Source organism: Erpetoichthys calabaricus, chromosome 7 (genome assembly GCF_900747795.2).
Source record: "Erpetoichthys calabaricus chromosome 7, fErpCal1.3, whole genome shotgun sequence".
In the NCBI taxonomy this organism is placed as follows: Eukaryota; Metazoa; Chordata; class Cladistia; order Polypteriformes; family Polypteridae; genus Erpetoichthys; species Erpetoichthys calabaricus.
The window spans coordinates 21,923,640-22,067,818 of NC_041400.2; the positions used below are offsets into that span (position 1 = coordinate 21,923,640).

The 144,179-nt window shown below is 39.8% G+C and overlaps 1 long non-coding RNA gene across 1 annotated transcript; it reads left to right on the forward strand.

Moving 5' to 3' along the window:
* The first annotated feature begins 23,869 nt into the window (after nt 1-23,869).
* On the forward strand, nt 23,870-92,456 carry LOC127528806 (uncharacterized). The gene is made up of 2 exons (XR_007935417.1): nt 23,870-24,060; nt 92,349-92,456. It is a non-coding gene; the product is annotated as an uncharacterized LOC127528806 (long non-coding RNA).
* The last annotated feature ends 51,723 nt before the right edge of the window (nt 92,457-144,179 follow it).

Genomic DNA, 144,179 nt, shown 5'->3' on the forward strand with positions numbered 1-144,179 from the left:
AGGTCAGCGATTGTGCCAAGCTTTATCTGATCTGTGGCTAAATTCTTAAATCATAAAATATTCTCTCTCTTTGCTAATTGATTGCCTATTTTTTGCATTTGATTCTTGCCTCTTATTGGTGTTTTGGTCATTTCATTTATATTTTATGCTTAATTTTGCCTTTTGCATGCATCTCCTGGTTCATCTCAAAAAATTAGTTATCAATTTCCAACCGAGCCTGGACAAAAGAAAAATGCGAAAGAAAGGCAAAAGTAAGACAAAATAGGTTTTTCCTAAAAATGTATTCCAAGGCAAACAATTCCAAATCACAATCCAAGAAAACAGAGACCAAAGCAAACAACCACAATGTACTGACTGCCAAGGCAGACAGTGAGAAGAAGTGTACAGGACTGGCAAATGGATGCAAAATTAGAAACAAGGTTAAAAGACAGCAGAACCAGGAGACCAAAAAGAAATGAGATTCTAATGCAAAGAATTGTAAGCAAATATTTGGTAGCCCATGGTAATTCATTTGCTAACTCTACTTCCAAAAACTTGATCTTTTTACATGTCCGCATGGAAATAAACATGCAGATGTTTGAAAACACCTAATTGGAATTAGGCAGTTGATGAGACGGACGGATGGATGGGTCTCTATTCTTTATACCTTGTGTTATATACCTCATCTCCCAGGTGCAAGGCTGGATTAAGATCTGGTGGTTGGGGAGATCTCTGCATTAACTTGGATTCACTGTCATGTTCTGAGTTGTGGGCTTTTCATCTGCTATGTCTATGTTATGTTAATTTGAGACTTTAGATTAGCCTGGCATGGGTATGCCCTGCAAAGACCTTCTGTAGCACCCAGTCCAAAGGTGATTCCTGTCTTATGTCTAATAGCTCCTATGCCTACCCGGGCATTACCAAAGGAAGAAACTTTTTAAGTATCTACATGTTTCACTGGGGCGGCATGGTGGCGCAGTGGTAGCGCTACTGCCTCGCAGTTAGGAGACCCGGGTTCGCTTCCCGGGTCCTCCCTGCGTGGAATTTGCATGTTCTCCCCGTGTCTGCGTGGGTTTCCTCTGGGCGCTCCAGTTTCCTCCCACAGTCCAAAGACATGCAGTTTAGGTGGATTGGTGATTCTAAATTGGCCCTAGTGTGTGCTTGGTGTGTGGGTGTGTTTGTGTGTGTCCTTCGGTAGGTTGGCACCCTGCCCAGGATTGTTTCCTGCCTTGTGCCCTGTGTTGGCTGGGATTGGCTCCAGCAGACCCCCGTGACCCTGTGTTCGGATTCAGCGGGTTAGAAACTGGATGGATGGATGGATGTTTCACTGGAAGGAGAATAGAAAAGAGAGAATTGTATTTACCTTTCTTATTAAGCAGAAGAGAAGGCAAAATGACACTTTGGATAGCGTTTCAGCGGTGTAATGTTACAAGTCACCAGCAGTCCTCACGGCATGGTGCCTACATGGCTCCGTGCACAGCATGGATTCTTGCCAGTGGCTCATCACCACCCGCCCTTAAAGTAAAAGCAAAGAGGTGCAAAGTGTTTACTCTGAACAATAAAAGACCACGAGGCTCCCAGTATTTTAATAGACTTTCCAGGGGTGGATGCAACGTGACCTGTGTACGTGCTCATGCACCCGTGATTGGTTAGAGGGTGACACAGTGCTTGATGATTGGTTGGCAAAACATCTCTGAGTATAATACACTTCTTGCTTGCAGTGGCCGTATTTTTGACTCAGTTGTGGTGGTGAGTGATTGTTTATTGTAGCTTTATTTAAAAATTCAAGATTAATTAAGGCCTGTGGCTTATTTTTGTAAATATTTTCTGTTTGTGCATAAAGATATACTATATATATATATATATATAAATATATATATATATATATATATATATATATATATATATATATATATATCCTAGTAGTAGTATATTTTTGGTGGAGTTTTTTATGTGAATTGGGTTTGTGGTCCATTTTTTGTCTCTTTATAAATATTTTGTTATGTGGATCGTATTATTGGAAGGACCATGTTTTTTGTGTAGTGTCTTCCCGACTGAATTTTAATTTAGGAAAACTGCCAAATTTTGAGGTCCGTCTATTTATTTCCTCTAGGGGTCGCTAGCTCCCTAGTTGGAATGAGTTCTTTTGTAATTGCAGCATTTTAAGTAACCCAAAACTATATACCTGTAGATATAATGTAAAAAGGTGATATCCCTCCCATAGTGATATGGCGGTAAGAAATCACATAAGAGAAAATAACTTAGCTTTGTTTAATGACGATTTATGCGGCATTACAGACGAGGAAGCCATGACAACATTTTGTGTAGAGTTTGTCATTTTCATCGCTGCGCTGAAAAAATTTTCAGGACGGATGACGTAATCTTCCATCCGTCCATTGTCTTCAAGGCTTTTGGCTACTGTTCAAGTCTTTTATACTGTTTTCTCCACATGCAGGCCCTTACTTAGGTTCCAAACAAGGCAAGGAGAGGATTAAATTTCATCTCTAACATACAGAAATAGTACAATGCCCATTTTCGTAGTTGTACCCTTCTCTCTTCATATGCTAGCCCAGCAGTTCTAAATGCTGAGAGCTCCTGCGTGCTAACTTTGGCCTGGCCTGTACATGTGTGTGGATTTATAATATAATTTTCTGTACAGAGCACAGTGACATTAAACTTATTATTCTGATTACACTATTAAATAATGAGACTGTGTTTCTGTCTTTGATTAATCAAATCAAACAAAGCAGTGAGAACTGATTATGAGCACTTGCCATGCAGGTTTAAACCTGTCCAAACTCACACAACAAAAGACAAAACTCTCTGCCGATTATTTGATTGTCAGTCACCGTTTAATGCAGTTGTGTTTCCAATGGTGTGCCTGAATCCTGCTAAGTTTAAAAGTTGAACAACGTGTTAATTGAAATTTTTCGTAAAACTAAACAGAACGGCAATGAAATCTTTTCAAAGGCTTACGGGGAAGACTGCATGTCTCATACACATGTGTTTTTCCTAAATTGAAATCGGTGCTTAAATGAACACATTTTGAGTCAATGGATGCAGTAAAGAAGTAAAGAAGAAAACATCAGATGTCTTGAAACAGCCGACAGAAACTGATCTGATCTACGCCTTCGACCAGTGGAAACCAAAAGTGCATTGGCGCATAACTGCGAATGGGGAGGATATTGAAGGGGACAAGCATTAGAATTGTTAATATAAATAAAAGTGAGTTATTGTGTCAGTCTCATTATTTTTTGCTTTTTTGCTTCTTTCTCATTTGCGGACTTGCAACACTCCCTGTAAATATGGTAAAGCTTTACTGTTTTTTTGGGACATTGCTTCTATGTTTACAGCTGCCATACAGCTTTTTATGGCGAGAGCGACCTGCCTCCTGGAAAGTTCAACGAACTGCACCATAGAATTCACCATGTGAATTTCCCCTTGGGATTAATAAAGTATCTATCTATCTATCTATCTATCTATCTATCTATCTATCTATCTATCTATCTATCTATCTATCTATCTATCTATCTATCTATCTATCTATCTATCTATCTATCTATCTATCTATCTATCTATCTATCTATCTATCTATAAAACGTGGCTCAAACATATCGAAGAAGACCTAAAGAACCGGCGACTGACTGTGGACACTGCCCGAAACATCACTACCGATCGCCAAAGATCGAAGTGTATCATGAGTCAAGCGCGGAATCCAGCAGCACCTACAGTAGTGTATTTGTTGAGAGCACATCCCACTCCCCCAGGCGCCAGCTAAAGGACCCTAAGACCTAAGGTTCTATGTGTTTTGTGTGCCTGACACTATTATAAGCGAACCTGTAAATAAAAAAAACATATTTGATTGACAATACAAGCTTTTAGTGTCTGCACCTGCCTGTCTAACATCTCTCATTTCTGACCCCGATGACTCCTGAACTACAAGCCGCCCACTGTGTGTAGTCTGGTGCCATCTTTTCCACTACACGGGGTGTCATACTCCCCTCAATTGCATCAAATGGATTAAGTAAATAGTTGGATGGATATTTAACAAACCACCTCATCTCACTGGTGAAGAATGCTGTGTTAAGGCATTTACTTTACCAGAACCAGAAGTTTAAGTTGTTGCTTTTGTTTTTGTACTTTAAATGGCATCCGTTCCCACTCCCAAACCTTCTGTTTTTAATATTCTGGGTTCTTCTGACAATTTCACTCTGGATCAAGGTGATCTCTGGCAGGCACCTCACAACATAAGACACATTAGTAATAAAGACCAAGAAAATATATTTAAGACTATATTAAAGATGCATCAGCAAATAAATGTAGAGTATGAATATTGAATTAGCAATTAAGGCTCTTTATAATAAATGTGAAATGGAACAAATAGGCTATGGTGTAATGTAATTACAATGAAACCTGAGGACTGTGCTTTTAAAATGCTATATTGTGTCTAGCGATCTGTGTTCCTGGAAGTTGTCTGCAGCTACTATGATTTACTTTGGTGATAAGCTTTAAGCCTGCCTTCTGAAAGCTTAATGTAAGCTTTATTTGAAAATGGGAACATTAAATCATTCTTTTATTGCTAAATGATTCTATACCTTTTATTTTCTAATTGTCAAGAGTATGGTATTGGAATACCCTGAAATGTATTCTTCATAATAGAAAGAAATGATATTATTACAATAAAAAAAGAAGATTTTATCAATTAATCTTGATTTTTTTTTTGTTTTATTATAACTTAAATATGTGAGTGATTGCAGGAACTCTCTCACTCTTTCTCTATCAATCTCTTAGGATTTGGCTCTATAAATGCAATATATGGCTTAGTGCAGCTCTGTCATTAATATATCGTCCCCGGCTTTAACTCGACAGTAGGAAACAGAGAATAGGGAGAAGCAGTCTGCTGTCTTTTATGGTTATGATGATACTATTCTGGAAAGCATAACCTTCGACTCCACTACTGTCCAAGCCAACTCTCTGAAGAGGAGAGTTCCACTTTTTACTCCACTTTTCAAAGAAATGTTAAGGAGGAGCACCATATGTATTCTGGATCTGAAGGTATCCAGCCTTCCTTCTTTTTTACTGCTCATTTCGGCCCCAACTTTCCTTCTCCCTGGACTTTTATTAAATGGTAACTGACCTGTAGCACTATCTCCAAACATCTATTCCTGGTGTACTGCATCCTCTCTTGACTGTGAAGCCCTAGCACTTCATACCGATTAAGTCTACAGCTGTGAGAGCAAAACAAAACCCTTCAGAATTCAGAATTTTTATGACTTCTTTAAATTCTTTTTAAGGGCTCATCAGTAAATCCCATTTCATATCAAATCCATCTGTCCATTTATTTTCTATCTCACTTAATTCAATTCAACATATCTTGGTACATTTCACCAGAACACAGAGCCAGGATTGGATCCAAATATGGCCTTTACTCCCACAACATAAATGAACCCAGCAAGATTTCGTCTGTAGGAAACTGAAAAAAATAAAACCAGTAAACACTTCTTACTAAAAGGATTAAGGTTTACACAGATTCTCTTTGATAGTACATTATAAAGAAGTAATAGCTGAACCACAATATCTCCACCATGAATTTACACCAGTGGAGTAAAGTGCTAGAGAAACAAGATCATCATAACAGAGAGATAAGACGTCAGTAGATGGATTGGGGGAGCATGGCCACTGCAAAGGAGTGTGTGGCACTCCTGATATCTCTGCAAAAGGACGAAGGTCCAAGTCTCTAGAGTCCCAGTGCTTCCTGTCTTGCTATATGAGACATGGATGCTATCCAGTGACCTGAGACTAGACTCCTTTGGTACTTGGTCTCTTTGGAGAATCTTTGAGCACCGCTGGTTTGACTTTGTGTCGAATGAGTGGTTGCTCATGGAATCCTGAATGAGGCACATTACCTGCATTGTGAGAGAGTGTTAATTATGGCACTACAGCCATGTGGCACGATTCCCCGAGGGTGATCGAGTGGCTGGTCCAGGCCGAGTGGATGCCCTTGTAACACCTGGCTGTAACAGATAGATGGTCAATTCTGGAGCGTGAGACTGGACCGCATGTCTGCCTGGGAGGTTCCAAACAGGATCCTGAGCTGTTTCATCATGTCGTGGGTGCAGCAACGCGCTGTACCAGTACATGCTCCCCAACCTGACCTGACCTGGAGTAAAGTGTACTGCATCTGAGAATATATATTTCTCACCCTGTATGTGAAAACCTCATATCTGTGTACTTCCAGAAAGTAGAAGGCATTCAGAATAATTTTGAATGCAGGAACCGTACTGCTTTGATAAAGGAGTAGAGGCAGATAACTTCTGGTAACGGATGTGAAGATGTGAGAGTTAACTTTGCTTGTGTACTGTTTTTGACCAACTCAAAGAGACGGTAAGATTTTCAATGTAAAGGTGAGCAGAATGAGATGCAGTCAGTTACCACACTGAATTCATAACCTAAAGTCTATCTTAAATTTTTCTTCAAGCCCAATTCAAAGTCATTAGTCAGAAGGAGAAATCAGATCCACCAGGAATAATGCACTCAAAGTAGTTTCTGATCACGCAGAGTTTTGTTCAAATTTCCAGTAACATGTAAGAAGATGGCTCAAGCTTTATACCGTTGATTTCGTATGACGCGGTCCAAAATCAATTGTATCTGAATAAAATTTCCATGGAAACATGAACGCAAATGGTGTTACCCATAGGTGGAAAATTTTATTGTTCTGACGTTGATGTTTGATGGCTCATGAGATTTAAAAGAGATTCTCATTTATGCTTCATTTAAGAATCACAGATGTATCTCCTAAAATTCCTAAGGAGATAGCTTTAGACAAAAAGGAGACAAGAGGTACAACTGAGGGTAAAAGGAGTGAAAATTTGAGAATTTGGTTTGAAAAGCGTGGTATATTTTGTGAGATCGCCATCTAGTCTTGATTTAACCTCTTCCAAGACTTGATAGTGTTTTCTTATTATTAGACTGATGCCATTATCCAAGGTGCTTTACAACATCTCAGTTATGATTGGTTATGTTTTTTTTGTTTTTTCCATTTGGAGCACAGGCAGTTGAAATGATGTGCTCATAGTTACATGGTGTCAGTAGTGGGATTTAAACACATAACCTCAGGGCTTGACGTCAACCTTATTTTCCAGTATGAGCCTGATCTATTTGGAGCACAGGAATATTAATTGGAGCAAATAATAATATCATTCAGAAGCATGGGCTACAGTTTTGTAATCATTAAGTGTTTTATAACCACATACAATGGTAAATATATTTCACCATATATTACTGAGCACACAATACAAATGCATTCAAATTGCAAAAAATTTCAAGACACTACTAGGAAAATCTGAGCCCCTTGTATCACTTTACTGAGGTCTCTGCTGAAACTCAAAAGGAGACACTTGTAAAACTACTGTGTTTTTTGTTTCACAGGAGAAAAATCTAAGAAGCATGAGACAAAACACTATGTTTTCTTTTATTTATTTCTGATCTCATTATTGTCTAGGAGAAACCAAAAAGATATGAAGGCGATCCCTTTTAGATTTTTCATTCCTACGGTGTAACAAAATAGCCATGACCTAGGAATCTCAAAACACGTAATTTCCAAAAAGCATTTCGAAAAATAATCACTAATAGAAAAACATTCAGCGCAAAATTGTTTTTCCAAGGCAGACTAGGCTTGCCAGTACTCTGTGAATTTAAAGCTTAGTCAGCAAATAAATCTCCTTCATGTAGTTCCATACTCTTTAGAAAGCAGGATCCCAAGTGAAAGCAAACTGTAAGTGCCATTGTTCTTTAAATAGCTCCCAGAGGAATGGAACCTTTTGGTGAAACCAGAAGTATTGTCACGGTCCGTCTTGGGACTTAGAGACAGACCCCAATAGATGCTCCCTATGCACAATCTATATTCATGCTTTTCATGGCAGGAACACAAAAAGTAATAAACATTATACATGAAAACCCTTTTGAAACAACATGAAGATCAATGGCAGCTAGGTAAGTACAGATCAAATACAGTTCATTTTTAAGATTACATGTATTTTTCATTGTATATTTGTTGCATATCACAGTATACTGACATCTGTCAAAACAGGGTGGGCACAAACCTGTCTATAGAAGGTTCAACAGTGAAGTAGCAGTGAGATTGAAGGAATTGCCTGCAGAGAGGATTTTGTTGAGACACAGATCTGGAGAAGGCTACAAAAATTCCCGGAGCATTGAAGGTTCCCAAGAGCACAGTGGCCTCCATTGTTCTTTAATGGATTAGGTTTGGAGGACCACAAATCTGCTAGAGCTGGCCATCTGGTCAAACTGAGCAATCATGGGAGTAAGGCCATGGTAAGAGAGGTGACCAAGAATACATATATATTCACTCTGTCTGATCTCCAGAAAACCTGTTTGGAGATTTGAAAAACTTGCAAAAGGACCAGCTGCATCACTGTCTGGTATGGCAACTGCAACATATCCGCCCGCAAGCACCTTCCAATGATAGTGAAGACAGCAGAGAACATTATTGGGGTGCCTCTCCCTTTCACTACAGGACATATTTTACAAATGCAGTGTCCACAAGGCCTGCAGCATTGAGCAGGACCCCTTACACCCCTCACATGGACTTTTCACACTTCTGCCACCCAAGAGAAGATACTGCAGCATCAGAGCCAGATCTGCCAGGCTGCAGGATAGTTTTTACCCCCAAGCTGTCAGACTCCTTAACACCAGGCTGCCCCCTGTGATTTTCCACACGGCCTCAACCACCTCTAAAAACACTTTCCTTCAAAGACGAGTGTGCATCTAGAAAAGAACTGAAAATCTCATACTGACCTTTAAGTATTTTGACACTCTTGATATCCTTCTGCTGTGAAACATTCTGACCTGTCATTGTTTACTTAATAGTTGTCTTAAACAACTACTATCATACACTGATACTGTAATTTCTGTATTATCTGTATCTATTATTTATTTATTATATTACATATGTATTGACTGTATTTATGTATCTAGATTGCATAATACCATACATTGCATCAATGTTCAGATTGCTTACTACACATCAATATTGCTGCTACTTCTTTGTCTTGTCTTTGCACAATGTCTTGTCTTGTTTGTGTTATAATTTTAATTTTAAATCTTAATTTTAAATTTAAATTCCAATTTTAATTTAATTTAAATTTTTTATTTGCACTTCATGTTGTTACACTGTGGACCCAGAGCTTCATAGTTTCGTCTATCTGTAAACTTGTATATGGTTGAGATGACAATAAAGTTCGCTTTGACTTTGACTTTTACCACCGCTACAACACTCCACTAATCTGGGCTTTATGGCAAAGTGGACAGTCAACACATGAAAGCCCACTGGAGTTTGTAAAAAGGCACATAGGGAGCTCAGAAAATGAGAAAACAAAATTCTCTAGTCTGATGAAACCAAGATTGAACTGTTTGGCCTGAATTCTAAGCATCATGTTTGGAGGAAACCAGGTACTGCTCATTACCTACACAATACCCTTTTAATGGTGAACCATGGTAGTGACAGCATCATACTGTGGGGTTCTTTTTCAGTGGCAGAGACTGTTAGATGGGACAGAGTGGAGGAAAAGTTGAACGGAGCAAATTACAGAGATATCCTTAAGTAAAACCTGCTCCAGAGTGCTCTGGACCTCAAACGGTTTATGAAGGTTCACTTCCCAACAAGACAATGACCCTAATAACAGAGCTAAGAAAACATAGGAGTAGCTTAGGGACAACTCTGTGAAGGCCCTTGAGTTCCTCATCCAAAGCCCAGACTTCAATCCAAATCAAATATTTCTTGTGTGAGAGAATATATTTGACTCCAAGTCTTAAGAAAGGTTTGGGGAATTGCCCCAATGGACAGATCAAAAATAAATGCTGAAACAAAAAAGGTTCAACCAACATCAAATAATAAACAGGGGTGGTATTTATACAAAAAGAAACAAAGATGGCTGCAGGAAGTGGCATCGTGTCCGCAGGCTCGGAGATGACATCATCATGAAAGGGACAGAAGCTGCGAGTCGGCCATTTTGGCTCCTGGACTGTGGTGCGTGGGTTTTATTTCTCATCTTTGCTTCTGAGAAAAAAGAGAGAGAGACGTTAGTACCCTTCCGGGTTTGTTGACTGCCTCTGAAGCGCTTTCACTTTATCATTCTGGGGTACCGAGTGTCCCTCAATGAGGGAAAAAATGAATAAAATTAATTTTAGCAGAAGGCTGTAACGTAGCAAAATGTGTAAAAAATGAAGGGGCCAGAATTCTTTGGGAATGCACTGTAGATTGGGGGCCGGTATTGTATCCAGTCCCTTGTAAATGTGATGGAGCTGCGCTAACCATTGCATCCCCATATCACTCTTTTTTGTTACTTTTTTTTCCTTTTCTCATTTTTTGTTAGCAGCAACCTCAGGTTCAGGTATAAAATGTAGCAAATATAATTTAAGATTATAATTTTACAGATCACACATTAAGATCTTCAAAGTTTTCAACAGAGATCTAAGGCATGACAGACATCAGGGTAGCATGTCTGCTCATTTTGGCATCCTTTATATACACAGAGGGAGCACAGATGGTGTCTTATTTGAACTTTTATTTCTGAATTATAATTATGAAACCTGCCATTCTAATGATGAGAGGGGAAACTTTATAAATTAATACATAATTATTACCTTTTTGTGCCCATAATTAGACCATTTGACATTTGCTATGTGTATGGAATATAATGTGATTATTATTACTAGGAGAATTCAGTGATGACTCTTACATTATTTACTGCATTCTACTGAATATAAATAGACAAGAGTCGAAAGTGATTGCAGATTTGAGATATTCACAACATACTTTTAAAGCCTGGATGTGGTATGGTGGCATAATGGGTAACACTACTGTCTTACTGTTCCAGTGGTTCAAGTCCCAGTCTGGCCACTGTCTGTGTGGATTTTGCATGTTCTCTTTGTGTCTATTTGGGGTTTTTGCAGGTTTTCTGGTTTCCTCTCTACCTCCCAAACTTGTCAAGGTTGATGGAAACTCTAGATTCACTTAATGTGAGAAAGTGCATGTTTGGCCTGCAAGAAATTGTTGCCTTGTCCAGACCTAAGTCCGATTGTCTCGGGAGAGGTAACCCCAAATTTGGACTGAGATGGTTGAGATATGAATGGATGGATACATGGATAACCGTGGTGTGAAATCTGTATTTTTCTTGGGAATGAAGAGCACAATAGTTTTAACAGTAAACTTATCACGTGATTCCACACAGCAAAGACAAATACACAACAAATTTGCATATAAATAACACATTTTAAAGAAGAATTAAAAAAATGTTCATTATATTTCCACTGATATCACATCCATCTACCAACCACTTAGTAAACCTTGCAGTGTCAGTGGGAGATGGAACCGTTCCCAGGAGTATTCAGTGTAAAGCAGGATTCAGCCCTAGGAGATATGCCAGCTCATCGTATTTAATAATAAAAAAATAATAATTTATTTTATTTATAGGCGCCTTTCAAGAGCACCTTACAGAGCACATTAATAACAACAGTCACAACATAAAATTAATAAAATATTGCAGTACAATAAAACCAGGATAAATACAATAATAAAAGTAAATTTTAATTTATCAGCTAAAATTATCAGGCAGAATATTTCTCATTTATGTACACATTAACACTTACTGACATTATAAAGTGGATAAAATAAGACTGTCAATTAGTAGGAATATACCCTAACTGAGCAAATTATTAGGAACACATGTATGCCTGCTTATCCATGCAGTGATCTAATCAGCCAATCATGTAACAGCAACTCAATGCATTGTCACACACGTACAGATGGGAGGCAGCTAAAAGACTCAGATGAAGGTAGTTCCATGTCAAACCTGAGGATGGTAGAGTGCACTGATCCTTTCTCTTTTGTCCCTGCAGAACAAATACGGCAAAACTACAAAACGTGCGGTTCCAGGCCTGATGACGTCACGTCCGGTTCCGTGGGCTATGACATCACTTCCTGTCCAGATGACTTCATTTCCCCTGCCTGACTTTAAAAACTGCCATATTTCTTCTGTCAATCATTTCAGTTTTGGAATCGTATCTGTAAACAACCTCACTTTTTTTTTTTTTTGCCTATTTTGCAGCCATACTTCAAGTACTGTATACAGAAGACTGACCCAAACCTTTTTTCTGTGTATTCTTTCCATAGCATAAAATCAGGCAGTTACAGGTCAGGAGCGTCCATTAACATTCATATCAAACACCAGAATAGGAAAAAAATGTGTGTTTCCATTATTATGACTGTGGCTGGTTTGAGTATTTCTGTAACTGCTGATTTCTTTGGATTTTCAAGCTCAAGAGTCCATAGAGTTTATTCGGAATGGTGAGAAGAACAAAATACAACCAGTAAGTGGCAGTTCTGTGGACAGAAATGCCTTGTTGGTGAGAGGGGTCAAGGGAGAATGGCCAGACTGACTGAAAGGAAACCATGCTGTGTAACTGGGGTAATGTGATAAGCTTCTCAGTATCCACAGCATGTTGAACCTCGAGGCAGCAGAAGACCACGTCAGTTTAAACCCCTGTCAGCCAAGAACAGAAAACTGGACAGTAGAAGACTAGAAGAACGTAGCCTGGTCTGATGAATCTCAATTTCTACTGAGACACACAGATAATAGGGTCAGAATTTGCTACCAACAATTTGAATCCATGTAGCCAAACAGCCTTTTACAAACAGTTCAGTCTGGTGATGAAGGTGTAGTGGTGTGGGGAATGTTTCCTTGGTGCACTTTAAGCCTGTTACTTCCAATCAGTCATCACTTGATAGGCAAAGCCTACTTGAATATTGCTGAACGTGTGCATCCTTCATGGCCACAATTTACTCATCTACTAAAAGCTACTTCCATCATGACAATGCACCAGGTCACAAAGCAAACATCATCTCAAACTGGTTTCATGAACTTGACAATATGTTCTGGGTTGTTTAGTGGTCTACCCAGCCACCAGATCTGAATCTAATAGAATACCTTTACAATATGGTAGAACAAGAGTTTCACAAGATGAATGTGCAGCTGACAAATCTGCATATATTGCATGATGTAGTCATGTCAACATGGACCAGGATCTCAAGGGAATATTTCCAACATCTTGTGGAATCCATATTTTGAAGGACTGAGGCTGTTTTGAGAGCAAAAGCAGGTCCTACATAGTACTTCAGTAGTATATCCATCCATCCATCCAACCCACTATATCCTAACACAGGGTCACAGGAGCCAATCCCAGCCAACAGAGGGCGCAAAGCAGGAACAAACCCTGGCCAGGGTGCCAGCCCACCGCAGGGCTTCAGTAGTATAGTGTCCTAATAATTTGCTCATTGGTTGTAGTTATTTATTAAACACATGACGCACTATTCAAAACAATACAAAAAAAGTGACACATGTAAAATACATTTATTTCAAAATTGAAATGCAAAAATAAATAAATCCATGTTGGACATATGGAACTTGCCTCCAGTGAACATTCAGCAATGACACTGATGATGGACAGCAAATTGTCTACTCCTCACGTTGTGGCCTGACATTCAATGGTGGAACTCCTTAACTAGTACATTTGTGCAAACTTTAGCTCAATTTAAGACAAATTCCTTATTCCCACTAGTTCACCTAAAACCTTTTATGCTCAGAAGTGGTATCTCGGCCTTTGAAATTTTAAGGACTTAACCAATTTACCTTAAGGGAAACTTGGACTATGAAACTGAAAGAACTAAACCAATTTACCTCAAGGGTAACTTTTCCTTCTTTTCAAAAAAGGTGAAAATAAAAATGTGTTTCTAATATGCATACCTAATATTAAAATAATTCTCTTCTGTTTATCTGGGATGTAAATTCATTTGAAAGTAAAATATCTCATTCTCAACTGTATCTCAAAAATTAAGAACAAGTTAACAAGCTTCCCTCCTTAAATGAGTGTAACCTTCCCTAAGCACTTTTGCGATAAGAAGGGCAAGCACAGAATTTCTTTCCATCCATCCATTATCCAACCTGCTATATCCTAACTATAGCGTCACGGGGGTCTGCTGGAGCCAATCCCACCCAACACAGGGCACAAGGCAGGAAACAAACCTCTGGCAGGGTGCCAGCCCACCACAGGGCGCACACACACACCCACACACCAAGCACACACTAAGGACAATTTAGAATCGCCAATGCACCTAACCTGCATGTCTTTGGACTGTAGGAGGAAACTAGAGCACCCGGAGAAAACCCACACAGACACAGAGAGAACATGCAAACTCCATGCAGTGAGGACCCGGGAAGCAAATCCGGGTCTGCTAACTGTGAGGCAGCAGCACTACCCACTGTGCCACTGTGCCGTCCCAGAATTTCTTTCCTTGTTAATATATTCAAGTGGTTGCGATTTCACACACACACAAGCACACATACAGTTGGCTGTGAAAGCATGCATGATCCGTCTGAGACTTGCTCATAAGATCAGGTAAGAAAACACTTTATACTAAAATCAGGGGAAAAATATATTCTTACCTAATTGAACACCAATGTTATAATAAGATTAAACTTGTTGCTTACCAGAGAAAAAATAAAATAGGAAGGTCATGCATGCTGGTAGCTGTGCCAACCCACAGCTTAGAATACATGAACATGTATGAACTTTACACTGAGCGAGATGGTGAAGAACTGCACTTTGTGGTAATAATCAAGCCTTGACACAATAAAGAGGTTTGGGGCAGCCTCCCATATAATTGAGAATTGGCTGCTGATTGTAAGAAAAAGGTTGATGCAAAGTTCTTTACAGACAAGCGTCCACGAGAAAACTGCACAGGTTAGGAAACATGCCGGGTATATACAATACAATAAAATACAGTTTATTTTTGTATGGCCCAAAATCACACAGGAAGTGCTGCAATGGGCTTTAACAGGCCCTGCCTCTTTACAGCCCCCCAGCCTTGACTCTCTAAGAAGACAAGGAAAAACTCCCACAAAAAACCTTGTAGGGAAAAATGGAAGAAACCTTGGGAAAGGCAGTTCAAAGAGAGACCCCTTTCCAGGTAGGCTGGGCGTGCAGTGGGTGTCAAAAGAAGGGGGTCAATACAATACAATGCAGTACACAGAACAGAACAATTACTCAATATAGTAAGAAATAAAAAATATAAATTTTAGAAGTACAGAGCAGACTTTAACAGTAGATGATATATCCCATAATAAGATTTGGATTTGTGTAGAGTCCTGGAGACCTCATCCGTCAAGCTGCCTCCCCCATTTGGACATTCCACGGCTGAAACAGTGCTGGGCCAGCCAATCTGATGAAAGGACCCCTCTTTCCCACGATTCCCGCGATCCTCCATATAGTTGAAAAAGCAGGAAGAGGAGGAATCTTGGGACCGGAACTGGAAATGAGGTAATCGGGCTGCGACTTCTTAGGATGTGGAAATTACAGAGGTGGAAAGGATTAGTGCACTCTGCCACCCCCTGGTCTGATCGGGAATTACCTTCTTCTGAGCCCTGTAGCTGCCCTGTGACACCTGTCACACACGTGCGATTAGGAGGCAGTCAAAGAGCCTAAAGGTGAGTGAAATATCGCGAGATATGGGTGTCACATGGTGCTTACCTAAATCTCTTTTCTTTACAGAAAACCAGAGGAAAAATAATTGCCCCGATTCCGGGTTCAAGATGGCCGCCGATTACATCACTTCCGGCCATCTCCACTAACCTCACTTCCAACTCTGCAATATCACATCACTTCCGACTCCTCCTGATGATGTTATTTCCGGTTCCTGTTTTGATGCCAACCATTTCCTTTTCCCATAAGCCTTTCTGTATTTAAACAACCATGTTTCAATAGTAAAAGGGTCATTTGTTCTGAATTTAAAAAGACTTGTGATCACTTCTTCCTTTTGATATTGTCTTAGGGCAATATACGGGGACGGTCCCCAAACCTTTTTTTGTGTCTTTTGGACTTATTTTTTGAAAAAAACTTTACACACCTTTTTAGCATAGTGTCATCGCCCCATAAACTGAAATAGGATCATAGCTTCTTTACCAAAGAAAAAAGAAGACCATTCAGTTCATCAAACACATTTGGTTATCAAAATAAATTACGAGGGAGAGTCAAGCTAAAGTTAGAACATGGGATTTATCAGAAAATGGAACACACCTAACAAAACTGATCATGTCATTTCTCAATGTCGTCTCCACCGTTCTCAACGCACTTGCACCACCTGCCTGGATTCCAGCAGAATACAAGGTTTTGTCTTGTCCTCACCACCACTCGCACACCTCTTTCTTCGCGTTGTCATCTGTCTTGAATCGACGACCACCCAGATGATTTTTAGCGGGCCAAAAAGGTAGAAATCACACGGTGCCAAATCTGGAAAATAAGGAGGATGTGGCAATACCTCAAACTTCAGTTTCTCCACACAAGCCTTGGTGTTCTTAACAGTCTGGCATTGTCTTGCCGCAAAAGGACTCCCCGTCGCTTGGATCAAATAGCAGGCTTCACATTGGTCTCCAGAAAGTAACAGTAACTGGCATTAGTGATGGTTGTACCCCTCGGTATGTAGTGTTCGACAATAACTCAGATGCACGACACGACAAAACCTTTTATTCTGCTGGAATCCTGGCACTTCCAGGCAGGTGACGCAAGTGTGTTGAGAGGACATTGAGAAATGAAATGATCAGTTTTGTTATGGTTTGTTCCTTTTTCTGATAAATCCCATTTTCTAGCCTTAGCTTGACTCCCACTTGTAGTATTAAGTAAGTAATGAGCAATCAAGCAGAATGACATTGGCTATCTTAGAAGATTAAAAAATGCAAGGTTTCGAGGCAACTCAGGCCCCTTCTTCAGAAAAAATAAATAAGTAAAATGTATTTATAAAGCGCTTTTCTCAGATTGGCATCACAAAGTACTGTACAATAAAATAAACGAAAAAAGTCAGTCAGTCATTTCCCAACTTGCTATACCCTAACACAGGGTCACGGGGGTCAGCTGGAGCCAATCCCAGCCGGCATAGGGCGCAAGGCAGGAACAAATCCCGGGCAGGGCGCCAGCCCACACACGCACACACACACCAAGCACAATTTAGAATCACCAATGCACCTAACCTGCATGTCTTTGGACTGTGGGAGGAAACCCACGCAGACACGGGGAGAACATGCAAACTCCACGCAGGGAGGACCCGGGAAGTGAACTCAGGTCTCCTTACGGTGAGGCAGCAGCGCTACCACTGTGCCACCGTGCCGCCCCTGAAAAAAGTTTTAATAAAAATAAAATACGTAAAAATATACTGACAAAAACTTCTCAAATGCTTGTCTAAAAAGGTAAGTCCTAAGCTGGGCTTTAAACTGTTCAACCAATGGCACCAGTCTCAGTGCAGGAGGAAGGCTGTTCCACAGTCTGGGAGCAACCGATTGAAATTAGTGCTACAGCCGGGCACTTTTTTAATTCCTCCCAGACTCTCACAGCCCATGGGGTAAAGAAGTGTTTCCTGGCTTTGATCTTACATATAATTTCCCTTTATGTCCACTGGTGTGATGATTCAGTATTTCACCAAAAGAAAGAGGACTGACGAGCTCACTGGGCTGAATGGCCTGTTCTTGTCAGATTTGTTCTAATGTTCTAACAGAACGCTGCTGAATAAATGTATCAAGGCATTTGAGGATTTAGAAGCCTTGGATTATTTCCCCATTCATCTGATTTAAATACTGTAATGCTCAATGAGGGAAGAAGCATCATTTCAAGAAAACTAGCGAGTAGAAGATGTAGTTGATGTGACTGAAAAACATTAGACGTAAAGAATTTTGTGAGAACACAGGAACATATGTTGAATTCAGTTATGAAGCACAAAGTACCGGGTGATCAACATTGACATTTATCCACTTAGCATAAGAACTGCTGCATAGCTAGTATCACATTTAATAGAAAAAAACAATGGTTTTATTGTTTGGTGGTTAACATGAACAGATATAATGAGCCTAGAGAGCTCTTGTACATTCAGTGGGTGAGAAGGATGCGCTCAGTGGTTGCCAACACATATTTAAGGACAGTTAAGACAGATTAGCATGTAGGCAGCAACATCTGTTACTGCACGTTATGAAATTACTGTCTGTGGCTGCTTGATTACACTGCCCTATTAGGAGCATGTAGCAGTCATATCTGATCTTAGAATAAAACGAGGAAAAGGCCAGTCTCCGATAAGACAGTAAAAACAAGACAAAGGATCACCCATTAATAAAAGTATAAAAAAATTAATATCTTTAGTGTGTGTAGTAGTCCATTGAAAACTGACATGCGTACAATATTTATGAAAAGGGCATTACATTTTTAATTTTCCAAGGCACATCACAATTAATTACATACTTGCAGATAAAGAAAGAGAATGTTTCAGCTCTGGTGGCTGATGCGTTTTGCAGGGTGGCCTTTACAATTCTGATTTAAACGTCTTCTCTTAAAAGTTCATTACAGTGCTCTCATATCCGGCACTGTAGTGGTTGTTGGGGATTTCAGTGATGTTTGCTTTAGTGTTACCCTTCACGGCTGTCATCATTTCATTTTCAATTATTGAAAACCATTTGCTTTCAATTAATGTTTGGAATTTGAATGCATTCTGATTTGTTTTATTCAATGTCAAGAATTATTACTGTTGTCGTTTTTGCTGCTATGCTCAGTATCTCATCCATCCATCCATCCAGTTTCCAACCCGCTGAATCCGAACACAGGGTCACGGGGGTCTGCTGGAGCCAATCCCAGCCAACACAGGGCACAAAGCAGGAACCAATCCCGGGCAGGGTGCCAACCCACCGCAGAACACACACAAACACACCCACACACCAAGCACACACTAGGGACAATTTAGAATCACCAATCCACCTAACCTGCATGTCTTTTGGACTGTGGGAGGAAACCGGAGATCCCGGAGGAAACCCACGCAGACACGGGGAGAACATGCAAACTCCACGCAGGGAGGACCCGGGAAGCGAACCCAGGTCCCCAGATCTCAGAACTGCGAGGCAGCAGCGCTACCCACTGCACCACCGTGCCACCCTCAGTATCCATCCATCCATCCATTTTCCAACCCGCTGAATCCGAACACAGGGTCACGGGGGTCTGCTGGAGCCAATCCCAGCCAACACAGGGCACAAGGCAGGAACCAATCCTGGGCAGGGTGCCAACCCACCGCAGGACACACACCCACACACCAAGCACACACTAGGGCCAATTTAGAATCGCCAATCCACCTAACCTGCATGTCTTTTGGACTGTGGGAGGAAACCAGAGCGCCCGGAGGAAACCCACGCAGACACGGGGAGAACATGCAAACTCCACGCAGGGAGGACCCGGGAAGCGAACCCAGGTCCCCAGATCTCAGAACTGCGAGGCAGCAGCGCTACTCACTGCGCCACCGTGCCACCCTCAGTATCTCATGTTCATATTTATTTTCTGAAGTTTCTGGAGTTATAGGTTATGTCTGTGGTTTATTTCATTGTTAAATTTTACTGTTATTTTTTGAGAATGCCACCCTGAGAGCAGACAGTGGTGTGAAGCGTGGCATTAGCACATTGTTGCTATAAAAGTAGGTGGTCGCATATACTGGTCTCCAAACTTTTGAAATATAATAAAAAGAAGCCACAAAACAAGAAAAAAAATATAAGGTAAAAACTTTATTTTAGTAATGATTGTGAATGGATTCCTTATTTTTAGCTAACAAATTAATAGTGACAAAAAGATTCCACCTGCATCAGACCTCCTTCTGCTTAAAAGCTATTTGTTGCTTTTGGGACTGTGTTGTGCCTGTGGGACACGGGGAAGACGTGCCCAACGGGTGAAGAAAAATAAAAGTTCACTTGCTTTTGTACGTGCCTCTGGTGTCAGTCTGTGTCGGGTCGGCGCCTGTACAGTATAGCGCCTTTGTTACAGTGTATATATGTAAAAGTTCACCATTCTGTACTGCTACTCATAGCTTTAAAGCTGTTACCAAACTATTTTGTTATGTGTGTGCTGAATACAGTATTATGTTCCTTTATTTGTAGTTCCACACCTGCTCTTTGTTAATAAACCAGAGATTTGTACACCTCATGTCAAGCCAGTCTCCAAGTTGTTATATTGATAAAGGGAGAAATTTAGCTGCCTAGATATCTATTACATTGTAATAGTGAGATCAGAACAATGGAGTATAAATACATTTGTATTGTGTGTTTCCTATGTTATATGCATGTATTGATTAGGCACATAATATAACAGTGATAAAAGCACATATTAAAAACACATTGACAAATTTAGTTAATTGTACTTCATCCAGCAATTACTCTATTATAAGATTTGCTGAGCTGCTTGGCTTGCAGCATGCCTAGCTAGATCTGGTAAAGGGGGTGTTTCAGGTCAGCGTGGGCCGAAAGTGTTAAACTACAAGTTACGTCTTGTGAGACTGTTGTCAGGGGTAAAGCATCGACTAATAGAAGATTTGATAAGAATGGTAGGACCTGAATGGAATTGTTCAAGAAGCCAGAAGTCACTATAAGAAAAGTGCCATCCCTCATTCTTCAACTCCCCATTGATTCAGGGAAGTGTGGAAAACACATACCGTATATAGTCGCGGATAAGTTCTCCCACGCATAAGTCAGGACTTGAGTTTTACCTTATAATTTCCGGTATTTTATAATGTCAGCCGTATAAGTCGAATGTGGAAAACTCACGCTATTGGTCCAAAAGATTATGATACGCTAACGCCCACCTGAGAGAGTAACCACGGAGCACACGGCATTCTTTTTCTATGTGGGTGCTGCAATTCAGTGTATCAGCGTGTGCTCCTAACTTCTCTCTCTTTCTCTATTGTGTCTACGTGACCACACGGTAATACCCAAACTATTCTGAAGCAACGTTTGCACTGATTTGTGTTTTTTGTGTCTCACACCCTCATACACCTTTAAGAGCATCCATTATCTACGATGGAGCATTCAATCAGAAGAAAATATGAAGCTGGATTTGAATTAAATGTCGTTGAAGTAGCGAAAGAAATTGGTAACTGCACTGCTGCAACAAAATTCGATGCATCTGAGAAACTGATGCAAGATTGAAGTAGGCAAGAAGATATAAAAAAAAAAAATTAAGTGTGGCATTTTTGAACGGGCATATAAGTCGGGGTCTGATTTTATGATCGATTTTTTGGGTTTCAAGACCCGACTTATAAGCAAGTATACTGTATATGGTATGCTGTATTTGAAACTACAGTATAGCTGTATGAAAAATTGTTGAGCAGACTTATATGAGTCAACTAACTTCAGTTGAAACTTGAATGGACTGGCAAAGTGCCACACTGGTTGCCATAAGGAGTGAATGTCAATGTCCTGAGCTTGTGTTCCCACACATGTTAATATTCCCTGTGGAGGTTTCCAGGTTTTCTCCCACACCACCAAAGACATGATTCTGAATTGGCTGTATGTACAGTAGGTGGGTACAACAGACCGATGGCCAGTCCAGGGTATACAGTGCATCCGGAAAGTATTCACAGCGCATCACTTTTTCCACATTTTGTTATGTTACAGCCTTATTCCAAAATGGATAAAATTCATTTTTCTCCTCAGAATTCTACACACAACAACCCATAATGACAACGTGAAAAAAGTTTACTTGAGGTTTTTGCAAATTTATTCTGTATTCTTGCCATTCACCAGATGCTGACAGGGGTGTCTGTGGCTCTTCACAAACTTGATTTGGTTTAAGTAAGGTTGAGAAAGTTGTGTCATTGTAAACATATAGAAAATCCATAAATCCATACATCATTTTTCCAGACATGCTATATGCTGAGCTGGGTTGTGGGAAGCTGGAGCCTTTCCTAGCAAGCATATGATGCAAGGCAGAAACAAACCCTACATAGGGTGACAAGTTCATCACAGGGTGAACACACAAACACAAACACATTAGGGCTAATTTAGAAACTTACAAGTTCACCTCACCTGCATGTCTTTGGACTGTGTGGCTACCCAGAGGAAACCCATAAAGACACAGGAAGAACATCCAAACGCCATGCAAAGATGGCTCGGGATATAAACCCTGGCCTCCTTACTTCAAGGCAGCAATGCCGCTAGTGTACCAACTGTGATGCCCAGTTAAACTGAACAAGAAAAAAATAAGTAGTAAAACACAATTATCAAATAAATTAGTATGAACAAATATCATAACATTATTGAGATCAGCAGTTTTTTAGTTTTAAATCCACCCTAATAAAAGGATGTGTCTGTGTGTCTGTCTGAGCGTCCATCCATTTGCTATATCTCTGTCATCCAATAGATGGTGCATCATTAACATTAAGATCACTGTTAGGAATAGCATACCAAATGGCATATAAAAAAGACATTTGTATTGCACTTCTAATTCCAACAGATGGCACATCACAAACATTAACCCTGCTTTTACACATCCCATACCAAATAGCATATAACAGAGGCATATGCATTGTATTTGTCATTCCAAAGATGGAACATCAGAAACATTAACACTGCTTTTAAGAATCCCATACCAAATGACACACAACAGAGACATATGTATTGCATATTAACCCAGAGGTGTACTTTGATTGCAAATTCCATACCAAATAGTATATAACATGCATTGCATTTTTCATTCCAACAGATGGCACATCACAAACATTAACCCTGCTTTTACAAATCCCATACCAAATAGCATATAACAGAGGCATATGCATTGTATTTGTCATTCCAAAGATGGAACATCAGAAACATTAACACTGCTTTTAAGAATCCCATATCAAATGACACACAACAGAGACATATGTATTGCATATTAACCCAGAGGTGTACTTTGATTGCAAATTCCATACCAAATAGTATATAACATGCATTGCATTTTTCATTCCAACAGATGGCACATCACAAACATTAATACTGCTTTTCCGAATCCCATACTAAATGGCATATAACAGAGACATATGCATTGCATTTGTCATTCCAACAGATGGCACATCATACACATTAACACTGTTTTTAAGAATCCTATACCAAATGGTATATAAGAGGCATATGCATTATATTTGTCATTCCAAAGATGGCATATCAGAAACATTAACACTGCTTTTTAGAATCCCATACTAAATGGCATATAGCAGAGACATATGTATTGCATGGTGCATTGTAAATGTTAACGATGAGGTGTAAATTGATTACTTAGATTGTAACCTGTCTTAGACGAGTAGCTAGTTAGTAAAAATAACCTACACAGTTATACACACACACAAAATAAAATAATCTACAATTTTTAATTCCTCTCCCACCCATTTCTCTCATTTAAATAGAAAGACAATCTTATGAATAATTAAACAGTGAGCCCAAACCCTGACCATGCAAGGGTCCGAGGTGTTATACATACTGAACTGCTAAAAGTTTTTCCAGATGTCACCAGATGCTGTAGATTACAAGCGATTCCATCCTGTCTCTAAATAGTATGGGAAAAGTGAAATATTCTAATTTATAAAGATGATAATAATTTATGTTTATATCATCACTTAGATAGAATGAGTTAACATTTGATACTTTATGGGGAAAATGTTCTTATGTAAAATAAATAGGAAAATATGAATCGGGATCAGACATTTGGGTGGTGTACTCTGTAGCACTCATCAATAAAATGCCAATATGATATTTTTCCCCCCAGATGAATTCTTTTAGCCACATCTGAGAAGTCTCCTAGAGATGATGTCTCACAGCATCCTGTCGGTATAAATAAACATCTCACATTAAAGACAGCTTTAATGGCTAACAGCATGAGAAGTTTTCATTGGCCTAGAGGCTGTAGTTAGCTGCTGCTGACTTGACAAGCACGGTCTTGCCTTTCTGCAGCTCCTGTGTGAGCCGCAGATCCTGAGAGAGATGAAAATAAAAGAGGAGAATAGGAGGGGACTGCATAAAGAACTAATGAGAATAGACGAACAGCATGGGAAAGCAGTTTCCACCCAGCAAAACTGAAAATGCCCAAATAAAAGAGAATCTCAGAAGAACCTGCTGACTGGAAAATCCCAAAAATCACAGCTTGTAAGCAATACCCTGAAAAGAAGCAAGACTGATACAGTAACAGGTGTGTGACACAGTGCATGAATCTCTCTCGTGGTGTGCTTTTCTTTTTTCCTTTGGTATGGCTTCTTGGTACAGTCGATTTCTTGTTAAGTGAAAGCTGCTCATGTCAAACATGTGCTATAAAGTTTATGTCACTTTTACAAAAGGTACTTTTAAATGTCACTGCAGATTCTGTTCAGCAGTTTGCTAAATATTTCCACCTTGTTCACTGAATAATTCAGTCAAAATCCACTGCATTTTACGAACTGTGATCTGCAAGGTGATGTATGCCTAATTACTATAACTGATTTATTTTTCGGGTTAGATTTTTGTTTGCTTTATAAAAACTGCAAATGGGCTTGCATTTATTGTAAACAGGATACTGTAAATATGACTTACATTAAACCCAGTGGCCTGGTAGAATGTCATTTTAGTAGTATTGCCCAAGGCTGCCTATGTATTTAAATAAAATTATGAATATTTCAGTGACATCTGGTATTCTTTTAAAATATTTCTGATCATAGTGAATAGTTAAACAAAATGTATATTGAATTATGGCAATGATTTCCCTCAGCTCATCCAAGAGTGTCACAAGCGTACGCCAGAGAGTCACGTGATCAGCACCCCCAGTGGTGCTCACCCCTGTCAAAACTTGTTGGTAGTCTCAGGTAAGGACCATGGGGAGTTCAGCGTATCTCACTGTGCAATTGGAAAGCAGGCAGAGGGGAACAAGGATTGTGTCGTATTACAGCAATACTCCCAACAAAAAAGATATTTTTCATACATTACTCCATCTAGTTTGTGGTGATGGCTGAGAAAAATCTTTAGTCTCGTGTACTTTGCGGCGAATGGAGATAACGGAGTTTTGGATATAATGGGAGCTAATGCTGACTAATGATGGGCAACAACATACACTATCAAAAAGCCCACACTGCAAAAAATGAACTCTAAGAAAGTGAAAAGTACTTATATCATGATGGTGATTCTTGTTTAACTTATTGTAAGGATTATTGACTCATCAAAGAACTTATATTTATATTTAACTAGCAGTGCCACGCAGGACAGTGAAGAGGGCCGATTCTCCCTTCCCTTAGCCTGCAGCCCATGTCTCGGATTTGAGCGAATATATCACTCCCACGAGCGAACTATGATTCTTATCGCGATGAGAGAAGTTGCAAAATCAACTGGAATGGTGAAACAAATTATAGAAAAAAAAACAATCTAAATCCATTAAGAAGTTCTCTCATTCGCTAGCTAAGTGGATGTATGGCCTGGCCCCCCTCCCCTCGGCCCTCTGCGTGTCTCTCAGATTCGCACAAATAAATCGGTACTGCAAGCAAACTATGATACTAAGTGCAATGAGAGAAGTCGTGAAATCAACCAGAATATTTAGGCAAATTATAGAAAAAAAAAACGATCTAAATCCGTTAAGTAGTTCTCTCGTAAAAAGCGGACAGATATACAGACAGACAGATACACGTTGGATTTTATATATAGAGAGATTGGCAAACTTGAAGAAATCCTGGCAGATTTTTTTTTTGTTAAATAAAAGCAAAACAACTTCTGTCACAGGTGTCTGGTCACACTTATAGGTAATCTAACTTAGACACCATTAAAATATCCGACTACGCCACCCAGTTTTATTAAGAGACTGGGAACTCCTGAAATTTACCAATAACAGCACACAGGTTTCTTTAAATTGGGCGGTGAGTAAACACACAATGAAAGACACAACAGTAATTTCAGAAAAAGGCAACAGTAAGTTCTATTGTACAAGACAATATAAGGTACATTAAAAAAATAAACGAACATAACAGAACCTAAACATATCAGGAATTAATTTCCTTTTTTGTAAAAAGGAAAATACACAGTCCACACTCTAAAAGTCCGTAAAAACAAGAATCGGAGGATACAACCTTTAGTGGTGCAGAGTCCAGTTTGGGCACTGTGTTACCCCAACACTTAATTGTTCATGGATGCACTCTATTCCCCGGCAGAAGTTGTGTCGAATTGTTGACTCCCTGTCAGCGTCTCTTCGTTGTTCCTTTTTCTTCCACTCTGGGATTCCTTATGTGGCTGGGACCTAGGCACGCCTCATTCCTCGTCTGTCAGCTTCACTTGGTCCTCTCATGCGGCTTCCCTCTTTCGCTGGACCCACAACTGGCGTCTCCTTGTGGAGCTGTCTCTTCCTCCCTGGAAGTAAATGTTGCCGTCCTTGTGCCTCACGTCGTGCCAGCCAGGTACCCTTGTCTGCCTACAAGCCCCTGTGCCCTGTCCGAGTGTCTTGGCAGCGTTTCCTGTGGACTCTTCCTCTCCTGCCTTCTGCTGGCCAGCAGTTTATATTTACTTCAGCCCCTGCTGTTGTCAGTCCTGGACAAACAGTTTAATCCATGGCACATCTAAATTGCCTGGGTTTAACAATTAATAAAAACACAAACAAAATGTATGGTTACCAAACATTAATAAGTACAGATATGCTGATTAGGAACCAATATTTCCAAGCCAGGTAAATACAGACATTCTTCTAAGGCCAGACTTCAAAGCAGTGACTCCCTTGCAGGACAGCAAATACCATTAATAAGTAAAGACAGCCTTTTAACTTCTCACCCCCAGTCCCAACAGTGGGTGCCTAATGGAACCACCCAGTGCACAAAAAAATGTAAAAGTGTCCCCCTCTGACACTTCCATTTAAAGTTTTTTTTTTTGTCTAGTTTTGGCAAATGCATTTTTTGCAGTCCAGGAAAACAAACTCACACGTGATGTGTTTGTCGCATAATCCACATGGGAACTTATCCTGTCATACGCCCACAATTTCCCAAGCCCATATATTTTTACTAAAATATTGTTAAATAAAACACTTCCAGCAAAAATCCTTGAAAAGGGAGGAGATGCATCAGAGAATTTAAAATTTGACCTGCCTCCCCGCCTTATTCATTGGTCAGGAGTCCAGTCTCCAATTGCTTATTTATTGGCTCTCATTGTGCATTATGTCTGCGGTGGGCTGGCACCCTGCCCGGGGTTTGTCTCCTGCCTTGCGCCCTGTGTTGGCTGGGATTGGCTGTAGCAGACCCCCGTGACCCTGTAGTTAGGATATAGCGGGTTGGATAATGGATGGATGGATGGATGTGCATTATGTGATATCAGTATTGCAAGTGCACGGAGAGTCCAGTCTGACTAAAAATTAAAAGTTAAAGAACAGGGAGTAAAAACATTAGTATAACTATTGGATATTTTTAATCATTTTGTACACTTAATCCTGCACGGTTTCTGATGATCCATTTGTCTTATTAGAGGTTTGGGGTCAGAGAATACTTTGTGCCATTCATTTTTGGCGTTGCACACTGCAGTGTCGAAGCTGTAAACTTATTTGCATCTTGCCATGATGCCATTTTGTTTGCCACCATTTTGGGAGTTTTACATCAGCCGTTTCTATAATGACCATCCAGAATGGATGCACTCACTTGTGAAATCAGCCAAGCAATGGGATAAAGGTCGTCCCAGGTAGTTCTGGGTTATCTGAGTTTGCGGGAAAAGAAAACTTTAATTTACAATTCTTAAAAAATGTTTCTTTTTTTTGTTTCTGGTTACTGACTTTTTGCTCTCGTCCCCAACTTCATTTAGCTTTGTCGTTAGGATTTCTTTCGATTCCTGGCTTTAATCCCAGATTGCTTTTTGACTCACACATCCTCTACTGTCTCTTGGGAGCTACAGTGCACATTTGTTCTACTTCTTTATAAACTGTTAGCTCTCCACTACTAGCAGAATAATTATCAGGAGGAGACCATACCTCGTACATACTGTATGGAGGTCCAAGAGGCTTCAACAACAGAAGGTCAGTTCAGCAATTCATCTTCACAGACTGCTGCTAAATAATCCTGAGGCATTCCTGTTGTGGCTCACCACTATGAATCTATAAATATAACGACAGGAGACGGATCTTCAATTCAAATGCTCATTTGTGTCTGGGCTCATTCTATTTTCATTCACCAGAGCTTTTTCCGGAGGTTATTTATTAATAGAATTTAGCGGAAATACACGCATTGGGACATTGTGAGCATACAACTGGATGACTTGACATGTGGATTATGTGACATGAACAATGTGAGATTATTTTCCATGAACTTTTTACTCCTGTTTGCTGTTGTACAGTGTTGGTCGACATAGGCTACTACTGCATCCTAAACTTTTTTTTTATCTTTGTTCTGCATGAAAACATGAGATTAAAATTCTTTCTCAGCCATCACTACAAAACGAATGAAATTTGAACTTATAATTGGCATCAATATCATCATCATCTTCATCATCACTTACCTATGGGCCATTTTCTAGGTTTGCCCAGGTTAGCCAGTTGCCCCTTGAAATCTTTTTCCTGCATTCTCTGTGGGCAACCTTTTGAGTGAGACCCTTCTCTTTTATATGAGCCAACGTGACCTCCAACCATATCTTCTTCAGCCTCCCTCTAGACTTCATCCCCTCAAACTCCACCTCCATCTTACAAAATGGAAAACAGTCAGTCATTCATTTTCTAACCCGCTTAGTCCTGATGATCATCATGCTGGAGAGACAAGACATTCCATGTGCCTACCTGGATGGGCTGCCTCAAATTGGGACCCGAGTGCTGCCGTGCAGCAGGCGACGCCTCAGCACCACACCAGTTCTGATCCCCAACAGACCTGACCCCATCGGCTCTCCGACGGTTTTGACTCTTCCGGGGATGGGGCTCCCAAGGGCTTTCCCCGATCCCCTTCATGATGCGAGCAGCCTTTCTATGGGCGGCTACAGCAGAGCTACTCCCGCGGAAAGCAAAAAGGTGGAAGACTGGACTCCTTTGGTACTGTGTCTCTCCGGAAAATCCTTGGGTACCTTTGGTTTGACTTTGTGCCAAATGAGCAGTTGCTCATGGAGTCCCGAATGAGGCATTTTACCTGCACTGTGTGGCGCGATTCCATGAGGGTGATCCAGCTTGTAGGATCCTCATTGTTGGTGACCCAAGTGGCTGGATCAGACCAAAGGGTCTCCCATGTAACACCTGGCTGCGGCAGATAGAAGGTCATTTCTGGGAGGTGGGACTGGACCGCATGTCTGCCTAGGGGGTTGCCAACCGGGATCCCAAGCTGTTTTGTCCCGTGGAGGGTGTGGCAACGCACTGTACCAGTGCCTGCTCTCCAACTTGAATTGACTTGACTTATTCCTGATCAGGGTCACAAGGGGGTGCAGGAGCCTATCCCAGCTAGCATAGGGTGCAAAGCAGGAACAAACCCTGAACAGGGCACCGATCCATCACAGGGCAAAAACACACATTAGGGCCACTTTAGCACCACCAAGCCACCTAACCTGCATGGCTTTGGGTTGTGGTAGGAAACCCATGTAGACACAGGGAGAGCATGCAAATGCCACCCAGAGAGGACCCAGGACACCTCGGTCTCCTTACTGTGAGGCAGCAGGGCTACCACTACAGCAATGTGCCGCTCCAAAAATGAAAAACAGGAAACATATATTTACACTAAATAATAAATTATGACACTTACTTATGAATTAAATGTATACTAACCTTACCAACTTTTTGCTGTTCATGTTTGTAGAATTTTTTTAAAATTAAGTTTAATTGATTAAGTCAAATTAAACTGAGCTCAAGTCAAATTAAATAATTTAGTTGATTCAAGATGATCTCTGATACTCACAATTTTGTAAAATGCATTTTACATGCATAAAAGTTTTAGGGAGCAGTCATTACAGACTACAATGGTGTAATGGTCGAATGTAACAGACGATGCACACTTCGATGTTTCTAATGCCTGTACACTTGTATAGTGTTTGCTTTTAACCAACAATGAAAAAAGAAATTAAACAGAATATAGAAAATTAAAACAAGAAAACTGTTCCTGGACAAACAGTTTATGGACTGCATTGTTTGATTATAGAACATGAAGAAAGTGCTGTTTTCTTTTTACACATCTTGTATGTTTAATCTCCTTTCTGGCTATAGTATTGAAGGACACTGTTACACCAGTCATGTAGAATTTTTTTTTTAATGTTCTTAATTAATGTACTAATGATAGAAAGAAACAGTGAGACTTGACATCTTGTTGCCACAATTCAAGAGAGCATAACAAATTGTCTCAAGACGTCAAGGTGTCTGTTGGAGCAACTGGGTGCTTGTCAGTGACTAATATATGATTTACATTTGCAATAATCCAGATGTAAAAGTAGGGCATCTCTACAGTAGTATCTCATATAGGTGAAATACAGAAAAATCTAATTTAAGGTATAAATATGAATAAATGTGTTAGTTCACTATTTTTCCGACTCAAATGATTAGCTTATAATTACTGCACGTCAGTAGTGCAGTGATATAGACTACTTTAAAATGACTTTTCCTTACTGTAGAGTTCAGTTCTTTGCTAGAACTCGACTTTCCCGCTAACTAGAAAGCTGAAAATTGACACTGTAGTAAAAAAATCCATCCAAATCTCAATTATTCGGAATCTTAGTACTTCTTTTCTTATTGTTTTTAAAATTTCTTTTGAATTTGATGAAAAACCCAGTCACAGGGGATGCACAACCCAGTCTGTTTCTTTGTGCCGGTCCCAAGCCTGGATAAATGGGGAGGGTTACGTCAGGAAGGGCATCTGGTGTAAAATTTTGCCAAATCAATATGTGGACAATAATACAAATTTCCATACTGGATCGGTCAAGCCCTGGATTAACAACCACTGCCACCAGTACTGTTAGCCAACAGGGTGCTAGCGGAAATTGCGCTACTGTTGGCCGAAGAAGAAGTAGGAGAAGAAGAGGGGGGAGATGTGTCCAGAGCCAGGAGGAGAGGAGGAAAGTAAAGAGAGTGGAACTGATGGTAGGAACTTTGAATGTTGGCAGTATGACTGGTAAGGGGAGAGAGTTAGCAGATATGATGGAGAGAAGGAAGGCTGATATATTGTGTGTGCAAGAGACTAAATGGAAGGGGAGTAAGACCAGGTGGACTGGAGGTGGATTGAAATTGTTCTATCATGGTGTGGATAGGAGGAGAAATGGGGTAGGAGTTATTCTGAAGGAAAAGTATGTCAAAAGTGTTTTGGAGGTGAAAAGAGTGTCAGGCAGAGCAACGATTATGAAGCTGGAAATTGGAGGTGTGATGATGAATGTTGTTAGTGCATATGCACCGCAAGTTGAGTGTGCAATGGGTGAGAAAGAAGATTTTTGTAGTGAGTTGGATGAAGTGATGAACAGTGTACCCAAGGAACAGAAAGTGGTGATTGGAGCAGATTGCAATGGGCATGTTGGTGAAGGGAACAGTGGAGACGAGGAGGTGATGGGTAGGTGTGGTGTCAAGGAGAGGAATGAAGAAGGTCAGAGGATAGTGGATTTTGCCAAAAGGATGGACACGGCTGTGGCGAATATGTATTTTAAGAAGAGGGAGGAATATAGGGTTACTTACCAGGGTGGAGGAAGATACAAACAGATAGATTACATCCAAATCATCAGGAGTGTTCTGCTAGCATGAAGTCCATTTCCTCTAAAAACCATCCATCCATCCATTTTCCAACCCGCTGAATCCGAACACAGGGGTCTGCTGGAGCCAATCCCAGCCAACACAGGGCAGGAACCAATCCCAGGCAGGGTGCCAACCCACCGCAGGACACACACAAACACACCCACACACCAAGCACACGCTAGGGACAATTTAGAATCGCCAACCCACCTAACCTGCATGTGTTTGGATTGTGGGGAGGAAACCGGAGCGCCCAGAGGAAACCCACGCAGACACAGGGAGAACATGCAAACTCCATGAAGGGAGGACTCGGGAAGTGAACCCAGGTCTCCTAACTGCGAGGCAGCAGCGCTACCCACTGCGCCACCGTTCCGCCCTCTAAAAACCAGAAGAAAGTAAAAGAAAGAGTAATATCACAATCATCAATAGAAATGCGAAAATGTTTTCCACTGCCACTAGGTATTGTGGATAGTAAAGAAATAAGACGGGCTTTAATGTAAATATGATATCCATTCATCCATTACACAACAAATTAACAGTTTGAATGTGAGGTACGAGTTAAGTCGTGTATCATTGAGCCTGTCAAGGTGTGATGTGCACTATAACTCATATCTCAGTATACTGCCACTATAAATGCAGCCAGTTTGCTACCACACCTCAGTTATCTATTAGAGTGCCGCCACCTAGTGGATAGCCATAGAATTTTTTTTTTTTTTAGACGCAACAACTTGCACAAAATACGTGTTATAATTAGACAGTCCATAGTTATGTTGTCACATAAAGCGTATAAAGCTACTGATGTTTTGAAACAACTAAATATTTTGCAAGGTATAAGGAAGGAACGTTTTGATAATAGTGACAGTGATCGGAGATGGTGACAATCAACTGGATGAGGTGGAACCTGCAAACTCTGATGCCCCGAAGGTGTTTCTTCATCACAAGGTGTCTGGCTTGTTATGATAGTCAGGACAGGATTACATGGACATTTTGCCACCCACTGAGCACAGACATTTGTCATCTACCATATGTGGTGTGTGCAACAAGCATGGACAGCACAAAGAAGTGCCTTATATTTGAGGCACATGTGCTTCTAAGCTGGTAGTTTGCGAGGTGCCATGCTTCTAGGATGCATTCAAATGGAGGCCTTTAGTCGTGTTGCAGTTTTGTTACATTTTGACAGAGTTACTATATATATATATAAAATTCTTTTCGCGTTTGAAACGGAAATTACGTATGACCATGTGATATGGAAATTATGTATGAAACGTAAATAATACAGGAGCTAATCACTTCGTTTGTGGATGCCATTTTTATATCGTCTTTATGAATTGTTATTATTTGTGTGTGCCACGCGTCGCCCTCTCCCACCCCTCCAGTCTGGACTACAGCTCTGAGCCGTCTGCTGCTAGGCGCGTTCTGACAGAGAACTTTTATTTATTCGTTCACGTGACTATCGCTGAAACTGCCACATTGTAACTTTTTTTTAGTTGGCAGTACTTGATAGTAGAAGAGATGAGGAAAACAGCTTTGCGTCTTTCTACTTTTTAACTGCGCCGAGCTGTAAACAATGTGAAGATGAGACCGCCTTTAGCTACGAGGGGTCGTGAGAACAAAGTGGACGCTGGGAGGCGTGGAATGTCGGGCTGCTCCGCCGAGTCGAGAGCTTCGCAGTTTCGGGCAGCGTCCTCTCTTCTCGCACTGTTTGTGACACTTCAAGTCCCCCGTCGGCTCCTGCGAGAGTGGAATTCTTTGCGAATGAGTGCAATCGGCGCCATCGAAGCAGGACTCTGTTTGTAAATTGCCCTGCACGACTACTTACTGTCCCTTAAGGTGAGTTCGGGTCACTAAAACCCCACAACATCCAAGGTTCCTTTTATGATTAATTATTTTAACAAGTAAATCACAGGCATGTAGTGCAAGGTTGTCAGGCAAACATTTGGACGATCACATAGAAAATGTGATTTCTATACCACAACGGTCATGTAGCGCCTTTCACAAGGGATCTACTACTTACCTGTTGTGTTGCAGCGCCTTTAAAATGTAGTTTACCCGAAACCACTCCAGTAGTGCTCAATGTATCTTTACCTCTTAAATGTTAACGTTTTACTGTTTAATAACTTATAGACTACATTTTATTTTATTCCCTTGCACTCAGTGAGCGAAGCCAATGGGTAATCAACTAGTTGATAATAAAATCATTGCTTTACATTTTTATAAATTTTGATAGAGTTTTCTATCTATCATATACTGTATGCATAGACCTACATTAAACTGCAATGTCCTTGTAATTTATGATGCAGTACTGTGCAATAAACTAACAATGGCTGTTCTCAAGAACTATAGATAGATAGATAGATAGATAGATAGATAGATAGATAGATAGATAGATAGATAGATAGATAGATAGATAGATAGATAGATAGATAGATAGATAGATAGATAGATAGATAGATAGATAGATAGATAGATAGATACTTTATTAATCCCAAGGGGAAATTCACATACTCCAGCAGCAGCATACTGATAAAGAACAGTATTAAATTAAAGAGTGATAACAATGCCGATAACAATGTAGGTATACAGACAGACAATAACTTTGTACTATATACTATATACTACAGTATATACTGTATATGTTAGGTGATTATGTGTTTTGAGGAACAGATTTTTTCTTGACCAGTTCACTTTAAGAGGTGTAGCCAGAACAAGCTGCAGAGACAAAAATTAAACAAAACAGATTGTAGTTTGTCCTGGCAGCTAGATGGCAAAACCACAATTAGAGACTTAGATATTAATTCTGTACTAAACCAGCTGCAAGGCGCTGTTGATTCGTACCTCCAAAAAACTCAATTCAGTTCCCCCAAATGCCCACAGTCTGGTGTATTTTTGCCCGTTCGCCAATGTCTGTTATGGGGTTTGTCCAAAGGATATTTTGGTTTCCTTCAGTATCTCAGAGACATGTAGGATCGGGTTACTGAAGACTCTAAGTTGGCCCAGCGTGAATGAGGGTAACAAATAAATGAGCTAATGTTCCCCCTGGTGGTCTGGCACCTCAGTTCCTTTACACCCATTGTTGCCAGATTAGGTTTTGCTTCCCACTGACCATAAAATTTAATTAAGCAAGTTCAGAAAATGGATGGATTGGGGGACATATTAAAGCTGACAGGTTGCTTAAGAACCAATTTCATTTACACTGTCAATTTCTGATGCAATTTGAGCCCAGGCATCTTAAGGGATTTGCTCTTTCAGTGAGTCAGTGAGAAGAACCTAACCTGCAAAATGATGGTTTCAATACTGGCTCCTGATGCCCCTCGGCCACAATTCTACACTGCACAGATTATCAATTTCCTTAGAGCTGTGCAGAGACAATAAGCAGAAGATTATCAAAATTACAGTATAAGGCAGCTTCTGCATTACTTGTTTTATAATAAAAGTGATTTAATTAAAGTGATGTATACTTTAATTTACTCTCCAGGGTGATTTAAGTGTAAGGAAAAAGAAATGCATATACTTTGTTTGCCATAGGCCATGTTGAAAGAAGAGCATAAGAACTGTTTGATTTAAATATCTGTGATCAACATGTAATGTTTTAATTTTTCTTTCTAATTAGATTCAGACTGACTGAACTATTTGTTACAATATGATTAACCCATCCGCCTTCTAGCAGACATATCTAATTCAGGGATTTGGGGGACAGTAGTTTATCACAGCAGCAGGAAGTATGAGAAAGAAACCAGTCTTTATACCTGGAGGGAACATGCATTTAGTATCTGGATGATATCTACTGTAGATATGACAAAGCAAGACTGGTTTTACTCCAGGCATTAAAATGAATTTCCAACATCTGCATCATGTCCAAATCTTGATTTAATGTTCTGCTGAATCTGCACTTGCATCACTTTGCCACTCAGTTCAAATTCCTCTGCTTATCTGTGGTCGGGCCACTTTCCCAAGTGCCCGTCTCCATTCCTCATCAGTGGTGGCTCTGCCATGATTCTGACACTCCTACCCTTTCATTACTTTTATTTTTACCTCTGATCTTTGCCTGTCAGTTTATTCATCTTTGTTGTGTCTCTCTCTACTCTTTTCTTGTTTTTTTCTGCTTCCTGCTCAGGCTCCATTTTTATGCTTCATCCGTGTGCAAGTGTTGTGATCATGTACTGTAGAGCGCTAACGAAGAAATTGGTTGCTGTTCACATCTGCACGTAAATGCCCAGAAAAGTCCAACAGGCAATGAGTGTTAGTGTACAGACCCAGAAAGAGACAGTGAGACTTTTTAACATAAAGGATCGAGCAATGAGACGTAGTTGAAAATTCAAGACGGTGTCATAACCAAAAGTCAAAATGATCTGTCATCAAGTTTGAAAGTTCAAAATGTTAATGAAAAATCAAACTCCTAAATAACAAAAGCAAGTTCGCTATTCAGGAAATGTTATTTTGTTGCAGGAGTCACACATTAACTCTGTTATTATTCAAACCTTAGACACCCCAGAAATACACACATTAACTTTTATGCCATCACTCCAGCCATGTCACATGTTGCACATCCCTGGAGCATTCTGGAAAGATTTTGCCACAGTAACTGTTGACACTAAATCTTCAAAAATAACTAAAGAAAATGGTGCCATGACATTTAACTTTTTCAGGAACTCTTCTAGCAGGGCCACCACCCCCATTAAGGTGAATTAGGCATTCGCTTCGGGTGCAAATCATAAGGGGAGGAAAAACCCATCTGCACAAGTTAGCTATCGCACCAATAAGCTTGGCCTAGGCTGTCAAATCACACAAATAACCTAGCACCGGCACTGCCGCCTACATAAAAACAGTCCAGGATTGAATTCTTCAGGTAGTAAAACCAGAAAATACACGTATACATTGTGCATAACACTTCAAGTAAATTTCATAAAAAATGAATGAAAAAGCACCAGTCATAACATTTAGGGGTTCAGCTAAGTATATTCCAATGCCATGTCCACTAGAGGGCAGTGTAGCTTACAGACATTTGATGTAAAATATATTATAGAGCATGTAGTTCTGCAAATTTGGAAATGGTGTCTTTTGTCCAATGCGCTGAAACTAAAAATAACAAACAGGTACATGGTTTGCCTACTGTCCTTAAGGGGTTAGGTGCTATTTCAATGTCAGATTAATGATGTACTAACTGATGTAGGATTGATTGGTGTAATTTACCACATGCTGATAAAGGGATGTGAGGATACCTAAGGATTACTATGATCATGAAACAGACCAGGAGATGATAAACGTGACACTGGAAGAAGACGTAGTCAGACAAGAACGGGTCAAAACCAGAACAGCATAAAAAATGAGTGTCAAAGTTAAGGGGAGAAACCAAAGGGAGATGTACCAATATCTTAGTGAAGTCAAAATGAAAACTTGAAACACACCCCACTATATTTTGAAAAGTTAGGCTAAATAAAGGAAGATTGCGCCAACAAGGAAGGACCGAGGAATAACACAGTGCACGACTGCTGCCATATTTATGATGTCACCTTTGATGATGTGATCGCCATCGGAGGCAATGATTGTGGTCACATGACATAAACAAAAATAGTGTCCCGTAGGAAACATTTACGGCTGAAAGGTTGATCCTTGATGGCTCATGAGGCTTAAAAGAGATTCTCATTTATGTTTCATTTAAGAATCAACTTTGTCACTGATGTTTCCCCTAAATTTTCTTAAGAGAAAAAGCCTTAGGCAGAAATAAGACATGAGATACATTGAGGTGAAAGGAGTCAAAACTGAGAATTTGGTTTGATAAGTGTGTTAGGATTGGTGAGATCTCTTTCTATCCATCCATCCATCCATTTTCCAACCCGCTGAATCCAAACACAGGGTCACGGGGGTCTGCTGGAGCCAATCCCGGCCAACACAGGGCACAAGGAAGGAACCAATCCCGGGCAGGGTGCCAACCCACCGCAGGACACACACATACACACCCACACACCAGGGCCAATTTAGAATCGCCAATCCACCTAATCCGCATGTCTTTGGACTGTGGGAGGAAACCGGAGCGCCCGGAGGAAACCCACGCAGACACGGGGAGAACATGCAAACTCCACGCAGGGAGGACTCGGGAAGCGAACCCAGGTCTCCAGGTCTCCCAACTGCGAGGCAGCAGTGCTACCCACTGCGCCACCGTGCCGCCCGATCTCTTTCTAGTTTTGTTTTAATCTCTTTCAAGACTTTATTATTATTGGGCTGATGTCTTTATCCAAGGTGACTGAGAACATCTGAGATATGATTGGTTACATTTCTTTTGTTTTTCCTAATGGATGAAATGACTTTCTTGTGGTCACACAAGTGTCAGTAGTGGGATTTGAACCTACCATCTCAGGGTTTGAAGTCAAAAGTCTTAAACTTTACTTCTAGAATGAGTAATCTAGTTTGAGCACAGCAATATAAATAGTATAAATCAGAAGCAATGGCTACTGTTTTGCAAACATTGTAAAGTGTTTTATTACCAAACATAACTGTCCATAGATTTCATCATATACTACTGAGCACACAATGCAAATACTTTCAAATTGAAAAACAAAATGTCAAGAAGCTACTTGGACAACCTAACTTCATCATGTGACTTTGCTGAGATCTCTGCAGAAGCTCAAAAGGAGACAGGCATATTTTGTCACAGAAGCAAAAAAAACATGTCTCCATTTTATTTCTTCCTGATCTTATTGTTGTCTGTAACAAACCAAAAAGATATTAAGAGAGATCTCTTTTTTGATTATTCATTCCTAATTGGTTGTATAAATTAGTGTTGTTAAAATGACACCAAATCCACAAACTATTGCTAAAAATGAATCCTCCATAACAGAAATTCACTTAAACATGCAAAATATCCATATAGTATCCAAAAATATGCTGGGAAAAAAATAAAAGTAAAAAGAAACCAGAATCAGAACATATGCAAATTTAGAAATAATGCAGATTATTTAATTTTTGGTGCCGTTATTTTTAAAAGAAGACAATATATCTTGTCTAGCTGCTTATTCTGCTATTTTCCAGTTTTTAAAGCAGTGACTACTTTCATGTTAGACATGATTAATTAATGCTTTAATGTTTTCATTTAATTGCTAGCTAATGTGTCATAACAAAATCCTTGAATAAACATATAATTTAAAACACAGAGACCACAAGAGCACCACCATTAAATGAAACACACTCCTAATTTGCTATCAAAAGAGTTAGTTCCGTAGGGTTGATTTTAAGTGCTTTACTTCAGCACATCCCAGGCTGCTAATATTCACAAGTAAAATAAATGGTTTTGAGGCCCAAACATCCAATCCTAATTACGTTTTACTTTTACGATTCTAAAAATTAACAAGTACTCACTTTGTTGAAAAGCTGCAGCATTTGTGTTTCCACAGTCAAGGAGATGAATGATCAGTGTACCTGTTTATTGTCTTTTGCTGTAATGATAGTGCCAGCCATTAACACCACCTGGGATGCACAAACAAAATGCAAATGAGGACAGACAGTAAAGAGCAAAAACAGACCTTTTAGTTTAATAATCACACATTTAATAAAATGGGTGTCCATAACAGCTTGTCTCGTCTCATCTTATTTCATTTTCTGAAATTGCTTTTCCTGGTGAGGGTTGCAATGGCAGCAGGCCAAACATGTCAGCCCAGACTTCCCTGTCCTCAGCTACACATTCGGATTTTGCTCTTTGGTTCCTGAATCATCGAGCTTCTCACCCCATCTCAGAGTGTCAGCCCAGCTACTCTGTGAAGATACCTAATCTCTGACACTGGTACTCAAGATCTCATTCTTTCAGTTACTACTCACAGCTCATGACCAGAGGTGAGGGTAGGGATGTAGATCAAGCTGTAAAAAGGGAAACTAATGTGGCTTCCGTCCTGGCCATGAAACAGCAGACAGCAGATGTTGGAGGGTGTATGGGAGTATGAGAACCCAGTCTAATGGAATTTTGTATATTTACAGTGTAAAAGCGGAGTTGTGGCTCTGAGGCTAGGGATCTGCACTAGCAATCAGAAGGTTGCCAGTTCGAATCCTGTAACTTGCCAAAGGGGAACTCTGCTCTGTTGGGCCCTTGAGCAAGGCCCTTAACTTGCAATCGCTAAGCGCTTTGAGTAGTGAGAAAAGCACTATATAAATGCAAATTATTTTTTAAATTATTTATAAAAGGAATATGATTGTATCACTTACCATGTGTTGTGGGAAGATGCTACAGGAATATGGTCTAGCAGGGCCACTCCTGCATGCTGTTTGTTCCCTAAATGAATGCAGTGAGAGCTTGCCGTTAAGTCGAATTTATTCACTATGTGTGTTCAACTCTGTCAAGGCTCTGTCTTCTCACCACTCCTGTTTGTAGTTTCCATTCAATGCATTTACATGCACCCACATAATCAGGTTAAGGTGAATAGTCCAGTTAAGCCTGAAGGCTGATTCCTCAACAACATACATTTGCATGCTTTGGTACAATGCTCTAACATCATTAATCTGTGCAAAAATTAGTTAAACGTCATTTTCAGCCACCTTGAACCCGAAAATAAGCATGACACTTGTGATAATTTTCTTGTGCTTTAAACAACAACAACAACATTTTTTTATATAGCACATTTTCATACAAACAAAGTAGCTCAAAGAGATTTACATGATGAAGAAAGAGAAAAAAGACAAAATGAATAATTAAAATTAGGGAACACTAATTAACATAGAATAAATGTAAGGTCCGATGGCCAGGGCTGGAGAAAAAAATAAAATCTGCAGGGGTTCTGAGGCCATGAGACCACCCAGCCCCATCTAGGCATTCTACCTAACATAAATGTACTCAATCAGTCCTCATTGTATTCAGGGTTCTCATGGAAGAACTTGATGATGATGGTCATGTGGACTTCTGGCCTTTAATCCATCAATGTAGGGACAGTAAGGTGCTTTGATCAGGTGGTCGCCACCACAGAAAAGCAGAAAAAGAACAGAAGAGAAAGTAGGGGTTAGTACGGATTTTGGAGCCACCATGAATGATAATGATAATTAATTGAATATACAGAGCATCAGGATTTAACTAAGATGAAGCTATGAGAAAGCCATGTTAAGGTAATGTGTTTTCAGCAGTTTTTTAAAGTGCTCCACCGTATTAGCCTGGCGAATTCCTATTGGTAAGCTATTCCATATTTTAGGTGCATAACAGCAGAAGGCCGCCTCACCACGTCTTGTAAGTTTAGCTCTTGGAATTCTAAGCAGACACTCATTTAAAGATCTAAGGTTACGATTTGGAGTGTAAGGTAGAGAAAAGCCAAGCAAAATGACACCTTTTATTGGCTAACTAGAAAGATTACTATATGCAAGCTTTCGAGGCAACTCAGGCCCCTTCTTCAGGCAAGATGTAATCAGGCAAGTGTAAGGTGAAAGACATTCAGAAATAATAAGATGGAGTGAGATTATTTAAGGCTTTGTAAACCATAAGCAGTATTTTAAAGTCAATTCTAAATGACACAGGTAACCAGTGTAGTGACGCTCAGACTGGGGTGATGTGTTCGGATTTTCTTTTCCTAATTAGGATTCTAGCAGCTGCATTCTGCACAAGTGGCAATCGATTGATGTCTTTTTTGGGTGGTCCTGAGAGGAGTGCGTTACAGTAATCTAGCTGACTGAAAACAAAGGCATGAACTAATTTCTCAGTATCTTGCAATGTTATAAGAGGTCTAATTTTTCCTGTATTTCTTAAGTGAAAAAATGCTGTCCTAGTAATCTGATTAATATGTGATTTAAAATTCAGGTCAGAGTCAATAGTTACCCCTAAGTTCTTCACCTCTGTCTTGACTTTTAATCCTAATGCATCAAGTTTATTTCTAATAACCTCATTATATACATTATCACTAAAATTTCTGTCTTTAAAGTTATGTTTAGATAAATGTACTCTTTATTCATAGGTTTCTGTTACCGGATTGTATGCAACACACTCTATTCTGCTTGGCGGTGTGATTCATACCTGTATGTGTTCTTCTCGTCTTACACCCAGTGCTGCTGGAGTAATAATAAAGCAGATATTTTTACTTCAGTAAAATGAGTATTGAGTTAAGTTACTCATTGCTTTTACTCTTTGAGGGCTGAATATTTTTTCCAGAAAACTTAGTTTTCTAAAAAGCACGCAAATCAATGTTTTCACACATAAATCCACATAAAATGTCTGTTGCTGTGTGTGCTGTTTGGCATCTGAGGCAGCAGCAGCCGTGCGGGGGTGACTCAACGGCCACCAGGAATGCACAGTGGGCTGGCTGCCTGGCTGTCTTCGCATGGAAGGTGGCCGGTGGTGGCAGTTGCAGTGAGACACAATCTGGTTTGCACCTCTTATCATTGTAAATGGCAGTCCTCCCAGGCGAATGTTGCTGTAGGTACATCAGCTTCATGAATGTGTTCCTCATCACGATCAACTGGGGACCGATCAGCTGATGCTGGTGCCTCACTTTCGTTTGTGTTATCCATCTCCAGATCACTTGCATCAAAATCAGAGTCTGATTCAGTGATAATATGCAAAACGTCGTCAAAGGAGTATTTTGCTTTGCACGTTTGCTTTGGCCTCTGCCCAGATGTCGATGCCATTTTAAAAGGTTGAATGCTCTTTGCTACTCATACCCGCACAAGGAATCAAGGTCAAATCAACGAAGATAACATTCCTTCCTAGAAAAGAGAGTCAAACTGAAACATAATGGTGAGTTTTGTCCAAGTTTACAGTTGATTACCATCCTCTACCCCTGAATTTCGACCAAAGTTGACATCCGCCCTGAAAGAGTTAAAAAGTAATCAGACTACGTGACCCACTGCTCTCGAGATTGTGTTGCTGAGTTTAGCACTGTACGTTCAGCTCATCAAAATAAATTTATTGATTTTTCAAATATTGAGATAAATTGTATCATTCAGGAGAAGGAATAATGCGATCGCCCAAACATTTGCATACAAAGTAAATACATGTGCAGGCTTTCAGAGTACAGATTACAAAATCCTTAACACGGCCTCATAATCGGGTTATTCACAGAGAAATCTACCTCTGATAATCATGTTTCTCCGAGGCCAATAACCCAATTATCATCGGAATAAGGGTTTACATGGCATTTTTGTAATCAGATGTGTGTGAATAATTGGTTTATCAAAGTGCACGCGAACGTGCTAATAGACAGGAAATCAAGACGTGTTCAAGGATATGAGGGTGTCCAGCTGGGGAGGCTAGGGGGAAGAATCATTCCTTTTTGCAATTGATGTCTTCTTTGCCTCATCCAGCTGTGACTTTCAGTACGCACTTGAACGATTCACTGCCGAGTGTAAAGCAGCCGGAATGAGGATCGGCACCTCCAAGTTTAAGGTCATAGTTCACTCTTTGAAAAGGGGGGATTGCTCTGTTTAAGTGAGTGAGGAACAACTGCCTAGTAAAGAAGTTTAAGAATCATGGTATCCTGCTCCCGTGGTGGGCTGGCACCCTGCCCAGGGTTTGTTTCCTGCCTTGCGCCCTGTGTTGGCTGGGATTGGCTCCAGCAGACCCCCGTGACCCTGTAGTTAGGATATAGCGGGTTGGATAATGGATGGATGGATGGATGGATGGATGGTATCCTGCTCACAAGTGATTAAAAAGTGAACATGAGATCAATAAGAGAATTAGAGTGGTGGCAGCTCTTCTACAGTCACCGTGCTGGTTCATGGTGACGAGTCTAAAGACAAAACTCCAAAATAGCTGTTGATTTAGGGTGCAAAACACCAATATCTACCTTAAATCTTGCTTTAACCAAATAATGGAAGTAGCAATTTTTGGAGCTTTTGGACAACAGGCCAGCACTACATGGAAAACATGCAGAGGAAAGCTATACTGTAGGATTAAAATTAGAAGTGAGTGAAAGGAGTTTAGAAAAAGGAAGACAGGAGATTGCTAAGAGAAACATTAGTAATGTCATACAGACTGAACCACGTGCTAATTGTTGAAAAGATCATCAGCAGTGCTTTGTTTTGTGTCAGAAAAACAAGCTTTTATCAGCTTTAAGACAAGATGTTGAATCCCTTCACATCACCATAAGGATTAGTGTTTTATCTAACAGTATTGTTCCATTGACAGTGCATTGCCGGTTTTCTCTATGGTGGCACAGACCTTATGGGATGACAGCTATAAGCACAGACTGTCTGCATCATATGGCAAACTTCAAAATGTGAGATTAACAACCACTGAAGACGCACACAGCCTGTTTTGTACAGTTGCTAACACTATCACCTTAGAGAGGTGAGAATCCTGCTCCCACACTTGTTGAGTGATTACATCTTTACTGCAGCAATTTCTTTAAAAGCAATGTAGCACACCAAGCTTCTGGCTTAACAGGTTTGATTCTTCTGCTTAGACTCACAAATTCAAAAAAATACACAAACTCCAAAAAGTTTCCAAAGCATTTACTGGACCTTTATGATACAGTGCATCCGGAAAGTATTCACAGCGCATCACTTTTTCGACATTTTTTTATGTTACAGCCTTATTCCAAAATGGATTAAATTCTTTTTTTTCCTCAGAATTCTACACACAACACCCCATAATGACAACGTGAAAAAAGTTTACCTGAGATTTTTGCAAATTTATTAAAAATAAAAAAACTGAGAAATCACATGTACATAAGTATTCACAGCCTTTGCTCAATACTTTGTCGATGCACCTTTGGCAGCAATTACAGCCTCAAGTCTTGTTGAATATGATGCCACAAGCTTGGCACACCTATCCTTGGCCAATTTCGCCCATTCCTCTTTGCAGCACCTCTCAAGCTCCATCAGGTTGGATGGGAAGCGTCGGTGCACAGCCATTCTAAGATCTCTCCAGAGATGTTCAATCGGATTCAAGTCTGGGCTCTGGCTGAGCCACTCAAGGACATTCACAGAGTTGTCCTGAAGCCACTCCTTTGATATCTTGGCTGTGTGCTTAGGGTCGTTGTCCTGCTGAAAGATGAACCGTCGCTCCAGTCTGAGGTCAAGAGCGCTCTGGAGCAGGTTTTCATCCAGGATGTCTCTGTACATTGCTGCAGTCATCTTTCCCTTTATCCTGAGTAGTTTCCCAGTTCCTGCCACTGAAAAACATCCCCACAGCATGATGCTGCCACCATCATACTTCACTGTAGGGATGGTGCCAGGTTTCCCCCAAATGTGATGCCTGGCATTCACACCAAAGAGTTCAATCTTTGTCTCATCAGACCAGAGAATTTTCTTTCTCATGGTCTGAGAGTCCTTCAGGTGCCTTTTGGCAAACTCCAGGCGGGCTGCCATGTGCCTTTTACTAAGGAGTGGCTTCCGTCTGGCCACTGTACCATACAGGCCTGATTGGTGGATTGCTGCAGAGATGGTTGTCCTTCTGGAAGGTTCTCCTCTCTCCACAGAGGACCTCTAGAGCTCTGACAGAGTGACCATCGGGTTCTTGGTCACCTCCCTGACTAAGGCCCTTCTCGCTCAGTTTAGATGGCCGGCCAGCTCTAGGAAGAGTCCTGGTGGTTTTGAACTTCTTCCACTTACGGATGATGGAGGCCACTGTGCTCATTGGGACCTTCAAAGCAGCAGAAATTTTTCTGTACCTTTCCCCAGATTTGTGCCTCGAGACAATCCTGTCTCAGAGGTCTACAGACAATTCCTTTGACTTCATGTTTGGTTTGTGCTCTGACATGAACTGTCAACTGTGGGACCTTATATAGACAGGTGTGTGCCTTTCCAAATCATGTCCAATCAACTGAATTTACCACAGGTGGACTCCAAGTAAGCTGCAGAAACATCTCAAGGATGATCAGGGGAAACAGGATGCAGCTGAGCTCAATTTTGAGCTTCATGGCAAAGGCTGTGAATACTTATGTACATGTGCTTTCTCAATGTTTTTATTTTTAATAAATTTGCAAAAACCTCAAGTAAACTTTTTTCTTGTTGTCATTATGGGGTGTTGTGTGTAGAATTCTGAGGAAAAAATGAATTTAATCCATTTTGGAATAAGGCTGTAACATAACAAAATGTGGAAAAAGTGATGCGCTGTGAATACTTTCCGGATGCACTGTATATTTTTTTCCTCTAAATGGGTAGTCCTAAAGTAATTTCTAATGGGCAGTGACCCAGATTAGAGCTGTTACCTCAAGGATCCAGCATACTGAATCCAAATTCATCCCTAGTTGATGTTTGTTTGACTTGCGCATACAGTATACTGTATGCAGTTTCTGCAAGGTTTTTGCTTTGTGTGCTCCCCCAGCTTTAGAATCATCAAAAATTTGATCTCTGGTTTTCAACGGATATCGACATTTTAGGTTCCCCTGATACCGAAAACATTGATATCTCGATGACGGGTGTGTGTGTGTGTGTGTCACAGTGTCTTGAGGATAGTCTGGAGCTAAAATGGCTGGACGGAAAAATACCAAACTCAAAGCTTAAGTCAAATCGTTGAGCCAAAATGAGCCAAAATCATGCAAGACAAAGAGAGGATGAATTTTTGATAATATCTTGAGAATTATGGCAAATACCATCATTCTGCAATTAATTATGAATATCTTCTCATCAATTGCTATCATAATGACATATTTTATGATCAGAAAGATCAGCATCAGAGAGGTAAATAATTACTGAAATGTTATAGAATAGTTTGGATAACTTGGTTCCTAGGGAGCAAAACCTATTGATGCTCACGTCTGAATTTTTTATCCTGGTATTCTGGTACTCCTTCAACATTCCAAAGACATACATCCATCCATCCATCCATTTTCCAACCCGCCGAATCCGAACACAGGGTCACGGGGGTCTTCTGGAGCCAATCCCAGCCAACACAGGGCACAAGGCAGGGAACCAATCCTGGGCAGGGTGCCAACCCACCGCAGCCAAAGACATACACTGCATGTTAAGTTAGTTGGTGATTCTAAATTAGCTTGTGTGTGAGTGGGCCCATGTTTTAGTCACACCTTTTACTCATTGCTACTGCCACGGCCTGCACCTTACTTTAGTTCTGAATTAAGCCAGAATTATGTGTAATATTAGGAAACACACAGACCTCATAAAAAGGTGTTTCATATAAAGCAAGATGAACTTTTTCATTTTGGCATGATTTTCATTATGGAAAAAAAAACAGTGATCACATTTGTGACTTTTCAAAGTACTGCTTGATTGTCTGCATGCAGTTCTCCATCTTGCATACTGTATTTTAAGTGCCTTTCATGATGGGCCTGATGCTCAGCAGATGTTGCTGCTCTTTTTTTTCCTTCTTCCATTTACTGAGTTTTTTGTCACAGTCGATGATTACACTTGATTATGACTTTGGAAGACAAATATAAGTGTCCTGGGAAATCATCAAAAGATGAGCTTGTGAGGATCAGGCTTTTATTTCAATAAAATGTTCTGCCCCACAGTAAGGCACGCAGCAGATGGCGCTCCTTTCTCAATCACTTTTCTTTTCAGAGGTTGCTTCAACCTCAGATTTTTTGAACTTTGCAGAATGCATCAGGTCAAAGGGTTTTGATTAAGACCAGGATCAAAGTTCTAGCACTAGGAGTTTGTGAGTACCAGAAGGCTGATGTGCTTGACGCTGAATTGATAGTGCAGCTGTCATCCTTCTTCTACCTGTCACATAATTAGTTTCTGCAATTTGCTCCAGCAGACCCCCGTGACCCTGTAGTTAGGACATAGCGGGTTGGATAATGGATGGATGGATGGATGGATAATGGATGGATGGATGGATGGATGGATAATGGATGGATGGATGGATGGATGGATAATGGATGGATGGATTGAATTTGCTTAATGCTCAGCACATATCATTGCTCTTCTTTTTCTTGTTTTTTATTTTATTTTATTGATTTTATTGAAATCACACAACATTCCTTACAAATAAATCAATTTTTGCAAAAATAAGATTGGAAACAATTCAATCCCCCAAGAAAGAGAGTTAAGCTAGCAGAGTAAAACTTAAAGCTAGTAAAAATAAGTAAATAGATGAATGAATAAGTGAATAAAGATAAATGGAGAAGAAATAAAATGGGGAGAGAATCTGCTTCCTCAGTGCTTTAAAAGCTTATTCTAAAATGTTATTGATTAGATTCTGCCAGGTTTTAAAAAGTTATGGCACAGATCCTCTAAGTGAAAATGTGTTTTTTTCCAGTTTCAAATAGTATATAACATCTGTTACCCACTTCTTCTTTTTTGCCATGTCACCTTCTTGATCAGATTACCTCAAGAAATACGTGAACCCAGCTGACTTTGCTAAGGTTTGCGCAATCTCAAATTTATTGGTTCACCAGTGCGTATCAGGTCATAAGCTTTCAATTAAGACCAAGATCAAGGTCCCAGCATCAGTGGTTTGTGAGTAGTCATGTAACAGATACTGACACAACATTGCAACCTCTAGACTGAAGCTGGCTGGTAATGACTCACATACTAAAGGAGCGATCTTTGTCATCTAAAGCCAGGCATACACTGTGTGATTTTTAGAAATCATAGTCACCCGACCTACTCACACTGCACAATAGGGTCACCAGTCATGTATGTCATTTAACTGTACACTCATGTTCAGCCTAATTGACATGCCACAATGTGAGTGCTCAAAGTATACGTGTACATGACCTCGATGGACAGTTTTATCCATTGATATTTTGCAGTAAAGCTTCACCCGTACACAAAAACAATATGCTCACAGGCTTCTCAAAATGTCAACAAAGAAAAGAGTTGTACTGCTGATTCTTGATGTACTGTGCTCTAAAACTACAAATAAAAGAATAAGGTGTAGCTGAACACGCGGATGGTTGTGAAGGTGTGGACAATATGGTCTATTTTACAGAGAGAATCGCAGGTCCATAATCTATGTCATTTATCACGGTGTGTGTTTATTTGGGGTTCTTCTAGTAAACATTTCCTGAGATACTTTTGTCACACGGTTATGTACGGCCAACCTTTCTCCCATTCCTGCCTGTCATGTATGATGAAGAAGACATGAGTTTTGCTGCCAGGGCTCAGTTAACCTGGCCGTCATGTTCTCCGTTCATGTGATGCATTCTCTCTGTGCCATGTCTGCTGTTATTATTGTTGCCATGCACACACTCACTGCAGTCACTTCACAATGAATTTTGGGAAATTTGATGGTGACATCAGAAAATCAGCTTGTGAGATTACTAAGCACTACAAGGGAGCCTGACATGACAGAAATTTTTCCAAACTTACAACAGCTCAGTGCTGAGATGCAATATCTGAAAATTGGTCCATCCATCCATCCATCCATTGTCTCCCGCTTATCCGAGATCGGGTCACGGGGGCAGAAGCTTGAGCAGAGATGCCCAGGCGTCCCTCTCCCCGGCCACTTCTTCTAGCTCTTCCGGGAGAATCCCAAGGCGTTCCCAGGCCAGCCGGGAGACATAGTCCCTCCAACGTGTCCTGGGTCTTCCCCGGGGCCTCCTCCCGGTTAGACGTGCCCGGAACACCTCACCAGGGAGGCGTCCAGGAGGCATCCTGATCAGATGCCCGAGCCACCTCATCTGACTCCTGTTGATGCGGAGGAGCAGCGGCTGTACTCTGAGCCCCTCCCGGATGACTGAGCTTCTCACCCTATCTTTAAGGGAAAGCCCAGACACCCTGCGGAGGAAACTCATTTCAGCCGCTTGTATTCGCGATCTCGTTCTTTCGGTCACTACCCATAGCTCATGACCATAGGTGAGGGTAGGAACATAGATCGACTGGTAAATTGAGAGCTTCGCCTTGCGGCTCAGCTCCTTTTTCACCACGACAGACCGATGCAACGCCCGCATTACTGCGGATGCCGCACCAATCCGCCTGTCGATCTCACACTCCATTCTTCCCTCATTCGTGAACAAGACCCCGAGATACTTGAACTCCTCCACTTGGGGCAGGATCTCGCTACCAACCCTGAGAGGGCACTCCACCCTTTTCCGGATGAGGACCATGGTCTCGGATTTGGAGGTGCTGATTCTCATCCCAGCCGCTTCACACTCGGCTGCGAACCGATCCAGAGAGAGCTGAAGATCACGGCCTGATGAAGCAAACAGGACAACATCATCTGCAAAAAGCAGTGACCCAATCCTGAGCCCACCAAACCGGACACCCTCAACTCCCTGGCTGCGCCTAGAAATTCTGTCCATAAAAGTTATGAACAGAATCGGTGACAAAGGGCAGCCCTGGCGGAGACCAACTCTCACTGGAAACGTGTTCGACTTACTGCCGGCAATGCGAACCAGGCTCTGACAACGATCGTACAGGGACCGAACAGCCCTTATCAAGGGGGCCGGTACCCCATACTCTTGGAGTACCCCCCACAGGATTCCCCGAGGGACATGGTCGAATGCCTTTTCCAAGTCCACAAAACACATGTAGACTGGTTGGGCAAACTCCCATGCACCCTCCAGGACCCTGCTAAGGGTATAGAGCTGGTCCACTGTTCCGCGACCAGGACGAAAACCACACTGTTCCTCCTGAATCTGAGGCTCGACTATCCGACGGACCCTCCTCTCCAGGACCCCTGAATAGACTTTTCCAGGGAGGCTGAGGAGTGTGATCCCACCGTAGTTGGAACACACCCTCCGATCCCCCTTCTTAAAGAGGGGGACCACCACCCCGGTCTGCCAATCCAGAGGCACTGTCCCTGATGTCCATGTGATGTTGCAGAGGCGTGTCAACCAAGACAGTCCTACAACATCCAGAGCCTTGAGGAACTCCGGGCGTATCTCATCCACCCCCGGGGCCCTGCCACCAAGGAGTTTTTTGACCACCTCGGTGACCTCAGTCCCAGAGATGGGGGAGCCCACCTCTGAGTCCCCAGGCTCTGCTTCCTCATTGGAAGGCATGTTAATGGGATTGAGGAGGTCTTCGAAGTACTCCCCCCACCGACCCACAACATCCCGAGTCGAGGTCAGCAGCACACCATCCCCACCATATACAGTGTTGACACTGCACTGCTTCCCCTTCCTGAGACGCCGGATGGTGGACCAGAATCTCCTCGAAGCCGTCCGAAAGTTGTTCTCCATGGCCTCCCCAAACTCCTCCAACGCCCGAGTTTTTGCCTCAGCAACCACCAAAGCCGCATTCCGCTTGGCCTGCCGGTACCTATCAGCTGCCTCCAGGGTCCCACAGGACAAAAGGGACCGGTAGGACTCTTCAGCTTGACGGCATCCTTCACCGCCGGTGTCCACCAACGGGTTCGGGGATTGCCGCCACGACAGGCACCGACCACCTAACGGCCACAACTCCGGTCAGCTGCCTCAACAATAGAGGCACGGAACATGGCCCATTCGGACTCAATGTCCCCCACCTCCCTCGGGATGTGGTCGAAGTTCTGCCGGAGGTGGGAGTTGAAGCTACTTCTGACAGGGGGCTCTGCCAGACGTTCCCAGCAGACCCTCACAACACGTTTGGGCCTACCACGCCTGACCGGCATCCTCCCCCACCATCGAAGCCAACTCACCACCAGGTGGTGATCAGTTGACAGCTCCGCCCTTCTCTTCACCCGAGTGTCCAAGACATGTGGCCGCAAGTCCGACGACACGACCACAAAGTCGATCATCGAACTGAGGCCTAGGGTGTCCTGGTGCCAAGTGCACATATGAACACCCCTATGCATGAACATGGTGTTCGTTATGGACAATCTGTGACGAGCACAGAAGTCCAATAACAAAACACCGCTCGGGTTCAGATCGGGGGGGCCATTCCTCCCAATCACGCCCTTCCAGGTCTCACTGTCATTGCCCACGTGAGTATTGAAGTCTCCCAGCAGAATGAGGGAGTCCCCAGAAGGTATGCCCTCTAGCACCCCCCCCCAGGGCCTCCAAAAAGGGTGGGTACTCCGAACTGCTGTTCGGTGCATACGCACAAACAACAGTTAGGACCCGTCCCCCCACCCGAAGGTGAAGGGAGGCTACCCTCTCGTCCACCGGGGTAAACCCCAATGTACAGGCTCCAAGTCGGGGGGCAATAAGTATACCCACACCCGCTCGGCGCCGCTCACCGGGGGCAACTCCAGAGTGGTACAGAGTCCAGCCCCTCTCAAGGAGATTGGTTCCAGAGTCCAAGCTGTGCGTCGAGGTGAGTCCGACTATATCTAGCCGGAACCTCTCAACTTCGCACACTAGCTCAGGCTCCTTCCCCTTCAGAGAGGTGACATTCCACGTCCCAAGAGCCAGCTTCTGTAGCCGAGGATCGGACCGCCAAGGTCCCCGCCTTCGGCCACCGCCCAACTCACACTGCACCCGACCTCCTTGGCCCCTCCCATAGGTGGTGAGCCCATGGGAAGGGGGACCCACGTTGCCTCTTCGGGCTGTGCTCGGCCGAGCCCCATGGGTGCAGGCCCGGCCACCAGGCGCTCGCCATCGAGCCCCACCTCCAGGCCTGGCTCCAGAGTGGGGCCCCGGTGACCCGCGTCCGGGCAAGGGAAAATGCCGTCCAAAATTGTTTTCCATCATAGGAGGTTTGTTTTAACTGCTCTTTGTCTCATCCCTCACCTAGGACCAGTTTGCCTTGGGTGGCCCTACCAGGGGCATAAAGCCCCGGACAACAGAGCTCCTAGGATCATTGGGACACGCAATGAAAATTGGTCATTGATTGCAAATGCAGCTTAATATCGGACAGTATATGTTTGACTTTCCTCTAAGTTGATTGTAGTTTGCTGGTTTGCTGTGTCCCAGAGGAGGATAACCTACATTAGGCACATCATACACTTGTTTGCAGTTGTAATTGGAGGAAGAGGAAAAAATTCCCTTCACACCATTGATCTCACCAATCCAATTCATGGTATTTATAAAATGAGGTTCATGTTGCATGACCTGCTCCTCTGTGTTGAGCCTGTTTTGGAGGATTTAAATTTTTTTTTGTATCATGTTAAACAAGATATTATCCAATTGACCCAAAGGAACTTTTTTGACTAAATTGCTGTTTAGGGATTTGACTCTGGGGGCTCACTTGTGACTATATTTATTGTCATGTAAAGCTGTTACAAGGTGGGTACAGGGGGATACTACTGATTCCTCAAATAAGTCAAGTGATCACATCCTTTCAAATTAAAGGGGTGAACAAAACACACCGCTCATTTTTCCACAACATGTGAAAGCCATGAAGCACAAGGTCAGAAATTCCATTACGAGAGGAGAACAGCTTGCGGCCTGCTCAGTACAAATTCATAACATCACTCATCTAATTTACTTTCTCTGGAAGTTTTGTTTTATACATTCCTGATTTTATTACTACTATAAAGGAAAACAGCATTTACAAATTATATTTTTATATATTGCTTACCCAAAATATTGTGTAGTAATGGCAGATAAAAAAAAATTAACTTCATATTTTCATGGAGAACATTTGTATTGGATGGGTACCAGCAAGAGTGAAAGGGAAGGTCTACAGGATGGTAGTAAGACCAACTTTGTTTTATGGGTTGGAGATACTGGCACTGACCAGAAAGCAGGAGACAGAGCTGGAGGTGGCAGAGTTAAAGATGTTAAGATTTGTAATGGAAGTGACGAGGATGAATAGGATTAGAAATGAGGACATTAGAGGGTCAGCTCAAGTTGGACGGTTGGGAGACAAAGTCAGAGAGGTGAGGTTGTGTTGGTTTGGACATGTGCAGAGGAGAGATGCTGAGTATATTGGGAGAAGGATGTTAAAGATAGAGCTTCCAGGCAAGAGGAAAAGAGGAAGATCTAAGAGAAGGTTTATGGATGTGGTGAGAGAGGACATGCAGGTGATGGGTGTAACAGAACAAGATTCAGAGGACAGGACGATATGGAAGAAGATGATCCACTGTGGCGACCCCTAACAGGAGCAGCTGAAAGAAGAAAAGGAGAACAAACATAACAATGTTTCAGATAAAATGGGAGACAATGGTGACCAATGCTGGACAATAGCAACATCATAACTTCAATGGAAAAATCTAATTTTACTTATATTGCATAATCCACATGTCAAGTCATCCAGTCGTACGCTCACAATGTGTAAAATGTATGAATTTTTCGGTATGACATTGTTGAATAAATAACTCCAGCAACAGGAACACAAAAGCAAAAAAAAAACACATGGAAACGAAAACATGGAACTGATTTTGTCAGGAGTATAGCTACAGAAACAGAGTGTTCAGTCAAAAAGGTTCACATGGGGGAAATGAGGCTACAGAATAAGCAGCCCTTACTGGAAAACAAGAAGTCCTTCAAAAGACATTGTGGAGAAACATTATGGAGTGCTAAATTAAAAAATAGAAGTAAAAGGTTCTCTAGATAGGCACATCAGTTTATGAGAGGTGTCACTGGCAGTGACAGGAAGCCATTATTACTCCTCTAAGTTGCTATGTGTTAGAAGATAAACCTAATGAGGCACATATGGGTTCCTATTAAACATTGCAGCCAGTAATTCATTATAAGCACATCATTCTCTCCATGAATTAAAGAGCTCAGAGGTGCTATTGGGGATGTATGAACTAGTCATCTTGAAATGATCCCAAAGTCTAGATTACCCAGAAGTAAACCCCTGATTGAGGTTCTCTGTTAACAGGTATATTGTCATGGTTCTTCAGAGTGATGCCATAGCCATGTTTAGATCTCAAAAGAACCATCCACATTAAGGTTCAAGAAAGAACCTTTTATTTATTTAGATCTGTAACAGGTTCCACAACTAAACAGGAAAAGATGATAATACATTTGTAAAAAACCAATGGCTCCATGATTTTAAAGCGACTCTTGCTGGATAATACAATTAAAAGGGTAAGTTTGGGTTTTCTTGATCTCTTGCTGTCCCACTAAGTAGCCACCCTTTAAATGTAAATATTTCTGTTCTGTCCACATATCAGGAACCTTTTCAAAGCCCAAGGAGCCAGATTCATATCCAAAGAGCTCTTCTTAGAATGAAGTTGATCAATGGCTCCATGGGTAACCATCCAACTCAGTAAAGTGTGAACAATGAAACTTTATTTTTAAGAGTGTAGGGCTTAGTGAGGCAGCGGCTCCTTGGTGGGTCTGTAAAGAAGTCAAGGATATGGATGTTGGGAGGACAGTCTGGATATAAGGAGATGAGGTGAGCTGCTTCTACAGCCACAAAGGCATCTTGGCAATGTTAAAATAGCCTGGGATGAATTGTTGGTTGGCTTTCATTATGGTGAATGAATTTGTTTAGTCTGAATGATTTCTGAAGACACTGTAGAAAATAAAGGTGCTATATAATAGATAGATATGAAATACATATAAAACAGGTACTAGCAATTAATTTTCTAAGTATGCTTTGTCCAGTTCTGGCGTACAGCAACCATGAGCCAAACCTAACAGCAAAGAGGATCAGACCCTCACTGCAAAGCCCCTCAAAGACCCACTGAGCCTCATTCATGCTGAGCCAAGTAAGAGTTGCGATTTAGTTGAATAACATGTGCTGTGGTTGTGAAAGCAAACTGGAGTACCCAGAAAGCATAGCAACTGAGTAATGATGGCAACCCAAAAAGTAGCCAGACAGTACAGCTAAAGCAGCATTCTAAAAAGTGGTCTCGCTCTCTTACTGGAAGATAGCAAAGTCAATTTTGTCATTTAAATGTACTTATTTTAAACCACCTCCACATAATAGATGCAGCAGGACCTGCTTGAAGCAAAACCACTCTGTTCATGTAGAAAAGATTTTGCATTAAAGCCATTTGTAATTGTCTACTGTTAATATCTGACATTTATTCAGTGCACACATATGCAAAGCTGTAGTGTTTCTATGTTTTATAATCAGCACTGCATTCTTAATGAATTTGATGGTTCTATTAATTAGAAAGAGTTATCAATTCAGCAGGGAATGAAATACTTTATGCTTTCAAGAGCAACATAACAATACTTGAACAATACTTGCTGATAAAAGGGAAAATATTTGCTATATCTGGCTGAGAAAAAAAGAATAATTAATTACAATTATAGAGATAATAAAATTAAATGAGCATTAGACATTCGGTTTTGTTTCAACACCTTGTATACATCTACACCACAAGTAGACTCATAAATAAAGGTGCCAGAGAGGTTCTTCCAAGCGATGCCATAAGGGAACCAGTTTTGGTTCCCATAAGACCTGCTCACATGAAGGTTCCAGATAGAACCTTTATTTATTTAGATACATAACAGGCCCCATACAGAAAATAAATGTGTAGATGGTAACAGATTTGTGAAGGACCCAGATGTATATGGTTCAGCTATTGATTGTACTGTAAATTCCTATTATGACTAAAAGAGAGGAACACAGAAAAAGGTTTTGGGTAGCCAACCCATATACTTGAAGATTTGGCTGGGAAAAGAGCAAAAAAATCATCAATAGGTCTTTACAGACTTGAGTCCAAAAGAGAACTGATTTATTGCTAACAAGATGGCAATTTGAAAGTCGGGTGGAGGAAATGACGTCATTGTGGCCGGTACCGGAAGTGACGTAATCAGGCCCAGGAATGGAAGTGATGTTATCAGGCCTGGAACCAGAAGTTATTTTGCAAGGCCCATGCAGAATTTCCTTTAGGTGGTCTGTAGAGGAAAAAAAGAGAAAGGGTTAGTGCACACTGCCACCCCCTGGTCCAGTGTGGGATTACCATCTTTTGAGCCCTTTAGCTGCCTCCTATACGCACGTGTGAGACACTAGCCAGCACCCTAACATTGCCGTTATCAGAGGGGCTGGAGAATTCAATGGAAACTTCTCTGGCCTGGCCTTTATATCCAATTTTAATCATGCTGCTGTTGCTGACCTCACCACCTGGGCATGTCAGATTACGCAACTGGAAATCATGTTTAATTATTGATGACTTGACGACTTTCAATTTTGAAAATATCAGTAATTTGCCCCGTTTCATGACAGTCAATAATGTGCTGCATTACTGAACCGATTCCCATGTGAAGGTTTACAGCTGCACTTTTAAAAATGAAGGTGCCAGATTGATTCTTCAGTGGAATGCCATAGGGGAAGCATTTTTGGTTCCCGGAAGACACATCCACATGAAGGTTCCAAAAAGAACTTATGTTTCTTTAGATCTATAACAGTCTACTCTATATATATAAAACCCTAAGCATAAAAGTGCAACAATTTAATGTGGCTTTTTTGTCACGCTTTAAATCAGGCTTATTTTAAAACCTACATATAAATGTTTGGTATCATTCTTTTCAGAATTTATCAAACTTTAATGTAATGTTGTTAGATTTTCAGATTCTTATTCTGTTTTTAAATTATAAACTAAAGTATCAAGAACTCACATCCCGCAAGACGAGACTTTGTGCCAAAAAATTTAACCAAGCCCGGGGCCGGAAATAAAAGACAAAGAGTAGGACAGTTGCTGTACAGGCTTTTAAATGTTCGAAGTACAGTGCAAGATGCAGATCACGTGGCACGGCAGCAGCAGCAAGCCAGCAGCTGATCGAGCAAAGAGGATGTAAAATAAAAAACTGCATTTGTTTCCCATTGTATTACCATTTAAAGAGGGGGTTTCAGAGATGTGATCACGTCTTCTTGGGGTGAGTTCAGCCACCCTATTCACAACACAAGTGGCAGAGACGCGAAGTGGCTGGCACGTAGTGCGGGCCACGGGGTTTGGCAATTGAAGGGAGCAGGAGGTAAGCCCCTAGTATGTCTATATATATAAAATCCAACATCTGTCTGTCTGTATGTCTGTCCGCTTTCACGAGAGAACTACTTAATGGATTAAGTTTTTTTTTTCTATAATTTGCTTGAACATTCCGGCTGATTTTGCGACTTCTCTCATCGTGCTACGTATCATAGTTCACATTCGGTACCGATTTATTTGCGCAAATCTGAGAGATGCAGTGCTAGCCTCGGGGTGTATCATACATCTGCTTAGCTAGCGAACGAGAGAACTACTTAACGGATTTAGATTGTGTTTTTTCTTTCTATAATTTGCTTGAACATTCCGGATGATATTGCGATGTCTCTCATCTCATTAAGTATCATAGTTCACTTGCAGCAGCAACATATTTGCGCTATTCTGAGACAAAGGCTCCAGGCCGAGGGGAAGAGGAAGCGTGACGTCAGGAGTGGGGAGCCGGGCATGGACCTCCTCACTGTCCTGTTTCACTATTACGTGGGTGGAACCACAGGGGATGGCTAGTAGTGAATAAAAATGGATAAAAATCCATAAAAAATGGATAGACAGATAGTAACAGATCTGTGAAATACCAAATGCTCCTGATTTAAAAAGGACTCTCACTGCATACAATAACTCAAACCAAGTCCAGGTTTTCTTAATCTGTCAGTGTTCTGCCAGGTGGCCTAAAAACATTTAAGACTTCAGCTTTTTTTCTACATATTAGAAAGTTTAGCAAACTTCATAAGCAAAGAACCCTTCCTACAATGAAATGGTGTTTTTTTTAAGAGTGTAGAGTGACCAACCATCGGCTCTCTATTGATGTGCCCCGAAAGAACCCTAGGTGGGACAACATTTGCCCTTATTTATCATATAACACAATTATCCCGCTGATAGAAGCTTGAGAAGAAGGATGACGGGACAGTGGGAAGGGGAGAGGAGGGTCCGGCTCCTTGACCTTGATGTCACTCCCCTTCTTCTACCACCACACTCTCGGCTGGAGATACAGTAGAAATCACTGTGAGTTAGCCAGTCAGCTTTAGTCGCATATGTCGAAACAGAGCAACGTACAAACATTTCTAAATATAGTGATCGTGTGTAATATTTCAGAAGTTGTTTATTTATTTTATCACTGTCATACAATTTAAAAAGATACTATTTTGATTTAATGAAATACCTGCTTGAGTTGAAAGAAACATGTCTCGTAGCAACGAAAATAAAAAGAGAAAGAAAATTAAAAGAATGTGCATTTATAGAGAAGAATGGCTGCTAAAATATGATCGTAAAAAAGAAAGATGATTCCTTATGTTACAAAAGTTATTGCAATTTACAGCATGTACAAAAATCATTTCATATATTTTATGTTGGATTTAAGGATGTTAAAAAGCATTGTGCCAGACTAGATCATCAACTCTGTGGCTAATGAATAAATATTAGACTTACCTACCTACGTGTCTAATTTATTCACTCTACCTATTTTAAAATGAATATGTCAAAATATACAGTACCTAAATATGTAAAATAACCAAGAAGGGATGTGTACATATGTTGATATTACAAAGGATTTTGCAGAGGTGCCAATGAAAAAATGGTGCTTTTTTTTTGGTTGTGTCCTAATTATTTAAGTTCAGTATCCTGAAATTGGCTGATCGAGAGCTACTCACCCTAACCACAAGGACCCTCTGATACAGGGTAACATTGTTCGACATTAACGTCCTACAATCTGTTATTGCCTTTTTCCTACAGGGCAAGTTATTCTTACAATGAGGCAGCTTAGCCGCCTAACAAATTTCAGCTTTGCTAATTGTTTGAAATTGAAAGAAGTAATTCATTGGACAAAAATGTCCTAATAGGAATAAGAGCCGAGAAGTGAATAATTAAATACAGAAATGTTTGGAAACAACTCAATGCCATTATGAAATATGTGATGGGACAATCTGCGTATAACATTAGTGTGAAGAGCTAAAATTACGATACATAAAGCTACCTTTACAGTTTACAGATGTGTTGTTGTAACAATGTAAGGCATTGCATTTGTAAGATGACAAAAGCCAAATACCTGTTTCAGTCCAGGGCCATCTTAACGCATGGACATGCTAGGCAGTTGCCTGGGGGCCCCACAAGCATAGGGGCCCCATGCTAATCTATGTATGTTGTGACTTGCTGAGTGGTTGTGCACTGCTTTGCCTGGGGTACAATAATGCTGTTAAGATGGCCTTGTGTCCATCGGAGCAAAACAAGAACAAACCCTGAACTGGGTACCAGTCCATCACAGGGTGAACACACACACTTACACACACCAGCCATACTCTATGGTCAATTTAGTATTGCCAATGCACCTACCCTGCTTGTCTTTGGACTATGGGAGGAAAGTGGAGCACCTGGAGTAAACCCACACAGAGACAGGGAAAACATGCAAACTCCAAGCAGGGAGGACCCGGGACACAAACCCTGGTCTCCTTACTGTAAGGCAGCAGCACCACCACTACACCACCATGCTGCCATACTTATGCCAACTCAACATGAAAGCATTTATGAGTAGAACAGGCTATTCAGTCCATTAAAGCTCATCAATTCTATTCACCTAATTTCTCCAAATTGACATTGTTTTGAAGGTCCCAGTTCTGTCTGCCATACTACTTGTAAACTTGTCTATGGTGCTCTGTGCAAATAAAATCCTTGTAACATATTTGCAGAATTTACCCCTAATAAATGTAAAAAAAAAAAAAGAAGTAAACACAGGAAAAGGTTTGGGGCACGTCTGTGACCCCATATAATGGAAATAAATGGAAGCAAAATTATTGTTTTTTTCAAAGGTGAAAATGATGTCTTTTTAAAAACTGATTTAAAAAGGCCAAACTTACAGTCATATTGATTCCAGGCAGGAAAGGACGGGTCCAGGAAGGCAGACAACAGAAGTGACATTAGCAGGAGAGGGAGGGAGGAAGAGTAAAGGCATCAGAACACAGCGCCAACCTCTGGTTTGATGGGTAATTACCATCACCAGAGCCCTTAGATAGATAGATAGATAGATAGATAGATAGATAGATAGATAGATAGATAGATAGATAGATAGATAGATAGATAGATAGATAGATAGATAGATACTTTATTAATCCTCAAGGAGAAATTCACATACTCCAGCAGCAGCATACTGATACAAAAAAAAAAAAAATTATTAAATTAAAGAGTAATAAAAATGCAGGTAAAAACAGACAATAACTTTGAATAATGTTAACGTTTACCGCCCTGGGTGGAATTGAAGAGTCACATAGTGTGAGGGAGGAACGATCTCCTCAGTCTGTCAGTGGAGCAGGACATTGACAGCAGTCTGTCGCTGAAGCTGCTCCTCTGTCTGGAGATGATACTGTTTAGTGGATGCAGTGGATTCTCCATGATTGACAGGAGCCTGCTCAGTGCCCGTCTCTCTGCCATGGGTGTGAAACTGTCTAGCTCCATGCCTACAATAGAGCCTGCCTTCCTCACCATGACACGTGAGGCGTCCTTCTTCTTTATGCTGCCTCCCCAGCACACCACCGCGTAGAAGAGGGCACTCGCCACAACCGTATGATAGAACATCTGCACCATCTTATTGCAGATGTTGAAGGACGCTGCCTCCCAAGCCCACATGTGTGACACAGGTTTCCATTTACAACTGGCATTTGCCTGAATCAGGTCTATGACAATTACTGTCATTTTCCATTCCTACATCCAATAGAAAGTGCAGCTGATCTGCCTTCAGATGCAGCCATGCCTTAATTTACTATCATGTAAATAATAGAGAAGAAGAGTGTCCTTTTACTTGTTAGCAACTAATTTGCTGCTTAGTCATCAATCAAAGTGATGGGTCTTGTACCCAACAGAATATTTGATAACCTCACATTGCTGCCTTTCAAATGACACATTGCTTGCCCATAGATGGCACTATATATCCTCACATATGCGGTTCAGAAAGAAATAAGGTTACTGTCCTGGTGGCATCATTGTTTGGTCACCTTGGAAATAAGAGAATGCCTGATTTGAAATTATATATTTTTTTGTCTTTATCTTTTGATCTATATGAGGAAAAACCATGCAATTCGATATAAAAGAAAGAACCCAAATAGACAAGGTTTTGAATGCCATTTTATATGACAGCAAGCTTGATTTTTGAACTCAGATACTTTAATTCAAAACAATAAAATCAACATTGAGCTCAGTGTATCCAGTGCTAACATTTGCAGGGCACCATCTGTTGGAGTGTATTTTGTAATGCATGTAGTCATTTAATGCATTGCATTTTTCATCCAAACAGATGACATATCACGACCATTTATAACAACAAATTGCATTTTTCATTCCAACAGACGGTGCATCACAAACTTACTCTTTAGAAATCTGAAATCAATTGGTATTTAACAGACACATAGCAACCAAACAAACACACAGATACACACACACACACACACACACACACACACACACACACACACACATATGCACACACACACACACACACACACACACACACACACACACGCAGGCTCTTGGCCTTTTATTAAAGTGGATAATGCTTTCATAATCTAAGCAACGTGCACTGCGCTGATACAGCATGTTGCTGGACCCACCACATGACAAACACTTCAGGATCCTAAATTAGGACCCGAGTGCAGCTGTGCAGAATCAAATAAAAGTCAAAAATGTTAGGTTATATCATACAAACATTTGAATGTAAATTGGGGAGCATTACGGTTATACTATGTAATACAATAGTGAGAACGCATCTGGAGGACTGTGTGCTGTTTTGGTCACCACATTACAAGAATGACATAGCAGGGAATGACTTGAAGCCATGCAGAGAGCAATCAGGTGTATTCCAGGACTTAAGAGCACATCCTACTCTGACAGACTTGAAGAATTTAACCTGTTTAGTCTCAAGCAGAGAAGACTTGCATGGGGACCTAATCCAGAGCTTCAATGTCTTCAATGTCATTCATAAAGTTGATCCATCAAAATTCTTTCAGTTTAATGTTGAATCACATACTTGAGAACACCAGGAGAAATTAAGGGGATGTGCATTTAAGACTTAATATTTATATGTGTGTTTGTGTGTGTGTGTGTGCGCGTGTGTGTGTGTGTGTGCATTTGTGGGTGTGTTTTATGGAAAAAACAACTCTAGGATGTATGATATTTTCCAAAACTGTACAGAGTAGATTAGATTAGATTAGATCAACTTTATTAATCACATGGGGAAATTCAGATGCATACAGTAGCAGAAACATAAAAAACAAGGTCACAAACTCACAGGACCCATAAAATAGCCAATTAATCAATTAATCAATCAATCAATCAATAAAAATAAACTTAATGAGTGCACTGAATTGCCTGACTGCAGTGGACAGAAAACACCCTGAGAGGAACTTCTTAGCACACTATTACAGTATGAGCCTGTAGCTAAAAGTGCTCTGAAGAGATCGCCTCCTGGAGGGGATGGAGGGGATTTTTCATGATGACTTTACTCAATTGTCGGAAAACTCTTATTTTATTATTTTTATTGTAGGGTTTTGGCAAAGTTACTTTTATTTATGTACTATATTATACATTAAAGTGTCCATTAGACAAAACGTGAGTATTTCTGTTCTTATGGTCATTCTTTTACACGCCATAACTCACTGTACTTTCTGGCAAGTTTAGTGTATTCCAGAATTGCAAATTTTTGTGTGACGTTGAGCTATTAAATATAGTATTTTTTTTATTGTTAATTTCCTCATAGAAGCTGTAGTTCCCAACGATGCTTTGAAAATGAATGTTCTGTGTTATTTAAGTTTGATAAGCCTGCAAACACTGATTGCTTATTAAAAAAAAAACTAAAAACTTGACCGTTTCTGGTGCACTGCAGGAATAATATACTTTAATGATAGTTCTAAAGCTGAATATTAATTGTTCTGGTTTCAGACTTACAATTTACCCACCAGGTTTTTAGCTAGGCACACACACTTTGTAATTACTGGCCGGTTTCCAGACATTTTGCCGGTTAAAGAAAGCTGTTGACAAAATTTAGGTTAATAACATTCTAAGTACTGAAAACTTTATCTATTAATCACTTTCACAATTGTGACGTACAGTATAAAGGTCACTCAACAGTGAGCTGCTGGTTAGAGCAAACAATAAGGAAAGACTAAATCAATATTGAATAAACTGCTGATATTGCACATACAGTCTATTTACCCAAATTGCACCCCAAAACCTGCTGTATGGTGCATTTTTGAGTGGTTTTGTAATAAAAAAAAAGGCTGAAAATGAAAAATAACAAATGGGAAGTGAAGAGTGATGCATGACAAGTGACGTGTGATGAGTAAAATGTTAGTATTAAGAGCATGATACATGACACTGATTAGAATAGGAATAGAACATGATGATGTCCTAAAATGAGTAGCATCCATGTACGCACCTTTCTTAGATTTAGGGAACTGCCAGGCTCCAAAGAAGATTACTTTAGGTTGCTTGAGGTTGACAGTAATTACAATGGAGGCCATAACTTCCTTCAGATATAGAATGCTACCATCTGACATGGTGTAATGTAACATCTAACTATGGGCAGGATGCAGAACTTTGCCAGACAATTGTAACAAACACCACTGCCTCAGTGAAAAAAAAAAAAAACTCCTTCTCTGCTCCTCCTCCTCCTCCTCTTCTTCTTCTTCTTCTTCTTCTATTGCTCTTCCAACTTTTATGTGGCTGTTGCAATATTTGACCAGCCTCCTCCATTCTTATCTGTTGCACAGTTTTTCGCCTGACACTCTTTTCTCCCTTAGGTCCCCCTTCACTAAGTCCATCCACTTTCTGTTTGGTCATTCGCTTGTCCTTCATCCTGACACCTCCAGATCCAATGATTCTTCCCCCACATTGTTTATCTTTCTTCTCCTGACAAGCCTGTCCCACTTTAACCTTTTTCCTGTATTTTCCTTGAGATTTCCCCAACTTTATCTCTTTCGTTCTCTCATTCCTGATCTTATCAAGCTTTGTTACTCCACACATCCATCTCAACATCCTCAATGAGCACTGGCTATTCTCCTTTGTGGTTCTGAACTGTAACTATACTCTTGTAGGTCCTTATTTGTACAGTATGGGTTTTACGTCCACTAATTACACTTGTCGCAGGCCAGATTTTGAAGATGAACTTTATTAGCTTGAGACCCTGAGATATGAGTTGTATACCCTAAAGACGCTCCAGCTCCTATTTATCTACTGACGATTTCCTTTTCTTGGTTCAGTACTTTTCTTATTCATCTCACTTTTCCTTCTCCAGATTTGAAGACCTCACGCAGTTCACCCTGTATAAAATATACCTTTATTTTGAATAAGAAAAGTATTTTTCTTGCTGAATAGTAACATCCAATTAGAAGATGTGCTTTCTATATACCACCTACACAGTTGGCACGAAGTTACAGATGTTTTCACAATTTAGCGGTGTTCCTCTTATATATGAATTTGTAAGTCCATTCACACCTTCATATCCTGATACAGAAACACATCCGCAAGCTTTCAAGCTGCTACACATTTTAATGAAAAGTTTTCAAACAAACTCTGGAAAAAAAAAGAAATTAACACAATTAAAAATGCATACTTAAGAAAAAATGCATTTGTGAAATCATTCTTGAGAAACCATCTTCACAGAAACTCTCTTCTTGTTGTAAATTGAGTTAATGAAAACGTCCAGGTACTTTAGTTTTTGTATCCGTTTCTGTTAGCAACTCCAGCCTCTCATTAATGATCTAAGACTGTACAAACCTGTTCAGCTTGGGTGGCAAGATCACTGTGTTACATTTTTCAAAATTATCCCATTAAGGCAAACTAGAAAGTCTCATTTGTTGTTCTATTATGTTTAAGGTAAAATTCATAATGAAATTATTGTATTCATAACAGTAACATTGTTTATGCCATATATAACTTGTCAGACAATTATTTAGCTCTTTAATTGAGGTACTAGAGAAATATCCTGACTGAGGCATCAACAGTCTGACATGAAATAGGAGCTGGGGGGTTTTATGGTGGCCTTCATACTAAATTCAGCTGGTGTTACATTACTCAACATTGAACGAGGAAGATAATACGGTCAAAGACAGATACATAACGGTCTGTCTTTCATGTTATTTTAAATTTAATTAATTCTTTATTTAATAATAATAGATATTATTCATAATGTGCCTTTCCAAGCCTAAGGATGTCATACAAAGCATAACAAAAATAGTTAAAAATACATAAAACGATGCCAGCAAAGGATAAAAAAGCAGAATTATACAAAGGATTTAGGACACAGGTAAGTAGTAAGTCTATTTTTTAAAAACTGTTAGTGACTTGACTTCTATGAGCATTCCATAATGATAGAGCTGTATCCCAGAAGGCTCTGTCACCCATTGTATTCTTCCAAGTGCTGGGAGTGTTAAGCAGACGACCAATCTGAGATGATCAGCGTTAGAGGTGTAGGAGGTGAGAGAGATAAGATGGAGCTCGATCTTTTAAGGCTTTGTAAGTTAACAGAAGTATTTTGTAATGAATTCCACTTCTTCTTCTTTTCCCGCTTCTATAAGGGGTCAATGTGCTTGATCAACCTTCTCCATGCAGCTCAGTCCTGGACCTCCTTGTCAGTCAGACCCTTTTCCTTCTTTTGCTTTATCCATCTGCCTCCACTTTGGCCTCCCTTGCTTTCTCTTCCCCCATACTTCCATTCCCTTCACTCTTTTGCCTACATACTCCTTGTCTCTCCTCATCTCATGTCCATACCACTTGAACCTACTTTCCTGTACTTTCTTAGCTATCTCTCCCACTTTTGCTGTACCTCCTATTGTCTCATTTCTTATTCTGTCCTTTTTTGTAAATCCACACATCCACTTCAACATTTTCGTTTCTGCCACATCTGACTTCTCCTGCGCTCCCTTTACCATCCATGTCTCAGCTCAATACATCATTGATGGTCTTACCATTGCTTAAAAAACCTGACCTTTAACCTTTGTCTTGATTCTTTGATCACACAATACTCCTGATACCTTCTTCCAATTGTTCCATCCACACTGCCCTCTGTGGGTTATCTTTGCATCTCGGGCTACTACTGATCTGAGATATTTGAATGTATCCACTCAATAGCTCCTCATAAAACCTTAATGATGGGAAAAAATATTTTATAATGTATATGAGATTCAATTGCGAGCCAATGTAATTCCCTTAAAGCTGGAGTCATAAGTTCTCAGGTCATGGTGTAAGTGAGAACCCCTAGCAGCAAAGCTGTGAATATAGATAGATAGATAGATAGATAGATAGATAGATAGATAGATAGATAGATAGATAGATAGATAGATAGATAGATAGATAGATAGATAGATAGATAGATAGATAGATAGATAGATAGATAGATAGATAGATAGATAGATAGATAGATAGATAGATAGATAGATAGATAGATAGATAGATAGATACTTTATTAATCCCAAGGGGAAATTCACATTCTCTAGCAGCAGCATACTGATACAAAAAAAATATATATATACTGCAGTTTGTTACGAACAAACTTTGGAAGACCACACATAAAGGCATTATGGTAGTCTAGCCAAGATGTAATAAAAGTATGGGCCAAACATTCAGCACCTGCCAAGGTCAAAGATATTCAAAGTCAGGCTAAATATTTGTAAAGAAATAAAATGAAGTTTTTACTAAGTTATTAACACATCGAACAAATGACAGAAAGGAGTCACGTGTAACACCTGGATTTCTAACTACAGCATAACAAGGATATCATTAACTAATAATGCAAATTGATCCATCTTAACCAAGTGAGACTTATTCCCAATCAAAAGTGTTTTAGTTTTTCCATGATTTAATTTTAAAAAACTGGATTTCAGAAAAATATGACAATAATCAGACAAGTAAAAACAGCAGGAGATGTAAGGAATGTGGATGCGTTTACATATATCTGGGTATCATCAGCATAGCTTTGGTAGTCCAGGCTGTGTGCACAAAGTATTTGACATAAAGGATGCAGATAAATATTAAATGGTAGAGGCCCCAAAACTGAGCATTGTGGGACACCCTAAGTAACAGGTGCTGCTGGACATTTATGAGGTTCCAGTAAAACAGATAAAAAAACACCTAAACCCATCTAGGAGAGTGCCACTAATACACAGAAGTGCCTATAGTACTGGGGCGTTGTACTGTGTTAGCCATTATGGATGTAGTGAGAAGTTAAGCAAAATGACACCTTTTTTCTTGTGTTTTTTTTAAATACGTTTAGTCAAATACACCGGATTGCATGCAGCAAACTCTTTTCTTCTTGGCTGTGCCACTGAGCCCTGCAAAGGACTGGCATACCTGAACATGTGCTTCTTACCTCACACCCAGTGCTGTTGCAATAACAATAACACAGGTATTTTTACCTAAATAACATAAGTATTACATTAGGTTACTCTTTAGTTTAAAAAGTAATCAGACTACGTAATGCACATTACTTTTAATGTGTTGCCATATTACCCTCAGGATTCTGCTGCTGAGTTTAGCACTGTACGCTCAGCTCATCAACATAAATTTAGGGATTTCTGAAATATTGAAACAGATTGTATCAGGCAGGAGAAGGAGTAATGCGATTTCCAGACCATTTACCTCTGGAATGTATTTTGTGGATGTAACTGCTGGAAGCGTGTGTCCAGCAGAGCTGCCAGATCCTGCAGATATTTCCAACCCAATGACAGCTGAAAACCCATGTAACGGTGCTGTGGGCCAGCCAAATAAATGATGCTGTCGGCATCTTCAGTCCCCTCTTGGGCATTTGCCCCCATTGATGTCTGGGGTGTGTTTTACCGCTGTTGACAACTGTGGGAGAGGACCCCCTTTTAAGTTTTTTGCCGCTGTCAATGTCTGGAGTAGGGTGATGAATTCCAGGGATTTGGGTGGCTGCATGAATCCTTTGAAAATAGTGTAAAAAAAAAAAAAAATATATATATATATATATATATATATATATATATATATATATATATATATATATATATATATATATATATATATATATATATCTCTGCGGTGGGTTGGCACCCTGCCCAAGATTGTTTCCTGCCTTGTGCCCTGTGTTGGCTGGGATTGGCTCCAGCAGACCCCCGTGACCCTGTGTTCGGATTCAGCGGGTTGGAAAATGGATGGATGGATATATATATATATATATAAACATATATATATATATTTTAAAAACCATGCTTATATTAAGTTAAAAAGTGTACTAAAAAGTAAAAAATAAGTCTCTCATGCATCACTCCAAAATAAAAGCTTGGGCGCTTTGCTAAGATTTTATTGATTGATGAAAAGCGTCCATGCTTTTATTTTGGAGTGATGTATGAGAGACTTATTTTTTTTACTTTTTAGTACACTTTTTAACTTAATATAAGTGCAGTTTTTAAATTGTATTTTATATACTGTATATATGTATTATTTTCAACTTTTTAGTCTTGGGTTTGTTTTAGTATAATTTTATAATCAATATTTTAACACTTCCTTAAATATTTCTATCCGTTACTATTGGTGAAATCTTTAACTATTTTTCATATGAAAATTTCATTTCTTAATGAATATGGATTAATTGATCAGTTAGTGAAACTGATTATTGATTCATGTATTGTCATCGGAAGTGAGTAAGTGTGCAAAATTTCAAGTCATTTGGACAATAGGAAGTGGGTCAAATATCGATTACAAGATTTGAACCAGACAACAAACAGGTGAAGTTAAAATAAGCGTGGTAATAATAATAAAAAAATACGCGTGGTAATAATAATAAAAAAATAAGCGTGGTAATAATAAGAACACCAAATCATTATTTTCCTCCCACACAATACTTTCATAAATAGCCTGATTTGGCATGAAAACAGCACATCTGGCAACCCTGACATGCAAGCTGACAGAACAGAGTATCCTAATGAAAGGTTTACACGGCCACATAATCGAGGTATTCGTTGACATCTCTACCTCTGTTAATCAGGTTTCTCGAAGGCCAATAACCCGATTTCTCCAACCGGAAATAAGGTTTACATGGCATTTAAGAGACCAGCTTTCTGTGAAAAACCGAGTTATTGAGGTGTATGTAAATGTGCAAAACAGCACAGAATTCTTAATTTGCATTTTTAGTTTGTATATTTGCAAAAAGAACACTTCATTTTGCAGAAATGCTGCAATTTGTTCCTTTGTACTATGGTAAACAAAAACTTAAAGACAGTTAACAAACTCGTTTTTCTGTGTGCGCTGAAGTTTTTTGGGTGTTGGAAGCTGATTTATAGTGGGTTGTTTTTTCGATAAACTGTAATAAACCTTACATCCCTAAAGGAACCTGTCCTTCTCCACCAGACAGCATGAAGGGCTTTTGTTAAATATTAGATATCTTTCAAGGTTTTACAATCTTGCCTGAAGAAGGGGCCTGAGTTGCCTCGAAAGCTTGCATATTGTAATCTTTTTAGTTAGCCAATAAAAGGTGTCATTTTGCTTGGCTTTTCTCTACATTCATAATGGCTAACACGGTACAACACCCTAGTACTAAAGCTTTTATAATGATTGTTTTACGAAAATAACTTTTATTTCTATGGCTAGATTTTTGATAGTTTTATTCTGAAATGTGTCATGTGTATCATAGGTTTGTAATGAATTAACAATTACATCATCCAATGAATTAGCATAAATTGTTTTAGCCTGAGGCAATTGTATTAAGTTGTCAATGACACAGTGCAATTTTATGTGACTGATGATAGAATTTGAATTGTTGATGCCATTAATTTTACTGATACAAACTGTCTGTTGGTCTACACCTCTGACAGTTTTCTAAAACTGAAATGATTGAGAGCTCAGGCAAATATGATGGCCATATTTTTTACAGTGTGTCTGAAACTGAAGAGAATAAAAGAGGCAGAAGACCCTTCACACTAAAGGGGGCACACAACAAACGCCCCAGCAATGGGATTCCTCTTTCAGAACGAGCAGAACACTCTTAAAAGTGAAGATGCCAAAGTGGTTCTTTGGAGTGTCACATAGGGGAACACTTTATGTTTCCCAAATGAACCATCCAGATGAAGGCTCCAGAAAGATCCTTTATTTATTTCGATTTGTAACATTTAGCCATGAATAGCCATGAACAGAAAATAACAGATCTGTAAAACACTAATGGTTTCATAATTTTGCAGCGTACAATAACTCACACTATGTTCTGGGCTCCTGGAACTGTTGTATCCTGCTAGGTAGCCTCCTTTACATTAAAGATAATAATGATGATAATAATAATAATAATAATAATTATTATTATTATTTACATTTATATAGTGGTTTTCTCATAACTCAAAGCATTTTAAATAGTGAGAGGGGAGCAATTTCAACCAGCGCTAATATGCAGCATCTGTCTGGATGATGTGACGGCAGCCATTCTGCGCCAATACGCTCACTACACATTAGCTGTTAGGTGGTGAAGGAGTGAGAGAGACAGCCGATTAGAGACAAGGGATGATTAGGGGGTCAGAATGGCTAGGCTGTGTCGGGCAGTTTAGTTTACACCTTACTCCTTATGAAGGATGCCCAGGAATCTTTAATGACCACAGAGAGACAAAACTTTGGTTTTACATCTCATCTGAAGGATGGTGCCATATTTACAGCACCGTGTCCCCATCACTGCACTGGGACATTGGGATCCACACACAGACCACAGAGTAAGTGCCCCCTGCTGGCCTCACCAACACCTCTTCCATCAACAGCCCAAGCTTTCTGGATGGTCTCACATCCAAGTCCCAAACATACTTAGCTTCAGGTGGATGAGTTCTTCTGAAGTATGGCTGATATCTATTTTATCCACATTAGCCCAGAGAACCAGTTCCATATACAAAGAACCTTTCAACAATAAAGTGGTTCTTTGTCTAGCAATGGTTTTATGATGATCCACACAACTCATTCAAGTGCCATTAAGTAACCATTATGTTTAAGCCTAAAGTGAAGGACAGTCAGCAGGCAGCTACTGCAACCTTTGTTTGTAAAAAGTGTGAGTGAATGTTGGCGTGAGAGAAGATTTGTGCCCAGAACCATCTTCTGTGCAGTTTTTCTTACATTTATGGGCCGCAATCAATATCATAATAAAAGTGGATTTAGTACTTGAAAAAGTAATGAGTAGATATGGTGAAAACTTTTAAGCCTTTGAAGAGATGAGATGTATTTTACTAGCAGTTTGTTATCAGCCTTGTAAAGCCTCCAGCCTTCAGAATAAATGTCATGGCATTTTCTAACCCGCTTAATCCAGACAAGGGTTTTGAGGGGGGCTGGAGCCTATCCCAGCTAGCAGAGGGCACAAGGCAGGAACAAATCCTGGACATGGCATCAGTCCATCGCAGGGCGAACACACACACACACGCACACACACACACACACACTATGGCCAATTTAGCATTGCTTATCCACCTAACCTCCATGTCATTGGACAGTGGGATGAAACAGAAACACCCAGAAGAAACCCCCACAGACATGGGGAGAACATACAAACTCCACACAGGGAGGACCTGGAATACAAACCAGGAGCAGACTGGGTCTCAAAACCGGCCCAGGCATCCTTCAACAAGTGAGGTGACGAGGTTGACCCACTCGGCCCATTATTCATTGTAATTTTCTTAAAAATTGTGATGAGTATGTGGCTCGCTACTTGCTATTAGCCTATGATTTGAACTCTATCTAAACTGTCGCCAAACTTAATCTGTACACTGTTGTTTAGACACAACTTAAAATTTGATGACATGCTTAGAAATAAAATTTAATGAAAAATAAAAATTCAGTAACACGGCTTACACGTTATTAGAATGCATGTCAAATGTCAATGTCATGTCCAAGTGCCAGTACCCTAGTAGGCTAGTAGCTTACGCAGTTCGCTGCTTTTAGCAGCCACATCATCAACAATACCGTTAGTGTCAGGTTTGGCTAGGATACTTTTCTCCACTGACATCAACATGAACCTCACATGATTGAAAACTTCCTTTAACTTAACAATAAACTACAAATGTTCCGCCTTAATATGAAAAACTCCTATCCTGCACTTTATAACTTTATTTCATCATACTAATAATCGCAGCTGAAAACCACTAATTGTTGCTCACGCCGATGACCAGAGACCAATAAAATTCATAATAAATAATCTAAACTACAGGGTGGTCCAGATCTACGGTTGTTGACTGACAACCGTCTCCCCGCCATTTTGGAATGCAGGGCAGGTGCTGCCATCTATCGGCAACAAAACAAATTTTAAGTGAAATCTCTATGTGCAGGGTAGGTGCTGCGAATTCTCTATGTCAGTGCTTCCCAACCTCTCCCAAACCACGGCACCTTTAGTGAAATCTTTTCAGCTAACGGCACCCCTTCACTCTGATATGTAACTACTGAAATTAACAATTTAATCTTAACTCATCAGTTGAGTAGAATGAGATTCCTATTTTTATAAGGCGTACCAACTACACATTTTTGCATTTACAAAGGTAATAAAAATAAATTGCCAGTAAACCAGTCTCAAATGAAAAACTTGAACACAACACAAACATGAAAAGTGCAATAAGTCACAAGGCACAAAGCTGACTATAACGTCATAATTAATGCGAAGGCTGGCTTCGAAGACAATTTGAAAGTTTGTCAATACGAGCTCGAACTGCAGTTGACAAACACACTCGTAAGTCATTTTCAACTGACAATAAACATCCTCTGTGTTTTGTCTTCAGTAGTGTCAATGCCGAGAATGCCTTTTCACACAGTTAAGTGGTGCAGAATGGAATAAGTATGCCGACTGCCTTAGCACCTAACACAGGACGTTCCATTTCAACCATAATCCAAAACTCTGTTAAATTCATGTCCTTAAACTTCACTGTAATGTTCGGTCACATCGCGGGTGCTGAATACCTTTTTTGTCAACAAATGTAAACCCATAATTCAAGTAAGTTTCCTGATTGTATCGTGTTTTCGTTTTTGCAACTTTACTGCTCCCCGCATTATCATTTTCATTGAAGTCGCTGATGCTGCTGTTGTTTTTACGTTTACGACTTTCACTACAGTCGGCCATTCTAGGCGCCAAAAAAACCAAAACAAACAGACAACAGGAAGCAACGTCACTTACCCTGTGGCAAGTAAGTAAATTAGAGCTAATATTTATTAATTCATCAGACTGCAGTTGAAATAGGATGCACGCTGGGCTGTATTAAAGCACACAGGTAGCATGACTTTAGTCTTGAGATGTAACTGGTATTATTATTATCAGTTCAAATCAAATTTTTTTATGTTCTGACACCTGGCAACGGCACCCTTAGTCCGTGCTCACGGCATACCAGGGTGCAGCGGCACACAGGTTGGGAAGCACTGCTCTATGTAATAAACTTAATAAGTTATAGTGTAATGAAAATTGCATAATTAGATCTGGACCACCGTATAATTATTAGTACCGAAGAATTTAAATACTAGATATGAGATAAAATAAATTGCAATAATGTATATGCTAACCGAAATGTAGTGGTATCAAAACAGAAATCAGCAAAAGGCAGTTTTGACCAAATTTGTCACTGCAACGTTGTGTACTGACAACTAAAACAAATTGATAATGTAATACGGTATATTATATAGGCTATATAAATCGCAGTACTGGACAGATAATGTTTAGTAGTTTAGAAAATTAATTTTAATGTCAAACAGTAACCAGTACATAAAATTTATTTCATGAAACAGCAGGCCCATGACCAGACCAGAGTCTGCGGCCAACCAGGCAATGCCCAAATGCCCTAATGGCCAGTCCGCCCCAACACAAACCCTGAGCTCAATGCTGGGAGGCAGCAGTGCTACATTGTTATAAATCCTGGTTCTTTAATGGTACTTTATGGTTCTTTACTGGCTAGTGTGGTTCTTCATAGAACGATTGCTTAATAAAGCACCATTTTATTCGGGGAAATGCTTTTTAAAAATTTTTTTTGCATATGAAGTTGGTTCTTTGTGCTTTGAAAAACTTCTTAATATATAGAAAAAAACTGAAATCTTTAATGTGTGGTATGCTACCTAGCAGGACACTAACAGATTATGAAAATCAGGACCTAGCCTGTGTTATTGTATGCCGCGAGAGTCCTTTTGAAACCAGAACCCATTTGTAATTCACAAATCTGTTATTATCTGTTCATAGCTATTTATTGTATGGAGCCTGTTACAGATCTAAATAAAAAAAAAGGTTCTTTCTGGAGCCTTCATATGGATAGGTCTTTTGGGAACCAAAGATGGCTCCCCTATAGCCTCACTCTGAAGAGCCACTACGGCACCCTTATTTCTAAGAGTGTATCACTGCGCCACCGTGACGCCCCAGATTAAATCCCTGCCAGATTTATTTATTTTGTTTTTGTAGAATAAGATGTTATCTAGTCACTAAGTTTTAAGGTGTATTTATTTTACCTTAAGTAATAAAATAATATGTGGAACTGCCCATGTTGGCAGTTTTAAACTGGGTCTACCAATAAAGTTTTGCAAAGAAAAAAAAAACTGTGACGTTCAAATGTTTTGTAGGACAATTATCTTGTCCTGAATTGGAACTGATAAACATCTGGAGAATAGATAGGAAAATCTGTTAAAATATTAAGAACTAGATTTATAGTTAAACCGATTATACGGCATATATTCAAAGCGTCCTTTTAAAATCCTTTTAACGCGGATTTCTCCGCAGCAATCTGTATTTGACTGCCTGTCTCCTTCTGCAGATGTCGACTATCAGAAATCTGTTTTTATATTCCGTTCCTCCAAATGAGGACAAAAAAAAATTAAGGCAGCAGCCGCCTGTAGGTTGGATATTCTGAGACGCCTCCACCCTGAGAGCTGCGGCTGGCAGCCGCTCCGTGTCGCTGATCTCCGCCGCTCTGCTCTTTTAAGCTTTCACGTCAATTCTTTTTCGACTTTCTTGATCTAGTTAAAAATGAATTGGTTTTATTCCCTCATATGTAATCATTTCCTCCCCATACTGAATAATAATAAACTGATACAGTACGACTGTACACGACACCCACTGCCCAGACCCATGGACGCATCTCCGTCTTTCTTAAGCATCTCTCACAACTGCTGTGCCCAAAGCTCTCCTTTTAAAACAGAAACTCCAAATGTGATTGCATGTTTGAGTGCGCCTTGCGATCTCGACTGGCGTCCCTTCCAGGTTTTCTGCTTTATTTTGACTTGTTTCACAGATTCCACGACCCTGAAAACTGAAGAAGCAGGCGACAGGTGCGAATGTGAAGAAGGGGGCTGGCCGTTAGAAGGGAGGCGAGGATGCGCCGAGATGGCCGACTTCCGTGCTGCTGTTTTCAACTTCGCGATATGCGCATTGATCCCAAAAGGCACTGCTCGTTTTTCATGAAATCGAGTAACGCTGCTGTTTTCCAATAGTTCTTGCCCGAACGATTGACCTATTTGATTATCTATTTACTTTAAGGGTCTAAACATGTTATAAGAACACTTATTAGCAAGGAGAGCCAATGACATTTGCTAGGGGCTCCATGAATATGCTTTACTAATGGACGCCAGTAAAGAAACCAAGAAATTCGCGTTTTCCAGGTTTAACCGTTCACGATCGAAGGTCGTTTGTCAAGCTTGTGATTGTTTTTTTGCTGGAGTTGTTTTACATTGTGAGCTAAACTACACTTACGCGTTCTCCAGGCACCACAATAAAAGTATAATAGGACTGTTTCATATTTTTAGGATCCGTCCATCCATCCATTGTCCAACCCGCTGAATCCGAACACAGGGTCACGGGGGTCTGCTGGAGCCAATCCCAGCCAACACAGGGCACAAGGCAGGAACCAATCCCTCAACCCACCGCAGTATTTTTAGGATTGATAATTATTTATTGATGTTTTATAGCCCACTTAAAATTCTGAGCGCTTTTTCATATTAACAATAATATTTCACTTTATAGCACTTACCAGAAAACCATGCGGCCAACCAGTTCACTATTTAGGTTTTGATGATACTCCATGGAATCAGGGGGGATCTCCTATAAACTAATAAAGCTTAACCTTCAGGGCCCCTAATCCCAGAGGGGCACCACAAGCGACTTTAATCCACATTGCTTAAAAAGTTTGGGTCTCTACAGTATGAGAATAAACAAATAAATAATATAGTGTAATAATATAGTGTTAATTCACAACCATTTAAATAAAAATCTGAGATGTAGTGGTGACATTTTTTTTTTAAATTTGTGGTGAACTGTCATGGAAGAACCCCATTGAAGAAAATAACAGTGGTTACCCAGACCTCGTTGCTGGTTACGAAAGGAGCCCCCTTAACAGTTCAAGCTTCCGGGGACCCAAACTTTAGGTCTCGCACTGCATTAAATTGACCCACGGAGGTGTGTGTGTTCCCCTTGTGATGGACTTGTTGCCCTGTCTGTGATTGCTAGGATAGGCTCCAGCTGCCCCAAGATGTTGGTCTGAGTAAGTAGGCTAAGGAAATGGATGGGTGGATATCTCATTCCATTACTACATTAGTGTGGGTTTTGTTTGGCTACTCACTTTTCTAAAATAAATCACATTTTACATGCTGCCCTGCTTAGAAAACTCTTCTGACTCAGCAAATAGTTCAAAGGATGTTCTCATTCATTCATTTGTTCGTTCATTCATTTCCCCGGCCCAGCCTGTTCTAATTTAGGAGTTTAGTCTGGTGAGGTGCACTCCATGTTCTAGGGTTGCAAGGAGGAATAAGCAGCATATTATTATTAGTGTTGCTATTATTGTTAGTGCTTCAGATAAATCACACACAGATACACACATTTATTTTTCAAAAATAAAACACCCATGATAGTTTTGTTTAATTTAATAAATTCTACTTCACCCCAAGGGCAGCATGGTGGCAGAGCGATAGGACTGCAGTCTTGCAATAAGGATGCCGGAGTTTGTATCTCCCAGGGTTCCCCGTGACGTTGTGAGTTACCCCCGGGCGCTCCGGTTTCCTCCCATAATCGAAAGACATGCAGGTTAGGTGGAATGGGTGTTGCTAAATTGACCCATGGATGTGTACATGTTCATCTTGTGATGAACTTCGAGCCGTGTGCAGGTATTAGAACATAAGAAATTTGACAAACAAAAGGAGCTAATAGCTGTAAGGAGTCCCAGCATCTCATCCAGCTTGTTCTTTAAGGTTTCTGTTTCAACCACATGTCTCAGTAGTTTGTTTCAGATTCCCACAAGTCTTCACATGAAGAAGTGCTTCCTGGCTTCAGTCTTCAGTGTCAGCTGCCCCACAACTCTGCCCTCGATATGTGAGTTTGGAAAATGGATGGATGGGTCGATGTGTGAATGTACCAGGTGATAGACTGGCGACTGTCCCACAGTAATTTCCTGCCTTGTGCTGAGTGCTGCCCAAATAGGCTTAGGCCATTCACAGGGCTGTCTTAACAGTATCACAGGCCCCCGGGCAAAGTAGTGTGCTGGCGCCCCTGCTATGATAGCCAAACAGAAATAAATATTCTGATTCTGGCTATCTTGTTGTGCCCCACACTGACCTGCACTCTGTGGGTGACGGGGCCTTCAGCTGTATAGCGCCCAGACTTTGGAATGACCTCCCTAAATTAATGAGATCAGCGACTCCAACTGAAAACTCATCTGTTCAGAAAGGCTTTTAACTTCACCTGACATTCTGCCTCCTCTTTCAGTCTTCCTCTCTGTCCAGATACTCAGAATAATTAGTGTGTGTGTGTGTGTGTTATATCATAAATGATGTGATTTGCTAGGCTTTCTTTTAGTATTGAATTTAGTATTTTACTCTGGCTTATTGTCTTTTATCCTATTTAATGACTTTGTACCGTATGTCTTGTATCTGTCTGTTTTAATGTGCTATTCAGGAAACCTCTGTGTCCAATGTTACAGATACCTGCTGTTTCTTTATGAGACTCTGTGAAGCGCCTTGAGCATGGGAAAGGCGCTATATAAATAAAATGTATTATTACTATTATAGGCATCAGAAACATTGTGTGCCCCTATGCTCCTGGCCAGTACCCTTTGTGCCCAATATGTTAAGATGGCCCAGGCGCCTCCATAATGCTGAACTGGATTAAGTGAGTTTGAGAATAACATGATATGCTATGTACAGTAACATAAACAATATTATTGTTTGATTATTAAATGTATACTTAAAACAAACCAAATTAAAAAATGTACTTTTATATTTGGGCAGAAAAATATTTTTGGGCATAGATTATCTATATCTATAAATGCATGGAATGGTGTTGACTCTCCCTCATCACTCCCACACTCTGAAAAATGCTGGTTCTTTAATGGCACTTTATGCTTCTTTACTGGGATATGTGGTTCCTCACACACAGTAACATCGCTCGACAAAGTATCATTTCATTCTGGGACAGGTTCTTTGCATATGAAGTTCGTTGTGTTTTGAAAAACTTCCTAATATGAAAAAAATGAAATCTTTAATGTATGGTAGGCTACCTAGCAGGACACAAACAGATTAGGAAAACCTGAACTTAGCCTGTGTTGCTGTATGCAGTGAGAGTCCTTTTAATATATTTATACCCGTTGGTATTTCTGTGACCATCTGCTTGTAGTCATTTACTGTATGGAGCCTGTTACAGATCTAAAGGTTCTTTCTAAAGCCTTCAGGTGGATGGGTGTTTTGATACCAAAAATGGTTCCCCTGTGGCCGGCATTGCTGTGAGGAACCACTCTGGCACCTTTATTGTTAAGAGTGTAGGTTCAAATTCTGGTCCGTACACTCTTGATGTAGAGGTTTGGTGTCAGGAGCAAATCCTGGGAGGACCACAGCAGCCATATTCTGAATTAGTAACCAGGAATTGCTGCTAATTTAACGTTAGGTGCAAAGCAGGAACAATCCAGGGCACCAGAAAACACACACACATACACACTAGTGCCAATTGAACAATGCCAGTCCACCTAAGCTGTATGTCTTTGGACTGTGGGAGGAACGCAAACAAGGGAAGAATATGGAAACCCCTTCATTTTCATTCATTCATTCATTCATTCATTCATTTATTTGATGAATTACATTTAATGAAAATGAAATGCAAACCCATTCACACATACATATTCAAATTCACACAAGCGCTCACTTGGTATCTTTAATTAGCCTAACCTAAAAATCTCTGGAAACATTGAAACCTGAGAAAAACACGAGGAGAGTGTGTAGACTTCCTCCACACGAGCAGGATTACAGCCCAGAGCGCTCGAGATGTGAGGCGGTCATTCTAATCGCAGAACTGCTGCCCCGTTACTGTGGCGTACAGATATCCTCTAATAAATTAACACCTCCAATGCAGCAGTGCAATAGATGACATCTTGTGCAATAGTGTGCATGCGCAATTAAGGTCTTATGTTGAATGTTTGTGTTCTATCTTATTTCTTCTTATCCTATTTTAATCCTATTTTATTTATATTTTGACAACGCAGGGACTGCACCTAATTTCGTTGTATTTGTTACAAAGACAATAAAGATATTCTGATTCTGATTCATTTCGGCTCTACGGTTTGTCCTGGAGCACTGTTTCGGCTACGCCTATACGAATTAATTAAATACAATATGAAAACTGCACGTACAGACAGTTTTATGGCAAGAACAAGGCGGTCTAACCCGTGTGTAAAGTTTGATAAAGTTTCCGTGCGCCTCCTTCCTCAAGGTGTGTAAATCTGAAGGGCGTCTCTCGTCTTTATGATCATCCGGCAGGTGGCGCTCGCATGACCGCGTAGAATAAACCAGAGCTCTCAAGTATCGCGGCGATATCAACAGGGGGGGAAAAGATCAGGTACCTGTTATTATTCCAACTTTCGTTTAAGAATTGTGTCGAATAACAGCGTGCGCGAAACGGCCACGTCTTTGTTTTGAAAGCCGCGGCGCTCTGGCAATAAACTGGTGTTTTACAAAGAGCAGAACATGCAATTTGATGGTTCGCCAAGCTGCTTTTTTGCCATGTATGTTGTACATGTTTGCTGGGTGAGAAGAGCAATCTGATGTAAATTAGGAGCTAATGCTCTGCAGATGGGTTGTATCCTGGTTACCATCAGCCGCGATTAAACACAATGGTGACAGTCCGCGATGTGCCACAAAAGAAGGCACGGCTTTTCAGTGTGTGTCTCGTTGTTGTTTTTTTTTATCTTTCTTTCTTGTGCCGACTTTCCAAGCTTCATTTTCAATGACTGTCTGAATAATAAACCACGTATCTATTGAAGGAGTACACGTATCCGCGCACACTTTAAAAAAAAAAAAAACTATTCCCGTTGACATATCCAAACTCTCATCGATTATCTTGATTAAAAAATTGGATTTCCTTTCTAAAAACCCAATAAGTCACAATTGATTGAAAGCGGTGACTGTCACTTATCTTAAATTGACTACTGTGCGGACACATGAGAAATTGAAAGCACTGGGCTAGAATGAATCATTCTTGTAATTAAGTCTTTGGGTACTATTCAGACTAATGGCTAGCTGCTGGCACCGTTTTTTCCTCTTCCCTCACTCAATGCATCGTGCCTTTTAAGAGGTTTGGTGTGTTTTGTTGTGTTTGTGAAGGTGGAAAAGAGTTTGGGATTGAACATTACAAACCTTGAACTCATTAGCTGAATGTAGCACTTTATAAAAAGAATTTGTTCAGTTTTGAACGGGAATTGTTCAAAGTGAGAGAGCATATTAAGTCAGATCATTTATAATAAAACTGTTCACTGGTTTTGTTCACAAATACAATGAAATAAAATGGTGGGAAAGGGGGAATTGGCAGTGTGATGTAGTGGCCAAGGCAGGGAAAATTAAATCAAAAGCCCCTGGGGTTCTGAATCTTCTCACTGTGTGGTCCTGAGCAAGCTGGCAAACGTGCTTGTGTTCCAGTTACAATGCATAAGATTTAGAATTTTAAATGGTAGAAGCCCCCTTGTGGAGTCTGCATGTTCTCCCCATGTCTGGGTGTTCTGGTGTCCTCTCACAATCCACAGACATGCAGGTTAGGTGGATTGGTGCTGCTAAATTAGCCCCCTGATATGTGTGTGTTAACCTTGTGATGGACTGGCACCTTGTCCAGGGATTGTGCCTACACTCTTAAAATTCCTGGTTCTTTAATGGCACTATGTGGATCTTTACTGGGTAGTGTGATTCCCTGTAGATTTACTGTTTGACAAAGAACCATTTCATTCTGGGTAGGGTTCTTGAAAAACTTCCTAATAATTGTGAAAAATTTGAAATCTTTAATGTATGGTAGGCTACCCAGCAGAACTAACATTAAGAAAATCAAGACTGTGTTACTCTACATATGCAGCATGAGTCCTTTTAAAATTGTGAGTCATTGGAATTTTACAGATCCGTTACCATCTATTCGTGGTTATTTACTGTATGGCTCCTGTTACAAATCTAAATAAATAAAGGCTCTCCCTGGAACCTTCATGTGGATGGGTCTTTTGGGAACAAAAATGGTTCCCCTATGGCATTTCTCTGAAGAACCCCTCTGAGTGTACCTTGTGCCCTTTCCCTGCTCAGGATAAGCAGGTTGAGAAGATGGATGGTAAAAGGTGCAAACCTTTGCCTAACTTTCTAATGTTCATAGTCAAATATTTCTAGCCAATTTTAAATATATTCTGAGGCTTGTCAAAGGGATAATCCAACTGGAACTCAAGGAAACAAAATTTAGGGATTTCCCTCAGTAAGGTTTCTTGAATTGGGTGCATCAACTCAACTTATTTACATTTTATGTTCATATAAATAAAGTCTATCATGGTGTCAGAGAGTGGCGACATGTTGCATTTTGATTGAACATTCAAGTATTTCACTGTACTCCGTATGCACACGATAACACATGACCGCATGAGAACAATTGCTCTGCTATTGCAAGCCACCTTTGATAAATGTCATCCATCCATCCATCCATTTTCCAACCTGCTGAATCCGAACACAGGGTCACGGGGGTCTGCTGGAGCCAATCCAAGACAACACAGGGCACAAGGCAGGAACCAATCCCGGGCAGGGTGCCAACCCACCGCAGGACACATACAAACACACCCACACACCAAGCACACACTAGGGCCAATTTTTAGAATCGCCAATCTACCTAACCTGCATGTCTTTGGACTGTGGGAGGAAACTGGAGCGCACGGAGGAAACCCACGCAGACACGGGGAGAACATGCAAACTCCACGCAGGGAGGACCTGGGAAGCGAACCCAGGTCTCCTAACTGCAAGGCAGCAGCGCTACCACTGCGCCACTGTGCCGCCCTTTGATAAACGTTTTAGCCAAAAATGAAACAACATAATTGAAAACTATCCCACTCACATAATCCACTTCAGGGTCACGGGACCCCCCAGCTGTCCTGGCAGCATGTTAGGAACCAGTAGTGTAACTGGAATTTGATAGGCCCAAAATGCAAACAACTAAATTAGGTTCCCTATGAGTAATTAAATAAAACCCAATTTAAAAATGACCACCACAGAAATGTCAAGCATATATGTTAGGTATATTTACGGGTACTGTACTGTATCTTATTTGCTAATTTTCCCCTTGGGAGAAATAAATGTCTGTCTGTTTCTATAACTCAATTACACAGTGTCCTATCTATCTATCTATCTATCTATCTATCTATCTATCTATCTATCTATCTATCTATCTATCTATCTATCTATCTATCTATCTATCTATCTATCTGTGTGTCTGTCTGTTTACATAACTAACTTATACCGTGTCTTATCGATCTGCACACTTTATTGTGTTTTAGATTTCATTTTAAACAGATCACTTTACCATTTTACACTCAATACTTCATAATGACAAAGTGACAACATGTTTTCAAAGGTTTGCAAATTTAATGCAAATCAAAAACTGAACTTTTCTTCATATAAGCTTTCAGACCCTTTGCTGTGGCACTTGATATTGTGGTCAGGTGAATCCTATTTGCTCTAATCTATCTATGATATAGTATCTTTCACATCTACTATGTAGTGCTTCTATCTATCTATTATGTAATGCCTTTCATGTCTATTAAACATTGCTTCTATCTATCTATCTATTGTGACACCAGTAGAGGGCGTACCAGCCGCTCAGCCCGACACAGACATACTCAAGAGGCGCACTTACAGAAGCTCATGCTTTTATTTTCTTCTCAGCACAGCACCTTACTCAGTGCACAGATCACCAAAATAGCTCAGTCGCTTCTTTCTTTTCCTTCTTTATTCTTTCCTTTTCTCTGTTCTGCTGACTGTACTCCTGTGGCCCCTTTTTTGTTGCACCTGGATGTGCTCCAGGTGATCTTCATGCAGCACTTCCTGATGTTGCTTCTCTCCTGCTCCTTCCATCCCCCAGGCGTCCTGGCTGGGCAAGAGTCCCAGCTGTCTGCCACACTATCTATCTATCTATCTATCTATCTATCTATCTATCTATCTATCTATCTATCTATCTATCTATCTATCTATCTATCTATCTATCTATCTATCTATCTATCTATCTATAAGGTCATTAGTCATAATTAGAATTTATGAATGATACTCCATTAACCCTGTCATTCCAGGGTCAAGTAGGTAAGCACATTTATAATGAAGCCTTACAAAACATCAGCCCCTACAGCCATCATGAACCCCCATAGCCCTAAAGCGTCTTATGTTCTGTTTTGTTTGCTCAGGTATGCTGAAGAATGATGTCTGGTGATGCCACTCCTGGATGGTATCAAATCTTATTTTAGACTCTTCATGTGTTGCTCCTAGCTGGTGTAGCGAACTGCCTACCTCCATTTGAACCGTTGACACCCTTCATGTGTTTCAAAAGCGTTTGAAATCTCTCTTGTTCAGTGAATTTCTGTCTCTCTGATATTAGCTGTTAGGTTTTTGTAACCTAGGAATTGTAACTCGCTTGTGTTTTGTTCTGAGCTCTTCACTTGTGCTGATCAATTTTGTAAACTTCTCCTGTAGAACTTGTTTCTAAACCATCTTTACACTGCTGTTTACTTGATTATGTTGCCTTCTTTTGTAAGTTGCTTTCAATAAAAGTGTCTGCTAAACAAATTAATGTAAATTTTGGCAAATGGCTCACCTGCGCTGCCTGAAGGTTCGCCACTAGTAGGAACTGACTGGAGAGGATGCCAGATCATCACAGGGTTCAATCACAAAGACATCCACACTTAGGCCAATTTAGAATTTTACACAATTATAATCTTCTGTTTTGTTGTGGGTACTTGCAATCGATAATACATTAGATACAATTTTTCCAGATAAAGCATGCAACTGAATAAATTCTTGATAGAAGGATGGATAGATATATAGACAGATAGTTAGTTCTAAGAGGAAAATTTATGACTCTTTTACAGAAGCATAAGAAATATTTAACAAACAAGAAATTTAGGGGTCAATGGATTTCCTAGATATCTTTCTACCAGGGATTGATGTTGAAATAAATAATTGCTGGTACTCTCAGTTTTTGTCAGCATTTTGATTCTCCATGTGATGCGGAGTAAATTTCACACAACTTGTCAGTAAAACGGGACTCCTGAGCACATTGTTACACATTGTAATGGCCGGCCACAGTCATTACCCGGCCAGGACATCAACTAGATGGAAGGACCAGGGGGCAGCCCTCCTGGGCAGCTGTGGCACCACAGATTCCCACAGGGCACGCTGGGAGGTGGAGTTTGGTGCAGCCTTGTTCGGTTCCATGGGGAAGGCCAGGGGGAGCTGCAGAGCCCTTTGGTGGGTTTCCACCACAGCTAGGAGTAGCAAAGAGTAGGGATTGTGTTCAATTTGCTATACTGCTGTGGCCATGTACTGTGCTGTGGGGAGCAGAGAAAGTACTCCTACCTGAAAATGCAAGTGTGTGTTGTGTGGCAAACTTGTGTCTGCCTGTCTGTGTCCATTTAGGGTGGCTGTATGCACCTTGTTGGTTCACAATGTATATTATATCATTGAGTTTGCCCCTTCATGTTCCTAGAGTACTGTATTACTATAGGTATATTATATTGAATAGAGGTCCCGTTTGGTGTTTTAAGCATGCTGATAGTTCAGGGGTGTCAGAATCTGAACTTCATGACGCTTTAGTACCAGTCCTACACTGCTGAAATGGGGTGAAGCTGGTACGCAATAAGGGTGCTTACCAGTCCACTTCAAGCCCTACTTTCTATTATTGTTCACTTTTTCTTTTGAATACTCCAACTGTTTTCTTGTAATGACTGGAAAAAACATTTTCATTTAATGTTTTTATGAGGAACAGTGATAAAACATTTATGATTTAACACAAGGTAATGGTGACCAATGGCAAACACTATGAAAAACGTCTATTAGGAAAAAAAGACTTGTGATATTCGTGTTGTTTAATCCATATGTCAGTTACTCAGTCTTTTGCTATCAACATGCAAAACAAATGCTTTCTTTGCTAAAAGGATGTTAAGCAGATATCTCTGGAAAAATCAACAGAAATTGAATTTAAGATTCGCCTCTCCCCTTCATTCATTGGTCAAGAGTCCTGTCTTTAATTCAAAAGCAGTATCTTATGTAAATGTGTATCCTGTTCATGATGTGCTCTGATTTTTCCGGAAGCATCTTTTTAACAATATTGTAGTAAAAAATGCACGTGCTTTGCATATTGTAAGCAAATGAATGGATTATTCAACATGAGTATGGACTTTTTTTCATATTATTTTCTGCTGTACAGCACTGGTCACCATTGGTTAACATTATATCATGTATTTTTTATTTTTGTTCTTCATAAAAACATGACAACAACAAAATTTATTTATATAGCACATTTTCATACAAATAATGTAGCTCAAAGTGCTTTACATCAGGCATGTCAAACTCATTACCATTGGTGGGCCGCTTTGACTGCCATACGTGCTTCAGCGGGCCGCACTGTAACAAATACTATTATACTATTATACAAAGTTACTGTAGGTTTCTTTCCAATACTGAAAACTTTAAAAAATGTAACACTTAAAGTTTAAAGAAAAGCAATTTATTTCCATACAGTCTCCATACAACAATGTAGAATTAGAGTCTTAGCCTCTTAGCTAGGTCCTTATTATATTAAATTCATTATATTATATTCATTGCTTATATAGGAGCCTTACAGTGTGAGATTTATTTCTTTAGATCTGACACTTGGCATCTCTTGTTAGTAACCAGTTCGTCAATATCAGGCTTGAAATCTTGTGCAGCTGCAACTTTTATGAGGGATGAAAGGTGCTCGACGGTAAGTCTTGAGCGATGTGGGGTTTTGGTAGCTTTCATTAATGAAAACTATTGCTCACAAAGGTAAGTGCTTCCGAACATTGACAGTACTCTCGATGCCAACTTACGGATCTGCACATACGAGGGTGGCAGGTAAGCATACAAGCCTGGCACACCTACTTCGTTGTATTTTGCCTTCAGAATAGAATCTGACTGCACTTCAGTCAGTTCCATTTGGATATTCTCAGGCGCATTCTCAACGTTGTAAGAGAACAGCGCAATTCCCTGTTTGTGTGAACTGAAATCACAAAAATGCTCACTGAATTCATTGCTCAGTAATTCAAGTTGGAAAACAAATCCTTCAAAATTCTAATTTTACTTTACTAAGTTTACTTCAAAGTTTACATTGTAAAATAAGCCGATATGCAAAAAGCCACCTGACCTACAATAATTTTACAAACTCAAAATCACAAAAATATGTTAATAAACAACTCATCAACTTCTCGAGTCCACTTCAGATCTTCAACTGTAGTCTGCACTAACTGTTCGTTACAATATAAGCATGAAACTAGAGCAAAAAAATGTGAAAATATGCGGGCTATTACTACTCGTGATGGTCAGTTCTGCCCAGTGGCCAGTCTCAGCAGCCCAGTCAGTAGTGTAGCCTTAGCAGGGGCAGCTCTAGGCTCGTGGCGGCCCTGAGCAGAGAAAGAATCAGTGGCCCCTTCGCCTGGCAATGTCAATACAGTATCTTATGCACGGCGGATGGCCACATCCGTTGCAGACACTGCATAGCCGCCTCGTGCTCATGACACGCTTCTATATACGCGTGTCCGTAACTTGAAAACCAAGTGGCGGCCCATGATATTCTCATTACGGCAGAACGTTATAATACTACATATAGCTTACTGCTCCAACTCTAGCGACATTTGTAAATACAGCGTACTAATTAACAAGAAACACAATGTTTTTCGGCCACATTGCCGTCAGCTGTGTCGTTATTTTCTCTTTCTGTTTTATATTCAATATATATTGGGGTGGCGGCCCCTGGGATTTGGCGGCACTGTGCAGGTGCACAGTTTGCACATGCCTAAGGCCGCCCCTGCTGCCCGCTGCTGCAGCCTAGCACTTCAGTTGTGACGCTGCAGCTCATTAACTTTGAATAAGGCTCATGGCTATACTAGCAGATGACGTTTCCAGTACCGTAATGCCATGGGAAAATGCGCTTTTGTCAGAAGGCAGAAGTAAGAAAAGTCAATAAGTAACACCGAAGATGCAGAATGATTCAATCACAAACGATAGTAATCATTTTGTACAAGTTCAGTGCTAACTAGGATATGTCATGCAGGCCGCACAGATTTATGTTGCGGGCTGCATGCGGCCTGGGGGCCGCGTGTTTGACATGCCTGCTTTACATGATGAAGAAAGAGAAAAAAGATAAAATAAATAAGAATTAAAATTAGGGAACACTAATTAACATAGAATAAAACTAAGATCCGATGGCCAGAGAGGACAGAAAAAACAAAAAAAAAAAAACTCTGGAGAAAAAAATAAATCTGCAGGGATTCCGAGGCCACGAGACCACCCAGGCCCCTCTCAGCATTCTACCTAACATTAATTACCTTAATCAGTCCTCACTGTATTCAGGGTTCTCATGGAAGAATTTGATGATGATGGTCATGTGGACTTCTGGCCTTTAATCTATCAATGTAGGGACATCATGGAGCTTTGATCAGGTGGTGGTGGTGCAGATCGCCACCACAGAAAACCAGAAAAAGAATAGAAGAGAAAGTAGGGGTTAGTACAGATTTTGCAGCCACCATGAATAATAATGATAATTAATTGAATATACAGAGCATCAGGATTAAAGTAAAATGAAGCTATGAGCAAACCATGTTAAAGAATTGTATTTTCAGCAGTGTTTTACAGTGCTCCACTGTATTAGCCTGGCGAATTCCTATTGGTAAGCTATTGCCCAGGGAAGAATGAGAGAGAGAAGTTAGCTACTACCTGACATTAAACATTTTTCTTGGTCATCACTACAAAATGCATGGGGTAAGTAACAAAGAAAATAAAATACAGTTTTTACGTGGAGGATTCCCTTAAGGCATATTGTAACTTATAAAAAGTAAAAGTCCTCTTTTATTTTTTACCAGCATGAGTGAGTGGGCTGTGCGATGGCCCGGCACCCTGCCTGCTTGTGATTCCCAGAGCCACCAAATTAATGTTTTAATCTTAAGAGTTTTGAGAATGTTATGATATGTTTAACTTAGTAGGGTGTGTATTGCATATAAAAGTACTGGAAACAGAATCCTTGATTTAAATACATCAGCTATATTATGGAAGGGTTACAATATGTTGCTCCAGTCCATTCTATACTGGATCAATTGTTGGTGCAATTTTTTATTTAATATAATCATTTTTATGGTATTTACAATTTGGTCTTAGTATTATGTAAATGCTGAAGCAAGTGGCGTGTGAGTCGCAGCTGGTGCATTTTATTAAACATAGCAAGTAATACCAACATTTTCTTAAATAACACAAGTGACAGAAAAGGCTCCTTGCACCCAGCCGTCATTGCGTGTACATTTTGCGCAGAGTGCAGTAATGAAAACAGAAAGTTGTTAAAGCCAATATCTTTTTAAATACAGGAAGCTGTTAAGCTGTAGTTTTGTAGCAGTTGGAAAGCTTATCTGATTTCCTCCCAGAAGAACAACTGACACTCGAACATATTCATTAATATTTATGAATACAGTATGATAAAAACGAGTCTCGAAGTTTACCTTTCATAGTGGTAGAAAGAAAGGTTGGCTAAAAGCCTGATCTAATCATAGTGGCAGAGATTTGTTTTTGTTCCTTTTCGTTCCTTTCACGTAAAACAAGTTGGAAAACAAATGTGAATGCAGAAAGAAATGTAAATGCTAAAGCAGGCATGTGTTATCTGCCTCCCGAACATATACAGATCTGAGTTTTAATGCATATGGTTTACTGCCAAGATGAACATTATGCACAGCCACCTCCCTCAGGAATGTCATAATATTTATTGCTGGCAGGTGTTGGACATCATAATCCATTTGATTGATGGCAGTGTTAACCCTCACCTGCAGGTTAATCAATAAATCACACTTGTCTCCCTTATTCATGTCAGTTATATACGACTCACTCAATATGCACTACTTAAAACAAAAAGCTATGTGGATGCGTTAAGTGCCCAAGCTGGCAAAATCAGCTTCTGAACAATTTTAGAGCTGAAGCGTAATAAATGTTCTTATGAAATACAGGGGATCGTGCAGAGCTGTGCTTTTATTTTTAAAATGTTGTATTTGGAAAAGAAAATATACGACCTCCTTGATCATTTGCCAAATGCAGAATGAAGATATGAGACACATCCTGCCGTTTAAGGATCAGACGTCCGCTATGCTCGCAAGCGTACCTTGAAGTCCCTCGTGATGATAGGCTTAGTGGGACGCCTTCTGTTGGGATAATTTTATGTGATATCCACTAAAATAATTAACTTCTTGGATCCTATACTGCTGATCTACGATTTAGAGATAGCGCTAAGGTCAAGCATAACAGACGAGCTAGATGTGCAAATTGAATTGATTTTGACAAGTGGAAATCTTGCAGGATTTTGCAGAAGATTAATTAGTCTATCCCTGATACGTTAGCCAGGCAACTGTTTTGAAGTCTGGTATTAGAAATTATGTGATTTTTGAAAGGTGGTTTTACTGAAGTAAGATTGTAATATATTTGTGTGACATTTTAAGACTTATTTTTTGCATTCGCACTGTATGGCTATATATAGTGCCTATAAAAGATTCTCACCTTTGGAACATTTTCACATTTTCTTGTCATACAACATGGAACTAGAGATTATGTGATTTTTGTAATGTGCTTTCACTGAATTAAAATAGTAATATATTTGTGTGACAGTTTAAAAGTTTTTATTGTGTTTGTATATTATGTATAGCATGTGTTTATACAAAAAAGTATTCACCACTTGAAAGTTTTTACTTTTTATTGTTATACACTACTAGCTGTCCCCCACAGCTCCGCCCGCATAGTAATACAACAGAACAAACTTCAAAAATCAAAAAAATGTAAAAAAAATATAATTATAAAAATATAAAATCAACCATCTGGAATATCTTTTAAGGAGAAAGAACACTCAGGTGAGCTCAGTAATCGCGAAAATGACAGAAGACTCCTCACTGTGGTAAAGAAAATGCCCCAAAGGCCAGTCAAGCAGATCAGAAACAGTCTTCAGGAGGCTGATGTGGATGTGTCAGAGACAACTATCAGCAGAAGATTTTATGAATAGAAATACAGAGGCCAAAACGGCAAGATACAAACCACTAGTGAGCCACAAAAACAGGATGGCCAGATTATAGCATGTGAAAAAGAACTTAAAAGAACCTACAAAATTCTGGAAAAATGTCTTGTGGACAGAAGAGACAAAGATAAACCTGCATCAGAGTGATGAAGTGTGGAGACGAAAAGGAACTGGGCGAGATCCAAAGCAGACCCCTTCATCTGTTAAACATGGTGCTGGGGGTGTTATGGCTGCCACAGGTACTGGCACACTCATCTCCGGTGATGACGGGACTGCTGATGGCAGTGGCACAATGAATTCTGAGGTGTAGAGAAACATCTGATCTGCTCAAGTTCCAGTAACTCATTGGACGACACTTCATCCTACAAGATAATGATCCAAACACACTGCTGAGGCAACACAGGAGTTTTTCAAAGATGAAAAATGGAAAATTCTTGAATGGCCAAGCCAGTCACCCAATTTAAATTCATTTGAGCAGGCCTTCCATATGTGGACAAGCCCACGGAAACAAGCAGGAGCTGAAGATGGCTGCATTAGAGGCTTGGCAGAGCAGCACCAGAGAAGACACCTCGGCACCTGGTGATGTCTGTGAATCGTAGACTTCAAGCAGTCATTGCATGCAAGGGATATGTGACAAAATACTAAATATGACGACTTTAATAGACCTGCCACTGCTGTGTGTCCTGAAATAGGGGGACAGTGTAGAAAAAGGTTTGCCATCTCTACATGATGTGTCCGAAATGTATGCAAATACCCTTAAATTAAACGCCCTTAACATTATGAAGGGCACTGTAAATGATATTCCTGATTCATCCAATAAATTGCCTGCCAAATACGTATAATGATAGGAATGACCGATGCTTCCGTTAATTATTAATTACTTTATATCTTCAGTGATCTTTGCTTAGTCCTTTTCCTCACATTCCTGTTTTTCCATTCTGAACACGCGGCATACACAAGTGCAGTAAACATCTGACATTGTTAGAATGTTGTCCACTGGGGTTTCTCACCTTGTGTGGCAGGTTTTGGATTTCATCGCTTGGAACAGAAAGACGGTGTAGTTGTTAAAGTAAGAAAAATGATGTCTGAAATATGTCACTGGGTAATGCAAGCATCCGGCAGCCTGCCATTTATTACAGGATAGGAAAGTCACATTGTTCAGAAACAGTGCTGGGCAACCAAGGGCTGACTTGATTGCCTAGAAAGTAATTTGTCAGATGGTTCACCTTTAGCCACAATGGGAGTTATGTTGCTTTTCAATACACTGTAAATGCTTGGCAAGGAGACTCCTTTATGTATATTGCAAATGAGATATTTTCTTTCTTTCTTTTTTTTTAACTATGTAATTACATAAAAAGCAGGCTTTCAGTGTGTTATGTAAAATAGCTTAGAGACCTGCTGAAGAAGTTGTAATTTGAAAAAAATGAGGCTAATTAAATGGTGGTAAATTACCTGTAAATGCAATGAAATCAAGGGCCAAAAGCGCAATAAATGCAAGAATAAGGAAGCATATAGGTTTTTATTAGTTCAAATAAAATAACAGGAAAGGGTTATCACAAACAAATACGAATTGAAAGTCTGTTGTTAGAAATAAAGCAAACAAAAAATGTGTAGACTTTTTCTGTATAATCTCCTAAGTAATCAACACATTTTTGCCAAGATGAGATTAGCTTTTTTATGCCTTTCTTTGTTGAAATGTATTAAAACATTAGCAATCTGTTAGTTTACTTCATCATCACTCATGGAGTGTTCTTTTCTCAATGCTTCTTTCAGCCCCAACAAATGGTTAAAGCACTGAACGCTCCAGGACCGGAATCAGGTCTCTAGGGTAGGAGTCGTCTGTCGCAGACCCCATGAGCTGCCATCATTTCAGCATCAGGTACTGTGTGACGATTTGGTCTTTACATTGACTGACTTGGCTAATGGAATACTATAGTGATGTGGCGTTGAAGGCCGATGCTGTTATGAGCGACAGACTGTTGTAGGGTGGAAAGATGTCATCACACCAGCAAAGCTTGATACATCGGGGATTTAAAACAGAGTTAAAAATCTTGTATGGAATAAAAATAAGAAATTAAAATGACTGAAAGATGCATTTACAGTACATTGCAAAAGTAATGTGGGGATGGCCGTAAAAATCTAATCTCATGTTTTCATGGAGAACAGGGATCACAGTGTTAGTGATAGAATGGGAGCCTATGGTGACAAACACTGGACAGCAGCAAACAATACAAAACAGCCCATGAAGAAATCTCATGTTACTCGTGTTGCATAATCCACAACTTAATTCATCCAGTTGTATGCTCACAATAGGCAAAACGCAGACATTTTATAGTATATATAATATATACTATAACATATATTCAGGGTGAGTCAAAATTATGTTAACACTAATGGTACTGCTATGTAAATACTTGGATACAATTTTTGTGGACAATTTATGTGCCACATATGGTACATGTGTTGAACATGATGGCGAACAGGTTGAGACATTCCTGTAGATCATCTTGCACATATGAAGTATGTTTTGTGAATTAAATTGTTTCTGCCATTCAAATGTTAACATAATTTTGACTCACCCTGCATAGTGAATACTGTATATGTTCAATAATTCACCATTTCTTGTGTTTTTGACACAAACATTGTCTACAAAACAATGTGCTTTACAATTGTTTAAATAAATTGTATGCAAATGGAAAATCATTGGGATCAGTGATTTGTTCAGGGTCCTACTTTGAGCTGGAGACTGGCATTGAAATGGCTACCTTACCCATAGGAATGAAAAATCAAAAAAGGGATCTCCTTGTTATCATTTTGGTTGCTGCTAGACAACAATGAGATCAGGAATAAATACAATGGAGACATGTTCTTTTTGTTTCATGTTTCTCAGATTTTTCTCTTGAGAGAAGATGTTGCGCTGTCTCCTCTTGTGCTTCAGCAGAGATCTCAGCAAAGTCATGCAAGGGGTTCAGATTGTCCCAATTGTGTCTTGACATTTTGCTTTTTGCAATTTGAAAGTATCTGATTTGCATGCTCAGTTATATATGATGACATATGTGGACAGTTGTTTGTGGTAATAAAACATTTGACTACAATTACAAAACTTTAGTTCTTGCTTCTGAATGATACTATTAGTTGCTGTAATTTATATTGCTCTGCTCCAATTAGATCATACTCATTTTAGAAGAAAAGGCAGGCAGTGTGATATAGTGGTAAAGAGTTTGGATCTTCAGACCCTCAGGTTGTCTGTTCAACTCCCACTACTGACACCACTGTATGGCCCCAAGAAAGTCATTTCAGGTGCCTGCTCTCCAATTGGAAAAACAAAAAAAATGGAACCAATCATATCTTGAATGTTGTAAGTCACTTTGAATAAAGAGATCAGTCCAGTAATAAGTAAACGATATGAAGACTTAAAAGAGATTAACACAAGACTAGAAAGTGATTCTGAATTTTGACTCCTTTCACCTCAGTCATATCTCATGTTTTTTTTTTGTCTAAAGCTGTTTCTCCTAAGGAATTTTAGGGGAAACATCTCTGATCGATAAAGTCGTCACAATACCGATCTGTAGACAATCTATGTTCCTACCCTCTCACCTATGGTCATGAGCTTTGGGTAATGACCAAAAGAATGAGATTGTGAGTACAAGCAGCTGAAATAAACTTTCTCCACATGGTGGCTGGGCTCTTCCTTAGAGGCAGGATGAGAAGCGCAGACATCCGGGAGAGGCACGGAGTAGAACCGCCTACCCTCTACATCAAGAGGAGCCAACTGAGGTGATTTGGACATCTGATATGGATACCTTTTTTATAGGCATGAACAGCTGGGTGGAGACCCTGGGGAAGACCCAGGACTTTCTGGGTGGATTACCATATAAACTCATGTATAAGTTGGGTGAAACCCAAAAAATTGATCATAAAATCAAACTCCGAATTATACACCTATTCAAAAATGCGACCCTTAAATTTTTTTTTTTTACGTCTCGCATCAGTTTCTCAGACGCAACGAATTTTGTTGGAACAGCGTAGTTACCAATTTCTTTTGTTACTTCAATGATGTTTAATTTAAAACCACCTTCATATTTTCTCCTGATCAAACACTCCATCATAGATAAGGGATGCTCTTATGATAAAGGTGTGAGATACAAAAAACACAAAAAAGTGCAAACATCGCTTCGGAATAGCTCAGGTATTACCGTGTGGTCACGTAGGCACAATATAGAGAGAGACAAAGAGACAGAGGTTAGGAGTATTTACTGATACAGCGCATTGCCACACCCACATTGAATAAAAGGCCGTTTGCTCCGTGGTTACTCTCTCAGGTGGGTGTTAGCATATCATAATCTCTTGGACCAATAGCGTGAGTTAGTGGTAGTGCTGCTGCTTTGCAGTAAGGAGACTGTGGAAGATTGTGGGTTCGCTTCCCGGTTCCTCCCTGTGTGGATAGCGCTTTGAGTACTGAGAAAAGCGCTATATAAATGTAATGAATTATTATTATTATTATTATACCAGAAATTATACAGTAAAATCAAGCCCCGACTTATCCTGGGAAGACCTTATCCACAAGTATATACAGTATATCATTCAGATGGCCTGGGAATGCCTCAGGCCTCAGGAATGAGATGGCAAAGTGTGGCTGTTGAAAGGGACATTTGAGCCTTATTTCTAACACTGTTGTGGTTGAAAACGAACAAGTAATTGAATGAATGAACATCTGTGACAAAGTTGGTTCTTAAATGAAACATAAATGAGAATCTCTTTTAAGTCTCCTGATTCATCAAAGATCAACCTTTGAGCAATACATTTTTCCTAAAGGTTTGTTAAATAGATCACTGTTTTCAGAGCAGTGAATGCAGAGGAAATGCACTGACACCGGATCAAGCCTTTGAATTGAAGGCCTACCTCTTCCCCTCATTTATTGGTCAAGAGTTCTGAGCACATAAAAAGGCTTGTGTTGTTATTGTACATAGCCTTAAACACTTTGTGACCTGCTGTATGCACACATGATTAAAAAAAAATAAAATAATGGAGAATATATCAAGGGCAGATTGTGCGATAGAGCCAGAGCACGAGGAAATGGACTGCAGTGCCTCAAACCAGTTATTGAATTATATAGTGAATACAGTTTATGTTCCACAGCAAAAGGTCTAAAGACTTATATGAATGAAAGATTTGTTTTTAATTTTTAATACATTTGAAAATCTTTCTGAAAACATGCTTTCAGTTTGTCATTTTGGTTATTGAGTGTAGATTGATAAACAAATACATAAATATTTGTCTACTTAAATGAAATCTGCAACACAATAAAGTGTGCAGAAAGTGTAAGGGCATAAATGCTTTCTGAATCTACCATATGAGGGGCTGTGTTTCAGAAATTGTGGTGTGCAATACTGGAGCACCTCAGGGAACTGTCCTGTTCCCTTTCCTGTTTACCCTCTACACAGACATCCAGTACAATGCCTGAGAAATTTTCAGATGACTCCTCCATCATAAGCTGCATTAATAATGAAGAGGAGTCAGAGAACAGGTAGGTTCTGGAGGACTTTGTTTTGTGGTGCAGGGACAACAACCTGCAACCCAACATCAGCAAGACAGAAGAGCTGGGGGTGGAGTTCTGGTGTGCCAGGAAGCCTCTGAGACCAGTCACCATTTAGGGGGAGGATGTGGAAGTGGTGCTGAACTACAAGTACCTGGGGGGTTCACATAAACAACAACTTGGACGTGTCTGACCATACAGTGGCGCTGGACAAGCAGGCCCAGAGCAAAGTGGACTTGCTAAAGAGACTTAAGTCTTTTAATATGTGCAGCAAACTGCTGGAAATGTTCTACCAGTCCATAGACGCCAGTGTGGTGTTCTACACAGCAGTCTTCTGGGGGAGCAACCTGAGCTTAAAAGAAGCACAATGTCTGAACAGACTTATCAGGAAAGCCTGAAACATCACCAGGTGAACCCTGGACACACTAGAAGCTGGAATGAGGTGACTGGAAAAGAGGATGATGGCAAAATTGAATGCCGTCATGAAAAGAATCCTCCTGGAGCACTTTTAGCCATGGGCTTATTCCACCATGGTGTGCTAAGAAGCGCCTCTGGGGGTCTTTAATGCCCACTGCTATCAGACAATTCAATGCTTCCACCTGATGCACTCGTTAAGTTTATTTTTATTTATTAATTTACTTATCAATTGATTGATTGGCTGAATTATCTGTCCTATGAGTCTGTGTCCTTGTTTTTCATGTTTCTGCTGCTGTACGCATAAAGTTTATTTAATCTAATCTAATAACGTGTGTGTGTGTGTGTGTGTGTGTACATGAGTTAACCCTGCAGTTGACAAGTGCGTGATGTGCTATGTATTGTATGCCTGGGTAAATTCTGTGGTTACCTGACACCTCTTGTAGGTGTCAGTAGGTGCTGGAATAGACCCTGGCCCTTATGACCTTGAGCTAGATGAATTGGTTACAGAAAAGTACAGACAGAAGAAGATTGGAGGGAGATCTTCTGGTCTGATGAATCCTAATTATTGCTGAAACATACTGATAGGAGGAAAATACAGCAAAATCCTATAAATCAATGAATCCACCTTGTCTCTTTAGAAAAATACAGGCTAGCCATGGTGGTTTAATGGTTTAATGTACTTTTCTAGCATGCATACGATTTCTAGATGGATAGTGCAACATTTTAATGCCACAGAATATTTGAATAATATTGACGAGGAGGGATTTTTAACCCAGATAATACTCCATGTCATTCCATATTGACCTTGGAATGTTTCTATGAAGAATGACAGTGACTTCAGTTTAAGGTAATACCTGATAAAATATTTCATTCCAGTCAGGTATCTGTGATTTGAGATAAAGGGCAGTATTTAGAGCTGATAGTAAAACATGATGGTGCGAATATGAGGGAGCTTCCCTGTGCTTCGTGAATCAGTGCTCTGAGATGCTCGGACTGCTCTGAGGGCACATACAGTAAGTGGCTAACTAGCTGGTGTGCCTAAAGAAGTGGCCATTTTTTAATATTATTCCTTATTTCTCTTTTTTAAATCAACTACTCTATATATTTGGGTAAAATATTTGCTGTTAAGTGCCTAAAATGATAGTTTATTATTGGATTGCCACATATGCCTTCGAATACTTTGTTGAGCAATGTGTGCTCGACAGATTCAGCAGGGAGTTATCCTTGAGCTGCAAGCCTGAGTGCCATTATCAGATTGAAGTAAATAAGCCAAAAAAACTACCAGCATGGGCTATTTTAATGATGGATAACTTGATAAACAGTGGCTGAATTAAAAAAATAAAGTGGCCATCACAACCCTAAATGCACCAGTTGTTTGCAGTGTGACTGATTTGGTATTATGTTAAATGAGAAGTGAAACATACTCGTAAAAGTGCACACTGTGGAGACATTTTGACCTGGCCCTAGCTGAGTTATATGATTTCACAGGAATTCTACCCTACCGGAAGGGACTCAGAGTAGAGCCACTGCTCCTCCGCATCGAGTGGAGTCAGATGAGGTGGCTCGGGCATCTGATCAAGATGCCTCCTGGACGCCTCCCTGGTGAGGTGTTCCGGGCACGTCTAACCGGGAGGATAACCCAGGACACGCTGGAGGGACTATGTCTCTCGGCTGGCCTGGGAATGCCTTGGGATTCTCCCGGAAGAGCTAGAAGAAGTGGCCGGGGAGAGGGAAGTCTGGGCATCTCTGCTCAAGCTGCTGCCCCTGCGACCCGATCTTGGATAAGCGGAAGAGAATGGATGGATGGATGGATGGATCTACCCTCATATTATCTCTCCACATTCAAGCTCATTCCAAAAAGGTATTAAACATGGTGAGCTTTTTAAAGACACAAGGAAGAATTCATAATACCAAAGTTGCAAATATAAGATTTAATAAAATGCTACGGTCTGTGGGTATGTCTGCCTACTCCAAGTTATCTGATTGGTCAGTTTGGCTTTGGTGATAAAATTGAAAGAGGAAGTGTGAGACACATGAGGAAGTGTAGAGACATCAATGCACGCTGAGAGTCACTTCTAAAGACGAGAAGTATAAAAGCAAACAGGAGGTTGAGCAAGGTGACTTGAAATGATAGAGTTTGATAAGCACACTTTACGGGAATGTGCTAGACAGAGGGATCACTGAGTAATAGGGGCTCACACACTCGAGGACACCAAGGAGAGATGCTGAAGGTACACGTTGAGCAAGAGATATCAAAAATATTAAAAAGTGTATTCTATTTCCTGTTTGACAGGTAATGTGGCTTCCAACAGATAAAGCCTTACATCCCATCTCCCCAGCTTCACAGGTATTTAAAGCCCTGTCAAGCGTCTGGTGGTGTTCTTCTAAAGAATAGTGGAAAAGATTTGAAATGAGGACCAGTAGATCAAACGTAAATCAGTAAACATGCCATGAAAATCAGAAAATCGGACTGAATATTGTTCAAAGCCAAATCAAAATTTTAAGTTGGTAGTCAAGGAAACATAGAAAAAGGTTCTAATACTGAGAAAACAATAAATAAAGCAAACACAAATTCTTATAGAGGTGATCCTTCAAACTTTATAATAAGGATATTATTAATACGCCAGTAATGGCGCACTGCACGATAACGTGCTGTGAATACCCTTGACTCGAGCATTCCTAGTTTTCAAACTCTTTCTCTGTACGTTTACCATTCATTTGCTCAGAGGTTGATGGGCTTGATGCGTCCTAAGCAGCTCTTCTTTTCTCCGCCCTAACGGCCCGCTTCTTCTCTTCTTCCGTCAGCATCTTTTCGCGTTAAAACTGATTAAGTCAGTGTTTGTGTTGCAATTACTTATTACGTTTTCCTTAATTTTTCACTTAAGTAAGCAATTAAGTCTTCAATCTGCCTCAAGAATGATTTAAGATATGAAGAGGTAGAGGAAGTGACGTCGAAGGTGGTAGGGATGAGAACGGAGTCCGTACACATGTGCCGCATGGCTGCCCTGCTGGCCACTGCAGAGAGTTGATTCTACAATAAAATAAAAATAAAAAGAGGAATAACCTTGGAGGTCAATCATCACCTCGAAAGCTGATAGTAGAGGTCATGTAGTATATATGTACCAAATTTCAGGTCAATAGGTCAAACGGTTTGCTGAGCTTCAAGTGATTTAAAATCGTGGACAGACAAACGAACAGCCATGGTAGTGTATTATATATAAAGGTTAGATTTATTTAACCCCTTTTCTATGCTTAAAGTTATTTTCAAGTATTCAAATGGGTACAAAAGGAATATCAGCACAGAAAAAGATGTATTTCATAACACAGGATACACAAAAAATGTAAAATATTAAATACCAAATAACTGTTTAACAAAAGAACCTCAAAGTTCTGAATTAGAACAAGAAGCTACAAGCAGGAAAAAAAAACACAAAATGCTAAAAGAGAACCAAGAGCAAATGATATAATTGGTTTTAGGTTATATGTGGGAATATCAGTTGAATTGTTACATTTCCAACAAGTATGACAGTCTAGTAAACTGAGTTTGTAGTTCAGCCAAATCAGAGCACTTTACTGTATTGCGAAGAACCATCAATCAGATAGGATCGGATTTTGTTATTGTTGTTTAGTGCCAAACCCTCAAAGAACAATGGACATTCACTGTCAATTCTTTTAATATTTAGATCAGATCTAACAATTGAAGCCAGACCACCGTCCTGACCTGATCATCCAGCTGCTAAACGTGAACAGGCCAGATGGAGTTACATTGATTAGGGTTACGGTTTCAAATTAGTTCTATCTATCTGTTAGTTAGTTGCTGAATGTTTTTTGGCTATATGTATTTCATATTATTTAAAGTATTTATTTATATCTATGTATGTTAAAGTTTCAAGATAAATTTTTGATTGCATCATACCATGATGGATAGCAGGTCATTGTGGGAATCTGCATATATAAATATAATACTAGTCAACAAAGATTTTGTCAGAGAACAACTTAAGGGTGTTGTAAAAGTATTTTTTTATGCTAATTATGCTCGCAATGTTTCTATCATCAATAGTTTTTGAGTTATATCTTTTTTGGGCTTTATATTTAGTACATAAAACTTTATAAAGGTATGCAGATTTTTTAAAAGTTAAATTCAGGCTTAAATTGTTTTTATTGCTCTTTGCGAACATTTTATAACTTCCCACATTAAGCTTAGACTTATGAAAAACTTTGTTGAGACAGTGGATCAAAATGGACTCCATTTCCCCAATGTAAGAAAGAAATGTCCTGTTTCCTAATTTCCTCCTAGAGTCAAAGAAGGAATTTTTGTAGGACTTCAAATTAAGGAATTGATTCAAGATGAGAAGTTCAATGGCCAGTTGATCCAACCTGAAAAAGCTGCATGGCAGTCCTTTAAGGATATTTGCAGGAATGTCTTGGGGAATCATCAGGTAGATAACCACCATGGACCAGTGGATGATTTTTCAAAGTTGTACAAAGCCATGGGATGTAGCACATCTTTAAAAAGTAATTTCTTGGATTCTCACCTGGATGTTTTCCCTGGAAATCGCAGAGTGGCCAGCAATGAGCATGGTGAAGGGTTTCATCACCACATTTCCGATATGGAAAAGCGACATAAATGTATAGTAAGTGGAGTCCCAGTATGCTTGTTGAGTACTGCAGGACCCTTAAGATTGATATTCCTGAGTCTAAGTACAGCAGATAATTGTACACTTCTTCCTTTTAGGTGAGATGCTTCCAACTCAGTATACATAGTGTAAATATACATTTATTATACATTTTTCACATAAAATCCTTGCATTATAGAGAAAGTCTGAAAAGATTCAGCATGAAAAATACTGCACCTATAATTCACCTGTATTGATTCATGTGATAAAAAATAAGTTTGTTGCCCAGTGTAATCTGCAGATAGTGTAGTCATTAACTTTCTAAACAAATTTCCTTGAACAATAAGTGTGCCAAATGTCAATAACATTGGTTGACTGAAGGCCAAACTGTTATCTGCAGGCAGGCAGGCAGGCAGGCAGGCAGGCAGACAGACAGACAGACAGACAGACAGACAGACAAAACTGTGACAGTAGGTGCTTTTTGCAGTTTATATGAACAAACCATGAAAGAAAATAGATTTTCTACCTGAAATGATTTTACTAAAAGCCTTTCTGAAGCTTGGTGTATTGCTGTGAGGCTTCTTTTTATCTTCACTCACTGCCAAAAGAAAGGCTGATGCCTCCAGCTGAAGGTGCTAAACTTAAAAAAGCCATTGAAGCAGCTGTGTGTGGGTTCCTTTCACATTGTGCAAAAACAGCAAACCAAAGCCAAGCTAAGCCCAAAACTGAGAAGCATTTTATCTTTGAGGATATTTTGAGGACTTGATAGATAAGCCAAGTGGGTGAGTGGCTCCCCAATGCAGAAAAAGGTTTAAGACTCATTTTAGGAGCAGCTAGTAATTCCGTTTTACCTTTTTTACTTTGTTTATTTCTATAATCATATTTCTCTTTTTTTTCTTTTGACAGTAAAGCCAGAATATGTTTTGTTTCCTTAGTACTATTCTGCATATGGAGGGTACGTCTACCTTTTTTTATCACTGCATATAATAATCTTCTCAGAGACAAAGCAGATATTTTTATTTGTTTTACTCTGGAAAGGCTTTAGCGGACACTTCTCCTCATATACCTTCTCCTACTGGTGCAGATTTTTTAAAAATTCTAAATGTCTTATTCTGTTTTACTCTCACCATTGCTTGGGGTATACAGCCTGCTACCATATCAGTTCTGTACAGCTCACATTTTATTCTCTGTCACGCTACCATATCAATTCTATGGAGCATCCTGCTCAACTGCTGACCTCGCTAATGCACTGCAGAAATGTAAGCCAGAGAAGCAGGCAGTTAGCTCAGTTTCATATGATAAGGCTTCAAATATTATTATTAAATAGTCTTAAATGCCAAAGCGAAAGAAAATCAAGATAAGGTAATCCACACCATACAACCTGGTGGCTCTAATCTTGCATTGCATCTTAACCTTTTCTGACACTACAGGTGCACCTCAGTCGTGGTGGTGGTGGAAGACCCTGATCAGCTCTGTTACTGACCTTAATTATTATGGCATGTAGCTGTCCCCAAAACTGATTTTGCCTTTTGTTCAGGATTCATAAATCCAAGTTCTGCCTCTTCCCAAAAGCTATTTTTTTTTTCTTTCTTTCTAGCTTTCTCCCGCAGCTTCGCCCAAGTAGTAGTGAAACAGGACAAACTTTAAAAAACAATAAAAAAAAAATAAATAAAAAGAATTCTGGCCAAGCGGAAGGTGGGTATGTTCCAATATCAAACGTTGGCACTGTATCTGATCGTGTTCAGCTCTGATGGGAAAGTGTCCCCCACACGGGGAGAAAAGCACGTGGCTGTGATATCTCTGGCTATCAGCAGCTACCCTCTAAAACACATGAGCTCTGATTTCTCTCTCTCTCTCAAAAATGTCAAACGTTACTCCTTAACAATCTGTAGATGATAATGTCAGCTGAAAAAACAGGTATTGCTAGCTAAGTGGAGGCAAAGTGCGCTCCAACACATTGCGAGAGGTAGACCAACTTCAAAGGAGGGTGGCACGTGAGTGAGGAGGATCTCGCCCCCCTCTCCTCGGCCCACAGCCTCTCTCTCAGATTCCCGCGAATAAATCGCAGCCGCAAGTGAACTATGATACATAGCGCAATGAGAGAAGTCGCAAAATCAACCAGAATGTTCAAGCAAACTGTAGAAACAAACCTAATCTAAATCTGTTTAGTAGTTCTCTTGTGAAAGGCAGGCAGGCAGGCAGGCAGGCAGGCAGGCTATCTATCTATCTATCTATCTATCTATCTATCTATCTATCTATCTATCTATCTATCTATCTATCTATCTATCTATCTATCTATCTATCTATCTATCTATCTATCTATCTATCTATCTATCTATCTATCTATCTATCTATCTATCTATCTATCTATCTATCTATCTATCTATCTATCTATCCCAGTAATGTCACATCTGTGCAATTACGTGCAGTGAATACACTTGACTTGAGCATTCCTAGTTTTCCTCCTCTTTCTCTGTGTGTTTAGCATTCATTAGCTCAGAGTTTGATGCACTTGCTGCTTCCTGAGCAGCTCTTCTTTTCTCTACCCTAGTGGTCCACTTCTTCTCTTCTTTGACGGAATCTTTTCACGTTAAAACTGATTAAGTCAGTGTTTGAGTTGCAATTACTTATTACTTTAATTTTTCACTTAACCTGGCACTTAAGTCTTCAATCTGCCTTAAGAATGATTTAAGAAATGAAGAGGTAGAGGAAGTGACGGCGAAGTTGGTAGGGATGGGAATAGCACCCACACACATGCACTGCATGGCCGCTGCTGAGACTTGATTGTACAATAAAATAAAATAAAAAGAGGAATAACCTTGGAGGTCAATCATTACCCCGAAAGCGGATAGTAGAGGTCATGTAGTATATGTGTACCATATTTCATGTCAATAGGTCAAACAGTTTACGAGCTACAGGTGATTTAAAATCCTGGACAGACAAACAAACAGCCACGGTAGCGTATTATATATAAAGATATATATATATCTATATATATAAAATTCTTTTCGCATTTGAAACGGAAATTACGTATGACCACATGATATGGGAATTACCTATGACCACAGAACATATCATAATACAGGAACTAATCACTTCATTTGTGGACGCCATTTTTAAATCGTCTTTATGAATTGTTATTATTTGTGTGTGCCCCGCGTCGTCCTCTCCCACCCCTCCTGTCTGGACTACAGCGCTGAGCCGTCCACCACCAGGCGCGTTCTGACAGAGAAGTTTTCTTTATTCGTCCACGTGACTGTTGCTGAAACTGCCACATTGTAACTTTTTTTAGTTGGCAGTACTTGATAGTAGAAGAGATGAGGAAAACAGCTTTGCGTCTTTCTACTTTTTAACTGCGCCGAGCTGTAAACAATGTGAAGACGAGACCGCTTTCAGCTGCGAGGGGTCGTGAGAACAAAGTGGACGCTGGGAGTCGCGGAATGTCGGGCTGCTCTGCCGAGTCGAGAGTCTTCGCAGTTTCGGGCAGTGTCCTCTCTTCTTGACACTTCAAGTCCCCTGTCGGCTCCTGGGAGAATGGAAATCTTTGTGAATGAGTGTAATTGGCGCCATCGAAGCAGGACTCTGTTTGTAAATTGCCCTGCACAACTATTTACTGTCCCTTAAGGTGAGTTCGGGTCACTAAAACCCCACAACATTCAAGGTTGCTTTTGTGATTAATTATTTTAACAAGTAAATCACAGGCATGTAGTGCAAGGTTGACAGGAAAAAATTTGGACGATCACATAGAAAATGTAATTTGTATACCACAGCGGTCATGTAGCGCCTTTCACAAGGGATCTATTACTTACCTGTTGTGTTATAGCGCCTTTAAAATGTTAGTTTACCCAAAACCACTCCAGTAGTGCTCAATATATCTTTACTTCTTAAATGTTAATGTTTTACTGTTTAATAACTTATAGACTACATTTTGTTTTTTCCCTTGCACTCAGTGAGCGAAGCCACTGAGTAATCAACTAGTATATAATATAGATTAAGGGGCTTATTTAACTAACTCCTTATCCCGTGAGGCAGTGCACTTGCCTCCTATCTGAAGCAAATAAAAACTAAAGGGCATGTCACATTACTTGAGTTTTCAGCAGTTTTCAGTCGGCAGCAAGCCAGTTGCATAATGTGACATACCCAGCGACTCCCTTCAACTAGTCCACGACTCGCTCTAATAAAATCAAACAGGTTTGAGTTTGTCATTAATCACAGAGGCAAGCTCTGTGAGTATGAAAGCTGACAACCAATGATTGCTCATCTGGAAGTACAGTGCAGCAATGAGGAATAAGGAACACTGGATTTTGGGACCTTACAAACAGAAGAGAAGCTCCTCTGTCTGATGACTTGTGTTTTACGTACCAAGACAGAATGGGATAAAGAAAAAGGGGCCAAGATTGTGGCTGAACTCCCCACAACTGTTAATCTTTTGTACAGCACGGCCTCCATACACGTTATTGGTTGTCACAAAATGTGGAAAGCATGACTGTGCTGGAAGGTAGGCACACAGTTGCTAAATATGACATGCCCAGTAATTTTTCAGTTGTTTAAATTGAGTTGGTCAGGCAACAAGATCAACAACTGCAGTTGGCACGTCTGACCTACTGAATGACTGGATGTCACATAATGTGCCATTGGCTTGAGTTTAATTTATCTAAAGAGGCAGACACTTTTTGGATCTTACAAGAGTAAGTTTTACAGCTGATGTCAGAAGCAGAGAAGCCTGCTTGTGTAACTTTAGAACGTGTATCGATTGTCAGCAGGCTGCTTCCTTCTTTTGAGCATCCAGCTTAACTCATTCTTCAAAGATATTGTGTATATACAGTTTCCAGAAATAAGAGATGTTACAAATATACAAATGACAGTTCATAACAGCAAAGCAGAGTCTTAGCAAAGTCTGTCAGTTATAAGTTGCTGCAAATAAAATGCATTTTGTGCAGTTCTCAACTCATTTCATTTCTATTAGCTTCATTCCTGGGCATAATTCTAGTCCCCATATACAATGTAATGATGTAGACAAGATAAAAGAAAAACTAAATCGTGCAGAAGTGCATCTTTCTGTTTCTGCCACTATTCTCCCCCCTGGTCACATGGTTTCGCCAGCATATTCTTGACATTATGGTAATGATTCTTTGCTTAGTACTAAATCCTAACTGATGTATTACATGTGAAAAAGTGGTGGAGGGGATTACTTCGCTGGAAACAATGCAAGAATTTTTAGGTCAACAGATATTTTTGTAAGGCAGCAGAGGGAGTGAAATAAGCGTGCCCTTTCAAAATAACACTTTTTTCTTGCAGATTTTTTTTTCCCAGTCTGTCTAACTCTTGAGTGCCTAGGAGTTTGATTATCCCACTAGAAAATGAAATGGATGAAAATCCAAGGGGAGAAAGAAGGTGCCTTTCAATTAATAAATAAACTAGTAAGTTTGCCATTTCTGTTGCATGATGTTTAACAGGATAGCTCAGCCTACAAGTAATAATTCTGATCAAAGCACAGTCAGGTCAGGTCAGGTTGGGGAGCATGCACAGGTACAGCATGTTGCCGCAGTCACCGCACAACGAAACAGCTCAGGATTCTGGTTGGCAACCCCCCAGGCATAGACACAGTCCAGTCCCACCCTCCTGAAATAACCATCTATCTTCCACTGCCAGGTGTTACGTGGGCGTCCCCTTGGCCTGGTCCAGCCACCTAGGTCCTCAATAATGAAGATCTTACGAGCTGGATCACCCTTGGGTAATCACGCCACATGGTCGTAGTGCCGTAACAGACGCTCCCTCACAATGCAGGTAATGTGCCTCATTTGGGACTGCGGTGAGCAACCGCTCTTTCGACACAAAGTCATACCTGCAGTACCCAAGGATTCTCTGGGGAGACACAGTACTAAAGGAGTCCAGGAAGCACCAGGACTCTAAAGACTTGGACCTTCGTCCTTTTGCATAGATATCAGGAGTGCCACACACCCCTTTCTAGCGACCTCATGACCCCCCATGCTCTCCCAATCTGTCTACAGTAATCCCTCCTCCATCGCGGGGGTTGCGTTCCAGAGCCACCCGCGAAATAAGAAAATCCGCAAAGTAGAAACCATATGTTTATATGGTTATTTTTATATTGTCATGCTTGGGTCACAGATTTGCGCAGAAACACAGGAGGTTGTAGAGAGACAGGAACGTTATTCAAACACTGCAAACAAACATTTGTCTCTTTTTCAAAAGTTTAAACTGTGCTCCATGACAAGACAGAGATGACAGTTCCGTCTCACAATTAAAAGAATGCAAACATATTTTCCTCTTCAAAGGAGTGCGAGTCAGGATCAGAGAATGTCAGAAAGAGAGAGGAAAGCAAACAAATCAATAGGGCTGTTTGCTTTTAAGTATGCGAAGCACCGCGGCACAAAGCTGTTGAAGGCGGCAGCTCACACCCCCTCCGTCAGGAGCAGGAAGAGAGAGAGAGAGAGACAGAGTTTGTTTTTCAATCAAAAATCACTACGTGCCCTTCGAGTTTTTAAGTATGCGAAGCACCGTGCAGCATGTCATTTCAGGAAGCAGCTGCACAAAAGATAGCAACGTGAAGATAATCTTTCAGCATTTTTAGACGAGCGTCTGTATCGTCTAGGTGTGCGAACAGCCCCCCTGCTCAATCCCCCTACGTCAGGATCAGAGAAAGTCAGCGCAAGAGAGACAGAAAAGTAAGCCGGGTAGCTTCTCAGCCATTTGCCAATAGCGTCCCTTGTATGAAATCAACTGGGCAAACCAACTGAGGAAGCATGTACCAGAAATTAAAAGACCCATTGTCTGCAGAAATCCGCGAACCAGCAAAAAATCCGCGATATATATTTAAATATGCTTACATATAAAATCTGCAATGGAGTGAAGCCGCGAAAGGCGAAGCGCGATATAGCGAGGGATTACTGTACTGACTTTATAGGAAGAGTCACTCAAGACAAGAATGTCACTGCTGAGGTCATTAAACCTCTCGACGCGTTCAACACTCTCTCCACAGACAGACACTCTGCTGATGGCTGTGTCCAAGAGGTCATTAAAGGTCTGGATCTTGGTTTTTATCAGGACACTCGCAGGTCCAGACCGTCGGACTCCTCGCTCAGTCTCTCCACAGCCCTGACAGATGACTTCTCCATTGACTCTGCGGAGATCACAGCATCATCAACAAAGTCAAGATCAGTTTTTGTAGGTATATTCCAGAAGGTTGTCTCTGGGTATGGCAGTAACTCTATTTATTTGAGCATCTGTTGTTTTGGGGGCATAACCTTATCTAATGAAATTTTGTCTAAGCTCCTGCAGTTGTTTATTCCATTCCATCGGGTCTGAGCAAATACGGTTGTAACATATTGCTTGGCTGAAAGTAATGAACTGCCTTATATGTTTGGGATGGACACTATCACTTCTCAGGTAAGTCTGTCTGTCCGTCGGTTTGTGAAAAACAGAAGTTATTATGGTGTTGTGTTTCTTTTTACCTGTGGTGTCAAGGAAGCTGACTTCTGTCTTTGAGAAATTAAGCTTCAGCTTAATGTTGGGGTGGAAAGAATTATATTTGTTACGAAAATGGAGAAGGTCCTTCTCACTGGAAGTCCATATTATTAAGATGTCATCTATGTAAAGGAGATATAACATTGGTTTTAAGACCCACGTTGACATAAAATCTTCCTCCAATTTTGCTATAAATAGGTTTGCATAGTGAGGTGCAAACCGATGTTATCTGTCTTATCAAAAGATCTTGACTATACACTGTTCTCCTCTCTTGCATAATGAATCTTAGCCAGAAGAGGTCTATTAATTTTTTACATTTAAGATGTCCCACTTAAAGGTTTTCTAACGTTGTACTTGTCCTGGTGTCTATATAAACACAGGGAACTCCATTTTCTGTATTACGAGTTGCCTCGAAAGCTTGCATATTGTAATCTTTCTAGTCGGCCAATAAAAGGTGTCATTTTGCTTAACTTTTCACCACATCTGTAATGGCTAACACAATACAACTTGCTTGAGCCATTTTCTTAATTTTGGATTTTGATAACTGTTTTTTTTTTCTATCCACATGATTTTTGTCCTGTGAGGAGGAAGAAGAGTTGTTTGATCACTTGTTTTTGTTATTTTTTTCATCACCTATACCTATATATATGAGATTTTGTAAATACTGTACATATTCATCATCACCTATTTTTCTTTATTGTTGTATATATATCAATTCTGTGTCATTTCAGAAGACAGCATTTACTTTGAAGTGCATGACATCAGAATGTTTTGCCTTACTGGCACTATAATGTAGAATTGTTTTCTTTTTGAATATTATTTTTGATTCTGTGCTTCCACTTTTCCACCACTGCTCCGTTTGGTTACGTAACAGTCGACTTAGAGTTCGAGTGTGTGCTGAGGTGCCAATGCTTGGGGCATCACAATATTTAGCTGGGATATGTTCAGGTGCCCTATGGCATGTTCAGCTTCACTGAATTGGTGTTAATTAGAGCTATAACCATCATATGTATCTAAATCTCCCGTTCTTTCATTACTGGACCCATGGGCACCAGGTAGAGGTCAATCTGAGACTGGGCATGGCTGCAAAACGTGCCATCAGTGATAAAAAGCCTATGACTTATTTCTACGAGGGACGTTCAAAAAGTTTTAACTCTATTTATTAAGAATTTCTAAAAAAAAGTAGTCACCTTCCTTTGCGGTGCAATTTTCCCAGTTACATGACAATCTCAGACACAACCAATTACTACTCCTTGTGCCTTTACCGTTTCCAATGAAAATATAAAAGTGTGGAAACATTTTGAATGTCCCTCATATTTTGAGAAATAAAAGTTAGAAACAAAATTTTTCAACTGTTTCTTTTAAACTCTCATTACATACTGTAGCTTTCAGGTGCACTCACTCAAGGCTCGCTGTGTGCACATCATGGCCTTCTGATGCTAGCTCTTCATCAGACAGACGTGGGAAATCCAAAAAGGTATTCTAAATACTAGACAGTACTCAAAAAATTGAGCCAAAAGTCAAAAACACAGTTCTTTCAAAAAAAAAAAAAAAAACTACAAAACCCGGGAAACTCTAGATGGGCTCTTTGCAAAGGTACAAAATGTAATGCTTGAGCAAAGCACTATCAGAGCTCCCCTAGTTTATGTTCTTTGCCCCTTCATTCCAAGTCTGCTCTGTAGCATAGCATGGCAGGCATAAAGAGAAGGGATGCAACCACAGGTTATTCCTGAGAGAAGTTTTCCTCCACACATTTCACTTTTATGTATCCCTTCCCTTTACAGATGCACATTGTGTAACCAGTAGGGGACGCCACCGAACCCCAAACCCCAGACCCAATAATGTCCAACACAGTCACAGATTCAAATGATAGATATTTTAATCCACCAAGCATATAAATAAATATAGCCAGTAATCAGACAAAACCATGGAATTCTTTCCTCTCTTTCCAAACTCCAGGTGAGTGTTGCCCACTGCCTTCCAACTCTGACTCCCCAAGGTAAGGAACCAGGCTTTTTTTATAATGGACCCAGAATGGTTTCTCGCGACCCAGCAGGACTTGTGGAGAGCATTTTTGGGTTGTTTGAGAACCAGGCCACTCCTTCCCTGACATCGCCCTCTTGCAGCACACTTCTGGACTCCAGTTCCCATGAATAGCTGCAGGTGTCCAAGCTGGGATCCCTCATGCAAACCACTGCCACCTAACCTATGGGGGTTGGAATTGCTCCTGACCACAAGCTTCTGCTTGTCCATCCCCTTGCAACTTTCATCTTGGCAAGAGGTCATGCCACCATCCAGCCTGGATGCCTGTCTGCCCACCATGGCACTCACAATTGATAAGCCCTTTTCATAATCTTACATGTATAATTTATTGCTTAATGAGTCTCCCATGGGATATATAGACTTAGCAGACTCATACAATTTCGAAAATTTCATATCATATCAGAAGTGTAATCATGCAGTTGATTTCTTTTAAAGCCTATACTCCTTTTGCAATTGAAACTTTAACTGTGTCCTGAAATGACTTGACATTCTGTCAAGTGTTAAGCTTTACCTTGTGCTTGATAATTGTTAGATTCATAAATTAATATTACACTAAGTAAGGTAGGAATATAAGTGTTGTGAAAGGAAATTGACACAGGAAAAAGATTTGGGGCAGCCACCCGTATACTTGAATAAGACTGCAAAGAAGTGAAAATTGGTAGTACAGTGTGAACAGGTTGAGTCCAAAACAGAACTGAGTTTACAAGAGGAAGTCGTCTGGCTTTTAGGGCAGGTTGGCGGAAGTGATGTCATCAGGTCCAGAATAGGAAGTGACATCATCTCGTCCAAGCAGAAATTCCTGTGTTTGGTCTGCAGGAGTAAAAGAGAAAGGTTTATTGCACCCTGCCAACCCCTAGCTTGGTGTGGAAATTAACCTTCTTTTGGTCCTTCTAGCTGCCTCCCATGCACATGTGCGTGACAGTGTATTATAAATCCAGTTTCATTAAATTGGTCATCAGTCATATACTTCTGATCAGGTTTAACAAGTCCACTGAAAAATGTGAGATTTTGTTATTATATAATCACAAATGAATGCTGTGCTTGAAAATTACTTCAAATCAATGACATTCATGGAGTATTTCACAAAAAAAGCCCTTGAGTGTTTTTCGTCAATCAGAATGCCCGAACAGGGTATTGTGTGTTTGTATATGTGAATATACTACACTCACTGAATAAGTTATTAGGACCACTATACTAATACTGGGCAGGGCCTCCTTTAGCCCTCAAAACAACCTCAGGTCTTCTTGACGTGGATTCCACCAAATGTTGGAACAGGCCTTTGAGGTGCTAGTCCATGTTGACATGATTGCATTACACAATGTCTGCAGTTTTTCCAGCTGCACATTCATGCTGTGAATCTCCTGTTCTACCACATCCCAAAGGTGTTCCATAGAATTCAGATCTGGTGACCGGGAAGGCCATTGAAGAACACTGAACTCATTGTCATGTTCATGAAACCAGTTTGAGATGAATTTGCTTTGTGACATTGGTGCATTATCATACTGGAAGTAGCTATTAGAAGATGTTCAAATTGTGGCCTTGCAGGAATTCACATGGTCCACAATAATCAGATAAGTCATTGCAATTAAATTTATAAATGACTAATATTCACAGGGCCTAAAGTGTGTTAAGAAAACATTCCCCAAACCAGATTTTGTTGAATGGATCCAAGTTTTTGGTCTGTCAAACAAGGCTACTTTTTTCCAGTCTTCACCTGTCCAGTTTTGGTGGGCCTGTGTCCAGTGCAGCCCCAACTTTCTGTTCTTGGCTGACAGGAGTGAAACCTGATGTGGTCTTCTGCTGTTGTAGCCCATCTGCCTTAAGTTTTGATGTGTTCTACACCTTGAGATGCTTTTCTGCTCACCACGGTTGTACAGAGTGGTCATCTGAGTTACTGTAGCCTTTCTAACGGCTCAGACTAGTCTGGCCATTCTCTTCAGACCTCTCTCATCAACATGACATTTCTATCTGCAGAACTGCCACTCACTAGATATTTTTGTATTCATACCATTCTAAGTGAACTCTAGAGACTGTTATGTGTGAAAATCTCAGGAGAGCAGTAGTTACGGAAATACTGGCACCAACAATCACTACCATGGTCGAAATCATGGAGATTACATTTTTTTACACTTATTCTGATGTTTGATGCGAACATTTACTGAAACTCTTGACCTGGATCTGCATGACTGTATTGATAGGTTTGATAGGAGTGTTTTCTTAGTTATGCTAAAATGTTTGCCTATATATTAGTGAATGGTCAATGGGAAGTTCTGTTATAACCCCCATAAACTAAATTGAAAATGGAATATTTGAATTATTTCTTATCGTTCTGACTACAGACTAGTTCAGTTTATGATTTGCCTTGCAGTTGTTAAGATATGGATGGCAAACTGCTTCAAACCTTACTGAGCGTACTGAACATACTGACATACCAAAGTGAAGCCTGTTTGTCATAGAAAAGTAATAATTTTTAAGTATAGAAAGTACCTGAAGTTTAATAAGAGAAAGCTAAGATTGTAATGAAACCTTTTTTTTTACCTTTTTTGAATTTATTTTGTGTGTGTAATAGTTTGTAATTATTTTTTTCAGATTTTTTTTTGATTTGTTTCTTTTTGTTTAAATTTTCACAAAACTTTTTAAAACAAACTTTTTAGACTGAGAGATTTCTTTGTTATGCGTTTGACTCATTCTGGATCCTGCCTTTCCAACTGAGTAGCCGCTCGACTTTGTGAACCTAGAAAAGACGCAGCTACACCCAGTTTAATATAAAAGTCTGGTCTCCCCTAGACTTTCTCGTATACTCTGGTATGGGGATGGATATTTGAGGAGTAAACCGCAAGACATGAATTATATTTTTATATTATGTACATTAAAGAACCATCAACAACACATCAAATCAATTTAATAAGATATTGTACAATTATTATAAACGTAAAGTTGAATAAATCAGACTCTGCAGCAGCATGAATTAAACATTTTTCATGATAATTTTATTTTGGCAAACAATTCAGGTATATCACCACTTTCAGTAAGCGGAAGTGAGTCAAAAGTTGCAAGAAACTTTAGTAATGTGTGTAATGTAATACTTGTACACAAAATTTCATTTACGTAAAGCAAAAACGTTCTCAAATATGAATATATTACTATTTGAAAGCCAAAGAGAAAATTGCGATTTCGTTTTTCTAAAAAATGCAAAGAGACAAAAAATGCTTAGAATGTTGTGCTTTACCACAATATGATGTGAAATTATCAATTTTTTAATATTTTTGGGGAAACGTTTCAGGTAAACTACCAATTCTGGTTATCGGAAATAGCTCAAAAGTTGATAGAAATCTACATTTTGTACCTAATACTTGTATGCAAAATTTGGTTGACCTAAGTGAAAGCGTTCTCAAGTTATCGTATTTACATACACACACACACACCCATCCACACACACACAGACATAATTCCAAAAATGGTATTTTCAGACTCGGGAAGGTCTAAAACATCAAGATTCATCAAAATCTCGAAATGGAATTTTTGGATGATTCCAATACTTTCCCTATACTTTGTATGAGAGAAAGTAGAAATACCAAGAAAAAAAGTCCAGAAAGTACTGCGGATGTCTGGCATTCTTTGTAACTTCTCTTGTGGACCGCTAAATTATTGTTCTCCTTTGTGGGGCACTTTCCCTTTTAGATTCAGGTTCATTTTTGAATGCTGACTTCTGATGCCATTGTTCTTTAAATAGCCCACAGAATGGATAATTACAAGTGGCATCAGAGCTTGTCATTGATTGTGTTTGTCCTCTGTTCTGTAGGTGAGAGAGAAGAAAGCCATGTTCCCTCAGGCAGTTGAGCCAAAAGGGTTACATAATCAGAGCCCTCCTTGTGGTAGCCTATACATGTACACATAGAACAATATTATAAACTGCTCAAAAAAATTAAAGGAACACTTTGAAAACACATCAGATCTGAATGGGAAAATATCCTGCTGGATATCTCTACTGATATGGACTAGGTAATGTGTTTTGAATGAAAGGATGCCACATTGTTTGATGGAAATGAAAATTATCAACCTGTAGAGGGCTGAATTCAAAGACATCCCGAAAATCAAACTGAAAAAATGATGCAGCAGGCTAGTCCATTTTGCCGAAATTTCATTGCAGCAACTCCAAATTGTACTCAGTAGTTTGTATGGCCCCCACGTGCTTGTATGGTGGGGGGCATGCTCCTAATGAGACGATGGATGGTATCCTGGGGGATCTCTTCTCAGATCTGGACTAGGGCATCACTGAGCTCCTGGACAGTCTGAGTAGCAACCTGGTGGTGTCGGATGGACTGAAACATAATGTCCCAGAGGTGTTCTATTGGATTGAGGTCAGGCGAGTGAGCATGGGGGCCAGTCAATGGTATCAATTCCTTTATCCTCCACCAACTGCCTGCATACTCTCGCCACATGAGGTCGGGCATTGTCGTGCACCAGGAGGAACCCAGGACCCACTGCACCAGTATAGGGTCTGACAATGGGTCCAAGGATTTCATCCAGATACCTAATGGCAGTCAAGGTGCCATTGTCTATTCCTGTAGAGGTCTGTATGTTCCTCCATGGATATGCCTCCCCAGACCATCACTGACCCACCCCCAAATCAGTCATGCTGAACGATGTTACAGGCAGCATAACGTTCTCCACGGCTTCTCCAGACCCTTTCACCTTTGTCACATGTGCTCAGGGTGAACCTGCTCTTATCTGTGAAAAGCACAGTGTGCCAGTGGTGGACCTGCCAATTCTGGTATTCTATGGCAAATGCCAATTGAGCTCCACAGTGCTGGGCAGTGAGCACAAGGCCCACTAGAGGACATCGGGCCCACAGGCCCCTCATGAAGTCTGTTTCTGATTGTTTGGTCAGAGACATTCACACCAATGGCCTGCTGGAGGTTATTTTGTAGGCTCTGGCAGTGCTCATCCTGCTCCTCCTTGCCCAAAGGAGCAGATACCAGTCCTGCTGGTGGGTTAAGGACCTTCTACGGCCCAGTCCAGCTCTCTTAGAGTAATTGCCTGTCTCCTGGAATCTCCTCCATGCCCTTGAGACTGTGCTGGGAGACACAGCAAACCTTCTGGCAATGGCATGTATTGATGTACCATCCTGTAGAATTTGGACTACCTGTGCAACCAAACTCTGTAGGGTCCAGGTATCACCTCATGCTACCAGTAGTGACACTGACCGTAGCCAAATGTTAAACTAGTGAAAAAACAGATGACGAGGGAAAAATTTCAGTGGCCTCCACCTGGTAAACCATTCTTGTTTTGGGGGTCATCTCATTGTTGCTCCTCTAGTGCCCCTGTTTTTAATGTCATTAACACCAAAGCAGCTGAAACAGATTAACAAACCCCTCATATGTATATCATATGTATATACTGTATATTATATATCATATGTTTACAACTTTTTTTTGGGATTCTCGACTATTCTACATACCATACTGTACCTTCTTAAATGATTACACTGCAGTATTTACTGAAACAAACATTTTTCAGAAAATTCTTCACCAAATCTGGGAACCAATTGCTAAAAGAGGTGAAGTAAATGTGTGTCTGCCAAGAAATCCTCATGCTATTGAACTTGTGCCTATAATTATCTTTATGTGAACATATTTTCTGTTTTTATACTTAACATACTTGTACATTGTATTTTTAAAATGTTCCAATGCCAGCATTATGTCATACATCTATTTTCAGCTGATTTAATGTTATTTTAATGTGCTTAATTCTATAAGTAGGAAAAATTGGTGACATCTTGGAAGCAAATGTGCCAGATTTTTTCCAGGATATATTTTGCACTCTTCCAGTAAAACATTTTTTTATGTAGTGTGTAACTTCTGCTTTCCTGTTTTAGTTGTAAATACGAGGTCTTCTCAATCATCTGGCAGGAAAATCATTTATTTCTCCTTCTGCTAACAGCCTACACATGCTTACCAAAACCTGCTTTTTCTTGCAGAAAGCAAAACAAAAATACAATAAAATGAAAATATGCAGAAGGATACTCAATACAGTTTATAACAGCGCATGCAGCTAGAGGTGAATCCATATTGTGCGTTATTGAAGATTTAAGTAGCATGTGGCTTTCAAGTGACCTAATAATGTGTTCCGTTGTACAGCATAGAGTCCGATTACACGGGGCTCAAATAACCAGTTTATCAAATAATTAAATGTGGACTTCCTTTTCTTGTTGGCTAAACATGTATTTTTGGAGGCCCCGGTTGGAAATAAAAGTGCTGAAAGTCAAAGTGATTAAAAGTAAATTCTGAAAGCGGTAAATATTACGTTTTGCATTTACTTCCATATGGATTACATGCCCATTTTTTCAACACCTTTGCTTTTCAATGTACAGTATTAATCTATTGATAAATATCCCATATAAATAAATATACGGTATATACCGTGGATATATTAGTGTGACCGTTAGACAGACTGTGAGAGAGCCAGCAAGAATAGTTGGGGCACCAGCCGGGCTACCCTCTTTAATCGTCAGCATTTGCCAAAGTAAAATAAATTAAAATCTTGTTTAGTGTTTCATCACTTCCCAAGTACTATCAAATTCATGGGCAAATTTGCCAGCTTCATGCAAATACACCCCAATGTGTGTTAAAAGGGGCTCCATCTCTTTTCCTGTTTGCTTCCAGAATGAGCTGCCAATCTCAGGGGATGGCTCATTTTAATAGTATCCAGAGCAGTAGAAGCAGAGCCATCTTGGGACGGAAGGCGTTAGCGTCAGTGTTAGCGACAGCAAACCCCCCCCATTGTGGGGTGGCACTGCTTACCTTGATAGAGCCAGGAAGATGACCCCGAGTCACACATCTGTAACTACTGTCACGCATGCGTGTCAGATCATCACCTTCCCAGATAGGCACCACCACTGAGTGACACTAGAGGGAGTGATCGTTAACCACCTTGTCATCTTTTACACCCAAACAGTGCCAAACAGTGAGGACAGCTAAACCTTCACTTTCCTACGGTGGCCCCGAAGGGCAAGTGATAAAAAATGTAAAGGTGTCCATCCATCCATCCATTTTCCAACCTGCTGAATCCAAACACAGGGTCACGGGGGTCTGCTGGAGCCAATACCAGCCAACACAGGGCACAAGGCAGGAACCAATCCAGGGCAGGGTGCCAACCCACCGCAGGACACACACAAACACACCCACACACCAAGCACACACTAGGGCTAATTAGAATCGCCAATCCACCTAACCAGCATGTCTTTGGACTGTGGGAGGAAACTGGAGCGCCCGGAGGAAACCCACGCAGACACGGGGAGAACATGCAAACATGTAAAGGTGTGACGCACACAATTAAACAAGGAGACGCGCACACTTAAGGTGATGCGCACATTCAAACGACGTGACGCGCAGAATTAAATGTGGTGCCACGCAAAATTAGAGATGATGTGCTGACAATCCGAGGGGTGATGACAAATAAAAGTGTACGGAAAGGGTAGGTATCTTGGCAAAACAAACGGAAAACACTGATTGGTGGAAAGGTTTGCCTATCAATCCACAGGGGAAGTTTCCGTTAAGTTGTGTGTTAAGTGAGGAAAAGTTAATATGGCATTCTTTTTTCAGTTACATTGTTGGTGATCACAGTTCCTGATGTATGTACTGTAGCAAATAAGCCCTTTGTCCACCTCTTGAACCCTCAGGTACCACTCTGAACACCAGGTAAAAGTATAAATAGTATTTATTTTACAACTATTATACTGTGCACAAAGCACTCTCCACACCACACTATTCATAAACACTATAATTCTCAATACTCTCTCTCTCTCTCTCTCCTCCTTACCCAGACACTTCACCACCCTACCTCCCAGCTCAGCTCAATGTACTGGGCTTCCCACAGTCCTTTTATATCCCCTGACCCGGAAATGGTTCCTGGCAAAACCCACAAGTCCATTTTCCTTCCGGGTTTCTTCCGGTCACGTGACTGTGACGCACTCCCGGGTTATAGGGCACGCAAGAGCCCACTAGCCCCCCTACAGCGACTCCTGGTGGCCCCCAAGGTATCCAGCAGGGCTGTGTATATAAACTACAAAGTCCATGAGGCCCTGCTGGCATTCGGGGCACCATCATGCTGTCCGGAGGGCTCCTCCTAGCGGCCTTGGGGTGAGGGCCGGACTGGGAAGCCGGCAATCCTCCACAGTACTGTACATGATGTTGTACATTAACAGGTGGACATCCACTTCTTTTTTTTTTCATATGCAAGAGTTATATAAAAAACGAACCTAAAGTAAACTGGGGGTGCTCCCAGTACTTTTTTTTTCCTGCAGTGAGGTGCTTGATAGTTTGTTCCAGTTGGTTAAGATTCTACATACCACTAAAGGAATTATTTGTAATCCAACAGGTGCTCTAACAGGTGATTTTATGTTCGATTGAGTGCCGTATGATTGGAGAAGTATTTCAGCAAAAGAGAAAAAATCAGCCCTCGCGTTCATGATTTACATGTGCTCCGAGTGTCCATATGTCTGAGAGTTCTGGATATTGCACAGTATTACTTTTTTTGAGACAACAAGGCATTCCTTTAAGTAGTGCAATGACATAACGAGAAATGCAAAGTAAAAAAAAAAAAAAACACGGGAGTACCCCAGTTTACTTTGGGGACTTTTTTTTTTAAATTAAAAACATTTTATTTACTCTTATTAGAACGAAATAATTTACGATGCATTCAATTACAGGACTGAAAACTACAATTGTAAAAAGAATTGCAAAGGTGAGTGCATCCTAAACATTAGATCATTAGATTTTGTACTAATTAGGGCTTAATTTTAACCATTGCATTTTTCGTGCACGTCACCTTGTTTAATTGTACGTGCCACATTTAATTCTGTGTGTCACCTCTTTTGAATGTGCGTGTCACCTTAAGTTGCACATCTCCTTGTTTAATTGTGAGCGTCACACCTTTAATTTTTCGTCACTTGGCCTTCAGGTAGGATTGCCCGACGTCCGTTATATACGGAACATGTCCCATATTTGATAATTTTGTCTCCTGTCCCATACTGACCTTTCAGGGACACCCAAATATCCCGAATTTAGTTCATTTTGAAATTTCGTAATAAAAATATATTTTTACTACCTTCTTACGGTACTTAGTTGAAACTTTATAAGTAATTATAGTCTCTTTTCTTAGATTCTCTTAATGAAAATAACCCAAATGTAACGAGGAAACTCGTGTTTGCTGCCTGTTTGCAACTTGTTCAGTTGCTATGGTTGGCTGAGGACAGAGACACTCTTACCGTTCTGCTCTCCAGACACATAATAAAGTGTGTTGTTACTACTTGCCACAGCACACTTTTTTTCTAACTTAAAAACTAATCCATCCATCCCAAGATGCCAAAACATAAGTGTAAATTTCATGATGAATATTCCAGCGAATGGACATTTATCAAACAAGGCAGAAGCTGTTTTGAAGCAAACTGTGGTGTATGTAATTGCACTTTCAGTAAATCATTTTCAAATGATTTTACTTTTTTTTTCCTGATAACCCATTAAAATCCTTGTTTTATGTTTTTAACTTATGTCTCTACTTTTATATAATATATTGGTATGGGTGTGCAGGGGGCATGTATATATTTATATATATAGTAATATAGAGAGAGATTTTAAGAGTGTCCCGCATTTCTAATTTTCTAATCTGGCAACCCTACCTTCGGGGCCACTGTACCTTCCAGTCCAGGTGATATAAAATGAGGGTGCTACTTGAAGGCGGCAGCTCACTTGGAAGATGACCCACCTACATGAAGAAAGTTGGATGACATTCCTGACAAACCTAATTAATAGGACTTTACAATTGCCTTTACTGGTTTCTGTTGGGCGGCACAGTGGCGCAGTGGTAGCGCTGCTGCCTCGCAGTTAGGAGACCCAGGTCGCTTCCTGGGTCCTCCCTGCGTGGAGTTTGCATGTTCTCCACGTGTCTGCATGGGTTTCCTCCGGGCGCTCTGGTTTCCTCCCACAGTCTAAAAACATGCAGGTTAGGTGGATTGGCAATTCTAAATTGTCCCTAGTGTGTGCTTGGTGTGTGGGTGTGTTTGTGTGTGTCCTGCGGTGGGTTGGCACCCTGCCCGGGATTGGTTCCTGCCTTGTGCCCTGTGTTGGCTGGGATTGGCTCCAGCAGACCCCTGTGACCCTGTGTTCGGATTCAGCGGGTTGAAAAATGGATGGATGGGTGATTTCTGTTTTATTTTTGCGCCTTCGCATGGCTGTTAGTTTATTCTTGCATCAAAGAAGTAAACAGAGGGGCATATCTATCTATCTATCTATCTATCTATCTATCTATCTATCTATCTATCTATCTATCTATCTATCTATCTATCTATCTATCTATCTATCTATCTATCTATCTATCTATCTATCTATCTATCTATCTATCTATCTATCTATCTATCTAGGTAACCACCCACACTAACAGATTGTGACACAGACTTCGAATGCCGTGAATGTAATTACCCCGATCTACATGCTGTCAAATAAACGAACCACACACCGTGGCGCAACGTTAGGGGCATCGCCTCTGGCGCTGACGTCCGAAGTTCGATTCCCGAGAGGGAGTGCAGTGGAGTGTGTACACCTGATGAGCCCAGAATGAGGGCGAAACACGTGTCGTGTACTCTTTGCATTTATTTGACAGTAAACTATTGCAACCATTCTATGATCTGCTCTTCACAAACTGAGGGCACCGTGGCGGATGTTAGCAGATTGCTGGCCAACCACAAGCGTTACCTGGTAGGTAACCACCCACACTAACAGATTGTGACACAGACTTCGAATGCCGTGAATATATATATATATATATATATATACTGTAGATACACACACTTTGCAGAGGTCTGTTTTCACTTTTACATTCCAGCACGATGTATCCAAAGTTTAGTACTTTGTTACTGAGGGGTAAAACTCCTGGAAAGTGCTAGAATGTCACAGCTTGCCCCTGGGTTTTCATTTTTTTTTTATCTTCTTCTTTAATTCAGCCCAAAATATCTTATCAAAGTCATTTCTCCTAATATGTCCACAATACAGTCAAGTCCAGATGTTGTCTTTCCCAAGGTGCTGCTTCCCATTACATTGCTAGCTATCTAGTTTTTGGTGTGTAAAATTGTTACAGTGAAGAAATCTTTTCAAGTACAATGCGCTGTACTTGACTATTATCTGTGCCCTACTGCCCTTTCTGGATAACTTATGATAAAGTAACAGTGGGCCTCAACCTTACTCATTACTTCAGTCTAACAAATTCTGGAGGTTGTAGCAAAGGAGAGAGTTGAAACAAATCTATCTATCTGTTTCACTTTATTAGACTCCGTTTGTCAAGGTGAACTAGTTCAACTCTTTCATTTGTTCCTCATTCTTCACACCCTGAAGCCCTGTATATGGCTAACAGGTGTTTTTTGTACTTTCTCTGCCGCTATGTTTTCCTCCTTAAAATACAGTTATGAAAATGACTTGGGTTTTATTTATTTATCTGTGTCTGCTTGCATCTAAATCAGGATTACAGTGGACTGGAGATATTGTATCACAGGGCTCACTCACACACACTACCACACTCATTTTTGGCCAGTTTAGAGTACCACCATGAAAAATCCCAGGTGACTATGCCTTGGTATGAAATTTAAACCCAGTGTTCTGGACTTGTGATGCAACATTTCCAGCCAAAGTGCCACCATGCCAGCCTAGTTTAGTACAATCAATGGGAAAACACAGATGGAGTACTTAGAAAGACATGCTTTAGAATAGGCCAGATGGCCGTATGTTTTGCTGCATTATGTTCTAAAACTGGAAGGCTGCTTGAGCTAAGAAATTACTGCTAGATGGCAAATATACCATTAACTTGGCCTGCCATGGAATCATCTCTGTGTATGAACACAAATATATGCAGAATTTAAGTAGTCTATGAGAACAATATAATGGCATATGGTGCGCCCACTGGGGTTATACCTTACATGACCTCCTAGGAGGAGACCCAGGACTAAATACAGAACATAAGTCTGACAGCTGGTCTGGGAACACCTGGGAATCCCAAAGGAAGGGCTGGAATCTGTTGTTGGGGAATGGAAATATTTTTTTACCTTGTTTAATTTGTTTGGCACTGCAGTACTCATTAGAATGGACAGTTGTTAAAATGGGGGGATATTTAGTTGTACAGCAAAAATTTACAGTGCTATTTTTTTATTCTGCATATGTATCATAGGCTGCGGTGGGTTGGCACCCTGCCCGGGATTGGTTCTTGCCTTGTGCCCTGTGTTGGCTGGGATTGGCTCCAGCAGCCCCCCGTGAACCTGTGTTCAGATTCAGCGGGTTGGAAAATGGATGGATTGATGTATCATAGGCAAATGAATGGCCCCATACTTCTTTTTATTGTTTGCTGTATGTATTTAACATGGTGTAAGTAAAAAAAAAAATTAATAAATAAAAATAGGTAATGTTAATTAAAACTAGAACTATTGCCTAATGATCCTACAATTAGGAAGGTTATTATGATTCTGTACATTGGCATATTTTTGTATGTTTGCTTTATCCTCTTTTTATTAGTGGTTACTTCTCATTATGTTCTTTTTGATGTGCAGAATCTGATTTTTCAATTATTTTTATTATAGAAATGTTTATCCACTATTAGATATTATGTTGCAGTGTTTTCTTTGCCATTTTGTTCTGCTGTCATCATGATGGGACAATCATGTGGTCCCAGAATTTATGTCATTGACATCATCACCATGCTGCTAAAAGAACTGACGTATCTGACCCTTAACTATCCAGGTTTGCAGATTTGGAGAGATGACAAACCTGTCTTCATGTGTGCGTTAGTTGTGCTCTTCACATTTCCCCATTACTGACTTTTGCTTTGGTTTCTCTCCCTATGATCCTGGGGTTTAGATTTAGGTGTTCGATTGGACTGATTTGCAGTTTTGCTTTATATTTTCACTCCTGTGGCCTCTTTTATAAAACTTTGTGTGGATTTGAACATTGTCACACATGTGCGCATGGGAGGCAGCTGAAAGGCTCAAAGGGAGGGAGTTTCATGTCAGACCAGGGGATGGCAGAGTGCACTGATACTTACTCTTTTTCATCGGCAGACCGACTATGGGAAATTCCGCCCTCTATCCGATGACATCACTTCTCGTTCTGGGCCCGATGATGGCACTTCTGGTTCCTGGCTCGATGACATCACCTCATGTTCCTGCCCCGATGACATCACTTCCCTTGCCTGACTTTAAAGCTGCCATGTTTCCCTGTCTATTTGTTCTTGTTTGGACTACAGTCTGTAAAACTCCAACCATCATCTTTAGGCAGCCTATTTACAAATATACGAGTGGCTGCCCCCAAACCTCTTTCTGTGTCCATCTTAATCCTTTCACAACATGAAAATATGCATGCACCAGAAAAACAGGAAAATGCATAGGGTGGAAAAATAGAAGTATAAAACCGGGCGTAAGCACATTTCTATGCAATTTATCATTTCGAAATCACAATCACCATGTAAATATACATACAGGAATGAATGAGGAATGCCACCCTGAAAGATCCATATATGGAGCATGCTAATCAACCTCATACATATGCAGTCATGATGCTGCAGAACTTCATTGGCTGGTAGAACCGGCAATCTCCTAATGCATAGAGACACCACCACCTGCATTCAAGACTATCAGGCTACGCCTTTTTTTGTTAACGGTTGCTTCTTATGGTTCTTTATGAGGTGCTGAATCTGATTTTGCAGTTATTTTTGTTACAGAAATTCTATTATTCTTCAGCTATTAGATATTATTTTGCTGTGTTTTCTTCCCTATATTGTGTTGCTATCATCATGTTGTAACAATGGTTGCTCTAGTGTGTGCTCTTAGAAGTTATGTAGTTGACATCATCACCATGCTGCTATAAGAACTGGTGTGTCTGATGCTTCACTGTCCAGGTTTACAGAGTTCAAAGACAAACCTGTCTGCATGTGTGTTAGTTGTGCTCTTAATTTTTAATCGTTCCTGACTATTTGTTGATTTCTCTCACTATGATTCATGACTGATTGGTGGTTTTGACGTATATTTTCACTCCTGGGGCCTCATTTATAAAACTTTGCCCAGATTTGAATGTGAAAATATGTGCATGCCAGAAAATGAAGAAAAGGCTTATAAATGAGATTTATGAAACCTGGCGTGTTCACATTTCTGTTGTCGCAGGTGGCCAGCGTCCATGCCCAGCCAGGACGCCCCTGCACACTATATTAAGGAGGAGCAGCCCTGGACATTGCAATACCTCCCCCTAGACGCTAGATGCCACCCCCCAGGGGCTGGAGCAGTGCCTCAGGTTCCCGCAGGGCTCCCTGGGAATTGGAGTTGGGTGCAGCCCTGTTGGGTCCCGCAGGCACCGCCAGGGGGTGCTGTGTTTGGGACTCCTGGGCCTGTATGGGCAGCATATTCGTCACACCCGAAAGTGCAGCTGGAACTCGGTGATCAAGTACCTGGAGCACTTCTGGGTGAACTATAAAAGGAGACAGCAACCACCACTCAGGAGCCAGAATCCGGAAGAAGATGATGAGGTTGCCTGGGAGGAGTGGTGGTGGTACCAGAGGAAGGGTTGGTTGTTTGGTTAAGTGCTTGGGACTGTGTATTGCCTGTGGGGTTCACGGGGAAGACATGCCCCACAGGTGAAGAAAAATAAAAGTCTCTGTGTTTTTTACACGTGCCTCTGTGTCAGTCTGTGCCAGGTTGGGCGCTATATAGCGTCTATTTCACACTGTTTATAAATCACAATCACCCTGTAAATATGCGCAGGTGACCCCGTGTAATGCCGCCCTGAAACATCCATATATGGAGAATTCTAATCCCCCTCATACTTATGCAATCACGATGCTGTGAACTACATTGGCGGGTAGAGCAGCCTCTCTCTTGATCCGTCGAGACTCTGCCATCTCCATTCAAGACTATCAGGCTACACTCCACAGCTGAGAGCACAAGATCATGTGTGGCATTATAGCAACTCTGCTCTGCATTCTGGGGGTTAGGGAAAGGTGTAAATCACCAGAATTTGAGCAGGTAGCCACTATCACCTGCTACGTGTAATGATGTGATTGCTATTACAATGAATATTGTACCTTACCAACAAGCAAGCCAATCGCATACAGCACCATCACATCCGTCAAAGTTACTTTGCCTCAGAATAAATGAATCATAGGTTGACTCAGGCCATGAAGACACAAAGTTTCTCAGCCACATCTTGGCATCACAGATGACTTGTGCATTAATGGAATGTCGCATAAGCCGTGTGTCAAGTCATCCAGTCATATGCTCACAATGTCCCAAACACATGCATTTTTACTAAAACATTGTTGAAAAGACCATCTCATGATCAAAAATGGAATGGGCTCAGACGCAAACAGCATTTGAATTGTAGACTCGTCTCTCGTCGTTACATTTATATTCATAGCAGTGAGCCATAACTGGAGCAACTGGGGATTATTTAGCAGATGTCTGTAAAACAGCACAGGCGAACTCACCTTCTGTTTGTTGAGGCATATTCTCTTTCTGAATGTTTTCAGTCACTTTTCTTTATCTTTTGTTTTTAGTCCTACGTCTCCCAATGCATGCTTTTTGTTGATATCATGCAAAGCTCAACATTAGGCAATGAATTAGCTGTTTTCGGGCTGGGCTCTTGAACAATGTTTGAAGGGGGAAGGCAGGTCTTCAGTTCAAATACTCAATTGTGTCTGGACGCTTCTATTTTCATTCATTAGAGAGTGTTCTGGAACTGGTTTATCAAACAAAAATTTAGTAAAAAGAAAAAATGTATTTGGGATGTTGTAAGCATACGACTAGATGACATCAGTTGATTATGTGACAAGTAACGTGAGATTTTTTTTCATGGATGCTTTGATATTGTTTAATGTAGTCCTGCTTTCTACACTGTAGCCCCTCTTATTATATCAGAAACTTTGTTATCTAATTCTGCATGAAAACAGCGAATTGCAATTTTTTTTCTCGGCCATCACTACCAACCACATGGGCTAAGTAACATGTAATATAAAATAAAATTTTTGCAGGAACTATTCCTTTAACTGAATAACAGAATCTATAGCACAGAACGTTTCACATGGGCATCTTAGGTGCTATGGGTGCACAGAAAAAAAGAAAACATAAATGAGAGGGCTGTTGGAATCAAACCTTGACTTGTTTAGCATGACGTACATCATAGCTGCTGTAAAAGAAAGACAATAAGCAGAAAAAAATTTGGAGTAGCCACGAAGAAAGATTCACTAATCTTGACTTTGCCGACAATGCTGTGATATTCGCAGAGTCAATGGAGGCTCTGATCAGGGATCTCAAGAGACTGAACGAGGAGTCTGATGGTCTGGGCCTGCGAGTGTCCTAATAATGACCAAGACCCAAACCTTTAATGACCTCTTAGGCAAAGCCATCGCAGTGTGTCTGTTTGCAGAGAGAGTGTCGACCTTGTCACAAGGTTTACTTACCTCGGCAGTGACATTCATGTCTCTGGTGACTCTTCCTATGAAATCAGTACATGGATTGGGAGAGCATGGGGAGTCATGAGGTCGCTGGAAAAGGGTGTGTGGCACTCCCGATATCTATGTAAGAGGACGAAGGTCCAAGTCTTTAGAGTCCTGGTGTTTCCTGTTTTGCTATATGGTTGCAAGACATGGACGCTATCCAGTGAGTGTGTCTCTCCGGAAAATCATTGGGTACCGCTGGGTTGACTGGTTGCTCATGGAGTCCTGAATGAGGCAAATTACCTGCATTGTGACGGAGCATCAGTTACAGCACTAAACCCATGTGGCGCGATTCCCTGACCTGACCTGATCAGATATAATCAATGTAAGATAGGATCGAAATAAAGCAATGAGTAATCACTATGGACTGAGTCCAATTAAAACTGACAATACTGTACATAGAACAGGTTGGCTTTTATAACAGGTAGACAGGAAAGGGTGTGCTTGTAGGACTGGAACTGGAAGTGATGTCATGATGAATTTTCTTTGGAATATCTGGAGGAGAGGGAAGCAAGAGAGAGTTCGTACACAACGCCACCCCCTGGCCTGGAGTAGAAGTACAATCACTTAAGCCCTCTGACTGTCTCCCATGTGCACGTGTGTAACACTGTCTGTCTAATTTTCTTTGTGATTTTTCCCCTTTACTGCTGTTTTGGGTTTCTCTTTGCACAAACACAATGTGTTAAATGGATTCAGTAGTTTTGACCTTGGCCTGTTGCAGGTGAATGAGGTGCTGTTTTTCCTTTTAGTTTAAGAAAGATCTGTTAGCACTGACATTGTGTTTCCTTATTTATGTGTTTTGTAGCATCTACATTTAGACATTTTAATTAAAGGAATTTACTGACTTTAGAATTAGTGTTCACCTGTAAAGAAATTAACTTGCCTGACTAATGACTTTTTATGCTAAAATTGTCCTAGTCCATGATCTCCTTTTCCCTGAAAGTTCAATTACAGTCCTGTCTAGCATCTAGTTTCCTTAACTTTTATGCTTTAAAATGCAATATATGACATTTGATTATATAAACTACATTAATAAATGCAAGATAAACTGGCTGAAAAGTAGATCTCTTAGAAATGATGCAATAATTCAAGAGAGACACGTATAACATTTGTGCAACAGTGTACACATTGTTTTTAGAATTTAAACTAAAGAGATTTTTTGATATGAGTCAGTATGATCCATTAGAGAAAATTCTTTTTCATAATGCAAATGTAAATTCTAATTCTGTTTGTTTTCATACATACTGTATTTAACAGGAGTTAATGCCAGCTCTTCGTCGGGATGTCTTATTTATTTTTCTGAATAGGCAAAGGATTATTGATTACCTCAGAAGAAGCCAGCAGGTTAGAAGAAAATAAAATAAAAGGGCACTTTCATAATTTAAAAAATACATTAAAATGACTGCCATCCAGGGTTCTTTGTACTGTGGCAAAGCACTTATTCATACAGAAGGCCGTGTGTCTTTTCTCAATTCTTTTGTGTGTAACTGTAACCCTTCTGTAACAGCAGATTTGCTCCACTATTAAGCACTTTTTACACTACAAAAAGAAATGTATATTTTAAAGTCATAAAATATACGAAGCAAAAAATTTGACAGGGATCAGCCCAAATGGTTATATCCATAAACCATCTGAATAATTTAAGTACGCAGCAGTATTATGGGTGCTTGGTTGGATGAGTATTCCGATTTTTATTTTTGCTCTATGGCCTGTAGCAGAAAGGTATATTTTGGATCTGCTTTGTTCAGTTGTAAGATGAGGGGAATGTCCTCAAGGAATATGAGAATGGCATCTGTCTTGATTTTGAAGATCAAGCAATATAAAGATTATGCATTAGACAACAATGTTATTTCTAAAGAGAACAAAATAACAAAGCATCATTTATTGGTGTTGCATCTACTTAACATTTTAATATCTCAGAAGTGCAAAGCAAAAGACTGTTTAGTCTGCCTCATTCTATACTCATTGAGCAAATTCTTAGCTCCACCATACTAATACGCAGTTGGGCCTTCTTTTCCTCTTAAAGATGCCTCAGTTCTTCATGTCAAGGACAACACAAAATGTTGTAAACATTCCTTTGAGATTCTGGTCCATGTTGACATGATTGCTTCACACAATTTCTGCAGATTTGTCAGCTGCACATTCCTGCCTCCCGTTCTACCGCATCCCAAAAGCGTTCTATTGGATTTAGATCCGATGTCGGGATGGCCATTGAAGAACACTAAACTCATGGTCATGTGTTTGAAATCCATAAGTAATTAGTTAAAATAGTTCACTTTATACACAGTACTGCGGATTCTGAGTATGTGATGTAATATGAGGACAATTCAAACTACCACTGAGCATTAATTACTCCATTAGGGACAACGAAATGACACCATGGCACATTTTGATTTTTTTTTTGTTTTAAACTGAATGAGATGGCTTGTGATGGACAATTGCAACATATTTTCAAAGCTAAAAATTAAACAAGTAAGAAAATGTTCACATGGCCTAACATCTTGGTGTGTTCGAGGGCTGTTTAGGCATTGTAGCCTCCAGTTTAGTATACATTGCAGGTTCTACAACCTTCTTGATCTATTTCAGGGTTTCAGGGCCACAGGTCATCTCACCAGGATTGGACAAAAAGGTAAAACCAGGCCTGCACAAGACTCTAGTCCAGTGGTCTCAGACTCTGGTCCTGGAGGGCCGCAGTGGCTGCACGTTTTCATTCTAACCCTGTTCTTAACTAGTGACCTGTTTTTGCTGCTAATTAATTACATTTCCTTTCATTTTAATTTACTTGTTTTTTTAGGATTTGTTCCTCTGAATTGCTTAATTTCATTTTCTCCTTCAATAGCACCAAAAAAGAAAGGAAATGTGAAGTGAGTGTTCCTTTTTTAATTATATAACATTCAAGGTTATTTTTGTATATATTAAAACTAAGATGCCCTCACTGATAGGAGGCCAGACTTCTTAACCTCCTTTTGCACTTCTAATTAGAAATGTACTAATTCTCAAGCAAAAATATAAAATGCAAAAGTGTGCATTGCTACCTTTTATTCAGTAGTTGTGTTTCTTCTTAATATCTTTTAGAAACTCTTCAAAATAAGCTTTTGACCTTTTTTAATTCTTGTTTTCTAACAATCAATTTCCCTTTTTCAAGAAATTGTGTTTGTTTGTGGATATTAGAAATCATGTTTCACTGACAACTGACTCCTGGGACTAAGCTATTCCTGTCGAAATCGGCACCGGCATCTTGACCTTGACAACCTTCACATCATCAAACAAAAATCAAAGCATCAGGTTCAAAAAGTGACATTTCAGCCAATGCCCGACACCAGGCTTCTAAAAACGAAATAGGAAACAAATGCTCACTTTTTTAAAGTAATACAAGATCTTAAATACAGGTAGTTTTAGATAATCAAATATTCTTCTAGCATTTCATTAGAGGTGTTGTTTAAGCCTAAAAAGTTGTATAGCATACGTTAAATGAAAAAATACTAATGTATAAAAGAACATGGCTAAGTTAAGAGATATTTCATTAGAGGAATCTAACACATCCTCTGCTTGCAAAAATGCTCAGCTAATGAGTGCAAAAAATCTCCTATAAAATACACCCACATATCAGCAGTTATAAATTAAGCATAGTAACAGTAAATTGCAAATATTTATCAGTTCAAAAATTTTATTGGGTATAATTTTCTTTTCTTAATCAAACAAAGCCTGAGTATGGACTTACAATCCCCATGATAATATTTAATGAGATCTTTAAATCCTCAAGAGTCACAAGTTCCATTTAACCTAAATTTTGTTCAGCTGTGCTGTCTTTGTCAAGGGTAATATGATTGATTGTCGTAGCCAGTTTTCAAGCTTACAAGTTAGGGGGGGGGGGATTGTCAGGTAAAAGAGTCCAGGACGTGAATTTAACAACTGCATAGATATACTGTACTGTGTATACTGCTGCAGGAACTGAATTTCCCTTTGGGGATTAATAAAGTATCTATCTATCTATCTATCTATCTATCTATCTATCTATCTATCTATCTATCTATCTATCTATCTATCTATCTATCTATCTATCTATCTATCTATCTATCTATCTATCTATCTATCTATCTATCTATCTATCTATCTATCTATCTATCTATCTATCTATCTATGTGTGTATTTATTGCAAAAATTATATAGTAACAAGGAAAGTACCTTTTCACTCATGATAGACAGACAGATAGAAAACACATTTTATAGATGTGAAAGGCACTGTATTATTTATAGATAAAAATATAGAGCTGGCTTTGTCCCCAGGGGGAAATTTGACTTTTTACAGAAGCTTTTTAAATAAAAATCAAACACATAAATAAATAGATAGATAAATAAATATATATACAAACACACTATACTCTGAACACAAACTGAGTCGAAGAAGTGAAACAGATAGATAGATAATTATGAAAGGCACTATATAATAGATAGATAGATAGATAGATAGATAGATAGATAGATAGATAGATAGATAGATAGATAGATAGATAGATAGATAGATAGATAGATAGATAGATAGATAGATAGATAGATAGATAGATAGATTTTCATACCAAGGCATAGTCTCCTAGGATTTTTCATGGTGTTACTCTAAACTGGCCCAGAACGAGTATGGTAGTGTGTGTGAGTGAGCCCTGTGATGCAGTATCTACAGTCCACTGTAATCCTGATTTAGATGCAAGCAGACACAGATAATAGAGGGACAAGTGAATAAATAAAACTCAAGTCATTTTCATAACTGTATTTTAAGGAGTAAAACATAGCAGCAGAGAAAGTCCAAGAACACCTGTTAGCCATATACATGGCATCAGGGTGTGAAGAATGAGGAACAAATGAAAGAGTTGAACTAGTTCACCTTGACAAACGGAGTCTAAGAAGTGAATCAAATAGATGGATAGATAGATAGATAGATAGATAGATAGATAGATAGATAGATAGATAGATAGATAGATAGATAGATAGATAGATAGATAGATAGATATGAAAGGCACCACACTATATAATAGAGAGACCAGACAGATAGATAGATATGAAAGGCACTATATCATAGATAGATAGATCCTTATTTGTCCCCTGGTGGAATTCTGGCTTTTTACAGAAGCTCTTTAAATAAATACATAAATAGGTAAATAAGAAAGTAAGTAAATAAATATACACACACACTTTCAAGGATAGACACACATCAGCATGACTTAAAAGGAAGAAAACTTTAAGAAGAAAGAAAAATAAACTTCTGGCTTGACTGTCACAGTCACAGTGAGGCATTATTCAGGTGTATTGCCGTAGTCCCCATAGCGTGCCGGCCTGTGTTAATTTTAGTAATCGATTTCCCTCATTCATTTAGTTTTTTGCTGATTGCTCATATTTTGAACTTGTTACAGTATTGTCATATCTTATGGAATGATGTTTGTCTCACTTTATAAAAGCAGCCATATATGTTTACTGTGATATGCTCAGTTGTGTTTCTCCATAAATATTTCACTCTTTTATCTTTAATATGTGTTTATGTCAGGGCAAAACCAATATTGTACCTGTTATGTATTAAAATGCAGGATTAAATATTTCTTTAAAAATGAGCAGGACAAATCTTGGTGTTACTGCTGCCTCATTTGTGGAGATACCTGAATGTAAAGCATACCTGATGGGCTGGATTTTCACTAAAAAAACACTCTAAATCATTTTTGTAAATATTTATCTCCTGTATAAATGTGATTGTCCTTTTCACTATGCTATGCAGGTGACATTAAAATAACAATTAAATAATATAAATTAGCCTACATTATTTAAAAGAAAGAGTATATATAATTATACATTTAATAGAAAAAATATAACATTAGGAAATGTAATTATGGGACACTTTTATGAAAATTAACATCTATTCAAAAGTGTGCATTATTTGATTTTACTAAAGGAACTATGTGCAATATGCAAAATAACATATTTACGAGATGATAATACATATTTATCGCACATACTGTGGTTTTCGTTAACTTTAAATGTTAACTATAATATACATCATTTATAAAAATATTTGTATAACAAAGACAACACATTAAATAACAGAAATCCTGAAAAATAAAGCAGCAAAACAGGCTATGGGAATTTCTGCTCACTTAGCTGATGGATGTTCTCTCTGCCTCTTCTGTATTTGTCCTTCTTTATTATTTGTCTATAAAAAATATGGTTTTGTATCACATAAGGAGTTATTGGGGCAGAGATACCAAAGTCCTGTGGTCATCTTTTATGACATGCAATGGAGACAATGACATTATTCTCACTCCATTTCATGGGAGATGATATGGAACGGTCAATTTGAGAGAATGCTTAGGGTGAATATTGGTAGGTAGAAGCTTTTTTATGAGCGGGAGCAGTGATGGCAGTCCTGGGGTTGATGTACTTGTGTCAGAAAAATGGATAGTCAAAGTGGTGCAGGTAAAGATGGTAAGTAATGGTGTTGTAGCTAATTGCAGGTAAATGACAGATGAATATGGTCTCCTCATATACCCCACAGGCTGGCAGAAGCAATGAAGAGAAAGGTGAGTTTAGGGATAGACTGATGGAGGTGATTGGAATGGTTGACGATTTCAGTGGGTATATTGGAGAAAGTAAGGATGTTTATAAGGGAGTTCAAGGGGCTTTAGCTTTAGTACCAGGGGTGTTGAGGGTAAATGTGTGCACAACAACATGTCTAAGAAGGAGGAAAACAAGATGGTAACATATGAATCTAGTGGTGTAAGTCGATGTCACATTATGCAACTTCTAGGCCTTGTGTATGTCAGACTTGCTGTTTGCATTTACCGATCTCAGCGCTGGACCAAAGTGAATGTACACATCTGAAAATCAGTGTCATCTAATAGCATGTTGCCTGAAAGAGCCAATGCTGTATGAAGGATTAACAGGTGTGGTGAATTCAACTGCAATTTCCATATTTTTGTTCTTTTTCCATTCTGTCATGGTACATAAAACATGAGACTTCAGATAGATAAGCTTTTCTTCTCTTGGTGAGGTCCAATACACCCTCATTCCTTATTCCTTGTATATGCACTGTTCCTCCGGATGAGCATTCATTGGTTGTCAGCTCTAATGCCCACAAGGCTATGACTAAAGACAAAATCAAACAGGTTTGTTGGAGCGAGTCGTGAGTTGTTGGGTACAGTATGTCACATTATGCGATTGCTTTCACAAGAGTGTGTCACCAACTGCCTCTGATTCATACATGAAGGCTATAATTAAAAATCACTGGAAAAGATGTCAAATGTAACATAATCTTATTGTTGGTGAGGAGAATTGATCGGGGTGAAAAATATGAAGGTGATTCCTGGGAAAAGTTATGGATCACAACATTACTTGACTCTCCAAGATCTTTAAGCCAAAGATATAAGGGTTTAAAGTAAAAGGACTGAAGGGTTAGAAGTTGAAGCTGGTAGCAAGAACAAGTAAAGTTTCAGAAGCATCTGGTGTGAATAGTAATCGGAAATCAATGACTTATGTCCATTTGAAAACAGCACAAGAGTTCTGCAGTTGGAGAAAATGACCGGCAAGACACAAAGAAACATGGTGATCGAATGCCGAGTTAGATATGGAAATTGTGGAAAGGTGAGATCCTATAAGCAATACCAGGAAACAAAAGCTGAAGGTGAAAGGGGAATCTGTAAGGAACAAAAGAGGAATGCAGTTGTGATAGTGCACGAGTCCAAGAGAGGTGAGCTTCAGAATGAGGAAAGAAATAGAATTTTGTTCAAGAATGTGAAGCAGATGGCAAAAGAAAGAATGTAGCACGTGTGAACTGAGTGAAAAGGGCTGAAGAGAACTTTCATTTATAGTAATAGGATTAAAAATACTGGGAACAAGTATAAGGAGAAGTTACTGAATGGGGAGGACAAATGGGATAACGATGATGTTCATTGTGAGAAAGCAGAGCTACATGTTTTGATCGTGTCACCAAAGCCAAACTGACCAATCAGATTGCTGAGAGGGACTGAACACTCAGACCTTAGAGTAGATATGTTCCTTGTGCTCAGTGGGTGGAGTGTCCAAGAGGCGTGGCCACCATGATTACATACCTGAAGGACCACCCTCCCCTTTACCTTTTCTGATTGATGGCACAGTTTCCCATAGACTGTCATTGAGTGTTATTTGGAGTTTATATTTGCTTTTCTCTTGATTTCTGGCTTTTGTATATATTGTTTCTGTTTTTGGACTTACTACTGGATTGTTAATTTGGACTTGCTGGTTCTGGATTACCTTTTAGAGAATTCCTTTTCAGTTCCTTTTTTTTATTTCAGGCTATTTTTGGTTAACACATTTTTCATTTTTAAAGATATTTTTGTTTTGGCTGTCTCAACTAGCCAGAGGTTTCTGATTACCCTCTTCCTTACAGCTAGAAGTTGGGGGTATGCTGTCCAGGGTGTGCTTTATCTGGACAGGCTGGTGAAGGTCCTGGCCTGCTTTGTGGCTTTTATTGTAGGTCTTTACATTTCTTGCCATGTTTGTCGCTCCTTTTCACAAGACCCCCCAAGCTACCAGATAGTATGGTTGAAAACATGAAGATCAAAAACTGTGTCTGTGTAGACTTTTAAGCTTAGATTAGGGAAGAATAACAAAAAACACACAGGAGCTACAAGAATGAGTTTAAAATGGGGGCTACAAAGAATATTGAGGATATTCTGGAACAGAACTCCATCATACGTGACAAGAATGGTTTTTCGATAAAAGATGGTAAACGTCCTCCTGACAAGGAGGTAATGTGTATACATAATTAGAGGGATAGTTGAATGCTTGTGTCTTGTGGTGGGCAAGTGGGCGAGCCATGTCGTGGAACTGATGGGAAAAATTTGTATAGTTAGGGACAACAGAGTCTGTGTATAGAGGAAAGCAAAATAAAAAAAGAAAATGTGAAATAAACTGAAAAACCATTCTTGCAAGAATGCCAATTAGTTTTTAGACAATTAAAAACTGTCACATGCAATAATGAAAAGCCATAAATACTCTATATAAACTGTCTACATTTAATGCATTATAAAATGCGGTATATCCAAACAATTCTCTACTCCCTGTGTGCAACATTGGGAGATTTATAGCAACATCTATCCATGCAAGACATCCCTTAATGAATGACCTTGCTTGGCCGAGCAAAGAGCTTTGATTTTACTATGTGATAAAATATTTACTGCTTTTGACTTCCATATGGCATAACAAGACCTCACAGCATTCATCTTTTAGGCTTCGTATTTACTTTTTTGTAATAGTTACCAGTCATGGTATGAAGAATGCACTGATGGAGTCAGAGAACTTTAGATGATCTTATATATAAAATTTTGCCCATGTATACTGTATATATATAAAAATATATACAGAGTGCGTCTAAAAAGTAATTCACTTACTTGGTAGTTTTCACATTTCATTGTTAAACAACATTAAATCACAGTGAATTTAATTTGTTTTTTTAATTTTTTGGCAAGTATTATTAGTTTAGATCAGTTTGCAGAGGTCTGTTTCATTTTAAAGAGTTTTTTTTTGTGTTAATCAACATTAAAAAGCTAAATTGAATCCACTCTGAGAAAAAAAATGTGAAAAATTGCAATTGGAAGGGGGCAAATAATTTTTATGGGAACTATGTAAATTTATAATTATTTATATCATCTGCACACATACTGTGTAATTTGTAAAAGAAAGAAAAAAGCCACAATATCAGTTAATAAAAAGGAAGTTTATCTTAATACATAATTCGCCTGTCTCCTCACTCACTCACTCACTCACTCACTCACTCACTCACTCACTCACTCACTCACTCACTCACTCACTCACGTCCGTCCGAAGCCGAATGCGCAGTCGCCTTCTGCGCACGTCCGAAGCCGAATGCGCAGTCGCCTTCTGCGCACGTCTGAAGCCGAATGTGCAGTCGCCTTCTGCGCAGCTGCCCGAAAAACCTTACGAGACCGAAATCCAACCCCAACATCAAGCCAGGCGGCGGATTTACGGCTGCAAAAATTCAAAGAGAAAGGCGACTTCGATTAAAGCTCTAGAGGCCTGAAAGGCGATTTCGACTACAGCTCGAAGCCTAATTACGCATTCTGATCCAATTACGCATTCATTCAATACACCTATATCAGGTTTGTGGTGCTTATACTTATTACTATTCCATATTGTACTGGAACATTCATCATTCAATATTATACTATAGGCCTGGAAAATTCATCAACTAACAGTACAAGCCTGTACAGTAATGAGTAAAGCAGACTACAATCATTACAAAACAACTTCTTCGTTACTTATCATTTGTTCTTCATACACTGCTGACACAAACTCGTGCCCATTTCATCTTACGTTGTCGAAACGGGCTCTTTGTCTAGTTTAATCATAAATTAGAAACAAATGGCAGATCTCCTGAAGTGAGATGTGTTAATTTAGCTTTTGATAGACACTGGTGTGTGTTTTTATATATTTATTTATATATGTATATATATATATATATATATATATATATATATATATATATATTGTGACAGATAGGGGGCACTCTCGCTCCCTTGATCCCTCCACTCAAACGCCAGACACCAGGTAAAAGTCCAAATATTGTTTTTATTCAGACTACACAGTGCACAAAGCACCGTCCTCTCCACAATACTCATAAAAATTAATACTAATCACTACAATAAACAATCCCCTACTCTCCCAGATGTGTTGCCACCCTTCCACCCAACTCAGCTCAATGCTCTGGTGTTTCTCAGAGTCTTTTATAGTCCTTGACCCAGAAGTGTTTCCCAGCCTTCAGTCCATGTGACTCCTTATCACTTCCGGGTCAGAGAAAAAGTCCTCTTCTTCATCCCGGAAGTACGTCATCTCACTTGTTGCAGTGACTAAGACGAACTTCCGGGTTATAGGGCACAAACGACTCTCTGAATCTCCCTGCAGCATCCTCTGTTGGCCCCTATGGTATCCAGCAGGGGTGTAAAGGAAAACTCTATCGTCCATGATTCCCTGCTGGTATCCGGGGCACCTCCATGCTGCAGGGAGAGCTCCATCTGGCGGCCTGGGGGTATTGGCCAGGATGAAAGGCCGGCCATATCCCACAATATGTACATATACTAGGGGGGACCCAAAAATAACCGGAATTTTGTTGTTGTTAGGTTGGTACTTGTAGTACGTGGTTGGGCCGCTAGGGCGATCTAGTTACACTTCTCACAAGTCAGTCTGCCAAGTGCCATCAGTCTGGAAGGTTGTACTTGTGTTCAGTGAATTTTTTTGTAAAAGTAGGTTGCACAACAGTGTGAGAAGGAAACGCCCTGATTTGTGGGAGTCGGGCGATTGGTTCTTTCATCATGACAACGCTCCATCTCACACTGCTCTCAGCATTCGCCAATTTTTGGCAAGAAACGGTATGACAATCCTGAACCACCCACCCTACTCACCGGATTTAGCTCCGTGTGATTTCTTTTTGTTCCCTCGGATGAAAAAAAGACTTGAAAGGAAGGCGTTTTGCTGACGTCGAAGAGGTAAAACAAGAAACGACCAGAGCATTAATGGGCATTACTTCAGATGAATTTAAAAAATGTTTCGAACAATGGAACAAACGGTTAGATAAGTGTATTTCTGCCAATGGAGAGTACTTTGAAGGACACTAATTGTAGTTTGTACAGAAAATTAAATTAAACACGTTTTAAAAATATTTCCGGTTATTTTTGGGTCCCCCCTCATATATATATGTATATATATATATATATATATATATATATATATATATATACTGTATATATGTATATATATATGTGTGTATATATATATATATACTGTATATATCTGTATATGTATGTATATATATATATATATATAAGAGAGGGAGAGAGATATTTAATATTTGTACACATGCAAACTTTCTGTTTCATTTAATTTGACTAATGTTAAACACAGGTGTGTTTTGGAGAAAGCTGAAAGGGAACTGTTGCAAGCAATTTATTTTGTTTTATTTCTAATAATAAGGATGCCTTAAAGGTATAAACTAAATGTTCTATATTAGTTTCTCTTCATAGCTAAAACTACAGCTAATTCCATCCAAGAAATATTTGACTTCCACACAATTTTCCAGTTACTATAAATGTTAGCCAGATTTTATTGCCAGATTTCATTACATCTCTATAATTTCTTTCCAGATTTTATTTCATAATGGTAAAGGTTTAAAAATGCACAATGCTACACAATACACTCATAAGAACACAGACTTTTCAATTATTTGATATACAAGGTAAGAAATTATCCTACATAAATTTCTGAGTCCCCCAAGCACCTATCATTATGAGTAACACACACTCAAAGAGCCTGTGATGTAAGAGATCAGTGTTATATATTCAGGCGGGATGTTCTGTCACTACCCGATCTGCGCTACATAACAAGGAGCATCCCATGTTTAATCCAGCAGTGAAGACACAACATACAATGAATCTATGCAGGCTGTTTTCATGATATTCTCGCTATGGTCTGCTAATGTAACAATCAAATTAAAATACCACAAGTTTTTTATATTCCATGCAGGGTGCAAATCCATGTACAGTATGAATTGTGTAGTGACATCACCGAAATGTGCATTCCCCCGTAAATTACTCCCACATGTGTGAAGCAGATTGGGCAACACCCTAAAGTGTGAGGTGGAGTACAATGACAGTACACATGCATGAAAGTTTTGCACATCTATTATATAGTGCGTTACATATCTATCTATCTATCTATCTATCTATCTATCTATCTATCTATCTATCTATCTATCTATCTATCTATCTATCTATCTATCTATCTATCTATCTATCTATCTATCTATCTGGTGTGTGTTCAGCTCAAAGTCTGTGTGTATATTTATTTATTTACTTATTTATATACCGATTTATTATTTCTATTACTTCTGTAAAATGCTAATTTTCTCCCTGGGGACAAATAATGTTCTATCTATCTATCTATCTATCTATCTATCTATCTATCTATCTATCTATCTATCTATCTATCTATCTATCTATCTATCTATCTATCTATCTATCTATCTATCTATCTATCTATCTATCTATATATTGTACCATTTAATATAATTGTTTACTTAAGAAAAATATTAATGCATAAATGTAAAAAATACAACAGGAACAGCAAACACTTTGTTTTTAAGTAAAGTGAACATCAATCATAATTTGCAAGTGAGCAATGAGACCTTGACTGGTAACAGATGGCCTTATTGGTGTAGTCAGTAGCTCCCTTTTTTTGCTTACTGCCTTGATCTAATCCTTATGCTGTTTGGATCCCCCTTTAATTATTATTGGTGCTTTTAGAATGGATAGAAGTGACACAATGCTCTCTGACCAGAATCATTTTGTGTCAACTTAGCTGCTGTTGAATGTTCGTCTTCTGAATGCAAATGCTGGATTAAACCGTATTCTGACAGGCTTTTCTGGTAAAAGCTTGACACCGCTGTCAGGCTGGTTGTCTCTGTGATTTTTGCAACATACTGTGTTAGATTGCTAGTAAGTAGAAATTACCCTGTAAGTATCCGCAGTTTTATTTATAGGCTGCAGCAAGCACTCATGGTAATTTAAGATGTGCATTTCTCATATTTACACTGGAAGTATTTTACTTCAATATTCATACCTAAAAAGCTGATCACTGCTGGCTATAGCAACTACTGTACCTAAACAGATTTTCTTTCTACTGTCTTGTTATCCTTTGTAATGTGGTTTTGCCCCACATTACTATGAGAGATATTTTATTTAATTTTTGACTTGGAGTCACATGTATGTGTTCCTTCTAGCCATTTTCCAGCCAGTTCCATCCAGTTCAGGGTTGCAGAGAGGTGAAGCCTATCTGAACAGCAATGAGCACAATGCAGTGGCCAGTCCTAATTTGTGTGTCTTAGGGGTTGTGGGAGAAAATGGGATTTGAGTTTATTTCCCTAAAAAAACATAAAGGCACACATTTGAGTGTTGTACTTCATACCAGTGGCATTTCTGCATTAAGAGCCAAAGGGCACGGCTCCAAAGAGATGTTATGCAGAATAAATAATAAACCTCCCTCAGTAATTTATTATCAAATTGTTATCAAACGTTTATAAAAAACCCAGCATTGCCTTCTTAATAAACTGAGTTTCTCAATTTTCTATCACATTCTCAATGTAATCTATAAAAAAAGTCTTGCAGCATGTGAAAATGTGTTTGTCACGGGCTTGAGAGGCTTTTCTTGGCAGGACTGCAGGTTGGGCCAATTGGCCCTGCAGTGTCCTCTGTACTCTTGAATATGTGTGCACATGCACAACCTGAACTTTCCAGTTTAACAATGGGCCTTGGAGTGACTGTTGTTTATTTTAATCAAGTTTTTGCACTACAGGTTCATGTTTTTCCCAGTCAAGGTTATGCAGCACATGCCAACAAAGAGGTACAACAAATCTTGTAGCATTTGCTGCCTTAAATTTGATTAGATTAGATAAATCTTATTAATCCCATGGTGAAATCCAGGTGCATACAGGAGTAGAAACATAAAAAGCAAAGAGACAGACTCACAGCACAAATAATAAAGTCAATCAGTCAATCAAATAAATAAATAAATTGCAGAAGGTAGCCACAGTAATTGTGAGAAAAAAAGAAAGGAAATCAATAGCATCGTTCACAAGACTTTAAGCTGCATCTTGATTTTCACCCACCTCTGAGTAAGACTGCACTAAATATCAAAAAGCCACAAAAAATGTCAACGTGTTCTCCTTCAATTTCGTGGAAAAGAAGCCAGCAGTCTGATGCTTCAGTTTTAAATTAGCATAGAGTCCTGGGAGAGAAAGAACAGGTCTATATGTAGGAAATTATTTTTTCATTTACTGTATTTGCTGGCCTCTTACTGACCAGCATACGTCTGGCTGTATGATAGTTTGTGCTGCCATTGGGATGCACGATGTGCAGTGTGCAGTTCGAGTTATTCAGCGTGTGTAATATGCGTATTTTTCTTTCATGTTATTGTGCCTTGTCCCTTTTAATTCAAAACTTGAGGCACTGTCATTTCATTTAGGCATTCATAGCCAGTAAATTTTCCTGAGCAGCAGGTGGTTGCGAGGCTCTCACTTTTCTTAACTTTTAAATCTGCATGGCCACATTTTATTAGATGATCACGATGTTAGTGGGGGCATCACAATGACCTGATGCCAATCAAGACAGAGGAGGCACCATCATTCCATTGTGTGATTAATTTTGTGTAATATGACAGATACGTGAACCATGCATGTTTTGCCAGGTTATTACCAAAAGAGGAAAAGACAGTATTAGTTAAGTATGTTGATATTCACGTTAGAGAAGTCTGTACATATGAGGAAATTATTGTATAGTCCCAGAAGAATTTTCATGCCAAAAAAGCCACTGCTTCACACTGAATTGGCAAAGTTCAATCAATTGCTCATTGTGGATTTTTTGCAATGCTAAACTGAGTGTGTGGTATGAAGTTATTTGGGCAGGTGGAAAGTAAACCAGCTGTCTGGTGCTCCTGTTTCAAAGAAGCCTAGCGTCCCAGCACAGTAAGAAGAGGTCTGTATGCAGAAAATGATTTGCTGGCCTCTCCATGATGTCTGGTGCTCCAGAGGTTACAGCATTTTATTTTTTATCCACGACATTGTAGGTTTGCACTCAGCCTTTTCTTCACTGTGTCACTGTGGCCAATTGAGGATATATTTTTAATTAATGCTTAATGGTTTTATTTATTTATTTTTTTAATTATTTCAATGACTAATGCTATCATCCCATAATTCCTGGGATCCAACAAAGTTCAGACGTATTCTGCGTGAAGCCTGCATGACTTCCTTGTGTTTGTATGTGTGCTCTGCTTTCCTCTCACTTTTATTTGTGTGTTTTTGTGTGTTTTGGGGTTTGTGTGCATTGGGATTTCATTTTTAATGTTATATTTAGTATCATTTTTGTTTTAATGGTGTTGTTTTTCATTACTGTCTTGTTTTATTTGATTACTTGATGTCATGTTGTCTGTGTGTCATCATGCTCATATTTCTATTGTCATAATGGCCATGATTAGTGACTTCACCTGTACTACTGGTATAATCTATACTGGTATATACTGGGTATTGACTTTCACTGAAACAGACAGTGTCTATGTCCTGTCACTATTCAAGGAGTGGATATGTAGGGGCTGCACACCTACCAGTATTTGGGGGTCCACATTAATGATTGGTTGAACTGGTTTCGTAACACAGAGGAACTATACAAGAAAGGGCATAGGAGACACTTTTTGGTCTAATGTGGGTAATGACGTCCTTAACATCTTCTATAACTCTGTGATGGCCGATATGATTTTATATACAGTGGTGTGCTTGGCTGGTAACATTGCTTCAGGACAGGCCTACTGAATCAACAAGCTAATTAAAAGGGCAGGCTCAGTTAAGGGACACACTCTGGACCCCCTGGAGGTCTTAGCGAAAGAGAGAATTAAAACAAAACTGAGTGCCATTATGAACAATGCTGCACATCTTTGCTCTGACACACCAACACTGAGGGCATCCAGCCAACAAATTATTCAGCAGAAGTGTGTCTTTTCTTTCATTTTATTTTTTTTTAATTTATAGTCATTCTGGTGTGTGTTCAGCTCAAAGTCTGTGTGTATATTTATTTATTTATAGGCGGAATGGTGGCTCTGAGGCTAAAGATCTGCACTGGCAATCGGAAGGTTGCCGGTTCGAATCCTGTAAATGCCAAAAGGGACTCTGCTCTGTTGGGCCCTTCAGCAAGACCCTTAACCTGCAATTGCTGAGCGCTTTGAGTAGTGAGAAAAGCGCTATATAAATGCAAAGAATTATTATTATTATTATTTATTTACTTATTTATCTACCGATTTATTATTTATGTATTTATTTAAATAACTTCTGTAAGATGCCAATTTTCCCCCTGGGGACAAATATCTATCTATCTATCTATCTATCTATCTATCTATCTATCTATCTATCTATCTATC